The sequence below is a fragment of the Cryptomeria japonica genome, chromosome 2 (genome assembly GCF_030272615.1).
Source record: "Cryptomeria japonica chromosome 2, Sugi_1.0, whole genome shotgun sequence".
NCBI lineage: Eukaryota > Viridiplantae > Streptophyta > Pinopsida > Cupressales > Cupressaceae > Cryptomeria > Cryptomeria japonica.
The window spans coordinates 438,568,195-438,712,373 of record NC_081406.1 but is presented as its reverse complement, the minus strand read 5'-3'; the positions used below and the strand labels follow the sequence as shown (position 1 = coordinate 438,712,373).

Sequence of the window (144,179 nt, the reverse complement as noted above, 5' to 3'; positions counted from 1 at the left end):
TTAGTTTTCACCAGATTAAACAATTTAAGCACAATATCAGATCTGATCAACTGCAGCAAAAAGAAAGATAACAACAATAACAACAACATACATAACTCCTATATTTTTGACATGGAAAACCTGTTCAAGGGAAAAATCACGATGGGAACTACCCACAATGAGATGATACTCTGCAGTAGTATGTGTAAATATTACAATGGGGAATGCACATGCATCCAGCCACACTGCCTAGAGCTCACTGCTCAAAATACAATGACCCAAAAGGCTACAACCCTCAAGGAAGGTTCACTACCTTACAAAGATATTCGGACTACAATCTAGCAAAGATGAACTGCAAAGAATAGCATTTGCTAATGCTTGATGACAGTTCTGGCTAAGCTCATATGTCTGCCCTACAACACTCTCTACTCAATACACCACACCGAAAGATGAATTCACTTATTTGCACATACACCACTCTCATATAATGTAGACTCAACACCGACACCCAAATTACATGAATATTACACCCATTTATACAAATCATCAAACTTGACTACAAGGTCGGCCAAACCCTCAACACCAAATTATAAAATTACACCACACGATATATAAATCAACCATCAGACCAATGCAATGTTATAGACAACATAGTATAGACCTAAATCAACTCCTCAAACACACAACCCCACCAAAAATCTCATCAAGATCAACCACAACATGTTACACCACCAAGAAATATTGCATAACACGAAGAATATCACCAAATCCATCAAATCTCCTAGAACATGCACAATGATCAATGTGGACCATCAAAACAAATAGGACATGATTAGTAAACATCGACAAGCATGTTATAACCATCCGCAATAGTTGCACCAACACCACTTAATCAAATCTTCATCGATCAACATGCTAACACTCAAGAACACTTAACAATAGCAACTCGGACAAGAAAGATAGCTTGTGGAGCATCAAATCACGAACCACCTAAAATGAAGATACACATGAACATTCCAAACACTCTCTCAAATCCACAACACAAGATATGATCATACCTAAGCACAACCGATCAAACACCAGAACACTGCAGCACTGAACATAGAAAACCAATATGTTAGCATTCTACACTCTTATGAGAATGGTTGGTGTTGTCATTGATGGAAATCTTGTGGAAACCATCTGGCAACCTTCTGCCACTCATCTGGTAAAGCCACTGGCAGGCACCGGCACCGGCATAGACATCTACATACACTGGCAGACACTTCACTAACAGCGGCAACAATGCATACCGGCACCCCAGCCGACAGGGGATAAAGTTTTGTTTATTGTATTTAATGTAATTATCTTTTGTAAATATGACAAGGCATATTGTAAAAGACTCATATATATGTATGAGATCTTATAAGTCATTTTGTGTAATTATGGTAGAAATATAGCATGAATGGATGATATTTTTGTATAAAGTGATATAAGTGACAGCGAAGGTTTTTCGTTATAGAATGAGCTTAAACCAGTATTGAACCTGACATAGTTGATGTTACTTTGAAGCAGTACATTGTATTGGATTTCATAATCCACTTTTGTAGTCAGTGAGACTCTTATTGAGCAGTGTGCTCTAGGCAATTGGCCTTCCTGCATGTGTAGGCCCCTCATTGTAAGTAATATTTATTCATTGGCCAGTGAGTGAATATTGTGGGTCACAAATCCCACCGAGGTTTTTCCCAAACCAGGTTTCCTCATTAAACATCTTGTGTTATGGTGTGTTTTCTATGTTGTCTTTATTGTTCCTATTTACTGCATTAATTCTTATTTACCGATACACTATTTTGGGATGCAAAATACTTAATATGGTTAAATATTTTGCTAACCAGTTAGACCCCCCCCCCCTCTCAGTATCTTTGGGACTATCATTAATCCCAACACAATCTCCATACTGAAATCCTCAACTCGATCAGATCACCATATAGCATCATAAAATCAATAAAGAATGAAGTATCTCTAGTTGATTCAACATAGAAAATAGATAAATCAACCAGATCAACTCACTACAATTATCGGATCTCTAAAACATCTCTTTGCATCATCAAAGCACAGGAATATGTTGACATTGATGACAACAAAATATCCTAGAAGCAACAATATCCAACATTATTTTCATTTTATAATGTAATTAAATTTTAATGTTCTTTCTGCTTTATGTAAATCAATATTTTCTAGGTTTTTTTAAAATTGTATAGTATAAAATCATTTCATAATTTAGTTTAAAACACCCTCTTTATTTTTATTTAATAAATATTTTATTTCTACAAATAAATATAAATATTTTAGCATATTTGAAATATAATGTGAATATGTTTATTATAATAAATTATTATTTTTGTTAATATAAACATGGTTTAGGTAAAAAAAAAAAACTAAAAAAGTAGTGAAATACTATCAAAGAGACATAACGAAACACATGAGCATGTGGCATAAACAAAAAAAAGGCCCACATCACAAGCACCCCTCAAACAATATAGAGAACCAAGAAATATGAATGAACCAAACACAATCACCAAGAATAGTCTAGTCAATCAAAAAGTAGGTAGCAGCACCAATCCAAACTACCCTATCAATGCCATCTTATAAACTACACAAAAAGACAAAAAGAGCAAGCCAAGACCACACCCATTCAAGGAGGAGGGACAAAAAATTCATAAAATTGCTTCCAATCTCCAATTTAGGATACTACCTCCTTTCATGGAATTGATGTCCAGGCTCATGTCTTTAAAAAATTCCCACTGTGACCTTGCTTAGATTGTATTTAGTAGCACCTTCAAAATTGAACTTTATCCACCCCTCTTCCAAAGGAAGCCAAAAAATATTCATAGATCTCAAGACAAGCATGTCTATGACATGATCAAGCCACTTGAAGCAAGTATAGGCCTTCCCCCACACCTCATGGTCATCAATTGACCAACAACTCTTCATGTGAGTCTCCCCAATCTCACCAATCACACTTTCCACCATATCCCAAACTCTCTCCATCATCTTACTTGTTGTTTTGGAAGATTCTCCTATTGTTTTCAAGTCATATGTTCCATAAAATAATTGTTGTAGCCACATCCAAAATGAGACTCAAACTAGGGTTGCAAACCTTAAGTGCCAACTTTACAACAACTTCATAATACACCTTGGCAGAACCCAAGACAACCCCCATCTGGAAAGAAAGGAAGACTAAAGATGACCAAAAAAATGAAAATGGATAAAAAGGTGATCATTATCTTCTTCATTAAACTGGCACATAACACATTTTAAGGGACTATCTCTAGCTAAGGATATCATCCTATCCCACGTAAGAGGCCTTCTTCTCAAAGAAATCCATAAGAAAGCATTCATCTTGGGAACCTTGTATTTGAGCCACAACTTACTACTAAAATAAATTATTTTAATTAAACCAACATTTTCCCTATTAATTCCCCTAACCCTAACCTCCTTGGTGAGGATGTCAAATTGATCAAACTTACCCCAAAGAATTGAAAAAATTTCAAAATCCAAAATTGGTAATCTAAAGAAAAGGAAAGAAAAATCTCATAACCCTAGGTCAAACAGTGAGGTTATTATAATTGAAGAAATAAATCAATATCCTAATCAAAATACTAACAAAGAGGGAAGCGACTCTGGAGAGAGGAGATCAAAAAGGCTAAAACAAAAGGATAAAGGTAAGAAAAAATCTAAATAGGAGAATGTTAAAAGGTTGGATTCTAAAGAGGAATACCTACCAGATGAGGAAGATGTTGGCATTATGTGAACTGGTATAAGGACATAATGATATTGTATGTTGTCATTGATGTCAATATGTGATATGAAGTGAACCGGCATATGTGATATGTGAGAAGAGAGAACCAGCATATGTGTGAACTGGTATATATGCCAAAGTGAAGCGGTATATTTGTTCAAGATGAACTGGCACATTGAAGCACTGTGTGACTACCAGTTGATAGGTAGTTTCCACTTCAGGATTTCCAGTTGGAGAACCTCAAGCCTATGTGACTCAATCAGTGATCTTTGTGTGATGAGTTAATAGTATAACGAAGAATAGGTCATGTTGCCACGTAAGCTCTATGCGCGTGAAGGATCTTGCATGAAGAAGACTATTCCTATCTACCTCGGGAATGTGTGAAGTTTGTCAAACAGTGATAACGCGTGATGGGTTATCAGCCGTCATGAAATCGGTGGATAATGGATGATGGAGAATATCTTGAGATCAATTCAAGGTTGTTGCATTTAATGCAATATGATTCAACGGTCAGGATTGAACCGCTTGAATTGCTTAACCTAATAGGTTTAAAGTTTAGGGTTTTTGCTACCAACCTGTATGTTTCCTATAAGGTCGATGTTGTGTTTCTTTCTAAGGTTGTTGGCAAAAGTCGTGAGTTTATCCAAGGGAAGTGATACGTGATTCTTGCCAGACCAAAGGAGAGAAGAGATACCTGCAAAGTGAATGTGCAGAAGGTGAAGAGGAGCCAAAATGGATCTACATTAGCATTGAGTGCTATTACCAGATCATTGTAATTCCTGTTGATCTCTAACCACTTCAACAGTTGTGAAATCCCTTAATAGGGTAGCCTTAACTGGCTTGATACAAATCCCTTAACAGGGTAGCTTTAACCAGCTTGATTCAAATCCCTTAACCGGGTAACTCGAAGTTAATGAGTTCTAGAAAGCTATAGAGCTCTGGAGATCCTTTAGCTATTGAGTTCTTGAAATCCTCTAACAAGGTAACCCTAACCGGGTTTAACCCTTAACCGGGTATTGTAGCCATCCCTTAATCGGGTGATCCCTAATAGGATCGGTTCCTAATAGAACCTATTGTAATGTCTTTAACCGGACAAGGCTCCTAACAGAGCGGACTTCTAAAGAGTTCAAAAGAAGATTGTGGGTATTCATCCCCACCATGGTTTTTCCCAGTTGGGTTTCCACTTGAAAAATATGTGTGTCATGTGTGATGCTTTTGTCTTGTGATGCTTTGTTATTACCTGTTGAGCATATGATGGTTTTGTGTTTTATGCATGTCTATAAAACATATTGAACCAACTATTGTGAAGATCAGATGATAGTTTACCTGTTCATGCATGAGGGTGTAATGGTATTGTAGTATTGAGCTAAGAGGAAAGCTTAGTGAGTGACCGGTTTATGATTGTTTTAAGTTGTTCTAGGTCTTACCGGTTGCACTCTGTTTCAGCTAATATCACTGCTTGCCAGTTATTTGAAGTATTTTCTATCAAACCGGTTTTGGACTATATTTTTGTGTGTACTAATTCACCCCCCCCCCCTCTCAGTATTGGTTTGGTACTATTGGTTCATCATTGAGTTATCAATTGGTATCAGAGCACTCTAGGTCCTCTGTGTTGTAAGCTTAACCGCTGGAGGTAAAGATCCCAATCAAATGATGAAGAGGGAAGGTCCAAAGTTTAACAGGGAAAATTTTGGTATATGGAAAGATAGGATGAAGATATTCATTAGAAGCATGGGTGCTCAACACTGGAGTTATGTTGAGAATGTCTATGTTGTCCCTACCGGTACTCTCACTAATGACAAAAGAGAGAGATACAAGAAAATGGGCAAGTCATGGAAGCCCTCATCAGTAGTCTATCTAACATTGAGTTTATTGATGTTCAGGACAAGGTAAATCCCAAAGAGGTATGGGATGCTCTTGAAAATATCTATGGTGGTGATGAACATGTCAAACAGGCTAAGGAAGAAATCCTGAGAGGGAAGTTTGAAGATATGTGAATGGTTGAAGGTGAGACCATTCAGCAGTATGGAATAAGAATCAAAATAGTTTATGGAGAAGTCAAGAGTGTAGGTGGTAAAATAGAAGATTCCACTATGGTAAGAAATGTCCTGAGATCCCTGTTGTCGGTCTATGCAATAAGGGTTGCTGCTATCCAGGAGTTGAGATCGATAGACAAGTCTAAGGTATCCTTGGACTCCATCATAGCCAAGTTAATAGCCTATGAGCTAAATAGTTTTGATGGCAGTGTTCAAAAGACTGAATCAGCATTCAAAGCCTCTGCTATACCATCCAGAAAAGGAAAAGAAGCTAGCACTAGTGGGAAACCTAGTCAGAGTAGAGAAATGAATGATGAGGAGATTCTCATGGCATTTGAAGCTCTCCTTGCTAGGAAGCTTCCTAAAGGAACCGGTAAATACAAAGGTAAGCTACCTTTGAAATGCTTTTCTTGTAACTGGATAGAACATATTGCTATAAACTGTCCTAATGGTGATAACAAGGACAAACCAGAAAGGTTCAGAAAAATTCAAAGGAGGAAACCGGAGAAACTATTTTGTGGCAGTTGATGAAGGTGTCACAGATGAGGAATTAGAAAATGAAGAGAATGAAGACATTGTGTTTGTTGCTGTAAAGGAAGATGTGGCAGACAAGAAGGCTCTTATCTCCCAGTTTAATAATTCCAATGAGTGGATCATTGACAGTGGCTATTCTCACCATATGACAGGTGACCGGAGCAAGTTTCTATCCTTGGAGGAGTATGATGATGGTGTGGTTCGCTTTGGCAATGATGCACCATGCATGGTCAAAGGCAGAGGGTCCATCTCTTTGAATGGAAAGTGTTGACAATGTGTACTGGGTTGATGGTCTCAGACACAACCTTCTGAGTGTTGCCCAGCTAAATGACAGTGGCCTCACTCTAGAATTCAAGAATGCAGTTTGCAGAATCAAAGGAAAAGATGGTAAATTGGTGGCCACCAGCATGCAGACCAAAGGTAACCTATTTCATCTGAATGCAAATATAAGTACATGTCTTATGGCTAAACTTGATGATAGTTGGATATGGCATAGGAGACTCTGTCATGTAAACTTTGATAACATTGTGAAGGCTAGTAAGATCAAGATAGTTAGAGGGTTACCGGTGCTAAGCAAACTGGATAATACCTTGTGTAGAGAGTGTCAATTGGGGAAAATGTCTTCCTCAACCTTTAAAGGTAAATCTTTCACTGCTAACAACTTGCTTGATCTTGTGCATACTGATTTGTGTGGTCCTATGAAAATTAGAAGTGTGTAGGGTGATAGGTACTTCATGATTCTCACTGATGACTGCTTAAGAATGATGTGGGTCACATTTTTGAAAGACAAGTCTAAAGCCTTTGCAAAATTCAAGGCTTTTGAGAGCATTAGTGGAGAAGGAAAGCGGTAAAAGAATCAAGTGTCTCGGAACTGATCAAGGAGGGGAATTCACCTCTGGTGAATTCAAAAAGTATCGTGAAGAATTTGGCATCAAAAGGCAACTGTCTGCCCCTCAGACTCCATAGCAAAATGGCCTAGCAAAGAGGAATAACCAGACTGTGGTTGAAGTAGCTAGAACAATGTTGATTCAAGGAAAGGTAGCTCACACCTTTTGGAGAGAAGCGGTGAGCACTGCAGTCTACACTATGAACCGGGTACTCATCAAGAAAGGTAAGGACAAAACTCCTTATGAGTATTGGACTGGTAAGACACCTGTGGTCAGCTACTTTAGGGTATTTGGTAGCAAATGTTACATCAAGAGGAGTGAACATCGGGGCAAATTTGAAGCTAAATGTGATGAGGGAATATTCCTAGGATATTCCACCAAGAGTAAAGATTTCAAGTGTTACAATAATAGGACTCAGAGAATTATGGAAAGTATCAATGTAAGAATTGATGAATCCTCTGAGAAAACTGAGGAAACCGGCAGTGAGCAAGCTATGAATGAACCAGTTGCAACCTTCTGGGAACCGGTTGTCAGTCAACCAAGTACCAGTAACAGTGTTCCTGAACTGGTGAATGTTGATATTGATGAAGATGAGGATGAAGAGGAAAAGCAAGAAGAACCAATCAAGACCATTCCTTGGTATGTCAAGCTGAATCATGATCCTAAGTAGATCATAGGAGATAAGGATACAGGAATCCTTACAAGGAGAAAGATCAGAGAAAACTCATGTATGATCTCTGAATTTGAGCCTAAATCATTCAAAGAGGCTCATAAAGATGAAGACTAGATCAAGGCAATGGAAGAGGAACTTGATTAGATAGAGAAAAATGGTACATGGTCCTTGGTACCCAGACTGGAGCATAAAAATGTCATTGGCACCAAATGGGTGTTCAGAAACAAGCTAAATGAGGATGGCACAGTGATTAGGAATAAAGCCAGATTGGTGTGCAAAGGATATGCTCAAGAAGAAGGAGAAGACTATGGAGAAACCTTTGCTCCTGTAGCCAAATTGGAAGGAGTTCGTATGCTTCTTGCATATGCAGCTTTTAAAAGGTTCAAAGTATATCAAATGGATGTAAAATCTACATTCCTAAATGGTGTACTTGAAGAGGAGGTATATATAGAGCAACCAGATGGGTTTTCCCTATCTGAAGACAGTGATATGGTGAGCAAGCTACATAAAGCCTTATATGGCCTAAAGCAAGCACCTAGGGCATGGTATGAGCACCTACATTCCCATCTTGTGAAGATTGGATTTGAGAGAACAAGTGAAGATAGCAATATCTACTTTAAGTCTAAAGGAGATCAGATCCTGATCTGTGAAGTTTTTGTTGATGGCATTATCTTTGGTGGAGATGACAAGATGAGTCATGAGTTTGCTGATGAGATGAAGAAAGAGTTTGAGATGTCACTCATAGGGGAGATTAAGTTCTTCATTGGACTGCAAATCCAGCAGATGAAAGATGGAATCTTTATCACTCAGTCCAAATATGTCAAATAGGTGTTGAAGACTTTTGGCATGGAAGATAGCAAACTGGTTGGTACACCGATGGTGACCAGTTGCAAATTGACAAAAGAGGATGATTATGCACTAGTTGATGAGAAGGAATACCGATCAATGATTGGTAAGTTGCATTATGTAGTGCATAGCAGACCGGATATTGCACATGCAGTTGGCATTACTGCAAGGTTCCAGAAAAGTCCAAGAGAATCCCACTTGATTGCAGTCAAGCAGATTCTTAGGTATATGAAGGGAACAGTTGACTATGGATTGTGGTACCCATACAGTAATGATTTCAATCTGAAAGTGTTCACAGATGCTGATTGGGCAGGTAATGTGGATGACCGGAAAAGCACAACTAGTGGTGCATTCTTTCTTGGTGGTAGACTGGCCTCATGGATGAGTAAAAAGCAGAGTTGTATCTCTCAGTCTACAGTAGAAGCGGAGTATGTTGCAGCTTTCATGAACTGCACTCAGACAATTTGGATGAAGCATGTACTGGAAGGCTTCAAAATCCCTGTATCTGAACCGGTAAGTATATTCTGTGATAACACAAGTGCTATCAATATTTCAAAGAATCTGGTTTTACATTCTAGAACCAAGCATTTTGAGCTTAAGTATCATTTCTTGAGGGAAAAGGTTTAGAATAAAGAGATTGCACTGGAACATGTTTCTAGTAAGGAGCAGTTAGCAGACATATTCACCAAGCCTCTTCCAAAGACTACACTTGTGCATTTAAGAGGTGAGTTGGGGGTACTACCCCTTCAGGAGGTGAGCTAAAAGTATTTGTTCCACATTAGTCAGGTATTGTATAGTCAAATTTTTGTTGATTGATGTGTTGAAGGATGCTACTCCTCAAGGGGAGCAGCATAATGTAACAGGGTTGCTTGTGCCTCCACTTTGGCATTGTTGTCAAATGGGGAAAAGGAGTGAAAAAGAAAAGATATCTGTAGCAAATGGGGGAGAAGATGTGAGGCAGAGAGATATCTTTGTATATTGTCATCAATGCCAAAGGGGGAGATTGTTGGCATTATGTGAACCGGTATAAGGACATAATGATATTGTATGTTGTCATTGATGTCAATATGTGATATGAAGTGAACCGGCATATGTGATATGTGAGAAGAGAGAACTAGCATATGTGTGAACCAGTATATATGCCAAAGTGAAGCGGTATATTTGTTCAAGATGAACTGGCACATGGAAGCACTATGTGACTACCGGTTGATAGGTAGTTTCCACTTTAGGATTTCCGGTTGGAGCACCTCAAGCCTATGTGACTCAATCGGTGATCTTTGTGTGATGAGTTAATAGTATAACGAAGAATAAGTCATGTTGCCATGTAAGCTCTATGTGCATGAAGGATCTTGCATGAAGAAGACTATTCCTATCTACCTCGGGAATGTGTGAAGTTTGTCAAACAGTGATAACGAGTGATGGGTTATCAGCCACCATGAAATCTGTGGATAATGGACGATGGAGAATGTCTTGATATCGATTCAAGATTATTGAATTTAATGCAGTATGATTCAATGGTTAGGATTGAACCATTTGAATTGCTTAACCTAATAGGTTTAGGGTTTAGGTTTTTTGCTACTGACCTATATGTTTTCTATAAGGTCGATGTTGTGTTTCTTTCTAAGATTGTTCTCAAAATTTGTGAGTGTATCCAAGGGAAGTGATACGTGATTCTTGCCAGACCAAAGGAGAGAAGAGATACCTGCAAAGTGAATGTGCAGAAGGTGAAGAGGAGCCAAAATGGATCTACATTAGCATTGAGTGCTATTACCAGATCATTTTAATTCCTGTTGATCTCTAACCACTTCAACAGTTGTGAAATCCCTTAACAGGGTAGCCTTAACTAGCTTGATACAAATCCCTTAACAGGGTAGCTTTAACCAGCTTGATTCAAATCCCTTAACCGGGTAACTCGAAGTTAATGAGTTCTGGGAAGCTATAGAGCTCTGGAGATCCTTTAGCTGTTGAGTTCTTGAAATCCTCTAACAAGGTAACCCTAACTGGGTTTAACCCTTAACCGGGTATTGTAGCCATCCCTTAACCGAGTGATCCCTAACAGGATCGGTTCCTAATAGAACCTATTGTAATGTCTTTAACCAGACAAGGCTCCTACCAGAGCGGACTTCTAAAGAGTTCAAAAGCAGATTGTGGGTATTCATCCCCACTGTGGTTTTTCCCAGTTGGGTTTCCACGTGAAAAATATGTGTGTCATGTGTGATGCTTTTGTCTTGTGATGCTTTGTTATTACCTATTGAGCATATGATGGTTCTATGTTTTATGCTTGTCTATAAAACACACTGAACCAACTATTGTGAAGATCAGATGATATTTTACCTGTTCATGCATGAGGGTGTAATGGTATTGTAGTATTGAGCTAAGAGGAAAGCTTAGTGAGTGACCGGTTTATGATTGTTTTAAGCTATTCTGGGTCTTACCGTTTGCACTCTGTTTCAGCTAATATCACTGCTTGCAGTCATTTGAAGTATTTGTTGTCAAACCGGTTTTGGACTATATTTTTGTGTGTACTGATTCACCCCCCCCCCCCTCTCAGTACCGGTTTGGTACTGTTGGTTCATCATTGAGTTATCAGAAGAGGACTCTAAAAAAATAGAGGATGATGTTAAGGGGGAAATGGAATGTGGATCTGAGGTGGGAAGAAAAATAAATTTAATTGTTGAGAAAGATATGGAAGAAGAAAATTACCAGAAAGACCATTATACTAGACTAGGTAATGAGGATAATATAGAGATAGGACACAACCTGGAACTGGATAACAGAAATGAGGAAAGAGACAATATCCTAGAGAATCATATAAGAGAGATGCACTGCCACATTATGGACTTAGAGGCACAAGAAGAGAATTTCAATGAAGCTAAAAATGAAATTGAGAGTGTCATTAATTCTTTAATTCAAATAACTAAAGGCATAATGCAGAATTTGGTTATGGGAGTGGTCTGTCACAACCCTCCTTTATCACTTTTGGTTTGATACAATTTCTATTATATCTTTTTGGTTGAGCTATTGAATATGGTTGAATAAATGTTATAAAAGGATAGATAATGAACCCACATACACACTTGGAGAATATAATTCAAAAGGCATTATTTATTTTTATTTTCCATTCCCAATTATGGCACATGTTGTAGGAGGAATTAGAAGCTTCTAGAGGAATCTTCATTCTTTAATTCCCTTGCATGTAACTCCCCCACTAGGATATTAATCAATTTTGCATGGGTCTAATATTGGAAAAAGAATCTCATTCTTAATTAATTTCTCTAGATAGTGGAATTAAGGGATTTTTCCTATATATTGTATGCAAGTTTTCAAAACAGGGGGTTGGTTATTCTTTGAAGAAAGTTTTCTCAAATAGTTTTTTTTTAGTAGTCATATTTTCATTTGGAGAATAGTTAAGGTTGTTTGAAGAAATTTTTTCCAAGCTTGCAAGGAAGGATCAGGGAAGGCTAGGCTTGAAGATTTGGAGAGGATTCAACATCAAAAGGCTTCTCCAGGTTCCCTCTTTGCATTTGTTAATTCCTTATGTAAATTTTTATATTTTCAAAGGAAATATCTCCTCTTAGATTCTTTAGTTGAATATAACTTTTTGAAGGAAATCATTTCTTAATTGTTAGATAGATTAATTAGAAAGGATAATCTATTTTTTTCCATTAAAGAAATGCATTGATAAAAGTTTCTTTTCTTTTTAAAATGCAAATTTTGATTTCTCTTTTATTTGTTAAATCTATTTAAAAGAAAGAAATCAGATTCTGCTTTTTCTAGTTTTTTTTTAATCTAGAGAAGATCTTGAATCAAAAAAAGTAAGAAAATAAATCATGTTTTTCAACATCTCTATTTCTTTTCTTGAAAAACTCAAATTCTTTTATCTCTGTAAATAATTTCTTTCTCTATGCATATGATCATTTGTATTGAGAAATCTCGCTATGAGAAATAGTATATCAAATATGAATTCTTCTCATTATTGTTCTATTATTTATTCATTCCAGAAATCTCTCTCTCTGTGAATATTAATTTCCTGAAAATCTCTCAAAGAAAGTTTTGTTTATCTCAACATATGGGCAAAATTGTTGGATATGATCACTATGAAATCAAAATTCAAACATTTATCTATCTTTGTACCCACATCACTGCGGGCCTGCAACCGCAGGTCCGCAGTGGTCATGGGACCCATGGCCCCCACTCCCACATGGCTATAAAAGCCACTACATAACATTAAATTCTTGGCAATTGGATTCTGTTAAAAAAAAAAATTATTTTATTTTAATAAAATTGAACTTAGGTAGATTTATAATTATCTTTAGTGAATTTATAATTAATTTAACTTCAGTAAATTTATAATTGTAAATTAAATTATATCAAATTTTATAATTAGAATCTTTCAATCTATTTAAGATTCATTGGGTCACTTAGTTGGCATTAGATTCATTAAAAATAATTAATTCATATTAATATGATTTGAACCAAAATTGTCAAATGTCTAAAGTAATTGCTATTTTTGAACCAGTGACTCTATAAGTGATTATTCTCATGGTAGAAATAAAACATTGCTTAACCTTGCATGTAACTTACACTATCCTTGCTTCATGTGAATTACTTATACATTAATTGCATTTATTGATGAGCGAGTTACATTTTCATCATCTTCATGCAAGTTACACTTTTTAATATGTGAGTTCATAATTGTCATTATCATGCAATTAAATTTCAATATTAAATAGTTTAGTTGTAGAAGGATGGTATTTTTACCAAGTGGTACATGAATGCCATTGAAGTAGTTATTTTAATTAATTAAACTTTGCAATGTCCAATTTTGTACATTCATTTCATAATTGTTTCAAGCATGATGTTTTTCATAGCTTCTTAGTTAGAAAACTAAATAAAGGAAGTCGAAAAACCAAAACCTAGCAGCGTTCGGTATTTATGGTGCCTCTGGGTCATGCTTACGGGTAATGTTGTCGTGTTGAACTACTGCACTTAATGCCTAATAAAGCTGCATCAACAACGTCTGTGGCATCATCCCTATAAATGGTTGGGGAGTAATAAGGGACACTTGGAAGTTAAAAACCAAGGGGCGGGTAATCCCCCTTGGATCGATAATCTAATAAGATAATCCTAAAATGATTTTACATCCACTAAGTTAAACCATAGTAAACCCCCTTTAGGGTTTATTGAGTGAAATGCTTTTATAAAATTGATTTAATCTCAAAGAGTTGTTGACAATTGGCAATTGGGTCAAGGGTGACACTTATGATAAGTATTAAGATCTAGTTGTTTTAGGCCACAAGCAATAGGCCATCTTGAGCCTTTGCTTAAGTGCTACCACCATGGGTAGCAACCATAGAGAAATTGTCTGGGACATCAACCCTATAAAGGGTTGCGTACCCACCAAATAGTTTACACCAAACCATGGATTAGAAAATAGAACTACATACTTTACGCCTTGATCCCGTGTCGAAATGGGTATGTAGGTAGTCTAGGGACGGAGTTGTCCCTAGTACTCAGGCGTTCGTGGATGGGGTCTAGGTTTTGGTAAGAAGAATGATCGTGAAGAATCCTAATTTGAAAGATAAGTGTAATAAAAGAAAAAGTAATTCAATGCATACTCAGAAGGAATCCCGTATGGATTCGCTTGACTTCTTGAGGCTTTAAGCCAAATTCTAAGGTGGAATTCAAGCTTGCATATGTTATTTTGATTTCTCCTAAGGATGGCGACCTCGGTGCACTCCTATTAGAGGAGTGTAGTACTTAGTGAGTGACTCAGGACCCAAATGGTCCCGATGAGTCTAAGTCTCTGGCAGAGCACCTCCTATCCCAGTTGGATAGATGCCTACCCCGTTTGGGTAGATGCCTATCCCATATTGGATAGATGAAACCTTATGTTCCATATGGATAGATGCCTAACCTGTATGGTTAGATGCTCATCCTGGATGGATGAATGCCTAATCCAAATGGATGGATGCCTAGAGTATGCGATTGAATCAAAAACAAATGATTAAATTAAGAATAAAATAAAAAAGAGTGGTCAAATTTTGTTGGGTTAAGTAAAGTGGGTTATTACATGTGGTATCAAAGAAAAGGTTCAAATCTAGGCCTTGTGCTCACTTCAATTTGCACAACTAAGGGAATGTTTTGCAATGGTAGAGATTAAATTATAAAATCTTAAATCGAGAACTAACTACATAATTTAATTTTCAGGTAAAACCCTAGAATGGCTAGAGGAAGAGGAAGAGGAAGAGGAAGAGGAAGGGGAAATGGAAGATGTGTTACCACTAGGAGACAAAGGGAAACTAACCATGAGGAAAATCATGAAGAAAACCATGAAGAAACCATGAGGAAGACCATGAATGGGATCAACATAACCCAGGGAATAACAAAGATGGGGTTGAGGCTATAATCAACCAACTAACCGAACAAAGGGATAAAATCAACTTCTTGGAACAATCAATGCAGGACCTTAGGGCAAGGCAGAATGACATTGAAAATCGAAGTGGAACTGAAAATGGGAACCCTGGTAGCAATCAAGGGAATATGATAGGCAATAGAAAGGAAAATAACATATTGGAACTCTCTAAGGATTTGAAGAAAATCACCCCCCCTAAGTTCGATGGGAGGCAAATTGGTCAAGGAGCTGAAAATTGGTTAAATGAAATGGAAAAGTATTTTGAACTAAGAGATTTTAGTGAAACAACCAAGGCCTTATGGGGTTCCTATCAACTCACAGGGGAGGCAGCTAGTTGGCGGACCAACACCAAGGAGCAAAATGGGTATAGTAGGGATACGATCACATGGGATCAATTTGTTCACCACTTTCATAAAAGGTGGCTCCCTCAATTGTTCTTTGATGAGAAGGTGACAGAGTTCCATAATCTACGACAAGGACCCCTATCAGTCCAACAATATTGGGATAAGTTTACCAAATTGCTTAAGTACATACCTATGTACCAGAAAGATGAAGAAGGTCAAGCGAGGAAGTTCATTTTGGGACTAAATACCAACATAGGGGCAGAGGTTGACATGCATGGACCCAAAAACATGAACAAAGTACTTGAAAAGTCCCTAAGGCAAGAGAGAAAGATTCAAGCCCTAACAATAGCATGGAAGAACTATAATGGGAACCACTCTTTTAAAAGGAAGCAGGAATTCAAGGGGAACACTAACTTCAACAAAATTCAAAGGAATAATTCTTCCGAAAGAAGGCCACCCCCTAATCAATATCATAGGAATGGAAATAATAATAATAATAATAATAATAATAATAATAACAAGGGAAACTATAATAGGAACAACCAATAGATCAGGATAACTTATCCACCCAGGACCAATGAAACAAGGAATGATCCCCCTAGGGATCAAGGCAAGAGGGGTCCTCTAAGTGGATGCTTTATGTGTGGGGGAAACCATTTTGCTAGAGAATGTCCCAAGATGCAAGGTTAGATTAGGGCCAATAAACCACAACAAGGGCCCCAACAAAGGATCCATGCTGCAGTTAAGAACCGAAGAGAAAGATTCCAAAATGTTCCCGTGGAAACTACAGGTACACTATTTGAACAACCGATTTCAATTCTAATTGACACTGGGTCATCTGAATGTTTCATCTCACCTGAATTAGTAAGAAAATATGCATTAAAATTTAATCAAATGGATTCATCATGGATGGTTCAATATGGGGATAAGGCAACTAGGGAAGTAACTAAGTGTTTGTCGAGGGCAAGGGTACAATTTCTGGGGTTTGAAACAAGGGTAGATCTCTATGTGGCACCCCTAGGGTTATATGATGTAATTATTGGAATGAGTTGGTTAATGGATCATCAAGCCAATGTAGATTGCTATAAAAATGTTGTTGAATGTTTGAATGATGGGGGGAAAAGGGTCAAAATATAAGGAAAGTTTAACCCCATTAATATAGAAACCATATCAGCCATGCAATTAAAGAAGGAAAGAAGAAAAGGAGGCCTAATCTATATGGTTGAAATTGATGAAGGAAAAGAGGAAAATACCCCAACCTTTGAAAATACCCCTTTCTTATGAGAATTCAAGGATGTATTTCCAGAAGAATTACCTAGCTTACCCCCTAAAAGGAAGTTTGACTTTTGTATCAACTTACTACCGGAAGCTGAACCAATATCAAGGGCACCTTACCGAATGAACACAACTGAATTACAAGAGCTCAAAATGCAATTAGAGGAACTCTTAGCTAAGGGATTAATAAGGCCAAGTGTATCACCATGGGGAGCACCAGTCTTACTCGTTAAGAAGAAGGATGGAACCTTAAGACTATGCATCGACTATAGGATGTTGAACAAGGTCACAATAAAGAATAGGTATCCCTTACCTCGAATAGAGGATCTTTTTGACCAAATGAAAGGAGCAATAGTTTTCTCAAAGATAGACCTCCGATCAGGATACCATCAACTCAGAATTAAAGAGGAGGACATTTTGAAGACAGCTTTCAGGACTAGATATGGGCATTATGAATTCACAGTAGTACCTTTTGGTGTAACCAATGCCCCAGCGGCATTTATGAACCTAATGAATAGTGCACTCCATGACTACTTGGAAAATTTTGTTTTGGTATTTCTAGACGACATCTTGATTTACTCTAGGAATGAGGAGGAACATTTAGTACACCTACAAATTGTTTTGCAAAGGTTGAGGGAACATAAGTTATATGGGAAACTGTCAAAATGTGCCTTCTTCAAGGAAAAGATTCACTACCTTGGGCATATAATATCAAAGGAAGGAATAGTAGTCAATCCAGATAAGATAAAGGCAATAGTAGAATGGTCAATCCCTAAAAACGTTTCAGAGGTAAGAAGCTTTATGGGACTAGCAGGGTACTATAGGAGGTTTGTGGAAGGATTCTCTAACATAGAAAACCCCATCACCTCATTGAAAAGAAAGGGTAAAAAGTTTGTGTGGATAGAGAAAAGTGATAAAGCATTTCAAATTTTGAAGGGGAAACTAACTTTAGCACCCATTCTAAAAGTACCAGATCCGAATGGACACTTCACAGTCGTAACTGATGCTTCTATTGAAGGTTTAGGAGGAGTACTTGTCCAAGATGAAGGGGTAGTAGCTTATGATTCCAGGAAGCTAAAGACTCATGAAGTTAATTATGCACCCCATGACTTAGAGTTAGCAGCGATTGTCCATGCCCTACAGAAATGGAGACACTTCTTACTAGGGAAGCCCTTTGAGTTAAAGTCAGATAACCAAGGACTAAAGTACATCTTTACCCAACCCCACTTAAATGCTAGACAAAGAAGGTGGTTAGAGTTTATAAGTGAATATGATTTTGAAATTGAATATATTAAGGGGAAGGAAAATAGGGTGGCAGATGCTTTAAGTAGGAGGAGACACTTGATGACTATAGCAACATTCAAAACTTCTTTCAAAAGGCAAGTAATGGATGAGCAGGGACATGACCCATGGTATGAGCAAGTCAAATTGACTTTAGAATATGATCCAACTGATCCTAAGGTTGAAGGGTATACATTAGATGAAGATGGGTTGCTCAGATACAATAATAGAATCTATGTTCCTAACTCAGGAGACTTAAGGAAAGTAGTCTTGTCGGAGGCTCATAATGCCCCTTACTCAGGGCACTCAGGGGTTAACAAACTTTATGCAGATCTAAGGAAGCTATACTTTTGGCAAGGGATGAAGAATGACATAGTCAAATATGTGGCTAAATGTTTGGAGTGTCAAAGGGTAAAGGCAGAGCATAGACATCTAGCTAGATTATTATAGTTACATGATGTACCTCAACACAAGTGGCAAGTTATTAGCATGGATTTTATGCAAGGGTTGCCCATGTCACCTTCTAGGAATGATACAATAATGGTGGTAATTGATAAACTCACCAAGGTGGCACACTTTATACCAGGGAATCTGATGGATGATGCACCTACCTTGGCAAGGCACTTTGTTAAGGAAATATTTAGGTTGCATGGAATGCCAAAGAAAATCATATCAGATAGAGATGCTAGATTCACTTCAAGGTTTTTGACAACTCTTCAATCAGCTCTAGGAACTCAACTAAATTTTAGTACTGCATACCATCCTGAAACCGACGGTCAAACAGAGAGGACAAATCAGATTTTGGAAGACCTACTTCACCTGTATTGCATGGACCAACAGAAGAAATGGGAAGATTTCCTACCTCTGGTAGAGTTTGCTTACAATAATACATATCAAACATCTTTGGGAATGGCACCTTTCGAAGCATTGTATGGTAGGCCATGTCGAACACCTTTGAGTTGGGATAGTCTTGAAGATAAAGTAATTGTTGGACCAGATATGTTGAAGGAAATGGAAAGGAAAACTAAGGAAATTAGGCAAAGATTGAAGGAAGCCTCAGATAGGCAGAAAAGTTATGCAGACAAGAACAGGACACCAAGGGAGTTTGAGGTGGGAGAGAAAGTCTTCCTAAGGGTTAGGCCACACAATAGTTCCATAAGGTTTGGGAAAAAGACTAAGCTTGCACCTCGTTATGTTGGGTGTTTTGAGATATTGGAAAGGATTAATCTAGTTGCATACCGGTTGGCCTTACCTCCCCAGTTGAGCTGAATCCATGATGTCTTCCATGTATCTCTTCTTAAAAAGTATGTACCTGATGAGAAACATATTTTTAAATGGGGTGCTTTACAGGTCCAGGAAATGGGAGGAATAATGATAGAGCCATTCAGAATCTTGGAGAGGCACCAGTGCCAATTGCACAACAAAGAGGTTGATCAATGCAAAGTACAATGGAATCAGTATGATGAAAAGAATGCCACATGGGAAGATACTAGGTAAATGCAACAATTGTTTCCTTTTTTGTTTTAAACTAATCATAAACCATAGACTCTGTTGAATACATTCAATAAGTGCATCGGGACAATGCACAATTTAAGGGGGGGAGGATGTCACAACCCTCTTTTATCACTTTTGGTTTGATACAATTTCTATTATATCTTTTTGGTTGAGCTATTGAATATGGTTGAATAAATATTATAAAAGGATAGATAATGGACCCACATACACACTTGGAGAATATAATTCAAAAGGCATTATTTTATTTTTTATTTTTATTTTTTTCCATTCCCAATTATGGCACATGTTATAGGAAGAATTAGAAGCTTCTAGAGGAATCTTCATTCTTTAATTCCCTTGCATGTAACTCCCCCACTAGGATATTAATCAATTTTGCATGGGTCCAATATTGGAAAAAGAATCTCATTCTTAATTAATTTCTCTAAATAGTGGAATTAAGGGATTTTTCCTATATATTGTATGCAATTTTTCAAAAGAGGGGGTTGGTTATTCTTTGAAGAAAGCTTTCTCAAATAGTTTGTTTTTAGTAGTCATATTTTCATTTGGAGAATTGTTAAGGTTGTTTGAAGAAATTTTTTCCAAGCTTGCAAGGAAGGATCAGGGAAGGCTAGGCTTGAAGATTTGGAGAGGATTCAACATCAAAAGGCTTCTCCAGGTTCCCTCTTTGCATTTGTTAATTCCTTATATAAATTTTTATATTTTCAAAGGAAAATTTAATGTAATTTTTTATATTTTTAGTCTATTTAAGATTCATTGGGTCACTTAGTTGGCATTAGATTCATTAAAAACAATTAATTCAGATTAATATGATTTGAACCAAAATTGTCAAATGTCTAAAGTAATTGCTATTTTTGAACCAGTGACTCTATAAGTGATTATTCTCATGGTAGAAATAAAACATTGCTTAGCCTTGCATGTAACTTACACTATCCTTGCTTCATGTGAATTACTTATACATTAATTGCATTTATTGATGAGCGAGTTACATTTTCATCATCTTCATGCAAGTTACACGTTTTAATATGTGAGTTCATAATTGTCATTATCATGCAATTAAATTTCAATATTAAATAGTTTAGTTCTAGAAGGATGGTATTTTTACCAAGTGGTACATGAATGCCATTGAAGTAGTTATTTTAATTAATTAAACTTTGCAATGTCCAATTTTGTACATTCATTTCATAATTGTTTCAAGCATGATGTTTTTCATAGCTTCTTAGTTAGAAAACTAAATAAAGGAAGTCGAAAAACCAAAACCTAGCAGCGTTCGATATTTATGGTGCCTCTGGGTCACGCTTACGGGTAATGATGTCGTGTTGAACTATTGCACTTAACGCCTAATAAAGTTGCATCAACAACGTATGTGGCATCGTCCCTATAAATGGTTGGGGAGTAATAAGGGACACTTGGAAGTTAAAAACCAAGGGGCGGGTAGTCCCCCTTGGATCGATAATCTAATAAGATAATCCTAAAATGATTTTACATCCACTAAGTTAAACCATAGTAAACCCCCTTTAGGGTTTATTGAGTGAAATGCTTTTATAAAATTGATTTAATCTCAAAGAGTTGTTGACAATTGGCAATTGGGTCAAGGGTGACACTTATGATAAGTATTAGGATCTAGTTGTTTTAGGCCACAAGCAATAGGCCATCTTGAGCCTTTGCTTAAGTGCTACCACCATGGGTAGCAACCACAGAGAAATTGTCTGGGACATCAACCCTATAAAGGGTTGCGTACCCACCAAATAGTTTACATCAAACCATAGATTAGAAAATAGAACTACATACTTTACGCCTTGATCCCGTGCCAAAATGGGTATGTAGGCAGTCTAGGGATGGAGTTGTCCCTAGTACTCAGGCGTTCGTGGATGGGGTCTAGGTTTTGGTAAGAAGAAGGATCGTGAAGAATCTTAATTTGAAAGATAAGTGTAATAAAAGAAAAAGTAATTCAAAGCATACTCAGAAGGAATCCCGTATGGATTCGCTTGACTTCTTGAGGCTTTAAGCCAAATTCTGAGGCAGAATTCAAGCTTTCATTATGTTATTTTGATTTCTCCTAAGCACGGTGACCTCAGTGCACTCCTATTAGAGGAGTGTAGTACTTAGTGAGTGACTCAGGACCCGGATGGTCCCGATGAGTCTAAGTCTCTGGCCAGAGCACCTCCTATCCCAATTGGATAGATGCCTACCCTGTTTGGGTAGATGCCTATCCTGTATTGGATAGATGAAACCTTATGTTTTGTATGGACAGATGCCTAACTCATATAGTTAGATTCTCATCCTAGATGGATGAATTCCTAATCCAAATGGATGGATGCCCAGAGTATGCGATTGAATCAAACACAAATGATTAAATTAAGAATTAAAAAAAAAAAAAAAGAGTGGTCAAATTTTGTTGGGTTAAGTAAAGTGGGTTATTACATGGTCTCAGGTAAATCTATGTCGATTAATATTCTCAAGAAAAAAAATTAGAGACATAACAGGAAAGAAGAAGACTATGCCTTGTAGGAGGATGATTGGAAAATTAATATCCAGAAGCTAGTTGATATCTGGGACAAGATCTCAAGAAAAAATGACTAATGTTGTTACTTCTTTTTATTATGCTTAGGCTTAGTGTCTTTTTAGAGTTAGTTGCTACTTTATTTAAGACTTCTAGCCTCCATGGCTTATGTTATGATATCTTGATCCACTACTCTCATTGCTTGGTTTGAACTATGCCTTTTTTTATGTAGACTATTGATTAGTTTTTAATTAATGGGTTTGCTATTAGGGGTTGTTGGTTATATGCAGTTTGTTGTTTGTTGTCCCTTTTCTGGTTAATGTTTTGTTGATGTAAGGGATCAAGGCCCCTCTCCTTGCTTGCTTAATCAAAAAAAAATTCCCTACTATACTAAAAGAATAGTTACATATTATGTTTGTATTTATTGTAATGGGACAGGATATTTTGATTGTGTTTCTTACTTTTTTGCATTTAGTGTAATATAAATCTCTAATCCTTAAGGAACTATGTGCAAATGTAGTATCTATTTGAATGTTTGTAAAACATTTATTAAAAAAAACTTAATTTTATTTATTATTCTTACTAATATATTAGCTTAAAGATAGTAAAAATATTTACAAAGATTTTTTGAGGCATCTTTTTAAGGTGATAAATGAAGCTTGTATGTTTGGCATGAATTGTCAAATTAAATACCATGTATGAGTGTATTGTAAAATTTGAATGTCATTAGTAATCAACAAGGAAATATCTTTGGGCTCCTTACATGGTTATGTATCTACTTAATAGATTTGTGAAATCCTTGTATCGACAAACTAGCATATAGGTGCTTAGGAATATTCAAAGTTTCTCATGCAATGGGTAAGGTTCGTTTCACAGTCCAATCTCATGTCATTTCTCTAAAAAAATCCTAAAAACAATATCTTAGGTAATATCACATTGGCCTAGTAGAGCCTAAAGTAGAAGAAGAAATCACCCATCCTTATCAATTAATCTAACATGATCCCTACCTAATAATAAGTTATAAGCTTTTTGTCCTAAGTTTGACATTGACATTCATGGGACTAAAGAATAGCTCAGCTTTGAGGATTTGCAACCTACATTTTTTTAGCACCAAAACTATAAATGTACCCCTAGGCTAGCCATAAACATTAAAAGGACTAATAAGAGACAAAACATTTTGCAATAATAAATTAATTAAGTGGAGAAAATAAACATGTAAAAAGCTTATATGCCTATTTTGTTGTTGCCTAAGAACCATATGAAAGTTTTTTTGGTATCCATCTTTCTATTAGATACTTTTCTCCAAGTTCAAGCATCCTCTTCATCCTCTCTCTCTAAAGAAGACCAAAAATAAGATTGGTATTGATTTATAAAATTTAAAACTAAATATCAAATACAAGCACCCATGAACTATTTCTCCTCCAAAATAACAAATGGATGACTAGCCTAATTTTTGTATTTTATATGAGTAGGAATCTCGTACTCTAAATCATCAAACTTATGGTTTGAAACCATATGGAAAATTTATCTTCTTGTTGTTGACCTTAACTATTTTTTCCAATTACTTTACCTTGTCCTCCAACATCATATTTACCTTTTCAAGGTATAATCAACCTATATTAGAATCATGGTGGTGAATGAGGAGGAGATTTGGGAGAAACTTGAGGACATAAATTATCTTCCATATTAGAATTATTTGAATCCTTAGAGATATCACAAGCCACTCCTTTGACTAAAAGATGTGTGAAACATATACCTTTTCTCTAAGTAGCTTATTTAGTAGAATGAGGTTTATGAGCCTTACACTCAAAAGCAACAAGACCTAGTTGAAATCATTTTATACAATGATTTATATATATTATCATAGTATAATACCCACTTTCATATTATTTATTATATTTCATCATATAAACCTTTAGATACATCTAATTCTATTTGAATTATAACTAAAGTAGAGCAGACAAGACCTTCCATTTCTAGACTTGGCACTAAAAATATACCTAAGGTATTTCCTATACCTTGGAAGCATGTGTCTACCTAGTAGTATAATGAAATATAAGTTAGTCTAATCTAGATCAACATAACTAAAAATTACTTGATCATAGGGTTAAACCTAGGAAAGTATTGGCTTAACTAACAATGTGTTTGTGTCCCAATACCATGGCCATTTAGCTAAAATAAAGGATTTAACTTCTATAGATTGGTAAAGAAGCACAAAAACTCCTTAATCATTAAGGTATATTTAAATTGAACCTTTAAATTGGTGCTTCATATTTTATGATCCAAGCAAGTGAATTTTTAAGAGCCTAGCATAAAGTACTAAATTTAATTATCAAATCTTCACAAGAGAACTTTTCTTTCTCATAAAGAACCTCCTTTTCTAATAAGAATATATGATTTTTATCCATGTATGGTATAGTGTTATGAAACAACATTTGTGAGACCCTATCATCTACATTTACATGCTTCAAATCTTTAGTACCAATTTCTACATCCAAATGAAACTTAGTATTTAATGAATGTTGTCCCTCTAAACAAGATTTCTCAACCTCCTCATGAGTATCTCCTAGGCCCTATTTTTAAGGAACTGTCAAGGTCACTAGAGATTCAAACCCTACTTAAGAGGGTCCCAAATATAACTCTAATGTAAAATGCTAATTAATGTTATTTGTCCAATCCTTTCATATAAACCTAGACTTCTTCAAATTTGAGACATTCCATGTGGCATCACCTTCTCCATTGATATTCTCCTTAAGGTTTGTGACATAAAGGGAAAGAGTAACCATTTTATAAATCTAATTATAATTGGCATGAGAGGAAGGTATTTTCTTATGGATGTTGTTGTGAGTAATTTTGTGGGTTCATGCCCACAACATGATCAATTTGAAGAGAGAACTAGAAAGCATGGAGATAGATGTGCAAGACCTTAATGGTAAAGTAATTTTCCTTGTGCAAAAAGTTGATATTGTAGGTATATCTCAAATAATGAAGATAATAAAGAGCATCATGGAGGCTCTTATGGATAAATTATGATATTTACAAGTGATGCAAGAGCATCCAAGGTGTAAAGGCAATCTTGCATCAGTGAAAAATATCTCATTTTGATTGTTGTTAGGTTTGAGGAAAGGTGAATACAAATGAAGCTCCATTAAAAAGTCTTGAAATATTGTGTAGAACTTTCACATTTTCTTAAAGGGCTAAATTTAGGAGAACATCTAGTTTTAGTAAGTTTGCATATGAGCACGTAGAGACTTGAAATTTTCCTCAAAGCTCCAAAATTAAATTTTGTACATTTTGGGTGAGTTTCGAGTCAATATCAAGTTTGGGTGGAAAGATGTTAAAGATTTAATTTTAAAAATTCTCCTAAAAACTGGGGGTTTTAGGCTTCAAATGATGTTTTGGGGCCCCGAAAATTAGAGAAATGGATAAATTAATTTCCTATCACATAGGGCACTCCAAGATATGCAATTTAAAAAAAGTTCGGCTCAATCAAGTGTCCAAATCAAAATTTATGGCTCCTAGAAGTTGGGCTATTTTTGGATGAGAGATATAAAGTTCAAAACTTTACCTAAAGGTTCCAAAGACTTATTTATGACCATTTATTGAGAATTTTTGGGTACTAGGGAAGAAGGGGAAGGTGATAAGTTGTGAAAAAGGGAGGAAATAATATTTTGAAGGAAAACTTGAGAACAAAAGAAGGTAGAAGGCTTTAGAATCTAATGGAAAAAAGAAGTAATGTGTTGCAACATGTGATGATTCATCCTCTAATTTAGTTTTCAATGTTATAATATAATTTATGTTCATTTCAATGAAGTAATATTCATATTTTCTTATGAGGAATTTGTTTCTTATGTTTTTGTGATTTTTGCCTTCATTAATAAGGTACCAACAAGGAAAAAATCATCCCAATAGAATAGAAGCATCTTCATATGGTCAAACAAGTTTTTCATGAATGTATCATTTTAAGGTTGGGGATAAGATTTATATCCTACCATTTGAAGAAGATATGGATGTGAAAATCCTTAAAAATTAGTTGGCAAAATTGGAGGTATATTATGTTGATAATCTAGGTGAAAATACAAAAAATATTATTCCTTAGTGTTTAAAAATTCATTAACAATGATAGAAATTGAATGAAAATAGAAATAAAACAACACAAATAGGAACTTGTCAACCAAAAGAACACTGATATACATGGAGAAAACCCTTTCAAGTAAAAAATTTCACCACCAAAGAGAAAAAAAATATATTATCCAAACAAGACTAAGTCAACATACCTTCATTCTTGAATCCACTAGTTCAACAATACAATTTTAAAATATGTTCTATCCCAATGCCTCAATATTAGTAAAATACAATACAAACTACCATAAATGGTATTACAAACTAAGTATTAAAAACATGGAATCTTTTTGGATGCCCAAATTTCTTACTCAAATGCAAAAGTATCTCACACATGTGAATGCACAAACTTTGATGCCACACACTTATGTAATCTCTTGGAACAATTTGCAACTCCTGTCTTGCAAAGAATTTTTCATAACTTGTCATAGTCAACATAAAATTCAAAATATTCTCTTACACGATGTCCTAGCTATCATAGATGCTCTTACAAATGTCCTAGCTATCATAGATGCTCTTCCACTATAAATAAATAGATTGGGGAAAATTACACTCTCCTTAATTAATGTCATGTTACAATATATTTTGCAAGATTAGAATAATAGTTATATATTTATCCCCCTTCCTCATGTGGGGTCTCCAAGTTACTCTCACCACAATTCCTAGAGAGACATAGTATACTATCTAAATAATTAACTAATAAAATAAAAAACTATATTCTTGAAATTGCAAAGTGAATATTAGGTTGTTATGACATATTTTATCATTCATATTCTTAATTTGGATTCTAAAAATTGATTTCCTAGCTAAATGATGGTAGAGGATTGCTTTAAGTTGATGTGAAAGTCTTGTAATTAATGGGTTTAAGAAAACAAGATCCATTTTGTTCATCAGGTCGACTTTAAAAAAATATTAGGAAAACAAATTTATCCTATGTCATAGAGGAAAATGTATTTAGTGGAAATTTTAAAACATAAAGAAGGATAAATTTCCCAAGAGTACTATTGAATTCCATAAAAGCGTTGTCCAAATGGAGATATATGTATAAGATTAGGAGGTATTGATGAATTACATTGGATGCCTTCACAACCATCTACATAGATACACATTAAAATTATCTAACTAACTAAATAATAAAATAAAGTATCATAGTCCTAGGATTACAAAGTGGATATCAATTAGTCCTAACATATTTTCATTTATACTCTTGATTTGGATTTTAAAAAATCCCTATTAGATTAATGATGGTAAATCATTTCTTTGATATTTTAAAGTCTTTTACATTCAATATTTTTAAGAAAACAAGCTTCAATTAGTTCATGGGATCAATATTAGAAAATTATTTAAAAATCAACTGTATCCAATTTGTCAAAGAGGTAAAATATATGGAGTTACGATTTCAATATATAGAGAAGGATAAAGTGTACAAGATTGCACTTGTGAATTTCATAGAAGGGTTGTCTAGATGAAGAAAGATGTACAAGATGAGGAGTTATTGATTAAGCACACTAGATGCTTTAAGAATCATCTTTGAAGGTTCATATTGTTTGTTGAGATTAAGGTAATAATAACCTTGCAAATTATATGTACTAATATCAAATCTCCAACATCTTACAATGTCTACTTGGATGTCCATGTAGGTGTTTGAGGTACTTTTTAAGTGTATTAGTATTATTATTTGTATTGTTGACTTGTCTATTAGGTTAAAAAGTATGTTGAGAAAAAGAACTCGGATCATTCCCTTTGAGGTAGAGAAAAAAAATGTTGATCAAGTTCATTCTAGCTCAACCTCTTTGAAAAAATTTCATCATTCTTGTAACTGGAGTGAAAAAAAACTTCTAGATCTTGGCTAAAATGGTGCAAAGTGAGATGAAAAACAAGTCATCCAACAAGAGGATCGCCTCTCTTATTCTAATTATCTATATCTTTTATTGACAAAAAATCCTTAGTATTAAGGAGATTTGATCCAAATTTAGACTCCATGGAAAGATGTAACTTAAGTTCAAAACACAATGAATTAATGAGAAAATGGTAGAATAGAAAAGGTTGCAATCTCTTTGTGTGGCACTGCCACTTTACACAAGTTGTGGTGGTGTAATTGTTAAGGAAATTTTATAACCACTCAGGTTATTGCATAACCATTGGAGTGATTTATTTTTAATGGTTAAGTTGTCCAAACTCGTCTAGAACACTTCCAATTTCTCTTTCTCTCAACTTAATGTATTTTGGCATTCTCTAAGGGTTTAAATTGATGACTATGTGTAGTTTCATAAAATTGTGACCCTGGCAATTTTCAAGCGTATTAGGGTCCTCACACATGCCAAATTGAATCCCCTAGCCTGATCGGAGACCGCAGACTGCTCAACCCTCAAAATTTGATTCTCCCTTGGCCTCCCCACCCCCCTGTCTGCACTTTGCCCTAGAGAAAGGGGTAGGACAGGGGCGAGGCACCCCTAACCCCCCTAGGACAAGGGCGGGGTGCTCCTATCCCTACCCTATTTTGGGGCAGGACCTTTCCTAAAGTATGCATTGTAGGGTATGCAGTGAGCGGGAAAAATTCCCCGATGTCAGACAGTGACGAAAATCAGTTTCATTTACCCTAATTGACATGTATTTAAGTGGCATTTTCCCTCTCATTTGGTAAGTTGGTCAAGTTGGATAAGTTCAATAGAGTGAAAATTTGTGATCAAGTGTTCAAGAGCATTCAAGCATTCTTTTCCAGCATTGAGAATTCCCAAGTCTCCCTTCAAGGCTAGGTGTTGCATTCAAGTCAAGGATTCAACCATTGAAGAGGAGATTGATTCCAACATTCAATTCCACACAAGCATTTCTATCAACATTTCTATCACAACCTCCCTTGAGGTGATTTACATTTTAGTATTTTATTTGCATCTACTTGTAAGTACTTTCTTTCACTACTTGGTTAATTCCAAAACTGGGGTTTGACTTGAAGGCAAATCCCAATCGCAACCCATTTTCCTCTCTTTTTTGTGTGTAGGTTGTAGGTGCGCAGCTATACTTTCGGATTCGAGCTCCATTTGTAGCGGTGGAAAAACCCTTTTCATTTCGCAAATTTTCGAAGGACCATGTACATTCTCACCACAGTCTAAGCGACTTTTCCTCAAATTCGTAGGACAGATTCGTCTTGACATATTACTGCCAGATCCAGGTGCACAGCTTCATCCCATACTCCAATATCAAGTTATAATTAGTTCTTTGTCACTTTTGCACTACATAATTCAATCAATTCCTTTCCACTTCAAATAGGAAGAGGGGATTAGCTTATCATTCCTATTTCACTCAGAACTTTATCTTCTTCTATGGAGATTGAATCTAGTGAATTTTCCTCTCATCTTCCAATGTAATTAGGTGAAAAGTATTTGAAGGGAAATCCATAGTGAAACTCTCATCTCTCCTTGGAGGGAAAGGGTAGTTTTCCTCTTGATCTCTCATTCCCACATTTTTCACCCACCAATACATTTTGGTGAACCTAACGTCTTGCATGCTTTCCTTTGAACAAAGTTGCATATTTTTCATTTGCAAGTTTCAAATTTCTGCAAACTTAGTGGTTAAATCATTTAAAACCCTAGTTTTTTAAATTAAAATTGAACTTGTGATTTGTGAAAATTGCTTGTGGTTATCTTAGATTTGAAAATTGTTTTATTTGTCAAATTCAATTTCCTCATTGTCTTGTTCAATTTGCAAATCAAGTTTACAAAATTAAAAGGTTGCTTGTTAAAACCCTAATCATCTTAAACTTGTGCAAAAATTGGATTTCCATTTAATTTTCAGATTTTTTATTGTTCTCAGGTTTGTTTTCATTCCTACAATTCAAATTTTCAGTTACCCTCCTTTTTCCCAAAATTTAAATTTCAAATTAAGTGGTTAGGTCATAAAACCCTAATTTTCAAATTTAATTGGATTTTCTGCAAATTTCAATCAATTTCATTCAAATTCAGATTTCTAAACAATTTCCAAGGTGTCCCTATCCATTAGGTTTGACCTTTTTCAAATTTGCAATTCAATTCCTCTTTTTCTTAAAAACCCTAATAGGGTCCTATTTTTACATTTGAACCTTCATTTAGCCCATCTAGAAATCGTAAAATTTGTCAATTTTGGGGGGTTAGCTTTGAAATCATCGTAATATTCATCTCTGACGATTTTGAAAAAAGTTGGTCAGACCATGTGCGTTCCCGCCACGATCCTTGACATTTTTCCCAAAATTTTGGGAGACTGTTATGACTGTATTTAACAGCCTAAATCCAGAAGATTGGTTGATTTTGTCAATTTTTTATCCCTCTAGAATCGAAAATACCTTCAAAATTCAACATTTCAAATTTCAATAATTTTTTTTAAATTAAGAGGTTAATTATAGTCTGCCCTGATTTTAAAAATTCTGATTTTAAAATTAAGTGGTATTCCCTTGGCCATAATTTTAAAAAATCCAATTTCCTTTCATTTTTGGAAATTCTTAAATTTTGCATTAATCAATTTTGTAAGTTTTGTTCCACAATTCAAAATTCAAATTTTCCCTCTAGTGCATGAGTTTCACCATTATTAGTCCTACCTACACTATCCCCATTAGACGAAGCATTAGAATTAAGGTCTCCAAAGGTTTAATTACTGGGGAGATGGAGCCTAATTTGGGTGACTTCTTTAATGAGGATCGTGCTAATTCTTCCCATCCTAATCATGTGCATATTCACCCCATTGATGAATCCCATGATGAAGAAGAAGCTTTAACTAGGGTCTCTATAGATCAAATTTCCACATTGGACAATCAATTTGATAACTTTCTGTCGTACTCTGTGAAGTGTACTTGTACCTGCAACCACAATGCACTCAATAAATCATTACAAGCATGGTTAGAAGATTTAAATCAAAGAAAGACAAAACCATAGCTATTCGACTTATTGCCTCCTAGTAAATGCGAGTATGAAAAAAGCTCTCAGATCTGATTATGCATATTCCAGTGACTTGACTACACTTAGATGGAGGATTTGAAAGATGAAAATGCATGATCTTAGCAAGAATAGCATGATTAAGTTACATGAATGATTGATCTAGCATGATTAAACTAAGATTTAAGCTAAAATTGAGCATGATAACATTGCTAAAACTGATAAACTATAAGCTAGATGCCTATAATAACAATACATAAGATGAGAATGAGATGGGATCAAAATGATATGCAAAAATCATATGAAATTGGGACATGAAATTGGGACCCATATTTCTCCAAAATGAGCTCTATTTATAGGATTTTCCAAGGCTAGGGGTGATGTGGCAGTAATCAATGGTCAAGATTGATCCGAAGATATTAATGGTTAAATTGGAGTAGGATGGCAAAGGGGTTGGATTAAAGGGAACATTTGTCATCTCTATGGTGACAAGTGTCAAGAGGCTTCCAGAAGAGTTTAGATGAAAGGGAACACTTAGTGACAAGTGTCACAAAGTTCTAGAAGATGTTGGATGAAAGGGGACATGGTGGTAGGTAGAATGGGTTAGGTTTAGGAGTGGTAGAAGTTAGGAGAATTTGAATTTAAAAATTCAAATAATAGGAAAAGGATAATTAATCTCAACAACTCATGAATTTGATTTGTTTTAATTAATTACGGGATTAGAAGAAATGATTTTGGATGAGGGAATTAATTAATTAAAGGGATGAAATGAAATGAACCTATTAAGTAAATCCTTAGATTTATTAATAAGTAGATGAAAAGGGAAATTTAATCAAATTGCTTAGTGAATTCAATTAAATTGGGAAGGGGGATTAATTAAATAATTGTGTATTTAATTAATTATCTTCAGACCATTTTTAGGTGTATACACTTTCAATAGTGGTTGTCCTGAGATTACCCTAATAGTGAAGCTCTTCCATTAATTGAAGGCCTTAAGTGCATGATTCAAACTAATAAGAATGGAATTGATATATTGTGTGACATTGCACATATTGTTGATTCTAAAGTCATGCCTATCAAGAGTTGTGTGGAAACCCTGGGTTATTCACAACCTTCAACACAAGTCAATCCTTCAATTCCTTTGACTAATATTTCTAGTTTTACCTCCAACATCATGGCTACTTCAACTCAAAATGTCATTCCTACAACCATTGATCATGGGGGCAATCTCCTCTTCTTCATTTAATCCTCCATCTTTACCTATGTCTTCCATAAGTATTCATATTATTCCTCAACCAATTAAGGTGACACAAGGGGTCCATTCCTTCAACAAATTTGTTCCTCCTTTAAGTGTCCCTTTTCCTACCCAATCATCACCTATGCCTACTTATCATAATGTCCCACCACCTTATTCTTAGTCCATGCCTTCTTTCAATAACATCACACCACTTTCTCCATCAATTATGTCTAACATCAATTCTTCTATTGAAGCGACAATTAACAATCTTGCTCAAACCGTGTCTTCCTCAAATTGCTTTTATGAGTCAATCAAAGTTTAGTGTGCCTACCTTTGATGTTGTGAGCCCACTTTCTCTTGATATTGTTAAAGTCATGTCACCCAAACATGTTGAGATCCTTCAATTAGAACTCTATAATGGAAAAGGTGATCCTCTTACGCATGTCAAAACATTTCAAACCTTGTGTACCGATTTGCTTATGATCAAAGATTGCTTGCAAAATTGTTTACAAGAACACTAAGAGATAAGGATTTGCAATGGTATTTCTCTTCGGGGATAACTTTAAGAAACCCCCCCCCCCCCCCCCCCGGGCAACTGAGTAAAATCCTAGTGAATCAGACATTATTTTCAGGGGGAAATTTTCATATCGATGGCGAAATTTTTTTTTTAAATGGGGAAAAAATTATTTTGTATTGGTGATTTTTTTTCTAGGGTACGAAAATTCCATAAATTTCTGTCAAATAATACCTTGTTCTATGGGGAAAATATTTATTGTGGGAGACGAATAATTTTTGTTAAAAGGAACAAATATATAATTGTATGAGCGAAAAATTTTACTCCGAAGGAAAAATTATTTAAATGTATTGGTGATTTTTATCCACCGCTTGAAAATTATTTAAATGTATTGGCGGTTTTTTTCCACCGCTTGAAAATTATTTAATTTGTTTTGCCGAATATTTTGTTATTTATGGTACAATATATAATTCATTGGCGATTTCATGAATTCATTGCCATTAATAGACAAGGCAGTGAAGGCACATCAAATCACATCAAGTCATCACATCACATAATACATTGAGTCTGGAGTCTGCACGATATATCAATAAGTGCGGCCTCTTTGACACGTGAAGGGTGACACATACCTAAAATCTATCAATGATTTTAAACCGTTTGATGATCATAGATCAATGGCTGAAGTTTTATTTCGGCCCAATTTTCTGAAGAGAACATAGCTCACCAGAAAGTGCCCGGAATGGAATTGGATTCAATAGACACGTATCAAATGTCATGAATCACGGTCGATAATTTCATTCATTTAATATATATCTATTCACTTACGGCAATCCACTATGTCCCCACGACTTCCAATGTGATACTTGCCAATTTGGTACTGGTTCATAGTTGTTTCCATTTTTGCACAATAGTGCATTTATGGGAAAGATTTGCAGAGATACGAAAGATTCAAAAAAAATTTACAGTAGTTAATACGGTTAAAGAAGTAATTATTACAATAAAGAGCTTCAACAATTTATATACGATCTATCACTCTACTTCTTTCATCTTCAATTAGCCTTTGCCATTTGGTAGATAAATCATCGGAGCTCACAATATTTTAGGTTTATAGGCTCAGGTTGTTTAATTTGTTAATCTATTTTCTCAAGATGGACACTCCCATCCGCTTGAGAAGCATTTCTGTAGAGGACCAGAGGGCCTTTCTAGGCTCCGTTAGAGACCCAACCCTCCAATTAGTCTGCAATGAGGTTGGTTCGTTCACCAATGAGGTTGTGCGGATGGTGTTGGGCAGAGAGTTTCTGTGAAACGAAAATAGGTACTGTGTTAACAGGGACATTACATCTCGCTTCTTAGCGTCTCTTCTAGACCTGGGAGGAGACAAGGTGGATATGTTGATGCTGTTGAGGAAGGTTTTTAAGGAAGACTTCCTTGGAGATGACATTACTCTTGTTGTTCTTGCAGAAGTAGGGGTGGGGATCCCTTGGGCGAGTGAATTATCCAAGCTTCTCCTCCCTGACCAAACAGTGCCAGTGGCCAGGCAACCATTTCTCCTAAACCGGAATGCGGAGCAGTTGACGCATCACAGGAAATGGGCGCAAATTGGCAGGGACTTCCTCCAGAAATGGTTCCTCCTGGACGACTTTCTAAACTACATGTGGATTGAAGAATTCTCTCAGCTTATGCTGTCTGAAGAATTTTACATGGAAGGAGGGCCAGATTATTAGGGCAAAATTGTAAACAATTCCACTACCTGTGCCCTAGCCCCGCCCCCCTATAGTTTTTTTTTCCTATGTCCTCGAACCCTAACAGGTTCAGTGCCAGTGGCTCACTCATTTTGGCTTTTAAGTTTTGGGGGGACTCGAGTCTCAGATGAAAAAATTGTAAATTTCAAAAGCATAAACATTAATGATAATTTTTCAAATTCCAGTTTGTTTCAGTTTGCCTCTTACAGTCTTATGGATATAAAAATGCTTTCTATAATTCTATTTCATTTTTATTAATTAATTTATTTCAAATGCTTTTTGTATGTGAGCTACGTTATTTCAATTATTTGTTAAACAATGGAAATAAATTTAATACTGTGATCTTTTTTATGTAATGCTATAAAAATAAAAATTCAGCTCGTTCCATTAATTATTTGTACATTGATTATGGTTGATTATAATTTTGTAAATATATACTATATAGTCATTCAAAATATAAAATTTCAAAAGTTTCAAGATACAAAAGTTTATCGGTAAAGGTTTTTTCATTCTATTAATTCAAAAGTTTCAAGATACAAAATTTGCAGTCATTCATGCATAAACGTAGATAGAGAGAAAACCATACTGCCCATAGCTTATAACGAGCAAACAAAAAAACTAGTTCATTGCCGATAGGATGCTCACTCAGTCTCACTATCCCCCTGGGTCGCCTCCTCCCAGTCCCTTCCCTCCTCGAAGGTCGATGCTTTGGCTTTCCCTTTTTCCGTTTCAACTTTCATTTTTGGAATGCAGTTTAGGCACCCGAAGTCGGGGTCGCCCTCCAAGCTTTCCAGTAGCTGTATGGTCCTTCCTTCTTCAGCCCTATCTCTCAATTCCCTACCAACCTCCATCCTTGCCACCACATGCAAAGCCTTCAGGACTTCATCCACCCTAGTTAATTTCACAAAGGGTTTCATCACTTCCCACCCCACTCAGGCACGTTCACGGCACTAGTATTTGATTTCATCCTTTGGGCCACGAATAAAAGGAAGTAATTCACCCTGGTCGTCCCCTTCCTTAATTCGAATGCCAATTCCTAGCACCACCCACTCCAAGATTGAATCCAGCTTAATCAAAAAATCCCCATCAATCAATTTGACCAATGTGAGTTTTACCTTTTCCACCTCCGGTTCAAATTCACAGGCCCACGCCAGAATCAGAGAGTAAACCTCCATGTTAGTTTGATATTGGTGACTGATAGGTGCCACCTCCTCCGCAAGAATCACTCGAGCTGCCACCCACAACTTCTCCTCCTTAAATCTGAACAATCCTTGCATTCATTTATCAGATACTTTTCCCAAAAAGGGCACCAACTTCTTGTTTGTTCGAAGTGTGAAATTGGCCTCCATGGTCACCTGCAATTTCAAAAGCACTTCCTGCAAAAAATGTCTTACAGAAGCTACGATTCTACGAACTACAGATTTGTTCTGCTTCAAAGCAAAAACTGGTACACAAATCAAAAGGTAATAAATTATGCCTATGTCTTATAGGTTGGGTAATGAATGTGCAGGATAAGGCATTAATGCCATGAGATCAAGAAAAAGATTTCCTGCCATCCTCCCCTTCCTTCCTTCGTGCGACATGCCGCAGACAACTCCTTCTGCAACAATTAATTGCCACCTTGGCATTTGTACTTTCCAAATTTGCTCACCTTAACAGGTTGAGGACTGCACATTTTTTTAAATTAATACACTAAATTTATGTTGAACTTTTATATATATTTTTAAACTATTTTTTAAAATTATATATCGTAAACATATTTTCAAAGAATTTTGTTAAACTTTAAATTTATTATTTAGATTTAATATTGAATGTTTTCTTTTTTATATTAAACTTTTACCTTTCAAATTGTATATCAAAATTTATATTTTTATTTAGTTATTTGTTTTATTCTAGAAACTAAGTTTCATGTTTTATACTATTTTTGAATTTCAAATTTTTACAAACAATATTAACATTATATTTAATAGTTATCTCAAACTATTGCACATCTTTAATTACAAATAATATTAACATTATATTTAATAGTTATCTCAAACTATTGCACATCTTTAAAATATAAATATCTCTTATTATGGGACCGACGACATCTGACAACACTCAAGTTCTCAACAAGTATCATCGTCCATCGGATGACCAAAGATCAATGGCTTAGGGTGGATTTCGGCCCAAATATGGGTAGTGAACATATTTGTGAGAACTTCACCCGGAATTGAACATTTTAAATTTAATGAAATATAATTAAGTCTATAGTCTATAGACTATAAATCTCTTTTTCGGGCGGAATTTTAAAATGAATAAATAGACTTTAAAAACAGATCCGAAAAGTGACACGAGTATGGTGACGTGCCAAAAAAATGGCAGAAGTCATGAGACCCACTTCATCTGAAAACAGGTACCATCGACTGTTGGATGAACAAAGATCAACGGCTTAGGGTGGATTTCGGCTTGAATGTGGGAAGTGAACACCTTTCTGAGAACTTCACCCAGAATTGGACATTTTAAATTTAATTAAATATAATTAAGTCTATAAAGCTTTTTTTCAGGCGGAGGTTTAAAATGATTAAATAGACTTAAAAATCAAACCCGAAAAGTGACACGAGTATGGTGATGTGCCAGAAAAATGGCAGAAGTCGTGGGACCCATTACATCTGAAAACGGGTACCATCGACCATTGGATGAACAAAGATCAACGGCTTAGGGTGGATTTCGAGGTGAATGTGGGAAGTGAACAACTTTTCGAGAAATTTTCTCGGAAAAGTGACACGAGTATGGTGACGTGCCCAAAAAATAGCAGAAGTCATGGGACCCACAACAACTAACAACAGGTACCATCGTTCGTTGGATGAGCAAAGATCAACTGCTTAGGGTGGATTTCGGCCCGAATGTAGGAAGTGAACACATTTTGGAGAAATTTGCGCAGAATGGAAATGTTTTAAATTTAATTAAATATAATTAAGTCTATAAAGCACTTTTTTCGGGCAGAAGTTTAAAATTATTAAACAGACTTAAAAAATAGACCCATAAAGTCACAACAGGTACCTTGGTCCCCCATTTGTTGGATGAGCAAAGATCAACGGCTTAGGGTGGATTTTGGCCTGAATGTGGGAAGTGAACACATATGGGAGAACTTCGCCTAGAATTGAACGTATTACATTTAATGTCCTTAGAATTTATACTGAAGTAGTGAATGTTTTGTCCTTCGGCATCGATAGTTATTAATAATAATTAATAAAATTACAACATAATTCTTAATGTCCTCGGAATTTATACTGAAGTAATGAATGTTTTGTCCTTCGGCATCGAATAGTTACTAATAGTAATTAATAAAATTACAACATGATTCTAGATATTTAGCCCTTTAGGTTTTACTTTCCTACTTTTCAGAGTTTTCAAAATAAGAGACTCGTAAATCATAACCGTCTTTCATTTCATGGACAAACCTATAAATCGAGGGAGATTCGGAAACGGCTACTAGATTGAGGAATGCAAGTTGCAACAGAGACTGTCTGCACCAATCTAGTGAAATAGAAATTCCAATTTCCGAGTTAAATCTAGAACACCTACATCCCTCCTTTTTTGCTTTTGGTAATCTCGTGGTCCAATTTGAGGGTTAGCATTTTCAGGTTTTTATCTAGCATTATTTTGAATTATTAACAATAATAGTGATGGAGAAAACGGGAAGCAGTAGTTCAACAAGAAGCCAAGTGAAAAACAAAATGTACCTAACCGAACTGGTTAAAACACCAGGTTTCACTGATGAATACCATGATATTTATGACCTTGCTATCCATGGTGAAAAGCGTATCATAGATATTAGATATGCATTGTCTAGTAAGGTGGCAGATGCATCCAGGGCAAAATTTACTATTTTCAACCCAATGTTAAAATAAAAAAACAAATAAAATCGCATCATGCGATGTTGGATTGGGAAGCATGGTGTTACCTGAAGTATTCCCTTGCCCTGATTTTGTCATGGTCTGCGCCGAAAAATTATGATGAAGATAAAAAAGCAATTGTCAATAAAAATACAAAAGAGGAAATTCTATCCATAAACGAGGGAGAATTTGCTCGTTTGTTGAACCTAGGATTTGAAGCCCAAAACTCAAACGTCCAAATTGACCTTGAAAAGCTGGCAAGGAATAACGAGAGTCTCGATCCAAGTCGCAGAGATTCATTTATCAAATCTCTAATAAAGAGTGGTACTGGTATTGTGTTGGATTAGAATCATAAGCCTCTTTATAATTCTAACATTTTTGTTCCATGGGTTTGTTAGGATTCCCACAGATACTGAGAGGGGGGGTGAATCAGTATCTAACCAATTAATAGATTTTCTTGACTTAAAACATGTAGAGCATATTAATACTGTGTACCGGTAAACAGAAAGTAATGCAATAAATAGAGATAAAAACAACCACATGAAAAACACACCATAACACAAGGATTTAACGAGGAAACCCACTGTGGGAAAAACCTCGGTGGGATTTGTGACCCACAATATTCACTTAGTAGCCAATAAGAGAATATTACTGCTACAAGAGGGGCCTGCACATGCAGGAAGGCCAAGTGCCTAGAGCTCACTACTCAAATACAAAATAGGAAGTCTCACTGACTTACAAAATGGATTATATAAATCCAGTGTCTTGTACTGCTTCAAAATAGCATCTATAATGCCAGATCTAGTACCGGTTTCTTCTTTGCTTCTTATATAAACCCTTAACCTATAATTCGCATAATAGGTCTACCTTATTTTGCCTAATTATATTCCTCTTACTTACACAAATGTTCTATAATGATCTCTCTTATATAAGAGTCATTTTACAACTTGCCAAGTTGGCTTACAATGATTTTACAATAATAAACAAAATATATTTCAACAAAAATCCTGTCGGCCTCTATGTCGGTATGCTTTCTTTCATTGCTGATGCCGGTGATCTGAGTGCCGGTGTAGAGTCTGATCTTGCTAGTGCCGGTGGAATGCCTTTTCGGTGTCATAGGATTGTAAGGTTGCCATCAATGACAAAACCTTCAATCACCTACAATGTCTCATTGGAGTGTGCATATGCCAACAGGGTTGGGGATAATATTTCCTTGCTGTTGTTTTGCCTGGGATTGGAAAATGATAGGGAACTGGGTGCAAGCCTTCTTATAATGATTTATAATATCCATTGTGCAGGTCAGTCAGTAAGATATAATTTTATTGAGCACATTGTAAAATCCATGCAAAAACAATTACTAATGATCAAAAAAGGTTCCTGTAAGACATTTAAGTTCTCATCCTACTTGTGCTATCTCCTTCTATCCAAGTATCATGCAATATTCAAGACCAACAAGCTTCAAATTGTGAGCTATAAGATTGATGAGAAGACTAGGAAGAGAACATAATGTCCAATATATGATTGGACACCAAAGATAAGGATGCATGATAACAGAAAGAACTACAACCATTTTGTAGACTTCTTTTTGGCATCAATGTATAATGAAATTACAAGCACTCCAATGCCTAGGTTGCCTATGTCTTATAGAGATTGCATTCAACTTGGAAGTCAAATAGAATTGGCTGACTAGTTCTTCATGGAAGAATTCACTGTGTTAAGGTTTTACAAATCGGCAGTAAAACCATATAGACTTCCAATACATGTGACAAAGAGGGTATTTGCATTAGAGTATGTATGGCAATTGGAGAGCATAGATAGGCACTTCCATGGTCAGCAAAAGAAGAACATATTTCCTTACTTGCCTTTCTCATGTGGAGGGTTAACATATGAGAGAAAAGCATTCAATGTGGCACATGATTTTTTGACAGTTTTTAACTTTGGTGATAAGGGTCTCTGGCACTATGATCCAATCGGTGTAGTTCAAGCAAGGCTTAAGAAAAATGGGAACTCTTCAACGTTATGTCAACATGAAAGTAAACCATTGCTAGAAAAGCTTAGAAACATGGACTCCTAGGATGAGGTTAAAAAAGAGATGGAGAAAATTGCAGCTGACAATAACATTTCAACAAAAGAAATTTCATCACAAATTATGGCATTGCAAATGCACACACAGAGGACAGCAGAGGAGGGCCAGGACATCCAAAATAGGAGGTCCTACAATTTCTACCTTAAATCTGCTAATCCATCTAAGAAATCTATTCCCAAATCAATTTTGCACGAATGTAAAGAGAATTATTGGACTCAAACCAAAATAAATGATTTTTGGACTATGAGGAAGAATCTCGATGAACCAAAGACAAGTGCAGAATTTGAGAGCATCGATGAGGATGCAGAGTTTAGCAAATTGTGGGATATGGAGCATGGCAGGACTAAAAATGATGATCAGCATGAGGTTGTCATTGAGCCCCCTCCAACAACTACTATAGTCCCAAAAATATTAGGTGGAGTCAATGAGTCCATGAAAGAAAAATATAGCAAAGGGGCAAACCTTGTGGAAAAAATGGGTTTTGAAGGTGGTGGTCTAGGTGCCAGAGGAAAGGGCATTTGGTATCCACTTCAGGTACAACTTCCATCACAGCCAAAATCAAAAGGTCATCTTAAACCAGTCATTGGACTTGATTCTTCAGATTCATCATGGATAGGTACTACTCATTACCCTCAGGGTCCACCTACATTTGTTTCCACAACTACCACCACATCATGGTATTCCCATTGGTGGTGAATCAAGTGCCACTGCCACTGGTGGGGAATCTGGGGATAGTATTCCTATTATTGTTCAGTCAAGTTTCGTTGTGATTGGTGGGGTTGGCATGGGTACTACTACTGATACTAGTTGTCTTGGTGTTGGACAAGGGCAACAACAAAATATCTCTCGCAAGAGGCCACTAGAGGTAGATACTCAATCTCATACTATTGAGAATCCTATATCAAGTGTCACTGACACTACAAATCAATCATTTGCAGCTTCAAATCACACACCTCAAAAGACTATGAAAACTACACATGAAAGTGTCAATGGGAGTGGGATAGCATTAGGAATTGTTGTTGGTAATCCTGGTCGAGCATTAGTTAAAACCACAGGAATAAGTGGAACTGGAGCCTATGGTATTCCTATGTCACCTTTCAAACATTCAATTGCTTCAGCAAGCCCAGATTTTCAATTTTGTGATTACTATGAAAAATATGAACACACAACAAAAGCAAATAAAGAAAAAAAGAAAGCATTTCATAGGGTTTCCATATCTGAAGTTGTAAACGAACAACCTGTAAGGAACAAGGTATTTCCAACATATGACCCACACAAAGATACGATGGAGTTCATGGTTGTTATGCCCCCGACCCCATCTAAAGATAAAAATCCACCACATAGTCAAATAGATCCCTCTCAATTTCAAGTTAGCACCCTCCAAATGGATTTTTCCAAAGTACATAATGTGGACAAAATTAGTGTGTCAAAAAGGACTAACGAAGTGGTCTACACTTCACTACTAAAGGTGGAGAGAGAAAAAAATAAACTGGAGAAACAAATAGAAAAGTTAAAGGCAAACCTGGAAAATGAAAAATCAAGGAGGAAAGCAGCAGATAGCAAGTGCAATGATTTACAGAAAAGGATAAAAAATTCGGGCTCTGCAGTAGAAATTGCAAAGTAGGAGAAGATGGATGCAGAATTGAAGGACCTGACAGAAAAACTGGCTAAAAGCAGTAAAAAAATTGTTGAGGAAAAAGCCAGTTTTCAAAAATTATACAAAAGGTGTGAGTTTGTTTTCGCCGAAATGAGAAAATTACAGGACCTATTGGACCATGAGAAGGAAAAAGAAAAAAAATTGCAAGAGGAAGTAGAGGAAGAAAGAAAAAAAGGTGCACAAATGAAAGAAGACCTGCACAATGCAAATGATAAAATAAAAATTTTGGAGGATAGATTGAAAGATAATATGAAAAATACAACGAAGTATATACAAGAAAACATTTGGCGGAAAATAATGCAGAGGAGTGAGAAGTTGTGTGAATGGTTTCAATTGACTGAAAGTATGAAACTAATTTATATAAAAATCAAAAGGCACTATGAGAAGAGCACACATGTTTATTCAAAAGAGGATATGGCAAAAAAGATTTTGAAAGTAGTCTACAGTTCCAATGATAGTTACTTGGCATCCAAGGGAATTAAGAGCCGCATTGATGCCACAGTTAAGACATCATCTATCATTCAAAAATGCCAAAAGCTAAGGGAAACAACATAAGTTATGGAAAGTTGTGGAAAAAAGATATTGAAGCTGCAAGAAAAGAAAAATAATTTGATTAAACTTGGTTTGCCTAAGCCTGTTGACACATCAAATAAATTCATTGGAGAAGAAGCTTACTAAAAAAGCATGGAAATAAAAATAAAGTCTGATTTAGACTTGTTTCCAAAGGACACAACTCCCCAAAGCTTTCTAGAATTCACCCAACCATTTACAACTCTAAATTCGGTATTGGATGAAACAGTGATGTCAAGTAAATCTTCTAAATATGGAATGTTGACGAAGTTGGAGTTGACTTTCCATAGTTTACAGAATATTGACCTTCCATCAGACAAAGAGTGGAGCACCCTACAAAAACTGGCACAGAATTCTTAAGAATCATAGTATGTATTGCACAATTTTCTTCTTTTACTCTTAATTTCAAGGTTTTATGTTTTTTCTGTTTGCTATTTTGCTAATCCAGCCTATGAATCTATGATGCACTCGCTATTGCTATTTTGCTAATCCATCCTATGAATCTATTTTATGAATAGGAAAAAAACAACACTCGCTATTGCTATTTTGCTAATCCAGCCTATGAATCTATGATGCACAGTGCGAAACTTCAGCCAGTAAATTTGTATTCTCAAATTCTCCCTTGCTTTAACATTTATGCATTTCTCTATTTCTGATTAGTAGGTTTTAGGCACTGCTATTATCTATGTTTAATTTGTCATGTCGTGAATTAATATTTAATTTTAAACTGTTTTTTGAACAGGAGACATCAAACATGTAGCAGATGTTAAATTGCTAATACGACCTATGATGGCCATATAAATCTATGTTTTCACATGTTACAAACTTGCAATTCGACCTCAAGTTGTTGTTGCTCCCTTGTTTCTATAAAAGGGAATTCAGGGTCATTTGCAAAGGGTTCTAAAACTTTGTATTCACTTTTGCATGGACATTGGAGAATCACACAGGAGATGTTGTTGCTCTCTTATTTCTATAAAAGGGAATTCAGGGTCATTTGCAAAGGGTTCTGAAACTTTGTATTCACTTTTGCAATTTGCATGGAGAATCACACAGATTGGTGTATTACTATTGAATGAATTGTATCATATGGCTATATTTTGAAAGAATTAATGAAAATATAAGTTCTCGACATGTGTATTACTATTGGATGAATTGTATCATATGGTTCTAAAATGTATCACACAGATTTGAGACTCAAACATGTATAAATAAACAATAAATATCTCTGTATCAATAAACACATTATGGTTTTTTTTTATTATGCTATTTTAAATCTGGAAATAGAAAGTTAAAAAATACAATTACAAATCAATATTAAACTCTAATTGCAAAAAGTAATATGCTTTTGTAATATGAATGATGAGATAAAGTAATAAGATTAATAAATACCAATCTCGTACAGTTGCCATTCATCCTCATCAAATTCAGATCTTTCTTGATTCTTGTCTGTGGTTTGAGTTTCTTCACTCTGAGTCTGCATACCTTCGCCGAACTGCATCTCAATACTACCAGTAGGTGACGGTCCAATACATGGGGCAATAGTCCCACTGGCACTTTGGTTTGAAGTGTTGCCCAAACCTCTTCTTTCACATTTGGACCTCTAGATTTGCAGTGCCCTATCGTAAGGAAAAGTGTGGACATCATACCTAGATGTATAGAGCCTCGAGGAATTTTCCAATTTTTTGTCTAGTTTGTTTCTTAGCTTTGATTTTAGGAACTCCAAAGCACTGAAAACTCTCTCATCTTCCACTGAACCCAATATCATGGTAATACATAAATCAGCAAGCTTCACATATTCTGGCATTGAATCACGCAACATTTTATTCTTAGCTATAGTTTTCCAAAGCCTTGTTATTGATCCCTCTTCGTGGGGGTTCTCCATTTTGGCATATTGTTCTCTCATAGTGTATGCAAAATGAGATTATTTCTCTCGTAGATGAGTTTCATCTAATATTCCATTTATAGTTACTCCATTCAATTCTCTGGATATGCAAAATTGTTTTATCAAAGTCGGTAGCTTACTTCGAAAATCGGTTGCATTGTTGAGGCTCAAATAATGAGGAAACACGATAGACATGGCTTCGAGTAGGTTGTCAGGAGGGAATCTGCTTCTAATTTGTGAGGAAAGATCATACACAATTTTCTTCATAGAAGTAGTTACAATCTCAACAATCTTGTCGAAATCTTCCCTTGTAACTCTTGCTAGTTGCTTTCTGGGGCGCTTTCTTGGTTCCTCGAGGTCGATCGTGGCATAGAAGTGCATGTTGGTATTTTGGTATGGTTTTGTCATTGCTGTCAACACCTACTAATACATCTACTTTGGAGATCCAGCAACATTCACCGGCAAGCAGTAAACTATGCAACAGTTACTGGTATATGGTTCACCGGCAGGATATATTGTTCACTGGTACCTGGAATAATATGGAAGACACTTGGTAATGTCGAAGACATCATGTGGACATTCTATTTTGAAGAAATAATCATTGGTATATTCATATTTGCATATTTTCTTTTACCGACAAATAGGTCCAGGTTATCTAGGGTTACACCGACAGGTTTATCTTTTCTAGATTAGCATGGCACGCTATGGAGATGATTCATTGTTGTTGTAAATGCATTAAGCCGACATGTTCAATCGGTTATTGCATTGGATATTATATTGTATGTATAATGTTTTTATTGTAATATCTTGTAGAGCCGACCTACTAAAATTGGTCTTAGGGTATGGTATAAATATAAGATCTTATTTGTAAGATCAAGTGTGAAATGCGAAAAAGAATTAAGTGAAGGTATATGCAAGATCAAGCAGGGATATACATGAAGACATCATTTGAAGGTGAAGTTAGGTTTTTGTAGAAGCCTATCAGCATTACACCGATACTGAATCCAGCATATGAAGATGTTATTTTGTGCAATATATTCTTATTGGATTTAACCATCCAACTGTAGTCAGTGTGACTCCCATTTTGTGAATGAGCAGTGAGCTCTAGGTTGTTCGCCTTTCTGCATGTGTAGACCCCATTTATGTACACTTACTATCTGCAGTAGTATCATCTGATTGTGGGTAAAGTTTCCCACCGTGGTTTTTCCCCTTACAGATTTTTCACGTACAAATATTGGTGTCATGTGTTGTGGATGACTTTATGTTTATGTTTCATGCATTAATCCTTACTGGTATAGCAATTTACTGTTAACACTGTCTATCGGCATACTTAACTAGTTCACCGGTATTAAGCATTAAGTTGGTTAATAAGTTTTTGGTTTGAATTTATTTGACAACTGATTCACCCCCCCCCCCCCTCTCAGTTGTCTCTGGGACCTAACAATTGGTATCAGAGCCTAGTCCTCTTTTTGCAGAAGTTTAACAACTTGAGGAGATCCAATGTCTACTAATTACTTCAGGAAGGACAGTCCTAAACTTGATGGAACCAACTATGGGATATGGAATATTAGAATGGAGACACATCTGAATTGCATTGGTAAAGACATCTGGGAAGTTACTAAGAATGGTTATACTGCTGCTGTAGCTGGTCAGACTGCTCCAACTACCTTAGCTAAAGATGAGGAAAATGATTGCAAAGCAAAAGAAGCACTTTTGAGCGCATTATCAGATCAACAAATCATGGGATTATCAGATAGGTCTACTGCTAAAGCTATTTGGGATCATTTGGAAACACTGAATGAAGGAGATTCCACAGTCAAAATTGCAAAACTTGAAAGCTTCCAAGTCAGGTATGAACATCTGAAAATGGAAGAAGATGAAAGGATTTCTGCTTTATGGAAAGAGTAAATGAAATTGTTTTGGATATTAAATGTTGTGGAGGAACCTCGAGTGAGGATGAAATTGTTTCAAAAATCCTAAGAGGTTTGCCACCGGCATATAAAATGAAGTCTATTGCTATAAATGAGTTGAGAATAATGCCTAATATATCAGTAACTAGGGATACATTGATTGGAAAACTTTCAGCCTTTGAAATTGAGGAATTTGGTCTTGTTGCTATAAAGACTGATTTGGCCTTTAAAGCATCAACATCATTTGCTCCATGATTTGACAAATCAAACTAGAGAGCCTTTTATGCAAGAGAACTTGAAGAATCTAGAAAGGAGAATGAAGAGCTTGAAGAACTTGAAGCACTATTTGCAAGGAAAATGCCAAAAGGTCCAATTGGAAGTAAGTATGAAGGTAAAGCACCCTTTAAACATTTTAACTGCAATAAGATTTGTCATATGGCTTCAAGATGCCCTGATAGAAATGCTAGACTAAGAGAAGAAGCTAGAAGAACATACAAGCCTAATCTTGAATATCAAAGATATAGATTTAAAAAGAACAAAGACAAATCTTGTTACATTGCTGATGAAGGTGTGATTGATGATTCTGATGAGGATCCAGCAAACAATGGATGGGTTTTTGTTGCTATAATAGAAGATCAACTGGCACCTATTGCTCAACCGGTAGAACAAGCCCTAGCAACTAAAGTTGAAACAAAGGATGAATGGATTATTGACTCAGGATGCTCACATCATATGACTAGAGACAAAGGTAAATTCTTGAACTTTCAAGAATACAATGGAGGTTTAGTAAGATTTAGAGATGACAAAGCCTGTTCAATCAAAGGTAAGGGTTCAATATCTCTTGATGGTAAACATAACACTGACAATGTCTACTATGTTGAAGGATTAAAGCATAATCTTTTAAGTGTTGGTCAATTAGTTGAGAAGGGATTTCAGTTACAATTTAAAAATAGAAAATGTAAAATCATGAATAGAACTGGTTTGGAAATTGCAACCGGTAATCAGACTAGAGGCAATATCTTTCATTTGAATAACAGTGAAAAGGCATGCTTAATTGCACATATAGATGAAAGTTGGTTATGGCATAAGAGACTATGTCATGTAAATTTTGATTGCATGGTAAAAATTAGTACTTCTAAGGTAGTTAGAGATCTACCTAAAATAGTGAAACCTCAGAATACAGTTTGCAAGGAATGTCAATTTGGAAAACAAGTTAGAGCTAGTTTCAAAAGTATTCTAGAAAAATCCAATAATACTCTTGACTTAACTCACACTGATTTATGTGGTCCAGCTAGAACTAGAAGCTTACAAGGTGATAGATATTTCATGCTAATTATTGATGATTATTCTAGAATGTGTTGGGTTACTTTTCTCAAAGAGAAGTTAGAAGCACTTGGAAAGTTCAAACTATTCAAAGCAATGGTTGAAAATGAAACTGGTAAGAAAATCAAATGTTTAAGATCATATCAAGGAGGAGAATTCACATCTAAGGACTTTAATACATTCTGTGAAGTAAATGGAATCAAAAGACAATTATCAACACCTCGGACACCACAGCAGAATGGAGTTGTTGAAAGGAAAAACAAAACTATCTTGGATGCAGCTAGAAGTATGTTTTCTGAAGCAAATCTACCACGTGTATTGGAGAGAGGCAGTTAGCACTGTTGTCTATACATTCAACAAAGTTCACATCAAAGGTGAAACCGGTAAGACCCCTCATGAACTATGGTTTGGTAATACTCCTACTCTTAAGTATTTCAGAATTTTTGGAAGTAAATGTTATATTAGAAGATGAGTATATTGGCAAATTTGATCCTAGAAGTGATGAAGGAATATTTCTTGGTTATTCATCTAAGAGCAAGACATATAGATGTTTTAATAAAAGATTGCAAAAAATTGTTGAAAGTACAAATGTAAAGATTGATGAACAATTCAGAGGAACTTCAAGGTATATAGACTCTGAACCAGCAACAGAATATGTGACAAATGAACCTATACTGAATCCACCGGTACAGAATGAAGATCCAGTTAACCCGGTATCATCAGAATATTCCACAATAATTGAAGAACAACAGCAAACTAAGACACCCCGGTATGTAAGATTGAATCATTTTGAAGATCAGATAATTGGAAACAAATTTAAAGGAGTTATGACAAGAGGAAGATTGGCAAATGAAGAGGTATGTCTTATTTCTCAAATTGAACCATCATCTATTAATGAGGCATGTGAAGATAAATTTTGGATTAAAGCTATGGAAGAAGAATTAGGACAAATTGAGAAGAATAATACTTGGACATCAGTTCCCTGGCCTAAAGATAAAAATGTAATTGGAACTAAATGGGTATTTAGAAACAAACTTAATGAAGATGGTAAGGTTGTCAGAAACAAAGCAAGACTAGTGTGTAAGGGATATTCTCAAAAAGAAGGAGTTGATTACAATGAAACCTTTGCACCGGTAGCCAGAATTGAGGCAGTTAGATTATTCTTGGCTTTTGCAGCTCACAAGGATTACAAAGTTTATCAAATGGATATTAAATGTGCATTTTTGAATGGAGATCTTGAAGAAGAAGTATATATAGAACAACCTGATGGATTTTCTTTGACAGATGACAATGATATGGTTTGCAGGTTAAGAAAAGCTCTGTATGGATTGAAACAAGCCCCAAGAGCTTGGTATGCAAGGTTGGATAAGTATCTTTTAAAGATTGGTTTTACTAAAGGAAATGTAGATAGCAACTTATACTACAAAATAACTAATGATGACATCTTGATTATTGAAGTATTTGTTGATGATATAATTTTTGGAGGAGAAGATGGATTATGTAAGGAATTTTCTCTTGAAATGCAGCAAGAATTTGAAATGTCTATGATTGGAGAAATAAAATTCTTTTTAGGTTTGCAAATTTCTCAGACTAATAAAGGTATATTTTTGAGTCAATCCAAGTACTTGAAAGAATTACTAAAGAAATTTGGGATGGAGAACTCCAAACCGGTAAGCACACCTGTGACTACAAATGACAAATTATCTCAAAGGGATGAATCTACACCTGTTAATCCAACTAGATACAAATCTATGATAGGAGGTTTACTGTATTTGACACAAACCATGCTTGATATTATGAATGCAGTATGTATTGTTTCTAGATTTCAGAGTAATCCTAGGGAAAATCATGAATCAGCAGTAAAAAGGATTTTCCGGTACTTACAAGGCACAACAAATCTTGGATTATGGTATCCTAAAGATGAAAACTTTGATCTATGTGCATACACAGATGCAAATTGGGCAGGAGATATAGATGATAGAAAAAGCACCACTGGAGGAGCATTTTTTCTTGGAAAGAGATTAGTTTCTTGGTTGATTAAGAAACAGAGTTGTACATCTTTATCAACAGCAGAATTAGAATATGTTGCAGTAGCAACTAACTGTACACAGGTATTATGGCTTAAGCAAATGTTGAAAGACATAAAGGTAAAATGCAAGGAACCTATTACTATATATTGTGATAACACTGCAGCAATTGATATATCTAAGAATCTGGTATTACATTCTAAAACAAAACATGTTTCTATCAAACAGAATTTTCTCAGGGAAAAAGTTGAAGAAAAGGAGATAAAACTAGTTTATGTGAATACTAAAGAATAGCTTGCAGATATTTTCACAAAACCTTTACCTAAGGAGACTTTTGAGTATCTCAGAGATCAGCTTGGAGTCATACCTCCACCGGTAGAGACTTAGTCAATTGATGATTGTCATCAACCGACAGAATTAAATGAACAAATCTTTTATTCCGGTATTTGATGAGGAAGCTACTTCTCAGGGGGAGTAGTTGGTATATTGAATTGGTTAGTATTTTGTATGAACTTGACTTTTTGTGACTTTGGCATTTGATGTCAAAGGGGGAGAGATATCTATGGAAAAACACATTATCCTTTTGGGGAGAGATTTTGAAAAACACATTTAAGGAGAAACTGGTATGAAAGATTGGTATTGTTACTCCGAGGGGGAGAAATGGAGATTGTTGGTTTTTATATTTGGCATTTATGTTTTGGCACTTTGATGGTTTTTCCATCTTGTGTTGCCATCAATGCCAAAGGGGGAGATTGTTGGTATTTTGGTATGGTTTTGTCATTGATGTCAACACCTACTAATACACCTACTTTGGAGATCTAGCAACATTCACCGGCAAGTAGTAAACTATGCAACAGTTACGGGTATATGGTTCACCGGCAAGATATATTGTTCACCAGTACTTGGAATGATATGGAAGACACTTGGTAATGTCGAAGACATCATGTGGACATTCTATTTTGAAGAAATAATCATTGGTATAATCATATTTTCATATTTGCTTTTACCGGCAAATAGGTCCAGGTTATCTAGGGTTACACCGGCAGGTTTATCTTTCCAAGATCAGCATGGCACGCTATGGAGATGATTTATTATTGTTGTAAATGCATTAAGCTAACATGTTCAATCGGTTATTGCATTGGATATTATATTGTATGTATAATGTTTTTATTGTAATATCTTGTAGAGCCGACCTACTAAAATTGGTCTTAGGGTATGGTATAAATATAAGATCTTATTTGTAAGATCAAGTGTGAAATGCGAAAAAGAATTAAGTGAAGGTATATGCAAGATCAAGCAGGGATATACACAAAGACATCATTTGAAGGTGAAGTTAGGTTTTTGTAGAAGCATATCAGCATTACATCGGTACTGAATCCAGCATATGAAGATGCTATTTTGTGCAGTACATTCTTATTGGATTTAACCATCCAACTGTAGTCAGTGTGACTCCCATTTTGTGATTGAGCAGTGAGCTCTAGGCTGTTGGCCTTTCTACATGTGCAGACCCCACTTATGTACACTTACTATCTGCAGTAGTATCATTTGATTGTGGGTAAGGTTTCCCACCATGGTTTTTCCCCTTACAGGGTTTCCACATACAAATATTGGTGTCATGTGTTGTGGATGACTTTATGTTTATGTTTCATGCATTAATCCTTATCGGTATAGCAATTTACTATTAACACTGTCTATCGGCATACTTAACTGGTTCACCGGTATTAAGCATTAAGTTGGTTAATAAGTTTTTGGTTTGAATTTATTTGACAACTGATTCACCCCCCCCCTCTCAGTTGTCTTCGAGACCTAACAGTGCATTGGTATCTCAACTCCCCGTACATTGGCACATACCTCCCCGTCTGCACCGATTTGTAAAAAGTTATCAGGATTGTTCAAATCTGTGAGTGTCCGCCACTTAAGAAATTTTTCATCAAATAATGTTGGTTTCGATAGAGATTGTCGAGGGTCATGCATGTCATCTTACGCAGCATAGCATATTCTGCAATATACAGAGCTCTTTTTTGGGCAGCCTTCATAAATTCCTCATTTCCTTTAGCATGGGCAGAAGAGCTGTTAAAGTTAAGAGTGTCTCTAAATTACTTAACCTGCTAAGAAGTTCAGGAAATTTCAGTTGATCTGATTCGTCGCGAGTTATGTGAAATAGTCCAATCAAGGATGGATATTCTGAAAACACTCAATGCACTGGACCATCTAAAGAGATCCATCTGGTATCATTATCCTTGAGAAGCTTGCTCCCATCAGTTATTCCATCAGCAAAGTGTTGAAATTCCATAAATCGCTTGGGACTTCGACATAAGTGTGAGTAGAGCTCTCTGATTAAAATTTCAATTTTTTTAACCGAAGGAAACTTGCTCACAATTCCAAAAGCTAGATTCATTCTGTGAGCCATGAAGTGAATTGCAGTAATGTACGGTGCAAATGAAGTTTCAATCTTTGTACAAAGACCGTTCCTGTGACCTTGCATTACTAAAGCTCCATCTGCTCCAATAGAAACCAATTTTTTGGCTACCATCATGTCATCCATACCTCCATATTCAATTAAACTTTTCTTTACTAGTTGAAATAAATTTTCTGCTTTCGCACTCTCCTTCATTTTAGCAACAGATTGTAGATGAGGTTGGCGGGTATGATTCTCTACAGTATAAACATGCATGCATACCCATGAAGTATTGTCTACTGTCGTAACTTCGTCTAAAGAAAATGCAATAAAGTTTGACTCTCATATTTTTTCCTTTACATCTTCTTTTTCAACCTCAGCAAGACAACTTGCCCATTCCCATCCACTATTTACTGATCAGTGTCTATTAGGATAGTTAGGAACTTTCAAAAAGTGCAATAAACCACTAATTGATGGGAAATTTTTCATAGCACACCCTCTACTCAAAATATAAAAAACAATGCTTAACTGAACAGATTTTCCCGGTTGTTCTATTTGCATTGCTTTTCCAAAAATAGCTTCAATAGAACCTTTAACTTTAGCAGGCTTCGTCTGTATTTTCTTATGAAAATAATACTCTTTGGCATTCCTCACATGCTTACATTTCTCCTTTGTTTTTCATTTTATCACTGATTTTTGAACCCCATCTATCATTTGTTTTTCATAAACTTTACCCATATGTTTTCTATGGTGTCAAATTTTAGCTGCAACCTAATTTCCTTGTTATGTTTCCAAGTGCAAATCTTACACCTACATTCTATTGGAGGATCGCCTTCGATTGGATTCTCCACTGGTTCAATGAATGGATACTTTGATGCTCAATTAATTTGAAAATTCCTCACTGACATATCCCACTCTTGATCATTTTTTGATTGTGGTTCACCCTTTTTTGATATGGCTTTTCTTTTCCCCTTTCGTGCATTATCACCAATGGCATTATCACCCAAGTCAATTATATCATTCTGGCTAACTTGGGTATCTACCAGATAATCTTCTTCAAGATCATCCTGATCTGAGATATCAAGTTCGCTGATGTCTTCAACATGCGATGCAGGTGACAAATTTTGTACTTGTACTTGTGATGATGTACCTTCCTGATTTTCACCACAATCTTTTCCAATGCCAAAGTACGAAGACAATGTTCTACTTTTGTTGGCCTCTCCTGGCCTTCCCCACATTCAAATTTCCTACCCCTCTTCCTGTTTGACATCTCCAATGAAATAAAGGCTGCCAAAAAAATATCAATTTGTTGAAGAAGCAATAATAGACTACAATGTATAATATACCACTTCAAAAATATGATCGCTCACCTTTAGGCTTTAGGTCACTAGCAGTCGTCAATGCAGTCAACAACAATGATTTTCCTTGGTCTGAAACTTCGCTATTGATCAGAATTTAGAGCCTAGAACCCACCAGATTGTGTTGAGATAGATCTGATCTTTGCATGTATTTATACCAATCCTTATATGGCAAATTCTGCGGGAATTTTATATGGTATACAAATATTTGGCGAATCCCGCGTAACTATAACATGACTTATGTAATTTTCGAGGTGATTATAGGTCGTCCAAATACGACTTATGTAATTTTCGAGGCGATTATAGGTCGTCCAAATAATAGGCGAATACAATATAGTTGGCGAAAGTTGGGGTGAATGGAGACACACGTCGGCAAGATGTCGGGCGAATTGGGTCCCCCTGGCTAACAAATCTTCACATGCCTATAGGCGAATTAAGGTCATCTATTAAGGCAACCTCGAAGAGTGTAGGCGAAACAATTAAATTTACCATGTGTCCACCATATATTGTATTAACGAAATCATCGCATAGAAACATTTAATTGCATAAAACATATGGCGATCGGGTCGTGACTTTGATAGAAATTGATAATGTTCTAGCGACATGGCCACCCCTAGTCGATACAAAATATTTGCCATTTCCAACATGGCCGACGTGAAAAATTTGCCATTGGCGAATATTCGCCACTAAAGTAATCTTTGTTGCTCTTTGCCTTCTTATTCTATCACTTCCTTTCAACAAATGGCAAATGCTTTCATCCAACAATTTCAAAACAACATTGGTCCTAAAATCACTTTGATTGATTTAATGCATTGTAAACAAGGTGTTAAAGAAAAAGTGATTGATTTCATTGGTAGATATAAGCATTTGTGTGCTCAAATTTCCTTTCGTGTACCTAATAATGATATTCAAAGAATTTTTCATTTCTAATTTACAAAAAGATATCAGGAAAAAGCTTATTTTGTCTGAGTTTACTTCCTTTCCGCAATTGTGCGCAACACTCCACAATTATCAACTGGTTGTGAGTCAAATGGAGCAATCCACTCCTATGGCTCCAGGTGATAAGGGGGAGAGTGTTCAACAACCATTTGCGAAGTTCAAACCAACAAAAAGATTCACCAAGCTCAATGATACAATCAACAACAACAATGTGAATGCTACAACAGGTGTGCCTTTTATTTCTAATTTTTTCCAAAGAGAAAGACAATTTACTTTTTTGAATGAATCTTTACATAGTATTATGTCTCAGTTGTTGCACAGAAATGTTATCAAACTTCCTCCTATAAAACAAGTTGATCCTTCTAAACTCGCATCCCCTTATTTTGATAACAATTAATTTTGCCAATTTCATCATCTGCCTAGTCATGATACTGAGAAATGTTTCACATTAAAAAATAAGATTCGAGATTTGATTGATAATAATACTATATCTGTGGTAGGTGTGAATGATAAAGGGAATAAATCAGTAGCTCCTCCTAATCAAAATCTTAAGATTTTCATTGATCCCTTGCCTTCTCATACCTCTAGCGTTATTGAGATTGTGCCTAATTCTTTCTCTTCTGAGGAATTCACCTCTATGGCTCCGAACTTGGTAAATATGGTAGAAAAACAAGATATGCCTAAAGATCCTTGTATTACATTTGACCCTAGTAAGACCATTAGAGCACTCGATGGCCCTTTATACAGTTGCGAAAGTTAAGGATATACCTTGTCGTGGTGCCCTTATTGATCCCTCTTGCATGGTTAATGTCATCATTGAGTATCTTTTCACTTTACTATTGCATAAACCAATATATGATGCCTCTAATGTGGTTGTTAAGTTATTTGATGGCTTCTCTTGTCCTACCATTGGCTCTATCACCCTTCCTGTTGAACTTCATACTAAATTCATGGATATTGACTTTGTTATCATACCCTCTTCTGAGCAATTCCGTATGAAGTTAGGCTATCCTTGGCTATCTTCCATGAAGGCTATTGCTTCTCCAATCCACAAGTGTTTGAAATTTCCTCACAATGGAGAAATCATAACCATGAACCATAGCTTATTTTGTCCATACGAAAGAAGCCCGGTGTTCCTATTGATTTCTTTTGGCCTAAGCAATTTCAATCTCTTCCATCAAGGAGCGATGTTCTTTTTCAATCTTATCAAAAATGGAAGAAAGATATGATCTTATCCTTAAGTCAACCTAGATCCCCAACACTTGACATTCCTATTTTTCTTCAAGATGAGGTTCTTCCCCTCACGAATGGAACTAATCTCCCTCCTAAGGAATATCGTCAACCTATTCCTATGGATGTGACTATACCTTCTCCTTAGAAGAACAACAATATTCTTCCTAAGGTTAGACTTGTACCTCCTCATGATGGACATGGTCTCCTTCCTACACCTAATATTCCTCCTTTGTATAGTGCAGTTCCACCTCCTTCCTCTTATCGAGAGAAGAGGCTTTCTTCTCCTCTTGTTCAACCTAAACCTTCAACTAGCAAGGAGAGAAACATTCCTACTTTTTCAAGTGTTCCTCCTCCTTCTCAGCCTTCCACTAAGACTCAACGGAATCATTGTGCAAGAGAACGTCGACGAAGACGTTGTGTTCGAGCTCATGAAGCTATCCCTCAAAATACTCAATCTTCTCAGACTCCAACAATTGACATGATTCCCTTTTCTCCTAAGCAAGATGTTCAACCTACATCTCCAAATCATAAGTTGCACAAAACATGTGATGGTTTTACTCTTGTTCGTGTTCTTGCTCCTCTTTCTTTAAACTTTGATGAAGAAATGGGTGAAAATGTTATTCATGATGGAAATACAACTCCTAAGGCTTCTGATAGTGAGTATGAATATGTTGATGTGGACAAGCATTTATCAACTGAATTTTCACAAACCCTAATCCTAGCTCCTAGAATCGAACAAAGTGACTTACAACATGAGCATAGTCCTTGTTTGGATCTTGTGATAGCTCCATCTATTGTGCTCGATGTCGCTCCTCTGGTGTGTTGCTCACCTTCTCGAAATAGTGATCAACAAGATCGGGAGGTGGATGTCGTGCTAGATTAGCAATATTAACACTGTAGATCTTCTCTCTCTCTTTTCTTGCTCTTTTGTGACCATTCTTCTATGTGTATTCATGTTCTTCTATTGTTCCCTTAATGTCTATTTGGGGACGATGCAAAGCATTGAGATCTTTCTTGGTCTCTTTCATGTTGACTCAAAATACATCCTCTCTTCCCTTTCTTCTAAGGTGGTGTCCTTTGGGGAATGACGATTATTATATGCACATATACATACATGATATACATGAGTTATCATACAGCATACTAACCCTAAGGAAAGTGAAACTACCTCATACCTCGTGTTTTGTGTTCATTATCCTTGGATTTATTTCTTGATTGGGGGCTAAATCCTTGCGATAACGTGCTTCATATCTTCTCTCTCTCTTGGGTGTATCCTACCTTAAAGAAATCGCTCCCGATAAAGCGTGTGTGATCTCTTTAATGTGGGGGCATACACTTCGCTCATATATTCCTTCTTGATACTTAGAATTACTTAGTGAACTTTGTTTTGCTTTGTAATATTTGGTATCCTTGTTTTCGTGACTTGTAGTGAGGGGAACTTTGCTACTTGCAGTCATGGTTCTCTCCTTCTCGATCTTCCCTTTTACTTTGTCAATCGAAGTCGTAAGATCCTAACTCCATTGGGGGCTTGGCGCATCTTACCTCCTTAACGTGGTAAAAGTCTTTCAATCTTGTTTCCTTGTACTTTACCGATAGTATTGGTGTACGCTCATACTCCCGCTAAAGTGGGGGATAAATGTAGTGTCATAAAATTGTGACCCTAACAATTTTGACCGCATTAGGGTCCTCATGCATGCGAAATCGAATCCCCTAGCCTGATCGGAGACTGGAGACTATTCAACCCTCAAAATTTGCTTCTCCCTTGGCCTCTGCACCACCCTGTCTGCACTTTTCCCTGGAGAAAGGGGCGGGACGAGCTTTGCACCCTTGTCCCCCCTAAGATAGGGGTGTGGCGCCCTTGTCCCTGCCCTATTTTGGGGCATACCTTTCCTAAAGTATGCATTGTAGGTTGTGCAGTGAGCGGGAAAACTTCCCCAATGTCGGCTTATGACGAAAAATCTATTTCATTAACCCTAATTGACATGCATTTAAGTGGCATTTGCCCTCTCATTTGATAAGTTGGTCAAGTTGGATAAGTTCAATATGGTGAAAATTTGCAATCAAGCATTCAAGAGCATTCAAACATTTTTTTCCAGCATAGAGCATTCTCAAGTCTCCCTTCAAGGCAAGGTGTTGCATTCAAGTCAAGGGTTCAACCATTGAAGAGAAGATTGATTCCAACATTCAATTCCACACAAGCATTTCTATAAACATTGCTATCACAACCTCCCTTGAGGTGATTTACATTTCAATATTTCATTTACATATACTTGCAAGTACTTTCTTTCATTACTTGGTTAATTCCAAAGCGGGGGTTTGCCTTCAGGCAAACCCCCAATCCCAACCCATTTTCCTCTATTTTCTGTGTGTAGGTTGCAGGTACACTGCTGTACTTCCAAATTCGGGCTCCATTTGCAGAGGCGAAAAAACCCTTTTCGTTTCGTGGATTTTTCAAAGAACCGTGTACATTCCCGTTGTGGTTCGGACGACTTTTCCTTAAATTCGTAGGGCGGCTTCGTCTCAACATATTACAGACAGACTCAGGTGCACAGCTTCATCCCATACTCCGATCTCAAGTTATAATCAGTTCTTTGTCACTTTTGCACTACATAATTCAATCAATTCCTTTCCATTTCAAATAGGAAGAGGAGATTAGCTTATCATTATCATTTCACTCAGAATTCTATCTTCTTTTGTTGAGATTGAATTTGAATCTAGTGAATTTTCCTCTCCTCTTCCAATGTAATTAGGTGAAAAGTGTAAGGGAAATACATAGTGAAACTCTCATCTCTCCTTAGGTGAAAAGTGTAAGGGAAATACATAGTGAAACTCTCATCTCTCCTTGGAGGGAAAGGGTAGTTTTCCTCTTGATCTCTCATTCACACATTTTTCACCCACCAATAGATTTTGGTAACATTACACTATGTAAAACATCTAAATATAAATATACAAACTAGGAATAATTGTCCACTAGTTTCAACCAAACTAAAATTATCCAAACTTTGTCCACAATGCTTCTAATTTCTCAACTCTTGTGATTTTTCACATTCTCTAAGGGTATGCACATCTATCTATGATAGTAAAACATTGTCGCAATAATTGAAGAATTTCATGAAGGGAATTAAGTTGAAGTCAATAGGAGTTATTATTCCAATTGAGCATTTATCTTTGTAGGCTAATTAGACTTGTCAATTTATTGAAATTATAGATCGTTATTATTCCAATTGAGCATTTATCTTTGTAGGCTAATTAGACTTGTCAATTTATTGAAATTCTAGTTGACTATGTGATCGTAAGGCCTAAGATTGTTATTGACAAACTTAATTATGCTTGTTCTTATTTATATATTGCAAGTTAAGTTAATTGATTAACAAGTTTAGAACCATTTCTTTCATAAATTTGTGCATTAATGACTATCGTATGATATAAGCATCCTATTTATAGCAAGTTAACAAGTTTAGAACCATTTCTTTCATAAATTTGTGCATTAATGACTATCGTATGATATAAGCATCCTATTTATAGCTTCACTTGCCACATTTTTTAAACACATTCTCTTCACTTCAATAACTTTCTTGTGTTATCCTAACACATTTCAAAAAACCAAATGATTAGCTAAATATTTGTAAATATCAAATTCATATTAAAAACAACACATTTTATATTAAAAACAACACATTTTATATATCAAATGATGTGTTCAAATAAACATCTATCTGCCTCAATGTTAAAGAACATTTGACATCAAATGATGTGTTCAAATAACTGAAACTCATAATGCTATTGTAAATGATAAAACCATTGTGGTCACAATGTACAGTAAACTAGTTTCAAATCAAATCACAAGCAAATACCTAAGAGAACACTCTACGACTCCCGTAGATGGGCCTTAGACTCCAGTATTTAGGTGGTCCAATTAAGGCACTGAGTTCCATTTAAGTTGAAGCAACTCATCAACATCAACGCAACTCATGAAAAAACTAGCATAATTGTTAAAAACAAATTGAACAGGTAAATTGAGATGCATCGATTCTCCTCTGCTTTGGAAATCATTCCAATCGATTCTATACATGAAGAGCTAGCAGACCATGGGCATTCTACATAAATAACTATTAGTAGCATAAAGATGTATATTCTACATAAATAACTATTGAGAATTTGAGATGCATCGATTCTCCTCTGCTTTGGAAATCATTCCAATCGATTCTATACATGAAGAGCTAGCAGACCATGGGCATTCTACATAAATAACTATTAGTAGCATAAAGATATAATGATATACAAGAGAAACACAACCTGAGGAAAACCACAACCAAAAAATGCTGTCCATAAAAAGAAGTCTTTAGCATGAGCTTAGCATCAGCAAAAGATACGTGGTTGTGACGTCTCCCTTTAACTTCTAAATCATTGACAAATGTATAACAGCTTCAGTAGTAACAAATATCTGCACGATTTGAACCTCTCAACTACAAGATGCCAAACGATTTATAACTAAGGTCCCAGTAAAGCGCAGAAAAGCCTACAATGCCCAGTGGAGATTTACAATAGAAACCAGTTAAATGTTATACGCCATTCAAAAAAACTTGGGAAACAAACACAAGACAAACGTTGAGCATTCCAAGAACACTATATCCATCATCATGAACCTGGCATGCAAGCTCATTATCCGATGTATGGCATTAGGAATACAAAACCTCTTTTACTCTATATAAACCATTTCCCCTAAATATATGGCCTCTAGAGTAGGAATAATCATACTATAGAACACTTATGCCTCACGCAGTTGAAAAAGAAAGCTCAAATGGAATTTTTTTGTCGATTCAAAATTTCTTCAAAGCATTGCTCTCCGCCTTAAAGTAATAAGTATATATTGCTCCAAAACCTAGAATTTATTTTTTTATTGGGACTACTTAACTATTAAGGAACAATATGAGAATAAAGAAGATCCAAAGGCCTTGACAGGAAAAAATGCTTCACAGTTGGCGAAGCATTCCCGATTCTCGTCTACTTAGGAAATAGCTTTCAGAATTCCTGATCATAAGATGATATAGTGTCATAAAATTTGGCCCAAGTCAAAATTCTTCTTACAAAGATGAGAATAGCAGAGCACCAATACATAAATAACCCAAACAGGATAAATGTGCTACAAGATGAACATGTAAGGGTAGCTCATAAAACTTAAAAAATTACTGAGGTTAATGATCCACAAACATATTCTTTTCACCTCCAGTGGCTCATATCTGATCATTGGCCATATTTTGCAATCGTCTGGAAAAAATAAGAGATTTACTTTGGGCATTAAATTCCCCATTCTGGATACACAGTTGCAGGCATGGCATGATGACTGGCCTCAATTCAACTGAGAATCTCGGTTAGTAGCTAAATGACAGCACAGTCCAGCGAAAGCTACTTGTTAGATCCCAGTCCAGCGAAAGCTACATGTTAGATCCATTTTTTGTCACAATCAATCGCATAGGCCAGACTTCCTAGGCAACCCCTTAACCACCTTTGTTCTTCACAGTTTATGTCTAGCTCATGTTTGCCACGTCAGAAACACTACTCGACCTCATTGAATACTCTGATACAAGCTTGAAAAACAAAGATGACTTGTCTTCTAGAAGTGCTAATGGAGTATCAAATTCTGCCACTCTCCCTGCAATCAGTAAGAGTAACCACACAATAAATCTGTTAGTTTAGAAAGAAATATTCATATTAGTAGTTCTAGCATCACAGTTTAGTTTAAGAATCAAAAACATTACATCCACAATGAGCACCCTGATATTTACCATCACTTAAAACCAGAACTTGATCACTGTCTATTACTGTTGGAATACGATGTGCAATAGAAATGACAGTACAATCCATGAACTCAGCCCGAATTGTTCGCTGAATGACACCATCAGTCGCTGTATCCACTGATGCAGTTGCTTCATCAAGCACCAGTATACGGGCTTGTTTCAGCAATGCTCGACCTAAAGATACAAGCTGCCTTTGCCCCATGCTCCAATTTTCTCCATTCTCTGTCACTGCAATGACATGTCCATCATCACTTCTAATCAACAAAGCATCATTAAATTTAAATACAGTACCACCGACCTGCAGATGATCCAAGTGAATGAGATGAAACAAACATTTAAAAACTTAGGTAGCATCAAGAGTAAAACCAACCTGGGCTATCGAGTTTCGCTTCCTTCTGCCGGACTACATCTCCGAGCTGACACTTGTCAAGAGCCTGAAAGACAAAACCCAATCCTTAGTAAGTAACACGGGCATATCATGATTGCCATTAAAGTAACATGCACAAATCAATTACATCATTATCATAATGCAACACTCTCTCATGTTTTTTATCAGAGTTTTCTAGTTACTATAATTATTATCACCATTCAAGAGCATACCTCCCAGATTTCATTGTCTGAATGTTCTTCAAGAGGATCAAGATTGAAACGAATTGTTCCCTCGAATAAAGTTGGATCTTGTGGGATAATGCCTAAACGTGAGCGTAGATCATGTAAGCCTATGGTTGATATATCTAAGCCATCAATGACAATTCTTCCATCCACAGGCTCCACCATCCGAAACAAAGCTTGAATTAGGGTAGATTTCCCACTGCCCGTCCGTCCCACTATCCCTATTTTCTTCCCTCCAAGAAATGTGCAGGTTATACCATGTAGAACCTTCGGAAGGTTCTCCTTATATTTCACCTGTCAGTTGAATCCAAAACAATTTTATTTTAACCATAAGACTAGATGAAAGTAATTTTTCAGATACAAATGGATCATTTCAAAGTAAAACATTAAAAATTAACATGCTAAGGTCTTCACGGGAAAGCCAAAATAACATGTCAGTTTGAAAAAGGGCAATTATTCAAAAATATACAGTACATCTACAGAAATGGCAAACAGTATTCAGGTATCATGTACGTGAAGATGGTTAACCTTACCCTGATATTAATCAAAATATCCAGCCTGTATCAGACAGGAAGCACTTTCTCCAAAGAACTTGGGGATGCATGTGGCTGTACAATATACAATCCCCGCAGGTTGAATACTATGCGTGTGCTATTATTCAGATTTTGTCAAATCATCCAATCTAGCACGATTCATTCCTCAGAGAATTGGAATTGAAAATGGATTTTACTGTCTACACTTTATATCATAATTTTATATAGTAATTATTCTACACATCTTCTATTATATCCAATGTAAAGAAGCATAAGCAATATCTACATAGTTCCACAGAGTGTCCTAATGGAGAAATGCGGGGACAGGGACCAAGGGCCTAAATTTGGGGACGGTGTGGGGCCAGCGGTGCAGGGGCCGCAAAGGCAGGGGTGGCACAAATACGTATAGTACTTGAAAAATTAGTTGTAAAAGATGTGTAAGGAATTAGAATAAGGAGACAGGGACCAAGGGCCTAAGTTTGGGGACGGTGTGGGGCCGGCGGTGCAGGGGCTGCAAAGGCAGGGGTGGCACAAATACTTTGACATACTTTTAAACTTAAACATTAACAATGGTGAGTAGAGGTTTGGAAGAAAAAGATAAGGATAACAGCCTTCATTTGAAGGCTTTGTCTATTCGAAGGCTTTGTCTGTTAAATATCAATCCAAACATGCAAATGATCTACTAGATCAAGACCAAGCTTAGAATTATTGATAATAAATGGTAGGTCTTCTCCTTGATCTAACACATGCAAACCAGGAAAGAAACTTTCAATAAGAATAGATTCAATAAATCAAAGCACACCGTAAGTCAAGGAAACTAGGCCAACAAGTAGATCTACGAGAAAATAAATTTTAATGTGGCAAAATAATATGTAGAAAAAGCCATAGAGTAATCCTTGTTGGATAAGAAAGGGATTTTGAGATGTAATTCTATGAATGGCAACATTCTGTGAGGTTTAAACTTTAAACAATCCATAAAGAGTATAAAAACTGGCAATATTGCTTTTCAAAACATAACCAAAATTCAGACCATGAGAAGATATAGGATTTCTGTATGCTGAGCCTACTGCCTTCAGGATATAAGTGAGATGCCAACAAACTTTAATTCTCTAAGAGGATATATTACTTGATCTGAAACTTGGTTATGAAAGGAAAATCAGTTGTGCGCCTAATAAATGTCAAGCACACATAACAACTAAAAAATATTGATATTTCCACTGACAGTATTTCTGGATACCAACTTCTTGCTTTCAAAGGTGCTAGGATGATTTATAACTGAATCTCAAATGAACCCTTATCGATCAAACCACCCAACAACATTCACTTTGATAGGATTAAGAATGATGACGCCCAATATGTAACTTCTTAATTTTGGGAGAAAAATAAAACATTTTAAATCAACTTAAAGGAGGTATTACATCATTAAACAGACCAAAGAAGAGGAGAGACTGATCTGATCAACTGTGAATAAAGCCGAACGAGCAAGAAAGTTGAAGATGTTCCACAATCGCCAGAAACTAAGAATATATTCTTCTATGGTTCAAGACTATATATCAATTACATGTTAGAAATACAAATGGGAGTCTTGAAAATAACCCTTTTGATACTTCCCACGATACATTATTTGAGATCAGAAGAGGGTAGAAGCCCTCTCCAGGATTTGCTTAGGTTTGGATCACCATGATTGTCATGTTATATCATTGCTTGATGATCGCATGTAGTAGAACCAGCTCAGTAGTTTGTCTTAAAGATTGAAACCCTGTAGGTTGCTTGTGCCTGAACGCTGCTGCAAATTGCCATTTGAGTGGCTTGTCTCTTGGCAGAATGTGGAATTCAGTTCTTTCTTTCCAGGATTGCCTCAGCTACCAGTTATATAATTCGATCTGCATAAAACAAATTCAATCGGCTTCAATGGGTGCTGCTGGTAGTCAGTGCAGCTGGTAGCCACAATTATCTATGGGGTGTATATACAATCATTTCATTTGTCAAAGGAGATGGACAATTCAGTGATGTGATAACTCAAAATTGGAATTAGAGTATCATGCTCGCTCAATTTCTCCCTCAGCTTAACTTCATTTTCTTCAAACCTATCAATAGCTAAGATTGGAACAACATAAACCAAGGTCTTGTTAGAATGGAAGTACGTAGGCCCTTCACTTAAAATAGTGATATGGATAACCTCCTATTGGTTTCTCTTCTCAGGGTTTTAAGATCCATCATGCTCTCCCATACCAATCCCAAAACAGTGAGAGAAGATCCTCCTTGAGTGAAAGGGCTATTCAGTCAGTCAGTAGCTTTGTAGCTAGGGGTAACATTCAGAAAATGAATACAGGGATAGTCAATTCACAGACTTGAACACTGATAGCCTGTTGGGGATATCTTGGTGGGAAAGTTGGCCTTTACACAGGAGTGAAAGGAGAAAAAAGACATAGGAAAACAGAATGTAAATCTCTTACCTGACCAGCAACAGGAATAGGAGATAGATGAGAATTGCTTGCTGTGAGGCACACTGGTTTGCATTCCTACATCATCATTTTTCATCTATGTAGATGGGGTTGTTATCCAGTGCCAAAACAGCAAAACTTCTCACTACATGTAGCTGGGGATTGAATACAACTATAGCCCGTGATTTTTTCTTGTTCCCTTTTGTGTAGACTTGGAATCGATTTCTTCCATCATACAGTTACATTTGGTAAACTTTCTAGCCTCATTAATAGCATTCTCATAAAGCTTTGAGCTATTACTCAATTTCATATTCTGTTATCTGTACAGGGGGGTGTGGTTTTATTGACCCTGGTGTATTTTATTTAAAAGCAACTGTATTTTTGATATTATGGAAGCTTTCAGAATTTGAATAATACTAGTTTTTCACATACAAGTACATTTTTAGCGCTCAGTGCTGTATCTTATTGGAAGTAATCACGATTTCCTGTTGTCTTTAGACTTATAAAACTCTAACCTAAGTATATCATATCAGCCCCCAATGCCTGTGGTGCATGTAAATGTAGAAGATGAAGCATGAGCAACTAGAAACCATCAGCCCATTCTAGAAGAGTGTACACGACAATCATCATTTACACTCGCTATCTCACTTCTCTGGTTCTAGTATTGACCAATATCTCTATTAAAATGCTTTCCTATGACCCTTCCATTTCAGCAAAACGTCATATGCATTTTACTACTACCATGCATAGAATATAACCTCATCTAAATTTTTATTGCAAGAAATCATAGTTACAAGGTTGAACAAATTGGAACAATGTCTTGAGATCATAATATAACGCATTTTAACTTTATTTTTTTGAGGCGGGTAAATCATGTTTGGACTCTATAACTGACTACATAGCCAGTCAACTGTAAAACATTTAAATCCATATCAAGAATCAAGTAGCATGCGATATCAACAGTAATGGTAAATGAGAAATGAGAAAACTGGGTCTTGGACTCAAAACGCATAGTCTAAATCCACTTCAAGTTTCAAAATTTCAAGCTTTACAAGGTTTTGGAATACTTTCCCAAACAGTAGAAACCAAACTTTACTAGAGCACCAGATTATCATAGACCTATAATTGCTTACCTGCAAATTTACTATATCAACAGTTCCCTGAAATGGCCACGAAGGTGAAGGCCGACTGTTTTCAATCACTAATGGAGCCTCACTAGGAATACAAGAATACTGCTGAATCCGTTCAATTGAAATAATTTTGTTCTCCAGTTTGCACAGACTCAAAATCCAGCGAGACTGCCTAGCATTCAATGTGAGACCATATGTTACTGCAAGACCAGCCATACCTGCAACATATTAAGCAGAAGAAGCTTATGAATATTGAGAAATCAAAAAACTGCTTGTTGGATGCAAACAATTAGAGAACCATAAAAGGCAAAAACTACAAACAAGGACTGCAATTCAGTTAAGCAGGCAAGACTAGCCATATGACCAAAAAACTGCTTGTTGCATGCTGAAGATAAGAGAACCATTGAATGCAAAAAAGTAATTTCTACATTATTGAGAGAAACTAGAACTGCAATCCGGTGAAGCCAGCAAAACAGGCCATATGTTCAATTCACATCAATCATGAGTTAAATTATTTGGCCTCTGTACATCCCAAAAGTATGTTCTAGGGCTGTTGTGATCACAATTATTATGTGTATTACTCGGGGGAAGGCATCACAAATAGTCCTTTATGTAGGTATAGCTTGGTCAGATTTGTCCTAGAAGGCATCACAAAGAGTCCTTTATGTAGATATAGCTATCCTATAGAAATAAAGCAAGCATAACAATAATGAAAATCTGTATAGAAGCAACCCAAAAGTAAGGATACTGCTTCCAGGCATGAAAATAGTCACTATGCAAACAGTCAATAAGGAAATCAATATCATACATTAAATAATTCTACAATTCCAAAATATAGTTATGCCAGCCATAACTACAAATGATACTATGTTACATGGGAAAGCATTGGTGATTATGTATGTAGAACTCAGTCATGAGTCAGATATACAGTCTGAGTTTTTCTGCACTTCATAGAATCTGCATTCTCAATTTGAGGATCCTGGTGTAGCTATGCTCCAGGCTCAACTACCCGCTTCAAATAAAGAACAAGCATAAAAAGAATAAAAAATCTGAATTTGCAAATGGTTAATGTTTGATAACAAATTTACTCTTTGGGTAGCTTTTCCCAATCCAGCATTTGAAACTAACTTCATGATCATCAGACGCCCTGAATCTCAAAAATAAAAAAGGATGTGCGCCTGTTGACCCAAAATCAATGGGGAGAGACCATTACCTAAATTGAAGTTGAATAACATTATATGTATTTCACAAGATATGGCAACAAATGATAAGAATGAGAGGCTCCTATGCGAAGGATTTATTATAGTCCAGAGCATCATCTCCTTTAATAAAAAAAATGTTATTTCAAGCTAAAATTGTCATTTCCTTATTTTTTGAGTCATGTTTCAATGATTCGTCAAAAATAATCCATGTTATTTTTGTCATCTCTCATCCATGTCGTTGTAGGATCAATAAAAAGAGCTTTCAAACGCATTCACCAAAGCAAAAAACAAATTTCAAATACTTTAAAATCATCAAGTCATGAAAATATGCTCTCGAATTGAGAGAGCACTAAAGGCAAACAAAATTAGGTTCAAAATCTTTTGAAAAAAGATGGAAATGTACACTCATTGTTAGGCATGTGCCACCTAGCAAGGGGGCAATTTTTTTTAAAAAATCAAGTACTTGCATTGGCACACACCACCGATAAGATGTGTTATGTAGAGAAGCATGTGCCACCTAACAAGGGGGCAAGTTTTGTTTAAAAAAAAAGTTCAAGTACTTGCATTGGCACACATGACCATTAAGAATAAAAAATGTGTTGCCATATAGAGAAGTGTGTGCCCTTCTAAAACTTAATGATCAAAATCGCAGTTAATCTAGGGGACAACACTCTAGCTGCACAAATTGGTGTGTTATAAGGGTGCAAAAGAAAGGTGGGAACAAGAGGTCTATTATGATATTGCTATTATGATATTTCTATGTAGTTTTCGAGTCAAACTCAACTCATTTACCCACGTTTCATGAGTAGTGGTTCACAAGAACCCATCTCCTGAGAATGAATGGTATGCTTAGCACTCATTGCATCTAGGTGAGTGCTAATTGTACCATTCATTCTCACGAGAGATGGGTTCAACCATTCATTCTCTCTCACGAGAGATGGGTTCTTGTGAACCACTACTCATGAAACATGGGTCAATGAGTTTGACTTGAAAACTACACAATTGAATCCTAAGAGCAATATCATAATTTGACTTGCTATGGAAAAATATCTCCTATCTTAACATTAAGAGGTTTAGACAAATAAGAATAAAAGAACTAAAACAGACTATTTTATTATTCTATCATTCTATAGATGCATACTCTTGAGAGAGATGTATGGTTGTGTATTATCTCCTAAATATCCTATTTTTCAATCCAATCTGTTATGCAATAGATGTACAATTATAATTTGAATAGTCATGAAGACAAAGGTCATTATAGAAGTTAATCCAATTGGCCTTCCATGTGCGGCACTTCATTTTCTAGCGGTTAGTATTCTAGTCGCCAAGACTAACCCAATCTCAATGAGTCTAAAGGTGGGTAGAGTGAATTGAGGCCTAGAGACTCAAGCCCCAAGTACTCAACATGTCTACCAAACTTGCCAAACCCAGCCATTACTATCACTAAGATTTGGCCAGGTTATGTGTAAATTTGAAAAAAAAAGAATTAAAATTAAAGATTACTTGGGAACATCCTCGGGCCTAAAAACCATGTCCCCCACTTGGGGACTTGGGGACAGCCCAGGGACATCCCCCCACGTCCTCGATCTATCAAAATTATCAAGAGACAACTTGAAAACTTAGGGACAACACCATAACACCGAGGACATCAGGGGACATCTAGGATGCCCCTCAACCGTCTCAGAGATGACTAGATGTCCCTAGCATGAGGGGGTCTTTTTTTAAAAACACAACTTAAAAAAAAACTTTTTTTTATTCTTTTGTGGGCCCTACATCCCAACTTGCCCTAAAGGTCAATAGGTAAAACAATTTGACTCATTTCATCATTTGTGTGAGGGGAAAAAAGTGGAGCAACAAAGGGTTTGAAGAAATCCATTGAAAGAGGAGCAACAGGGGATAAAAGGATCAATCTAGGGCAATCTTGCTTGAAGCTTAAATTTCAAAGTTTGAAGCATGTAATGTCTGATTTTTTTTATTTTTCGCATTTTTTCAATTTAAGGTTGCATTCAATGTCAAATAAAAAAAAGGGAGCAGTAGTGAGGGTGATAGCAGTAGTGTAGTGGAGAGCAACCAAACTTATTTAAGAACAATCATGGAAAAATATGCAAAGGGCCCTTTCAACAAGAAGAAACCTCTTCTCCACTATATTACACCTAAGGATCAAAATAAAAAAAGTTCAAAGGGAGTAGAGTGTGGAATTGTAATCTTTGCTTGACAGATATTAGAGGCAGCTACGTGAGGGTAAGGTCCTTTTTTTGGGTGTTACATGCCATGGAATTAAAGCTTGTCCAACACTAAAAGAAGAGAGGATAGAATGCCAAGGTCCTTTTTTTGGGTGTTACATGCCATGGAATTAAAGCTTGTCCAACACTAAAAGAAGAGAGGATAGAATGCCATAGATTGCACACGGAGGCAGAAATGAGGAAACAAGATGTGGCATTGCTAGCCAGTCCTTTTGCAAATGCACAATCATCTTTGCCTCATCCGCTATTAGTAGTAGTCAAGTTGGCACAAAGGAAAGAGAAAGGTGAGTGGTGGTGACAAGGGAGGGTTAGTTAAAGCTATGTTTAATGTGCAAGCACAAGAAGGTACAGAATTTTCCATGGCCAAATTCTGTTTTGCTCATGCCATCCCATTTCATGTGGCCCAAAACTGTTCAAACAAATGATTAGAGATGTAGTCCCTATCAGTTAAAGCTATGTTTAATGTGCAAGCACAAGAAGCTATAGAGTTTTCCATGGCCAAATTCTTTTTTGCTCATGCCATCCCATTTCATGTGGCCCAATCCTCTTCAAACAAATGATTAGAGATATAGCCCCTATTGGTCCCTCATTCATACCCCCTGGAGATCATAAGCTACGGACTACCCTCCTAGACAAAGAATATTTTAAGGTTAATGTGCTAATGAAGGATATGAGGCAAACAGGTTGTTCTATTGTGATGGATGGGTGGACTGATGTTAAACATTGGCCACTCATCAATATCATTGTCACATCCCCTTCTAGTTCTTATTTTCTCAGAGCCATGGATTGTTCAAGGAAGCCTAAGGATGCAAACTTCTAGTTTACTATTTTGAGAGATGCCATAGAGGAGGTTGGGCCCTCAAATATTGTACAGGTGATCACCGATTCAGCATGTGTGTGCAAATCAGCAAATCAGCTATGGATTGTTCAAGGAAGCCTAAGGATGCAAACTTCTAGTTTACTATTTTGAGAGATGACATAGAGGAGGTTGGACCCTCAAATATTGTACAGGTGATCACCGATTCATCATGTGTGTGTGATCACCGATTCATCATGTGTGTGCAAATCAGCAAATCAGTTGGTTTGATGGTGGAGGGTACTTACAAGCACATCTTTCTAAGGATGCAAACTTCTAGTTTACTATTTTGAGAGATGCCATAGAGGAGGTTGGGCCCTCAAATATTGTACAGGTGATCACCGATTCAGCATGTGTGTCCAAATCAGCAAATCAGCTGACTTGATGGTGGAGGGTACTTACAAGCACATCTTTTGGACCCCATGTGTTTATGCATTGAAAGACATAGGGAAAATAAATTGGTGAAAAGTGGTGGCTGAAACTAGAAAAAATGAGGAGTTACTCAAACGTGTTGAGACAAGGTATGTGTTGACGTGTTTTTTATGACCGCATCTAACACAGAATAAAGTTGCCTAACGATCACTTCACTCTCTCTTGATCAAAGTATGATTGCATGCTAAGATTGCAATAAGTTCAAACAATCGACTCCAAGGTTCCTTCAATGCGTGGACGTGACTCAGTTGGCTGATGTGATTGTTGGTAATCCAAGGGGCCTTACGTGTGCATTGTTCTTTCACTTCTTTGCTGTGGCTGGAACTCCATCATCGGATATGGCAATTCTGCGATGCTATTGCTTTCAATGGACTAAAATGAACTGAAAGTAAAAGGAAAAGGGTTTAGAAGGATCTAAATCTACTCCTAAGGGCAGTGATAACAATGGATAGTGCTTTGGTGGACAGATTCCAAATAAACCAAGCTCTGTTTTGCCAAGATCAACTACAACTCCGCAAAAACCGGTGCAATCTTCTGGGGATGCTAGAGGATTTTCAAATCGAAAAAGTACATTTGAATACCCAAAACGGCACAATCCAAACAACTATCCACAATCGAACTTAGCACGAATTTAGGGGTCTCAGACTAACTTTACACTACAACTTACAATCAGCAAGATGCAAAAAGTATGAACAAGGGAAATTCATCAAAAACCATTACATTTTCCATTGAAATCAAAGCATTATACTACTTCTACTCTAAGCGAGGAAGGTGAAACCATACAAGCTTTAAAAAAATAATTGAAGTGGATACCATCAGAGAACAACGTTTCACTATTATTTTCTCAAAAACTTATCGCAACAATTTCATAGAAAGCTCCCTCCCTCAATTTGGCGCCCAACTACATCCTTGGGCGCAATTTTCACTATGCCATGGATTCGTGGAATTTTCCTTTTGTCCTTGCCTCCCTTAGTTTGGCACCCAACTGCATCCTTGGGCGCAATTTTCACTATGCCATGGATTCATGGAATTTTCCGTTTGTCCTTGCGTCCCTCAGTTTGGCGCCCAACTGCATCCTGGGGCGGAATTTTCACTAAGTGAAGGATTCATGAATTTTTTCACAAGTTCCAGGCTCTTCGTCAAGATATAGATATGAAATATAACATTTAAGTATCTTATACTTTAAGTTATATTTCATATATTTTGTCAGGATGTTTGAGAGTGGTTTCAGGTCCATAGGAATCATAATGCAAATTCTGGATTTTGGAAGATCTTCCAAACATTGGAAACTTCAAAATTTTGTATTACAATTATATTGAGCCTTGTATTGTTTTTAATGAAAATAGGTATGCCACTTATCATTTTGTATCAATATATGGAAACATTGGAAAATTATAATTTTGAAACTTCAAATATTTGCATTCCAATTACATTGAGCCTTATGTTGCCTTTAATGAATATAAGTATTGTTGAAATTATAGCTAGCTCGGATTATGTTTCAAATTTAAATGTTGCATAAATGCAATTCAAATTTGGTGTATAACTTGTGCGATTAAATTACTATTGGGCTGGGCCCAAAATCACACCATGTAACTTGTGATTAAGTTAAATGTAAGGGAGACTCATAATGTAACTTGTAATTGAGTCCAGCCCCAAATGAAACGTGTGATATGCAATTATTTATATAACTTATAATCAATAATGGGTTGGGCCCGATTGGAGAATGTAACTTGATTTGGGCGCCAAACTTGTCAAAAGGACAATAATATGAAGAAGTCGGCCTAATGAGGCTAGGTTGACCTATGTAAGAGGATTGAGCCTTGTCAATCATGGCAATCAGACATTTACATTCAATCAATCATTCCAAGCAATCAAATATTCTGCCCTAGCGAATATCCTCTCTTCTCTTCTTCAGCAAATTGGTCTTCACAAAATCAACGTATTGCTTCATAACAGCTGGGCGAATTTGTATGCCAAATCAGGCTATAGATTTCCTTCACATATGTGCTAAATATTGTGCATGTCAAGCTCCATTCCAGTTCGGATTTGTGCATCTTCAGGTAGCAGACTTATTGGCAGATTTGTTGGGTGATACCAAGCTGTGACAATCATCTACCTTACAGCCGAAACCCTACCTGTGCATAATCAATAATGGGTTGGGCCCAATTGGAGAATGTAACTTGATTTGGGCGCCAAACTTGTCAAAAGGACAATAATATGAAGAAGTCGGCCTAATGAGGCTAGGTCGACCTATGTAAGAGGATTGAGCCTTGTCAATCATGGCAATCAGACATTTACATTCAATCAATCATTCCTAACAATCAAATATTCTGCCCTAGCGAATATCCTCTCTTCTCTTCTTCAGCAAATTGGTCTTCACAAAATCAACGTATTGCTTCATAACAGCTGGGCGAATTTGTATGCCAGATCAGGCTATAGATCTCCTTCACATATGTGCTAAATATTGTGCATGTCAAGCTCCATTCTAGTTCGGATTTGTGCATCTTCAAGTAGCAAACTTATTGGCAGATTTGTTGGGTGATATCAAGCTGTGACAATCATCTACCTTACAGCCGAAACCCTACCTGTGCATAATCAATAATGGGTTGGGCCCAATTGGAGAATGTAACTTGATTTGGGCGCAAACTTGTCAAAAGGACAATAATATGAAGAAGTCGGCCTAATGAGGCTAGGTCGACCTATGTAAGAGGATTGAGCCTTGTCAATCATGGCAATCAGAAATTTACATTCAATCAATCATTCCTAGCAATCAAATATTCTGCCCTAGCGAATATCCTCTCTTCTCTTCTTCAGCAAATTGGTCTTCACAAAATCAACGTGTTGCTTCATAACAGCTGGGCGAATTTGTATGTCAGATCAGGCTATAGATCTCCTTCACATATGTGCTAAATATTGTGCATGTCAAGCTCCATTCCAATTCGGATTTGTGCATCTTCAGGTAGCAGACTTATTGGCAGATTTGTTGGGTGATATCAAGCTGTGACAATCATCTACCTTACAGCCGAAACCCTGCCTGTGCATCTTCAGATTAGGGTCTACACATAAAGGAATTCATATTGACAAAGCACTGCCCTAGATTGGGAGTCTTATCAAATAAGTGATCTGATCCTTATTGTAATTGTAATTTGCTCATACTAAAGGGTTTTGATCTGGATCTTTGATGCTGGGTTTTTCCTCCAAGAGGGAGGTTTTCCTAGGGTATATTGTGTTTTGTGTCTCTTGTGTGTTTACATTTAAGTTAATTCCTGAGTTTACTTAAATCTGGTCACTAAAACTAACATGGTATCAGAGCCAAGTTCCTTTTATAAGGCCTAATAGCTTGAAGGAAGAACTTGTACTTCTTCTTTTGCAGATTAGGGCTGAAGAAGTCTATGGTGAATCAGAAAGTTCAACAGCAATGTCTGCTTGACAAATTGAAGGCATCAATGGGACGATAGCAAGAATAAGATTTCGGGTGTTCTCATTCCTCTATTCTCAATTGTAGGGTCCACTTGGTTTGAAGATTTGTATTTGATTGCCTTATTGTTATTCTAGTGCACAAAGTTCTCTTGATTGTTGACTACTTCATCTGAGGCTGCTTTCATATGTCGGTTTGTGCACTTGTTTTCAGATCTTAGTATTCCTTTTATTCCTTTAAGGGTTGCATAACTATCTTCCTAGGTTTTGTAACAATCACCCTAGTTTGAGCTTTGCTCGTGTTAAGAATGTGTTCTAATCCAGTTCGAATTATTGAAGTTAGTATTTGGTTATGCCCTACTCTCTATTTTGAGTAAGTTTATCTCTCAACCTATTTGATGTGGTTTGCTATGAATATGTAATGATCTGAATTGATGCATTGATCTAAATACATCCTTGGCACTTAAGATTTCAGCATGTGTATTCAGATATAAATCTAGGAGTATTATGATGGATATAACAGCAAGCACAAATAGGAAGATTGAAAGATGAATAAATTTATAGGAGATTCAGAAATATGGAACTTTAGTTGAAAACATATAGTATTCTCTAATCATTGGTGTGGTAGGCATGTAAAGGTAAGATGCCTTAGTCATCCTATTTAGTATCTATGCCCAATGATGACCTTACTATCTTCTTCTGATGATACTTGTTGCATAGTTCTGATGCATCATATTCTATCTAAATATTGAAATGCTTAATAGTCTTGTTGATCTAGCATTACATACTATCTTGGTGTGTCTCCTAACATCATACAGACTGTATTCTCTGTTCTATAATAAGGTTGGCATGTAGGACTGGGACTATGTAACACTTGGTTCTCTTCAGCTCTTCATAAAAGCTCACATGTTCTTTGTTATACATTTATTATAACCTTGCTCTGCTCTTCTTGTGTAGAGGATTGCCTTTAGCACTAATGCATTTTCTGTCACGGCTTTCACTATCTTCACATAATATTCATTGTGATATTATCTCTTCAATTTGAGCATACTGCCTATTACATTTTTTTAAGTAAGTATTCTCTTGATGATAAAACCTAAGATGAATGAGGTATCTAACTTATTGAAGTTGTCTTTTGATCATACGCTTGTGCTCAACTACAATGTGTATCCTTTTGAGTGGTTGATATTCATATCTGATTTTACGCATTGGCTGGAAAGACAATTTGGCTTATATACCTTGCTTATGGATTTTGTAAAATGTTAGATTGTCAAAGTTTTCTGAAGTCATACACTTGCCTTAGTTTTCTGACAGCTAACTCTCTATTATTCAACTATGGAAAACAATTTTACATTTAAAGAATGTTGTGTAGCTTTACAGTATGATTGAAGTTGATCATAGATTGATCATATCCTTTTGAGCAATCTTGGCATATGTTGTCAATGGTGGAAGTCTAGTCAATAAAGAGAAGTTATTTTACATTCTATTTATCTAAATCTTGAAAAGCTTAATAGTCTTGTTGATCTGGAATTACATACTATCTTGGTGTGTCTCCTAACATCATACATTTATTATAACCTTGCTCTGCTCCTCTTGTGTAGAGGATTGCCTTTAGCACTAATGCATTTTCTGTCACGGCTTTCACTATCCTCACATAATATTCATTTTGATATTATCTCTTCAATTTGAGCATACCGCCTATTACATTTTTTGAAGTATGTATTCTCTTGATGATAAAACCTAAGATGAATGAGGTATCTAACTTATTGAAGTTGTTTTTTGATCATACGCTTGTGCTCAACTACAATGTGTATCCTTTTGAGTGGTTGATACTCATATCTGATTTTACACATTGGCTGGAAAGACAATTTGGCTTATATACCTTGCAAGCACAGCTAACTCTCTATTATTCAACTATGGAAAACAATTTTACATTTAAAGAATGTTGTGTAGCTTTACACTATGATTGAAGTTGATCATAGACTGACAATATCCTTTGGAGCAATCTTGGCATATGTTGTCAATGGTGGAAGTCTAGTCAATAAAGAGAAGTTATTTTACATTCTATTAGGATATTTAATCATATTGATGCTTCTCTTCAAGATATTCTTGAATTACCATAAGCTTGGTTTCTTTACTTGAAGGTATGCCATGATCATAATGATTGTGCTATGGGTCCATTTCGTAAAAGTGAAGGAAAAGATTGGCATTTCTCATCTTTGATTTATGGTAACTTATGTTGGCTGCCTTCCTTGATTGATTCTTCACTTGAAGGTATGCCATGATCATAATGATTGTGCATTTCTCATCTTTGATTTATGGTAACTTATGTTGGCTGCCTTCCTTGATTGATTCTTATATTATGCAATCTTCATGAGACTTGGTTACCACAATTTTATATTAAGAATCAAGAGGGAGTTCCATATGGAAGTTTTTGAGAAAATATGAAGCTAGATGTGTAGCTCATAGTTATAAGAAAACATTTTCTCTTGCTGCTAGATATACTAATATTAGAACCATTATAGCTAATGTTGCAGGCTGGAAGTTGGATATAAAGATTGTTTTTTTAATGTTGTCTATATTGAATAACTAGAAGGTTATGAGATTCAAGATAGAGAATCTCATGTGTGCAGATTAAAGAAAAGCTCTTTACGGCCTCAAGCAAACTTCTTGAGCTTGGTATGAGAAGATTGACAAGTATTTGATTAGTTTAGGATCTTGAAAGAATGATGTTGATTCTAACCTTTACTTTAAAAGTATTTTTTGGTGAAATGCTAATCCTGGATTTCTAACTGGTGAAAATAGTCTCATCTCTACATGAAGAAAGAATTAGAAGAAAGAATTAGCTTCAGAGTTTGAAATTAAGGACTTAGGCTTAATGCATTACTTTCCAAGGTTAGAAGTATGGCAAGATCTAATAAAATTATTCTAAGTCAAGGAAGGGTTAGAAGTATGGCAAGATCTAATGAAATTATTCTAATTCAAGGAAGTATATTGAATAGATTTGGAATGATGGATTGCGAACCTATGTCTACTCCTATGGAAACTAACTTGAAGAAATTGAGTTCATTTTTGCAGATCCATCAGAGTACAGACAGTTGATTGGATCCTTGATGTGTTTGTTATCGGCTAGTTTATGAACAAACCAAAGCATGTTCATCTTGTTACAGCCAAGCATATTCTGAGATATTTGCCAAGAACAGTTGGCTACGGGCTGAAGTATCTAATCAACACTGTCATCACCCTAGAAGGCTACTCAGATTTTGATTGGGCAAGAAGTGTTAGAACACTTTAGGAATTTTTTTCATCTTGAGTTCTTCTCTAATCTCTTGGGCCAATAGGAATCAGTCCTTAGTTGCATTGAGCACTATTGAAGCTGAGTACATTGTGAAGCAGTGTGACTTCACAAAGCTTCTTGCTAGGTTGTTTGGGCAACCTTGGGAACCCTCAGTCATTAATTGTAACAATCAGAATTGTATTGAGATGTTTGTTAATCCTGTGTTTCATGATAGGCCAAAACATGTGAAAACTCACTATCACCATGTTCATGATATGGTATAGAAAGGTGCCATTCAACTGAACATGTTAGCACCGATGAGCAGATTGCAGCTATTCTTGCCAAGCCTCGTGTTCGAGTGAAGTTTGTGTGCTTCAGAAAGAGACTTGAAATTGTGGAGAACACAGCCTTAGCTGAGAGGGAGTCTCAGTCCTAGTGATGCATTAAGTTGCATCTTCCACCCTTTGCGGGCAATGCAAGGTGGAGTCACCCTCTACAAGCAATGCAAGGTGGCATTGGAACCTTCTCTGGGAGAAGGTCGAGGTGAAAGACCTCCTCCACGCTCTACGGGCAATGCAAGGTGGAACCACCCTCTGCGAAAAGCAAGGTGGCAAGTTATTCTTCTCAGTAGAGAAGTTTTGAGGTGTAAGACCTCCTCTCACCCTCTGCAGGCAATGCAAGGTGGATCCATCCTCTGCGGGCAATGCAAGATGGATATCATGAGATGTATATTGTATATTCTTCTTGCAGGTGTGCACTCAGATGTATATTTGTATATTCTTCTTGCAGGTGTGCACTCATCCTCTACAGGCAATGTAGGATGAATTTCATGGAAAAGTCCATGATGCATGACTACACTACGACTTGGATAGTTGGTTGAATCCTCCCTAGCTAAGAGGGAGTGTTGAAATTATAGCTAGCTCGGATTATGTTTCAAATTTAAATGTTGCATAAATGCAATTCAAATTTGGTGTATAAATTGTGCAATTAAATTACTAATGCAATGTAAGATGAATTTCATGGAAAAGTCCATGATGCATGACTACACTACGACTTGGATAGTTGGTTGAATCCTCTTATTACTAATGCAATGTAAGATGAATTTCATGGAAAAGTCCATGATGCATGACTACACTACGACTTGGATAGTTGGTTGAATCCTCCATAGCTAAGAGGGAGTGCTGAAATTATAGCTAGCTTGGATTATGTTTCAAATTTAAAAGTTGCATAAATGCAATTCAAATTTGGTGTATAAATTGTGCAATTAAATTAGTATTGGGTTGGGCCCAAAATCACACCATGTAACTTGTGATTAAGTTAAATGTAAGGGAGACTCATAATGTAACTTGTAATTGAGTCCAACCCCAAATGAAACGTGTGATATGCAATTATTTATATAACTTATAATCAAATTATTGGGTTGTGCCCAATTGGAAAATGTAACTTGATTTGGGCGCCAAACTTGTCAAAAGGAAAATAATATGAAGAAGTCGGCCTAATGAGGCTAGGCCGACCTATGTAAGAGGATTGAGTCAATCAGACATATACATTCAATCAATCATTCCTAGCAATCAAATATTTTGCCCTAGCGAATATCCTCTATGCTCTTCTTCAGCAAATTGGTCTTCACAAATTCAACGAATCGCTTCATAACAGCTGGGCGAATTTGTATGCCAGATTAGGCTGTAGATCTCCTTCACATATGTGCTAAATATTGTGCATGTCAAGCTCCATTCTAGATCGGATCTGTGCATCTTCAGGTAGCAGACTTATTGGCAGATTTGTTGGGTGATATCAAGTTGTGACAATCATCTACCTTACAGCCAAAACCCTGCATGTGCATCTTCAGATTAGGGTCTGCACATAAAGGAATTCATATTGACAAAGCACTGCCCTCTACAATTAATGATGGTGAATTCAAAGTGGACTAGATGGCCTAATTCAAGCTCTAGTCAAAGAAAATCCATCAAACAAAAGATCCTTGATGACAATTGGTGGTCCACTATGAGATAAGACATTACTGATTTTATTAAAAAAGAAATATTAGATTGCTGATTTTTATATTAAATTTCTGATTTTAAAATTTTAATTTTATTGTCCAATGTTCCAACTTCCGAAGTTTCTAACATGTTAATTAACTTGTCAACTCATTCTTTTGAACATTTTGTTTGCATTTTGCAAATATGTTTGCTCTTTCATCTCACATATTGTAGATGTCGTTAGATATGTTGATAGTTGATACAGATTCTCCTAGTCTTGGAGAGATATATGAGACATTTGCCAGTATGCTTGGGAAGATAAAGCAAACAATTTTAGTTATATATGAGACATTTGACAGTATGCTTGGGAAGATAAAGCAAACAATTTTAGTTATATATGAGACATTTGACAGTATGCTTGGGAAGATAAAGCAAAAAAAATTCGTTAAGGAGCCCGCTTTGGGGTTATACGAGCAACATATTAGGCCCATTGTGACTTCGAGGTGGAACACAATGCAGCCTATGCTCTAAATCCCACATGCTATGAAGAGGTAATCCATGTTCCTATTATAGAGTTTTCTGGTAACTCGTTTGCTCATTTGCATTCATATATCCTTGAAGGAGATTCTTAATTCTAAGCAACTCCAAATTGTCCAAGCAACGACTCCCTACCTTCAACCCTTCAAATCCTCTTTTCTTTTCCTAAACTGCATAAAGCTTTCCAGCATCCTTGTATGTTTGGCGAGAAAAAGCATTCAAGATCATCTGCAAATCCCTCGAGGAGATTAAAGTCCATGGAAGAAAAAACCAAGCATGGAACATGAATATTAATGTGTGTTGAAAATTTGAAATACATATCAGCACTCCTCTTTCGGGAATCCATTTGGAAATCATAAGGAACAAATGGCACTAACAGCTATAGTCTAGATTCTGGACTACACTGGATGAAGTGCCACATGTATCCAGTGTCTTATAGAAGACTTACCTTCTGAAACAGAACTATATTGACTGTGCCTGTGCATAAGAAAAAGGAGATAACAAAAGTGAAAAGTAAAATTTAAACCAAGGAATCTCATTTTGGTGCCAAGATCTACGGAAATATTAAAATTTTAAGTTAAAGAGGAGTTACTATCTGTCAAGACTCAAAAGAAAAAGAAATAGTGATTTCTAATCCATAGATAGACAACTTCAAGACTAAATCTAGAATCAGTGTGACAGGTATCTCCCTTCCTAAGGAATCAAACAATACTTGTTTTAATGCAGAACAGCAAACATGGAAGATCAAATTGACTTTGAAGTGATTATAAACAATAGATATAATAAAAGGAATTTCTTAGGCTGGGTCCCATGAGGGGGGCTTCCTAAAAAATAGAGCCTTTGCTGCTGAGGTAAGCTGCTGGTCCCATTAATTTTGTAGTACAGTTCAGCTTAAAAGTTTAAGCTCTGAAATTTAAGGAAGCTAGTGGTCTCATAAATATAATACCTAGGTCTTCTATACTATGTTCAGTGATAAAACAACTAAAACAAATTCATTTTCCCTCCAGAACTATTTTTTAATGGAAATCTAAACTTAAATGTTTCACAAGTGGCAATAACATCCCTAAGCTAGTGGGGCAATTTCTAGCCCCACCCCATTTTCAAATATGAAAGCCTAAAAAGTAGGAGCTTCTATTTTCTAGAAAATATTTCAAATAATCTTGTAGAAAAAAAATATTTCCTTCGTGGGACTTTCTCTTCCTAAAAAATAGAAGCGTAAGCCCCTCCGTGGGACCCCACCCTTACTCATCCAAAGCAAGAAAATCTTCTTCATTGAAGAAATTGTGTAATGTCCCCTTTTGAAATAAATAGGGATATTGGGACAATTACTTACCCCATCAAATACTTGCACTTAAACCCAGTAATGGAGATTATAGGAGATATCAACTCTCACACAACGTGTATGTAATATGATATAACTAACAGCAATATTATAGTATAATCTAGTATATTGATATGGAGTATGCTATGGATGTGATCTATTCCCTGTCACTTATAGTGATAGTATAATGATGCTAGATATAAATAATAAGACTATACAACCGGAAGTACTGTTTGTAGTAATATGCTTGCTCTTACAGATTTGCTTATGAATATCTGTGATGATGCTGTTGATATAATCTATTTGCTCCATTTGCTCTTGCAACAATGGAAAACGATACTGTTTCCTATCCTCCAATATTTTAGAGAATGATCTTCCTTATGTACCTTACACGATGAGATGGTTGCATCTCTTGAATGGGCATGTTCCAAATCACACCTCTTTGCCAATCGCACTGGTTTTGCTTATGTTAATCAATGCTTCTCCTCATTGTATTAAATCGCACCTTAACTAATACATTATTGTCTTTGACCAAATAGTATGTTAATATAGGATCACGCTATCTGCATTATAATATTATTTATAATAAATATGATCCTTTCTGTTTATTGGTTTAATGATCCCATTCTTTAAATGCTGCTTCTTGATCATAGCTGAATTGTTGATCATTAATAGATATAGCAATCGCTCTATATTAACTAATAATGCCATCGCAAAGCATGATCGCTGCTTCTCATGATTATTTGTCAGTTCCAAACATAGAAGGTTTGTGCTTAATCGTACCCTTTCCATAAGCAAATCGATGGTCATCTGTCAATGATTAATTAATCATTTTTTCGATATGGATTTATACATGAAATAAGTCTCCATGAATTTCAGCGTAATAATATTAAGATTACAGATTCAGTATGCACCGTACTTCCTCCATCTATACAAATCGCAGCCTTGGTATTGTGGGTAATCACAAGATGCTATCTTTTAATTGTAACTTCTTGTATTAATCGCTGCCTAAGTTCCCCGAGGCATTCACACAATCTTATCAATGGAAATGGTTGAACCTCCAATAAAAGTCACGGTAGATATTAGGAAGATTTTCGGTATTCCATCTTTCTGCTTAAACTTCTTAGGATATGTCATTACTGATCATCGCTGTCAAATATCTCTAATGAATTGATTTGCATCTTCCTTCATCAGTTTGTTTCTCATTATTTGCATGGACAATCGTCGTCTTTCATTAAAATGTAATCGATATATGCCTTAGCCGATATTCTTATGAGTATACTTTGACCTTCATAATACATTTGGTGTCTAACATCATTCGCCATCAAAACCGATCATTCATTCTTATCAAATCAAAAACTTCGATCAACTATCTTCTTTGTTGCTCGATTAATATTCCTCAGATTGATATTTGCCACTTGATAGTTATCGATTTAGGATAATGGATCAATGAGCTTCATTACGGGAAAAACAGGTTTTGAAGGGATCCTGAAACCCTTTACAAAAGATCCTTAAAAGATAAGAGCATTACGAAACAAGAAAAGACATTCTGCAAAAATATGAAAGCCTAAAAAGTAGGAGAAGATGGGTTCTTGCTATGCTTGTTCAAAGACCACGACAGAGACTTGAAAAGGTAATAGGGCAGAGAAATCCTCTTCTCATGTCTAAAGTGATTTAGAAGCACAAAATGGTAGGTGTGGACCCTAGTGAAACGACCCTCCACAGTAATATATTCCATAATTGCATTAAGCACACAGCCCCAGATTTTTTTGATATTAGAAGCATCATAATACCCCCCCGAAGCTTTTCCTAATTTCGCTCTCTCCTTCTCTTTACGCGGAAAAAGCTTAACTGCATTATTAGACACTTTCAAGTCCCTAAAGAAATTAAGACCAAGGCATACCTGTGACCGTCGACATGAGGTCTGTGTCCAGCTTGAATCTAACACCATGAATTTTGAAGGAGCCATTTTTCCAATTTTTAGTAACTTTGGTAACCGCTAGGTTAACTCTGCTTTTATCATAGTCTACCATTTTTTCCATGAAATGCGTCATGAATCCCTTCTCCAGCTTTGCCCATGCCTTAGGCATCTCCCGCCATCTGGAAATATTATCAGGTTCCTCTCTTCTTAGATCCCCCCCCCCATTTTAGAATTCGTTTTACTATTTCTCTGCTTCTGCAACTTCAAAGCTTTCTTCCAAATGACACTCGGCTTTTTGAAAATGCACGCCCACAAAGCGTGCGAAAATTTAATATACTTGTTTAGGACTCTGCCCTTCTGACGTGCTATCATTACCTTTCTAAAAATTTGATGATTAATCATTAATACTTCCATGATTAACGTGCAATCCTTCTTTCCCCATAAATCTGTCCTTTCTAATGAGTTCTTTAATATTAAAATCAATATTAACTTCCCCATTCCATATGCTTTGAGATTCGGAAATAACGCCAAGGTTAGCAAGGCCATCCACTATGGCATTTTTTTCCCTGAAAGCATGCTCAATAATAATTGATTTAAAGCTTGAAATAATTTCTCTAGCTTTAAAAATAATATTTTCTATAGTCCACGAAGGCTCAACTTCTCCCTTAAGGCATTTAATAATGTTAAGAGAGTCTCCCTCCAACCATAGATTATCATGATTGAGATTTTTAGCTATAATCAAAGTGTTCAGAGTCGCCGAGGCTTCAGCATAATGACTAGTTTGGTTACCCAAAGGGCCAGCAACAGCCACGAGGCAACTTCAACCAGCTTTTCCAGTATTTCCCTTAGAAGCCCCATCAAAGTTGGCCTTGATCCATCCCTAGGAAGGAAAGCACCAGAAAAGACCATCCCTTCCCTTATCCTTACTATTTCTATTATTGGAGAGGTTCCAACTTTCATTAAAGTCTCTTTAGCTGCTAAACCATTATCAATTGCATATAAACATTCATGGATCCCTCTAGAGATTTTTTCCACCACCACTTCAGGGTTCGCACTTTTTTCCCTAAAAATCTTGTTGTTACGCTCCTTCCAGATGTTCCATATGACAATAGGGAGAGATAGTTTCCAGAGTTCAACATTCTTAGAATTGGAACTAGGGCAATACCATTGCTTCCAAAACTCTTCAAGAGAGTTCGGGAAAACCTAACTCAACTTCCACCTACTAAAAATTGTATTCCAAATTTCCTAACTGAAATTGCACTGGTAGAGGATATGACAAGCAGACTCCTCCTCCCTGCAGCAAAGAGAACACCTGTTAGGAAAAACAAATCCACGCTTATGGAGATTATCAAGAGTTCGCACCTTATTTTGGATAAAAATCCAAAAGAAGATATTAATTTTGGGGTCAACTTCTTTATCCACACTTTAGCCCACAAAGAGATCTCTTCCGGAACTTTGTAATGGATAGACACCGCTGAAGACACAGAATATTTCCCATCAGAAGTTTCCCTCCAAATCAAACAATCCTTGGAATGCTCCATAAAGATTTTGGAAGAAAGCAAGATCTCCAAAAATTTTAATTCCAAACAAAGCTGGCTGAACTCAATCCACTTCCCATTTCTCCAGTAGTCTCTAACAAAGTCTCCATACCTGCTTTTGAACCAGTCTTTCCATTCCTTAAGAATGGGGATTTCCTCCAGCGATTTATCCATTAGCTATTTGTCCTCCCAGAATCTAATAATTCTCCCATTCCCCAATTTCCACTTTCTTCCAGCTATAAATTCTTCCTCAAATGGTTGCATGTAAAGGTATTTCTTTTTCCAAATTGAATTTCATTCCCTTTCCTCCCCTTTCATTCTCCAAAATTGTTTAGCTAACAAGGCATTATTCATAGTTATAATGTTCCTTAATCCCAAACCCCCAAAAGCCTTAGGAGTAAAAATATTATTCTAGGCAATAAGGGGGATTCTATTTTTATCTTCCACTCCCACCATAAGAATTTTTTTTGAATTCTTTCAATGGCCTCAGCAAACTTCCTGGGGATTTTGAATAGACTAAGGGCATAGATAGGCAAATTTTGAAGGGTAGCTTTAAGCAACATCACCTTACCTGCTTGGCTAAAGAGGGCTCCTTTCCATCCAACCAATTTGGAATTGAATCCATCAACCAGCTTCATCCAGAAATTATACGAAGGCTTTAAGCACAGAGGGAGACCCAAATAAGTAGAAGGGAACTCAGCAATTTTACATCCAAGGATTCTTTCGATCCTTCTTTGTCTATCCACAGGGGTATTGACGAAGAACAAAGAACTCTTATCCCAATTTATTTTTTGACTAGAAGCAGCTTCATAAAAATCCACAACACTCTTTCACTATCAAACTGTTCATGAGTACAAGTTAAGTTGGACGAGGAAGGTTTAAGGCCTTTGAGTTTCCCTTCTTCCACATTTCTCATAAAAAATCTACCCAAACTTTCAGCCAAAATAGTAAACAAAATAGGAGAGATAGGATCCCCCTGTCTTAGGCCTTTGGAACTTTTGAAGAAACTGGAAGGGGATCCATTAATAATAACAGCAGAAGTTGAAGTGCCAGTCGACTGAGAACAAAGTTGAATCACCTTTTCCCCAAACCCAAAAGCTTTCATAATTCTGAAAAGGAATTGCCAATTCACTCTGTCATAGGCCTTGGACATGTCCAACTTAATAAAAAAGCCCTGTTTTTAGCAGCAGTTAAAGAATGAATATTCTCATAAACAGAAATGATAGAATCCAGAATCTGTCTGCCAGGGACAAAACCATTCTGCTAAGCCGAAATAATGCGGGGGAGAATATCCAGCATTCTAGAAGTAAGAACCTTAGATATTATCTTGTAAACAGAATTACAAAGACTAATAGGTCTGAACTTATTGAGAGAATCAGCTCCAGAGATCTTAGGAATAAGAGACAAAACCATTCTGCTAAGCCGAAATAATGCGGGGGAGAATATCCAACATTCTAGAAGTAAGAACCTTAGATATTATCTTGTAAACAGAATTACAAAGACTAATAGGTCTGAACTTATTGAGAGAATCAGCTCCAGAGATCTTAGGAATAAGAACGATAAAGGTAGCATTGAGTTCTTTTAGAAGCCGCCTTCCATCTGGACAAGGAGACTTGTCTCCAAGAAAGGAAATCTTATAGTTTTGGTTTGCTGTTTTTTCTCAAAAAAGATTTTTACTGCTATGTATATTCTAAGCTATGTACACGAAAGAAATGATCCAAAAAATAAAACAAATCGATGGACACTTGTTAAGTAGAAAAAGAAGTCTCCTTGCAAGATGGAAAAGGATCGGTCAAAAATGCCTCTGCACTGCCATGTTAAGAAGGGATTTCAGGGCCCTACGGTCTCTTAAGCTGTTCATTTTAATGGCATATAAAATTTTGTCTTCCTTGTTTATGGGATTTTTTGTCAAAGCTTTCAAATTTTGAATTTGACTTTTTAAAATGGGAGAGGGGTATGTCGATTCTATACACCCTCAACTTACCAATCAAAAAAGAAAAATGAAGAGTGTCAAATATATTGTTAAATGATCATTAATTTCTATAGTTTATCAAAATAGATGCATAAATAGTCACTTGAACAATTAACCCATATCATGTGATTAATATGTATTGCATTTGGTTGCATTTCCCATTACTTCCATCTATCTACTATGTCTTGTTTTCGATCTATATTGAACAGAACCAGAGTATTTACTGCCAAGACTCTTGTAAATAGGTAACCATGAAACCTCCCAAGCATTAAAATTAAAGCATGATATGTCACTACTAGAATACTGGACCATATTTCATGACGTATCATGCATACATCCCTACAAAAGAATCAATATCAGAAGAAGATACCTTATAAATATAAATCCCAAAGAACCTATTACAATTGCTGGGCTAGAAATACACACTTACTGGGATCAATGGTACCAACAGGAAAGCTCACAAGGAGAGCCATTGAGAAAGCAAAGACACAAGTAGATAACAACTCCATTCGTAAGCAAAGCCATTCAATGGCTGCAAAACTATAAAAGAATGGACGAGCATAGCAGTCGAATAAATATAAATTTCTTTCCATAAATCTTTGTTCCTGGCCAAAACTTCTGATGGTCGCTGCTCCAGCAATTGATTCCCCAAAGTGATGAATAATTGGAGCCTTCTGTATGCCTACCATTCGAACTAGTTCTCTTGATGATGCCATGTAGTATTTCTGCAAGACCAAGAAACAAAATTTCCTTCTAAATATAATAAAAGTGTTGAGAAGCACTAAAGAGAAGTCCAATGATAATTTCTTGCGCTGTCAATCCAGACATACAAAGCAGATATTATAGAGAGAAGAAATTAATGTCTGAATCAACTGCCATCAAGAAGCCCAGAAGGCAGCAATTAATTTAAAATTGTGCGATTCAAAAAAATGAGAAGTGCCCACAGATTACAAGGCAATTTGCTGACAGCAATTGTATGCTCCATAATTGATATCTGCGTATTATTTGAACCAATGGTAGCCTATTCTTCCCTAATTTTGATAATAAATATCAAAGATTAATCAGAAAAATAGTCCATACAAGAGGAAGCGATTATATCTGAACTAATTTATCATAGTTCAACAAGATTGGTTAAAGCCTAAAAAGCAAAGCTTGCACTAAGTAAAATATCCATATACTACAATTTCATGTACTGTAATTTTACAAATGCACAACTCTATTTCTAGCAAGGAATGTACCACCAAGTAACTAGAGGAATCATGCAAGTTAGATTCCTCTCTTGATAAATAGTCTCTACTGCAAGTATTACCATACCATAAAGAAGAAATTCATATGCAACCTATTCACAATGACTAGTATAACAACAGTTATCAAATATTGTCATAAAGATCAGAGTGGAGTAAAAAGGAATAGTTTTGTAGGAGTTTAAAATTAAAGAGAATAATGAGAGACCTGTCAATTCTGTTTACTGGCTCTCAATTTCATTCAGTTGATATATTGTGTATTCTACTGTTCTTAATCAGATTAACTCAATTAAAAAAAAAACAATAATAAGGGAGTCACAAATCATATTAGTTTTCCTAGGTGTTCCAAAAAATATTGAGGCATTCACAAAATTTACAACCATATAAGGTGTTATATGAAGTTGCAAACAGCCACTTTCCTGCATGCAACAGATATAAATTATTGCTTTCAAGCATATACGAAAAAATGATTTAAGGGGTTAATCTGTGAAGACAGATTTGGGAAAGTGCAGTGACCATATCGTCTTTGGAAATCCACTAGGCATAAGTTAGTATCCATACCTTCTAAGCAAAGTGTTATCTTGCGTATGTACTGTTTAGCAAGATACTTTAGTAACAGAAAATGCTTACTGTATTTCTTGAATTTTTCAGATTCAATCTTCAAAAGATTATTAAAAAAAACAGACTTGTTTCAGATTTATCGATAATTTTTGTTGCAGATTTGATCTGCATATTAGGGAGAGGGGCCAGTAGTTGGGCAGGGTCCAATGGTTGGTATAGTACTGGTGGTTATAATACTTTAACACACAAGAACCTATGAATGTCATATTAAAAAGCATAAATACATTCATTAACAAGTGAAATAAATACATTTTTGTTTCAAATAAAATATCATAGTTATCCATTATAAGAGTGTCATTTATAAAATAAGGCGCTCATTTAAACAAGTATTCTTGTCATAGTGAAATAATATTACTCTTATGTGTACACAATTTGAGTGGAAATGTACATGCATTGGAGTATTTCATATTAGTCTGTCCTATTGTTGTCCGTAATTTTGAATTCATAAAATTGGACAACCCCTTAAAAAAATTCATTCAAAAGTGAATATTTTACTCTAAGGCACACTTTTCGAGGCAAAATTATTGCTTTTCTCTGAACTAGACTGATCTTCTGTTCATCCTTGATCCACTTTTCGAATTTCATCGCATTCTGAGTTTGTTTGCTTGGTCTTTCCTCCAAAATTGGGTTTTGAATTCATAAAATTGGACAACCCCTTGAAAAAATTCATTCAAAAGTGAATATTTTACTCTAAGTCACGTTTTTTGAGGCAAAATTATTGCTTTTCTCTAAACTAGACTGATCTTCTGTTCATCCTTGATCCACGTTTCGAATTTCATCGCATTCTGAGTTTGTTTGCTTGGTCTTTCCTCCAAAATTGGGTTTTGAATTCATAAAATTGGACAACCCCTTAAAAAAATTCATTCAAAAGTGAATATTTTACTCTAAGTCACGTTTTTCGAGGCAAAATTATTGCTTTTCTCTAAACTAGACTGATCTTCTGTTCATCCTTGATCCACGTTTCGAATTTCATCGCATTCTGAGTTTGTTTGCTTGGTCTTTCCTCCAAAATTGGGTTTTGATCTCTGAACTGCGAGTGGGAAATTTTCCTTTTTTTGCAAGTAAAAGAGAGTTTCACTTTTAATATAATAGGAACTTTTTCAAACAATTACAAGTAAGATTTTATTAAGATATGTAACTTGTAACTTGTTGTTTCTTTTCCATTCCTATTATTTGTCTTTTAAGTTACTTTGTAGGGACTTTTTGATCATATTACAAGTGAATTTAAAATTACAAGTTTATAAAAACTTGTAATTACCCTTTTGAGTTCCTACTTTTTCCATTATTCTTAATACTTATTTTGTTTTGTAAGTTTTAAAACCTGTAATCGGGTTTCCGAAACCCAATTACAAGTCTTTTGGTGAGTTTTATGTCATTTTGTTATTGCGTTTTTGAAACCCGAATTTGGAGGCCTTTGAATGGTTTTAAAGAAAGAAAGTTTTTAAAAAAATACATGTCGGATTTTTATAACTCGACTACGTCTTTCCTTACTCTTTTCACACATTGAAACTTGTATGAAGTTTTTAAAACATATTCACATGGGTTGTAGTCGGATTTTATAACCCGATAGCGTATTTGTCTTCCCTATTGTCATTGAACTTGTTGCTTATAACCTGAAATCCGACCCAAATGGTGTTAAAGCATTACTTGAATATCAGCGATCTGAGTTTTTGAATCCGTTTTTCATCTTTGTATTCACTGTTTGTTGTGTATTGCTTCGTGATTTTGGGAGTTTTGCCCTTGGATTTCACCACGTTTTGACATTTGTTGCATTCGATATTGAATGCTAAGTGTTTGGCATCAAGTTGAAGACGTTTTCCTTAGCGTTTTTTGGGCATTTCATTGATAGTTCAAACTGTTTTTCATGCTTTAATTGTTGTCTTTTTATAAAGCATTTCAGGGCATCTCTCTTCTCCATTTCTTTTTCATCTAGGGCATTTGAGCAAGCAAAGGTATGTGTTTTCAGTTTTCTAGTGATTGCTATTGTTTTTTCTTTGCTTTTAGCGTCTTCATGTTTATGTTCTTGTTGTTTATGTTCTTGTTTGATCAAACAAACTTGATAGAATGAATCATGATCTTGTTCATATTTCCAGTTTCCACAAAATCTTTCCAAGTTGTTTTGCCCTTTAAATAGAAATTTGATTGAACTGGTTGCTTATAACCTGAAATCCGACCCAAATAGTGTTAAAGCATTACTTGAATATCAGCGATCTGAGTTTTTGAATCCGTTTTTCATCTTTGTATTCACTGTTTTGTTGTTTATTGCTTCGTGATTTTGGGAGTTTTGCCCTTGGATTTCACCACGTTTTGACATTTGTTGCATTCGATATTGAATGCTAAGTGTTTGGCATCAAGTTGAAGACGTTTTCCTTAGCGTTTTTTGGGCATTTCATTGATTGTTCAAACTGTTTTTCATGCTTTAATTGTTGTCTTTTTATAAAGCATTTCAGGGCATCTCTCTTCTCCATTTCTTTTTCATCTAGGGCATTTGAGCAAGCAAAGGTATGTGTTTTCAGTTTTCTAGTGATTGTTATTGTTTTTTCTTTGCTTTTAGCGTCTTCATGTTTATGTTCTTGTTGTTTATGTTCTTGTTTGATCAAACAAACTTGATAGAATGAATCATGATCTTGTTCATATTTCCAGTTTCCACAAAATCTTTCCAAGTTGTTTTGCCCTTTAAATAGAAATTGTGAACTTGTATGTTTTTACAAAATTTTCAACAAATACTTGAATTCGGGTCTTTGGAATCCGATTACAAGTAACAGTTGTAATATTGTCCTTCCCATTCGGTAAAGAGGGTAAACATACTCTTTTTCAAAGTAAACAAAATGTTGATTTTTTCAACTCATTAACTTGATTTCGGGTTTCATAAATCCAATTACAAGTAAAAGTTTTTCCCTCTATACAAGCTGTCAAGCTAAAAACATCTTTTTCCATGCTTGCACATGGTCTCACAAGTTTGTCATCATTTGTCAGTTTCAACAGAGTTTACTTGCTTGCTTCTAAAAGATGGATAATACAATAGGCCTCCTCAAATATTTATAGGAGAGGAGCCTTGAGAAAAAGAAGGAAGGATTCCAACTAATTTAGACCTATTTAACAACTAGCTAATACTTATTCAAAATTACAAGTCTTATTCTAAATTGACTTGTAATTAATTTACCTGTAATTACAAAAGTGCAAGTGATGAGTTTACTTGCAATTACAAAATTGTTTTTACATGTAAACTTGTCAAAATGAAAACTACAATTTTTACATGTATACTTGTGTTGCAGTATGCTTGGCCATGTATTCTTCAAACTTTTGAATTGTCCTTCGCAGCTCATGGGTATTCTTAGCAACAACAACCGTTTTGATAACAACATCACATCAGCTGAGAATTGAAAGTTTATGTTTCTCTAGAACCGTTTGAATTTCTTCCAGAAAGCTTTGGTATTTCATCAAAGCCTGAATTGATGTGACTGAAAACTGCTTAGTTTCCCATTCCTGACAAATCTTTCTTCTTAGATCAGAGAGAACTTCTTCTTCAGACAACAACTCATCTTGACTTACCATTTTACAAGAGATTTTCTCGAAACGAGAAACAACATCTTGCACCATTTCTATGTGCAATTTTGAGGCGTCATCAATTTCTTGAATAAGCTCTTTCAGAACAAGGGATTTGTTCTCTAAGAGTTCTTCAAATTATATATACGTCATCAATTTCTTGAATAAGCTCTTTCAGAACAAGGGATTTGTTCTCTAAGAGTTCTTCAAATTATATATACATCATCAATTTCTTGAATAAGCTCTTTCAAAACAAGGGATTTGCTCTCTAGGAGTTCTTCAAATTCTATATACATCATCAATTTCTTGAATAAGCTCTTTCAGAACAAGGGATTTGTTCTCTAAGAGTTCTTCAAATTCCATATACATCATTCTGGTGGGAAAAATGTCATACATGTACTTCGTCTTCTTGTGGGAAGATGATGCCAACAAATCTGTCATTGAACAAGAATCTATAATGCTGTGACGAAAATCCAGAAGTGTCAAGGCAACAACATGATCTACAAAAGAAGCACTATTCTCTTCTTCAAATAGGAAAAACTTGAACTCAAACCCTAGCTCTAAAGCTCTGAACAAGAGGTTTTAAAGATACGGCTCTTGGCCAATTTTGGATCTTGAAGGGCATATTGCAAGTGTGAAAATGGGGGAAAAACTCTTGTGAAGACATAATTGCAATCGGGTTTTAAAATTCCGATTGTGAGTAGACTTAGAATGGGAAAAACATAATGGAAGGTAAAAATGGATGAAGGTGGGATGAATGAATGCAATAGTGGTAATAGGGATTTTGACATGAATGGGATGTCAGAAAGAAGGATTCTGACAAATGATGACAAACTTGTGAGACCATGTGCAAGCATGAACTCTGTTGAAATTTACAGGAAGGAAGACTTTAAGCTTTTGAGTGTAAATTGAAGTTGAAAGGAATAGAAGAAAATCATTCAAAGGTTGCATGTTATTCTTGAGAGCTTAATCAAATTTGCTTTGCAGACTTTGTGTTGCAAATATTGAAGATTAATATAGATTAAAGCGAAATTCTTGTCAAGAGAGGCTGTAAGACTTTGTGCTTACACATGCTTACACTTGTTCCTGAAAGAAATTAGAGTAGAAGTGAATTCTTGCCAAGAGAGGTTGTAAGACTTTGTGCTTACACGTGCTTACACTTGTTCCTGAAAGAAATTAGAGTAGAAGTGAATTAATGCCAAGGAAGAGATGTAAAACTGTGTTTACACTCATTCTTGTTGTTTTGTGTAAATTAGAGTAGAAGTGAAATCATGCCAAGGAAGAGCAGTAAAACTTTGTGTTTACACTCGTTCTTGTTGTTTTGTGTTCAAATTGCAGCATACTTTAGACTTTGATCTGTTGTTCAATGCTATTTTCCTTCAAAAAAGTCTTAAAAGGTTGATAGAAAGGTAAGGTTAAAAGACTTTGAGCTTTTAGTCTAGTTTCTAGTCCCAAAGAAACGACAGAAGAGTTTGTGCTTTCATGGAAACTTCGTTTCTTTAATCATGATCTTGTTCATATTTCCAGTTTCCACAAAATCTTTCCAAGTTGTTTTGCCCTTTAAATAGAAATTGTGAACTTGTATGTTTTTACAAAATTTTCAACAAATACTTGAATTCGGGTCTTTGGAATCCGATTACAAGTAATAGTTGTAATATTGTCCTTCCCATTTGGTAAAGAGGGTAAACATACTCTTTTTCAAAGTAAACAAAATGTTGATTTTTTCAACTCATTAACTTGATTTCGGGTTTCATAAATCTGATTACAAGTAAAAGTTTTTCCCTCTATACAAGCTATCAAGCTAAAAACATGGAAACATCTTTTTCCATGCTTGCACATGGTCTCACAAGTTTGTCATCATTTGTCAGAATCATTCTTTCTGACATCCCATTCATGTCAAAATCTCCATTACCACCATTGCATTCATTCATCCCACCTTCATCCATTTTGACCTTCCATTATGTTTTTCCCATTCTAAGTCTACTCACAATCGGAATTTTAAAACCCGATTGCAATTATGTCTTCACAAGATTTTTTCCCCCATTTTCACACTTGCAATATACCTTTCAAGATCCAAAATTGGCCAAGAGCCATATCTTTAAAACCTCTTGTTCATTCATCATTCCTTCCTTCAGAGCTTTAGAGCTAGGGTTTGAGTTCAAGTTTTTCCCATTTGAAGAAGATAATATGGCTTCTTTTGTAGATCATGTTGTTGCCTTGACACTTCTAGATTTTCGTCACAGCATTACAGATTCTTGTTCAATGACAGATTTGTTGGCATCATCTTCCCACAAGAAGACGAAGTACATGTATGACATTTTTCCCACCAGAATGATGTATATAGAATTTGAAGAACTCTTAGAGAACAAATCCCTTGTTCTGAAAGAGCTTATTCAAGAAATTGATGACGCCTCAAAAGTGCACATAGAAATGGTGCAAGATGTTGTTTCTCATTTCGAGAAAATCTCTTGTAAAATGGTAAGTCAAGATGAGTTGTTATCTGAAGAAGAAGTTCTCTCTGGTATAAGAAGAAAGATTCGTCGGGAATGGGAAACTAAGCAGTTTTCAGTCACATCAATTCAGGCTTTGATGAAATACCAAAGCTTTCTGGAAGAAATTCAAAAGGTTCTAGAGAAACATAAACTTTCAATTCTCAGCTCATAAACTTTCAATTCTCAACTGTTGTGATGTTGTTATCAAAATGGTTGTTGTTGCTAAGAATACCCATGATCCAAATCCTGATGAGCTGCGAAGGACAATTCAAAAGTTTGAAGAATACATGGCCAAGCATACTGCAACACAAGTATACATGTAAAAATTGTAGTTTTCATTTTGACAAGTTTACATGTAAAAACAATTTTGTAATTGCAAGTAAACTCATCACTTGCACTTTTGTAATTACAGGTAAACCAATTAAAAGTCAATTTAGAATAAGACTTGTAATTTTGAATAAGTATTAGTTAGTTGTTAAATAGGTCCAAATTAGTTGGAATCCTTCCTTCTTTTTCTCAAGGCTCCTCTCCTATAAATATTTGAGGAGGCCTATTGTATTATCCATCTTTTAGAAGCAAGCAAGTAAACTCTGTTGAAGTTTATAGCTGCTTTATGTTGTTATCAAAACGGTTGTTGTTGCTAAGAATACCCATGATCCAAATCCTGATGAGCTGCGAAGGACAATTCAAAAGTTTGAAGAATACATGGCCAAGCATACTGCAACACAAGTATACATGTAAAAATTGTAGTTTTCATTTTGACAATTTTACATGTAAAAACAATTTTGTAATTGCAAGTAAACTCATCACTTGCACTTTTGTAATTACAGGTAAACCAATTACAAGTCAATTTAGAATAAGACTTGTAATTTTGAATAAGTATTAGTTAGTTGTTAAATAGGTCCAAATTAGTTGGAATCCTTCCTTCTTTTCTCAAGGCTCCTCTCCTATAAATATTTGAGGAGGCCTATTGTATTATCCATCTTTTAGAAGCAAGCAAGTAAACTCTGTTGAAATTTACAGGAAGGAAGACTTTAAGCTTTTGAGTGTAAATTGAAGTTGAAAGGAATAGAAGAAAATCATTCAAAGATTGCATGTTAAGGAAGGAAGACTTTAAGCTTTTGAGTGTAAATTGAAGTTGAAATGAATAGAAGAAAATCATCCAAAGGTTGCATGTTATTCTTGAGAGCTTAATCAAATTTGCTTTGCAGACTTTGTGTTGCAAATATTGAAGATTAATATAGATTAAAGTGAAATTCTTGTCAAGAGAGGCTGTAAGACTTTGTGCTTACACGTGCTTACACTTGTTCCTGAAAGAAATTAGAGTAGAAGTGAATTCATGCCAAGGAAGAGATGTAAAACTGTGTTTACACTCATTCTTGTTGTTTTGTGTAAATTAGAGTAGAAGTGAATTCATGCCAAGGAAGAGCAGTAAAACTTTGTGTTTACACTCGTTCTTGTTGTTTTGTGTTCAAATTGCAGCATACTTCAGACTTTGATCTGCTGTTCAATGCTATTTTCCTTCAAAAAAGTCTTAAAAGGTTGATAGAAAGGTAAGGTTAAAAGACTTTGAGCTTTTAGTCTAGTTTCTAGTCCCGGAGAAACGACGGAAGACTTTGTGCTTTCATGGAAACTTCGTTTCTTTAATCTTGAATCATTCGGAAAAAGTTGTTGTAACATCTTTAGAGATAGTGTTCTGCAAGTATTCTTTTCTAAAAAAAGAGAAAAGAAACACTAGTTCTAAAAGGAGGTGGCGTAATTTCATCAATATTAGTTAGTTTAAAGGTTTAGAGTCAAGTAGTTTAGTTAGTTAGGGGGAGCCTTCCCTTAGAAGTAGAAGTAGGAGAGCTACGTGCTCACACGCTGTGATTGAAACTACAATTTTGTACTTCTTCCCAGGTGCACAAAATTTTCAACCAACACCTATCACAAATATAAAAGGTGAGCACAATAAATACATTGCATTTTCCCATGAAATGTGAAGGATTATCAAAAAGTTTGTGTTCACTATTGGTCCATTTGTGTTAGGATATAAAAGTTAGATATAATGAAGAGTTACGGTTCCCCAATAAGTAATTGGTCCATTTAGGTTGCATATAAGTTGTATTTTAAATAAAAATAACGATATGATATTCTACAAGCAAAAAATGATATTTATTTGTTCAATTACCAGGGATACCATGATTAAGTTTCGGTTGGACCTTTAAAAGGACTATTTTCAGACACTTCTCACTGTACATGCTAATGTGGCAAGTTACGTGATGAGCCACAACTCATCAAACCTTAGTTGTAGATAGATTAGAGGCAAGTTAACATTTCTTAAAAAATAGATGTCCTATAATATTTCATGCAATAACAATTACCCGTACCTCTCTCCTTTCATTTTTCAAAATCACCCTATAATACAAACTAAGAGACCAACTGGCTCTTGTTCTATGATTGTGTAACAATCCCGTACCTCTCTCCTTTCATTTTTCAAAATCACCCTATAATACAAACTAAGAGACCAACTGGCTCTTGTTCTATGATTGTGTAACAATTTCTCCTATGATCTTCGAGAGGCTTTTCACATTGATGATGGATGTCACGTAATCTAGAGATACTACTTGATGTTAGTAGGTGTAATCTGTCTACAATCAACAAAATCGGAAATTCAAGGATATGTAAAATATAGCTTGCCATTTAGCTATATGTGTTCATCAAGCTAAACATTTCAAGTCTCAAGGGCACATGTAGCAGCATTTTCACTTTTTAGACTCTCTCAAGGGCACATATAGCAGCATTTTCTCACTTTTTAGACTAGTTGAGGGCAGTTATGAACATCTTCCACCCACATCTTTATGTAGCAAGATTCATTAAATGTTGTATTTACCCATGTGTGTTTTATATTAGATTTTAGTTGGTCATCCCTTTTACTTCTACAGCCATATTTGTACAATAAAAGCAACAATGTAAGGTCTAAATTTCAATTGTCTAACAATGGTTTTAACTAGAACTCCCACAACAGACAATTCAAAGAACATTCTAGGAGGAAAATTAAGGGGATAACAAGAAGAAATTGGCAGAAAGTTTTCATATATTGGAAACCCATGGAAAAAGCACCTGCCTGAGGTCAAGATCACAACATATATAACAGATAAGAATATACCAAGATTCATTTACTTCTTCAAGATGTGATACATGGACCACTTCTCTTGACAAAGCACCTTACATTGTTGGTTGTAGAAGTTTATTTTCTTGATCTTAAAAGTTTCATATCTCATAACATCGTATGGAATATTAACATCAGAAATGTGTAATATCCCTTTTATTGTTCCACTCCGACATCCTTGAAAACTCCAACTTTCTTGTACAATGGTACAATTTGTGTGTGGTTCCAATATTTTAGGAGCATTCCACACTTCTTGGATAAATCCATCTTGAGAGAGTGTTGTTGATGCGAGAAATGTACTCACGCTTATCTCTCTATCAACACAGAACAGAATACCAAGATAATCCCATTCTCTCTTGCATAAGGAAGTTTCTAGTGCTGCTAAGGACGATCACAAGAAAGCAACCTCAAGATTTATAATGTCAAGTCTTGACTGCTCAAGATAACTCAACGGTGATGTGCTTTGCTAGTAAACACGAGGGGACTTACGGATACAACAAGCTGATCTACATCTGCTAATGCCTTAATATTAGACTAGGGGGGAAATAAAGCAAAAGGATAGGGTTTAGAGGGCCTAAGGACAACGATGGTAGCAATTGATGCTACAGCTACAGGTAGACAGATTGACATAAACTAATCCCTACTTAGCCAAAGATATACTCACAACTCAACAAATATGGTGCAATTGCGAAAGGATAAAAGGATTTTCAAACTATAGATATCCATTCAGGCACCCAATTCTGGTGCAGCTTGAAACAAACACCTATAGTTGAACTAAGAACAGTTTTGGGTTCAAACTAGCCATACACAAGGACCTACAATCAGTAAGCCTCCAATGGTATGAACTTGAAATCAAATCGGGATACCCTAACACTTCACCATTAAGACCACTGCACTCTCATTATCTACATGGAAAGAAACCATGCAAACAAGTTTGGGTAAATGGAAAAACACCATATTCAATGCTTTATTCATCTGCTCAAGTTGCCATTACAACAATTTTTGCCCAACAGTCCTATTCTATTCTACTCCTAATCTGCTATTAACCTTCAGACTTTACAAAGACTCTAACTATCTATCCCTTTACAAAGAGAAAGGTACCTGCCTTATATAGATTTTACATTCTAGATCAAGGGCCAAGATTTAAACCATCCAATGGCTGCAATCTGTCTTCTAGAAGCTCTGACAGCTTTAGCCATGCTTAGTAATTCTCATAACTTTTTAGTTGTCCCTTTCAACCACCTTTTCAACAACCTGCAATTTTGCAGATCAGGTAGCTGAGAAATAACTAACTTGTGCCCCCCTTTTGTTTTAAATGCATTAATGGGGGCCCACACGTAGTTATTTTACAATTAAGTCACTTTTGTTTTACACAAACTGATTTTTGTTGTTTCCAGCAGTGCATTTTGCATTTTCTATTCTACATGTCTTGTAGCATTCTATCTAAGTGTTTTGTTGATGCCTTCCAAAAATTTGGAATAACATCATTTTGGTCCTTCTACGCTGCAACTGTATCTTCATCCTCCAACTTGATCACAATCACATATTTGTCAGTGTGTTGAATCTCCTCCTGTTGCCCCCACTAGTGGCCTCGCCTTCTCAATCCTTTCAACCTACATGAACGCACAGGTTGTGGATTACTCATTATCTCGCCTAGCAAGTCAAAAGGTTTTAAAAATGCCAAAGTAAACAAGAGCACCAAACTTTAAGATGTAAACACCGATCCTTATTTCCAGACTAAATGAATTTCTTTAGTTTTGTTTGCCTTGAGTGCTCAATTTTCAGTATTTGTTTCAGCTATGAATGCGTTTTGACATTTCTCAGGATTTTTATCGATGTAGTTTCTGATGAAAATATGTGGCGTAGAAAACGTTTTTAACTTCGCCACTTTCCTTTTAATATTGACCGAATTTTACTTGCTTTTTGACCCTCTTTTGGTATTTAGCTCTGTATATGCAAAGGCGTTCTTATAGTTTTAAAACCTACGAACCTTTCTTTTTTTAAAAAAACTACGACTCCTTTTATTATTTCACTAACACTAGGAATTTCAGTATATTAGTTGGCCTATGCAAGGCGATTTTCAAAAAAGTCTCAGTCCTCTTAAAAGAGGCAAGCAAGTTTTATCTATACACTCCCATCTTACTAGAGCCCCCTTTGTGGTATTTTTTTTTCTTTTGGGTTTGGAAGGGGCTATAAGACGATTCATTCTTTTTTAACTTCCCTTTCAGAAATTGCGACCCTTTGAGATGAATTAGGGGGTATTTTTTGACGGATACCAAAAGCGCCTAGATTTTGAAGCATACGGATTTGATTTAATCGACCCCCTCCTTTTTTATTATTTCATTGGCATTTTGGAGGATTTCAATATTCTATCTGGTGTTATTTTCAGTGTTTGCTGAGGCGGAAATAACAAAATACCTCACCAAATTTTCGTTGGCTTCTCATCGGGTCTTTTATTGACCTTTATAAGGAGAAATAACAAAAGACCATTCCAATCTTTATTTCATTTTTAGAATTTAGACCTCTGTGTTTGTATTTTTCTCAGGTTGATAAGAGGAATCGAGTTGAGATTTTGTCTTCAGTATCCGATAATGAAAAGGGCGATTTCATGCTACAAACCCCAACACTGGCTAATATCGCGTTTTCCATTTCAGATTTCGGCCCTCTTGTCTTTGCGCGATTTCTAGGGCTTTCCTCAGCAATTCTATCGGGATTTACAGAGATGATGACTTCATTTTTTGGCCCTTCAAAACACCTTTGGAGGCCGTGGAAGCTAAGGTGTTTATCGAGCTCATTTTTGAGCTATTATTAGCCCTTTCATAGGCGTCAGGAGGAACACACGATTCTTTGTCGAACTTCCCTTTGGATGCTGGAGTTCCAGTACTCTTATCGATGCTAGATAGGTTTGAAACAAATATGACTGGCAATGGCTTGACTTTTGGTATGTTGATTGGTGACTTCTATGTTTTCATCGAGGGTTTTGTCGGCCTTAACAAGTGCGATTTTGTAAGGCAAAAGAGAGGTTCGAAAAATGTATTTCACCGAGCTTTACTTTTGTTGTCATTGTTTACTCTAAGCGTCCAATCCTCGGTGTATTGTTTTCGGTTTAGGAAGTGGGAGGACAACGAAGAGTTCAAATCTACTCACATATTTTGCTCAAAGCTTCCACTCTCTCTCACATGGGTAGGCAGGATGGGGTCCCTATCTCAGACAGGAAGTGATGTGCAGAGCACAGCAAGTGTAAACTTTCAAAATTCATATTTGGGATGGTTTAATATTTTCCATAAATTTAGCGGTTGCGCAAAAAAATGTTGAATTATCAAATAAATAGATATTAAGTTATCAAAAAGTGAAAAATTAAAAGATGGCTTATATTTAATTGTCTAAAAAGTGGTTGCTATAAGGAGACATAAATGTGACTTATTTTGGCACCCAAAATAAAGTTGAACTAAAAGGGAAATTTCAAAATTCACTTGGAGGGAAAAAGTGAAATAAAAGAAATTAAAATAAAATACCTTTGAAAAAGCTATTTAAGGAGGCTTTGAAAAAGCTATTTAAGGAGGGTATGGGTGAGAGGTTGAGCATCAATTGTTCATTATCAAATTTTCTTTTCTTGAAACATTGAACTATGTTCATCTTCTATGCCTAGGACGAAAAAACTAAGATAAGAAAGACTAAACTAAGGTAAGAAAGATTTCAGAGACGGAAACCTTCCTAGCCATTAAGAGTGATTTCAACCAAAAGTCTACTGTATGCTGAAGATAATTGGCTTTGGGCACAAAAACCCTTAACATCCGTTTGTGCAGTTTCATACAAAGGTTGTCAATGTGCTGAATGTTATGGGATTGGGATTTGTGGAAATCTGTAATGAAAAAGTGATTATCATTTCCAGGTTTGCTTTATTTGATTTCCAATACAGCTGCAGATTGAAGATGAAAGTTAATCAAAATAAATGAAAATCATTAGCTTGCAAATCATAACGGGACAATAAGAGGAATTTAAGGCTGAAATTATTGATAAGATTTCTGATTTTGTTTACATATCATATCATGCTAAAATCTTGGTCGTACCAGGTGAGTAGAGGCATTGTGGAGTTGTGAAGTGGTTTAAAGCATATTTTATTGGTTTGTTTATCATCCCTATTCTCTTTGCTGGCTGGACTGAAAAAAAGGCATGAATTTCTGTTGGAGCAGCTGCTGCATATATTTAAGGGTTTAAACACTAAATTTCAGCTGCCATTTAGCAGCCCTAGCTTCATTGATTGCTGGTCGCAGTACCCAAGAGTAAGGCGAGGAGGTCGCTGCCTAGGACTAGCATTTGGTGTTCCTAACACCCAGTCACGTCATTATTTCAACCTCATGCAGCTATTTGAGGTGGGTCAGCAAGTCTAGGCATATTTTTTGTAACTTCAAAGTCCAGACTGTTTTCAGCAGATCGGAAGTTCTGGGTATGTCTGTAAGAGCATTTTGGTGGAGAGAGGACAGCTTTAATAGGGGACAGATTAGCCTGTTTCAACTTACAGTGACTTGCAACAATTTTTGTAGTATTGTCCAGCATCTTGAGGTCGGTTTTGATTATGTTATATACTTATTCTTCCACACACCATGGCATTGCTTACCTATTCCAACTTTTATGCCATTACGGAGTGTCTGACTTTGAGGTGTCCCGCACATATCACTTTTAGGAGGTGCATTACCATAGCTTACACCTAAAATACTTAAGCAAATGATAAGATGCGAAGATACTGTATTTTAACTACATTATACATCCAAGCTCCCCTTCTCCCAACAAATGACTGTTGTTATATTGGAACACTTCAATTGGTAGTATAATATGAACTGGAGGAAGAAGATAAGCCATGAATCACCTTATGACTAAATATACTCCAAGCATTGAAAAATCAAGGTACTTGGAACACTGGAAAGTGTTTTTGCTACTCGTGTATGAATTTAATTGAAAATTGACCACAGAAAGCACTTCAGACAAAATAAAAGTATTAAATTTTAATTTTGCATAAAGGACACTATAAATGACGCACTGATCTAAGAAAGTCCTGCTTTAAAAATCAATGCCATGCTATAATTAAGTAGATAGAAATGATTCTGCAGCACCTAATAACATCATAGATAATTTGCATACCTGCATCCATAAACAAGCCAGTGACATCGGTACAAACAATACTAGAATTTGCCATGTGACCTTTGACATAACAGCAATTATGCCAAGCAGTTGAATGGTAGTAGAAGCAAATCCACCCAGTCTGAAGGGAATATCTAGATCTACAACACTTTGATCAATAGAAACCTGATCAAAACACGAATTACAAAATACATCAGAGGATGCTTTGTTTGAATGGCAAATCACGTTGATGTCACTGCTAAATTTTACAAAAATAACAAATCACCCTCATCCACAACCTCATTCTTTAAAAGAAAAAGTTATGCAATCATAGAAAATACTTACACGGCTGAGGATACGGCCAGTTGGTGTTGAATCAAAGAAAGACATCGGAGCACGGAAAATACTTCTTAGCATATTAGCAAACAGCTTCTGTGATGCCTTCAGACCAAAGGTTGCCACAAGTAGAGCCCTTATGAATACAAATACTGTGCTTCCAAATGCCAGGCCCATGTAAACCAGAATGAGAGTGAAGCTACTCGTTCGGGGCTCTTCTCTATCTGTTTGTGGATTTGCCCATGCCATCCACCAGTTGCTTCCTATTTGCAAGACCTGAAATAATGTCTGTGCAAGTATGATGAGTGGGACTAAAGCACCCCTATAGGCTGCAGTCAAATAAGACCAATACACACGGAAGCTGACATTTCCCCTCTCACGTTCTTCCTCCTGGATGAGCTGTTTCTTTTTCATTCGCTTGGCCTTCTTCTCCTTCTTTCGTTGCTTATCAGAAGATGATTCCTTATCTGCTTTCTGTGTCGGCAGATTGCTGATTTCACAAGGTTTTGGATCTTCTTCCTTAATAACCCCAACAGACTCCTTTTCTTCATCTGGTTCATCAATCAGGTACTCAGCAACATCCATAGCTTCTATGGCGTCATGATGCGCCGATACCAGCGTGTTGAAATCAGTACCAGCTTGCAGAAGATCTTCATATTTGCCAGCTTGTATTATTCTGCCATCGCGTAGCACCTGATAAACCATCAAGTAACATTTCGACAGAAACATATTGGTACCGACTCTGAACCGAGCAAAGCACAAAAGAATACAAAAACAACTCAAAACAACTCAAACATGAAACCAAAATCAACATAGTTAAACACTTTCAACAAACCTTGTTACCTGCCTTCATCCATATCAAGCCTAATTCGAAGCGTTTTTAAACTGTCAGTACGAGATTGTTACTCGAAAATTGGAATCGACGCTTTTAGTTTTGGTTAAGGCAGATTAAATTTAATATAAGAGATTCATCAGACAAGGTGAAACTCTAGGAACAGCAGGCAGTATGATTCATAGCAAACTAGCCTGATCAATCAGCAAGCAGATGAGGCTTCGAGTCGCAACAAGAATATACACGCAATATTGTCTATAAGGAGTTCCACTTAATATGCTGGAAAGAGGACTAAAGAACATGTTTTGTAACATAGAAGCAGTTATTAAACAACCGAGGCTAAGTAGTAAAGCTTCTATAAAGAACGACGGCAAGAAACTAACCTTCGAAAGAAGCATACAATTTTAAGGAAGCGTCATATTATAAGTACCCCAAAGAACAAGTAAAGCAAGTTAAATTTTGTCTGTAATATGTAAGAATAAGTTCGAATACCAGTATAAGATCAGCTGTGGGCAAAAATTCTACTTGATGCGTAATGAATACCAGAGTCTTTGTCGCTAAAGCCCCCAATATGTACTCCTGCACAAGAAGTACACAATATTAGAACAAAGTCTTTGGATGGCCCCTTGACACTTACGTCGCGAGCTCTTTCAAATTCAATATCTATCGTTTGCTGAAAATCCCTGTAAACCACCGCGATTGCTTCTAATGAAAGAATTAAAGAAACAATAAATTAACCAAACAGTAAGAAACACACTCTGAACATACCTTGAATAGCTCTGTGCCTGTTTGGGCATCAACTGCACTAAAAGGATCGTCAAGAAGATATATGTCAGCATCCTGATAAAGTGCCCGAGCAAGCTGTACTCTTTGCTTTTGTCCACCACTTAGATTGATCCCTCTCTCGCCAATGATTGTTTGATCACCATGTGAAAACAGCCCCAAGTCTTTCTTCAAAGCACAAGCTTGAAGAACATTCTTGTACTTCGCTTTATCCATTTCGTCACCAAAAAGAATGTTTTCCTCAATGTTACCAGTCTGGATCCATGCAGACTGTGACACATATGCTGTACTTCCACTAATCTTTACCTGTAGTTCCACAGCAACATAATTGATTAGCAGGGCCTATCTGATAAGACAACGATATAGTGGAACCCATACTTGTGGGTACGCTTCCTGAGACTAATAGACCAAACCGATTTTTCCAACAAGTTATCCAACTGATAGACTTGCTGTACGGTAAAGACAGAGGACTGAAATTGAAACCCAAATTGAGATTGAAGTTGATATGGCAAACCGTCAATCAAATGCAGGATTTGATTAAGAAGAGAATTAAAGTTGCAAGAGAACCTACTTGACCTGACACTTTAGGAATTTCTCCCAATATACAGGACAGAAAGCTTGACTTTCCAGCTCCAACCACGCCACAAACTGCCACCCGCATACCCTTCTTCACTTGCAAATTAATCCCGGACAAGGTTAGCTTGTCTGAAATGGGATCCCAACTGAAATCTCCATCCTTAATTTCGACAGCAAGCTCCGATGAATTGCTGGGGATAGATATCGTCGCATCATGAGGCAGTTCCTCCTCTTCTAAAAATCTTGAAATGCGATCTAGGGACACTTTAGTCTGAGCAATCATGGACAACAAGTCGGGAAAATTCCTTAGAGGCTCCTGAAGAATTCTGAAAGTGGCCAATGCGGATAGCACCCCTCCTGCAGTCAGTTGTCCACCCAACAATATAGAGGTCCCAAAAGTCACCACGGACACAAAAATGGGGGAGCCCCAGAAAATGAAGGTTACACACGCCTGTGCATAGAGCGCCTTCCTCAGCGACACGAACTCTGTCTGGCGCAGGTCCTCCAGTTTCAATCTGTAGCGCTCCTCCCACGCCTGCAATTTCATTATGCGCATATTCCTGAGGCACTCGGACGTGCTCCTCATTCGATCATCCTTGGCAGCCATGAGATTGTCCTGGTACTCTTCTTGCAGTTTGGCAAGCGGAGTATTGATGAGAATGGAGATGACAGTAGCGACGAGGGTGGCAAGGGAGGCGAGGCCCACATTCTTGAAGAGAATTGCCAGAGCGAGGATGATTTGAAGAGGCAGCACCCAGATGTCGTGCAGGTACCACGAGTAATCGCCGATTCGCTGCACATCTACGGCCATGTAATTGATGATTTCGCCGCTGCTGTGCCTCTGCCTTGCCACGCTCGACAGCCGCATACCCTTTTCGAACACCTGCCCAGTCAGAGCCGCGCGTACGTGCATTCCCAAAATGTCCACACCCAGGTACCATTGCCTCGTCGTCACGATCTCCACCACTTTGGCCCCAAAGAAGACAGAGGCCAAAATGTAACCTTCGTGCGGGAACACTTCCTTTCCACCCAGGTAGTCCACGAAATAGCTTATCAAGAAGGGTCCCACGTAGGACACCATCGTATTCACCCCCGCGAACACGCCATTCCGCAGGGCCTCCCTCCAGAATGACATGGCAATCGCCTTTGCTAGCGACGGATGCTCCTCGGGCTTGGCCGCCTTGAGTTTGGCCCAATTCTCCGTTAAGACCTTGTATGCATTCTCTGCTCTGTCTTTTGGGGACAGAGCAGGCACGTCCTTAAGTTCCAGCGCCCGCCTGTAGCCCACCTTCAGGATCGGATTAAGCCAAGACAGAGTCACCGTGCTCACCACCCCAGCCCCGCAATAGGGCGTCACATTCAAATCGCTACTTTCCTCCAGAAGGGGCTCCTGGAGATCTGAATTCACAATCTTCTGTATTCCCAGGTTCCCGCGAGCGGCCACGAAGCAAAGAAAAGCGAGGGCGGGGGAACAAAGGGCTTTGAGAAGAACATATGTGGTGGGCAAGGTGGTCTTGTATCTTATGAGGGTACAGAGGCAGAGAGCCAAGGAGAGCGGCCACCACGCTCTGAGGAACAAGGGCAATGAAGAGCGCCCCAACCTCTTGAGTCTCCATGTCGCGCTGCTGGCCACCACCCACACTACCACCTGCAATGCCTGCGACAACAACATCCACCATTCTGATTTCGCCCAAGCCTCCCATGCCAACACTGCGATTTCGCAACCCACAATGTATATACAGCACGCCACCGCCACTCTGTACACCACCCCTGCTACAATTTTGTTTTCATAACGCCCGGACCCTGCATCCCCTCCATTTTGAAGCCTCTTCCCTTTTCGACACCCTCTGGACGCCTTGGCTGCCACAGACACCACGGTTATAATGAGAACGAAGATGTTAGCCAACACAGAGATCTGGCCATGTATGGGCAGCCCCTGCCCCACCAGGATTGATCCCCTCATAATCTCCGTTTCCATCTTCTCCTCCTCTTTCTTCTTCTTCTTCCAGTATGATTGTTTCAATCTTCTGTGTGCCTGTGTGGGTCTTTCTCTTTTCTCATGGACCGGCCAACTATGCCGACTGTGGGGTGGCGTGCAGCGACAGGTGTGGGGTGGGATCCTAGTCACAGACGGCACTGACTGCTAGTCTTCAGACTAGCAATTTCATGCAAAATTGTCTCTGTTTTTCCACCGAGCACGTAGATTATGACATGCGATGTGTCCGTCTCCCTTCTGTCGCCGCGAGTGAGTGGCCACCATCTTCTCTCCTTTCAATTTTTGGTTTTTTTTATTTGTACCTAATTGCATTCTCAATTTCTTATTTGCTGATTGATTTTTGTGCTTATTAATTAATTCTAAGGTATAATTTTAAATGGTTAAAGTTTAAAATGTAGTATTTTAAATATTTTCAAATTGATTTTCTATAATATTGATGAGATTTTTAAAATCTTATTTTAGATTTTTGAAAATAAAAAAATAAATTAATTCTCTTTGTAGCGTCATTTGATTGTTTTGTTTTGTATCATTGTTCTCTTTATTGTAATGTGTAGTTATCTATATCACAATTGTTTCTTATTCTTATGTAGGATTTGGAAAGCACTTTTATAGTGTTTCAGGCACAAAAGGATGTTCTTTGTGCATTTTTCAGTATTAATTATGTAAAGATTTATGTTGATGTTTATAATTAATTTTAATAATAAATATCATTCAATGATATTTGGAGTCTTTTTTTTAGGTTTTATAAGAACAAGTGTCATGTAGTGCCAGTAGTGTAGATTTGTAATAGTAATTGAATATGTATTCCAATCTTGTAAAAACTAGTACATACAAACAAAAACAAAAAATGAGGGTTTTAGTAAAGCTATTAATTTTATAAATTTATGTAAACAATAAATAGTATCAATAACAGTCATAATATATCAATAAATTTAGATGGAATTGTTGATTTTTGTTTTCATTGGCTACACTAAAAGTGCAATTCATACAAAATAAAATTATTTCAGCTTTGCAAAATCTTAAGGCTGATAGCAAACATAATGTATGCATAATGACAAGATAGAAGTTGTTATTCGACTTGTATTTTTCAAAATATTTAAACTTCTTGAAGGTTTGGCCAACTCCCTTGCTTTGAATAAGATCTTTAATGCTTTTAAAGTTAAAATTAGAGCTTTATTTTATTAAAATTTGTTAAAAATTATAATTTTAGTAGACAAATAAGATACATAAATATTTAATAAATTAAAGGTTATTTTATTTTACTTTCAAAAAATTATTGCACTAATTAATATTTTTACTTTTAATTTTATCCTATCTTTCAAATATAATAAATTTGAAGGGATTAAATTTGGAAATTAGATCATCTAAAGGGTACTATTTGCGATATCAATCATATTTTTTAACATTTTAAATGATGTATTCTTGCATAATGTACCTTCCATCAATGGAAATATCATGAAATACTATCTTCAATGCATATATCATGCAACCCTATTTCCAAAGGGACAACATTGAAACCAAAAAGAGAAAAATATGTTTAATGTACCCAACTCCACAAACATAGTCATTAATATCTTACATTGTACAAACATTTTGTATTACTCATAGTGCTAAATAAATTTAAACTCAACCATATTTATAATTCAAAAAAAAATAGCATTTATTACTATCAGCATAAATGTTAATATATTGGATTAGTTAACAATTTGTATTCTTCATATTCATATACTACATTTAATGTTATTTAATCATTTCCTTTATTTATTTGATAATCTAATTTTTGATCATATGATTACATGTAAATAACAATTAACAATTTATTCTAAATACTAAATATCTTTATCTATAAGAAAAAATGAACTTCATGATATAACAAAATTTAATACAATTCTTGACTTATAAAGAAAACATTTTTTTTATTGTGTCAAACATATAAGGGATATGAAACTTAAATGACTTATCCTAACCCTATTTTTTCCCTTTTTCAAATTTAATTTTACAATATAATCCAGAACACAATTAAAAGAATTGTAATACAGTTAAAGAATTGTAATCCAAATTCACCAAAATCTTTAAGATGAGTAATTATAAACACTAAACATGGTTGAGAGGTGTATACTAACCCTAAATCCTAAACAGATCTAGTGGTGTAAACTAACCCTAAACCTTAAACATGGTTACTAGTGTAAACTAACCCTAAAAATATTAATCTACCTAGTGATCGATATTCATTGATATGAGTTAATAGAGATCAATATATATCTTTGGAGTTTTAATTGTATCATAAAATAAATTAAAATTAACTATAAGTTAGAATCCCTAAACTTTAAATTTATAGTCTATAGTTTATGATTCAAGAGTCCCGGGGTTTAGAATAGGTCCTATGGTTTTTGTTTTTAATTAAGATTGTTTGATTTAGGGTTTTAAATTTCATAACTAATTTTAACTTTAAAATTTAAAATTAAAAATACAATTTAATTTTCATTATCTCATTGATAGAATAATTATAAATTTTAGTGTAACATAATTTAAAATGCATCAAAATGTATATATTCAATTTATAAACACATATGGTCGAACTGAATAGGGCAGGATGGTGAGCGAAGGTGGCGAATTCGACAGAGGCAGAGGCAGCAGCGGGCTTCAAACTGACGAACAGCTTGCTGGGGCTCCGATTCATGGCAAGGGTCAGGGGAAGATCAAGTCTTGGAGCAATGAAGTGAACGAAGCTTTTCCAATCAAAGCAATACGGAACCTGACGATCGGCAAGCAACCAGCTCTCAAATCAACTGCATGGAAAGATCAAACCCCAGGTCGACCATGGAAGATGGATGCACCTAATCCTGTGATGAGAGGTAGTAGGGATCCTGACCCACAGGGGAAATCAGATGCTAGTCACCCCTACACAAATAGTAATCTCAGGCCAATAAACTCGTAGGCATGGAAGACAAATGGCTTCTCATGGAGCAAAGATGGTTGGTTTCAAAATACAAAGCTTCCTGCTTCTGATTTGGCGCACAATTGGAAGTCAAATTTAAAACCTAATTCTTTTGTATCGGAGACTAAAAAATTTAACATCCCTAATTGTCATAGGCAAGGTTTTAGACCGCCTCTAGGTAACGACTAATAAATTTTGGAATGGGCAGTTTAGGCAAGACAGAACCTCACACATTGATCGTGTTGAGGCCTAGCGGTCCACTGCCCCGGCCGGAAACCAGCAATCTAATCTAGATTGAGTTGGGAAAAATGAACCCTAGCGAAGATACAAACCATCAACTCATCCAGCCATCCACAAACCGGTAAGGAAAACTTCAAGACCCACTATTATTTTGGATGATAATAAGATCAATTTGGCTAGATCAAATCTTCAAGATTTATGTTTCTTTACCAAATGGGGTGGTGGCAAATGGTTAAGGGGAAATTTTGAGAAATGGTGTAGATCGCAATGGGGGGAGAACATTAACTTTAATGTCCTTCTGAATGATTATTATCTGATTGAGTTTATGAAAAATAAGGACATGTTTAATGCTAAAAATAGAGGTCATTATACTTTGGACGGGATTGGGGTACATATCATTGATTGGAAACCAAATTTTAATCCCCAGTTCCATACCTTGTCGAAAAACACAGTCTAGTTAAGGTTATATAACTGCCCATCAGACTACTGGCACATTGAGATCATAAAAGATATCTACAAAGAGCTTGGCACTTTTGTTTCTATGGACGATATTCTGGAGGATAGGGTGTGGGGTAGCTTTATCAGGATATGCATTAATACCGGCCAGATCTCCAAAATCCCAAAAGAAGTCAAAATTATTGGGGCCGGAGGGGTATGGATTCAAAGGATTGACAAGGAAGATCAGTTGCACCTTTGCCCCAAATGCTTCTCAAGGGAAAACATAGGTCTTGAATGTGAAGTATCGGCCTCTATCCTTAAAAGTTATGCTTGTGTGCAAACTAAGCCGATTGGCATGAAGTTAGTCAAGGAAAATACAGAAAAATGGGAAGCAAATGATGTTGAGCAATCCTCGACAGCCAGTATGAAGGAGTTGGAAAAGAATAATCTTGTTGTTTATTCTCCTCTTGTTGTCTAGCAACCAACATGCCCATACTGCCAATAGTGAAAGTGCTCAAGGTCTACTAAATCTTTTGGAAGATGCTAAATCCCTTCAAAAGGATATTATAACAGAGTTTGCAGCTACTCTTTCCTCAGTACCCAATAAGGCCAGTGATTTTAGTGTGATGGAGGATGAGATTATTCCCCCTCTACCAGTTAGTCCAACCTCCTTTGATGATCCAGGCAAGAAAGGCTTCACCATTGGCTTGGAAGAAGGAGAAATTATTTCCTCTGCCTCGGAATGGGAAGAAGATGTGGAATCGGTTGCCAACCTTATTGTGGATAATACTGCAAAAGGGTTTGGGAAGTCTTAAGTCGCAAATTAATGTACCAAATTTCCATCCAAAGGGTAAAAGGGGGCGCAAATCAAGGAAAACAATGTTGATAATCGCAGGTGCAGCTAATGGGCAATCCAAACTTAACTTAGGGAAGGGGAACCCCCTTCCCCAGGCTCCATGAAATTACTATCCTAGAATGCCAGGGGCCTTAATGCCCCTGACAAGTGGCATTTAATTAAGCGCCAGATTGATGAGACTAAGGGGGATATTTGGGTATTATAGGAGACTAAATGGAGTCAGTCTGAGATTGAAAAAAAAATGAAAGTATGGAAATAATGGAAAGGTCTATTGAGGCAATCTAAGGGAGCCTCTGGTGGCATGGGAATAATCCAAAATCCTTTGAATGTTCATGTCACTCTCCTTGGCAAAGATAAATATTGGCAGCATTGTCTGGTCACTAGTTTATGCAAAAATGAGAGTTTCAATCTCTTTAATGTCTACGAACCTTCTACTGCTAATGACAAACATGAGTTTTGGACACTCCTGTTAAACAGATTCCAAACTATCACTATGGGCAATTGTGTGTTTGCAGGCGACTTCAATGCTATCTTGGCAAGTAATGAAAAGAAGGGTGGTATTCAGAGGATTGGTATGGCTCAGAAAGATTTCCAGGATTTTGTTGATAAGAATCAGTTATTGGATGTTGCCCCGAAGAATGGTACCTTTACATGGACAAATAGGTGTACCAGTTTCATTGAAATTGCATAATGTCTTGACCAGTTTCTGGTGGTTGGTGATTAGCTAGCACAAAATCTTATTCTTGAATCATCTATTATACCCCGTATAGGATCAAATCATTTCCCTATTTGCCTAAATGTGTCTCTAGGACATTCTAAGGGTGGCCATCCTTTCTGATTTGAGTCAATGTGGTTTAGAGTGCCAGAGCTATATGATTTGATGGCAGCATGGTGGAATGAGCCGGTTCTCGGAAACAACTCGAGGTTGTTCAAGATAAATAAGAAACTCAAGTATATTAAGAACAAAATCAAAGAATGGAATTTGAGTTAGTTCCAAAATATCCATATGGAGAAACTCAGGGTTACGACAGAACTGGAGGATCTTTCCAATTATGTCTTTAAGTCAGGCATGAATGAAGTACTATTCCAAAGGGAAAGCTCTCTCAAGTTTGAACTAAATGAAATTCTTTGGAGTGAAGAAATTCACCGGAGATAGAAATCCAGGGAACTTTGGCTCAAGGATGGTGATAGAAATACCAAGTTCTTCCACAGATCGGTTATTGCCAACCGAAGCAGGTCCAGAATATCAGAGGTGGTAAAACCAGATGGTAGTATTGCCAGTGATTATGAGGATATTTCCTGGGAAGCAGTAAGACATTTTGAATCTCTAATGAATGGCAATTGTCAGAATGTTCAGGAAGCAAGAAACATAATTCTAGACGCAATCCCTCCTTTAATTACTGAAAGTCACAATAGAGCTCTTCAAACCTATTGACTTAGAAGAAGTTGGGAGAGTTACCTTCCAGTTGAATCTTGATAAGACTCCAGGCCCTAATGGTTTTCCTGCGGCCTTCTTTCAACATTTCTAGGACAGTATTGCCCAAGATTTGCACCTAGCGGTAGAAGAATCTAGGAAAAAAAAATGACTATGTTGGGAGCCATCAATCATACCTTTCTAGCTTTAGTACCAAAAAAGAAGAACCCTCAGCAAATGGGTGATTTTAGACCAATTTCTTTATGCAACTCAGTTTACAAAATAGTAACAAAGATCATTGCTAACAGGCTGAAACCTCTTCTAAAATATATTATTTCAGATGAACAGAGTGGCTTTGCCCCTGGTTGCTCTATTGTTGAAGGCATCATCTCTACTCATGAAACCCTCCACAACGATAGGAAAACTAAAGCTTCTTGTATGATATTAAAGCTAGATATCATGAAAGCCTATCATATGGTGGACAGGGAATTTCTTGTAGAAGTATTGAGGAAATTTGACTTCTGTAATGAATGGATCACTAGGGTCAAGAATTGTCTATCAACCCCCAAATTCTCAGTTTTGGTTAACGGTTCATCTCATGGTTTCTTCCCTTCAACAAAAGGTATTCGCCAAGGGGATCCTATGTCGCCATTTTTGTTTATAAATATGGTTGAAGCTTTAGGTCAGATGATTAAATCTCTTCATCATGATGGTCGTTGGCTGGGTGTCAATGTGGCTATAGGAGTTGAACATTCAACCCACTTGCAATTTGCTGATGATACTATTCTTTTTGGAGCCTCTAGCAGAAGAGAGGCAAGGATAATAAATACATGCCTAAATGACTATTGCAAGGCTTCAAGTTAAAAAATCAATTGGAACAAGTCAGAAGTTTTCATTATCAACACAATGTGGAATATGCAAGTTGTCCTATCAAGAATCCTCAATTTAAGAGTGGCAAACTTTTCAGGTAAATTCCTTGGGACTCCTCTTTTTAGTGGTCGCAGTAAGACTTGCTATTGGACACATCTTATTGAGAAATGTAAAGCTAGGCTTGAAAATTGGAAAGGGAAGTGGTTATCATCTGTCGACAAGCTTACTATGATAAAATCAGTCCTCTCTGCCATACTGGTTTTTTCCATGGCTTGCATGAAGCTACCGGTTGCCATAGAAGATGAGTTAATTACTATAATGAGAAATTTCCTTTGGAATGGATCAAATGACAAAGGGAAGTTTCCACTTATTGCCTGGGGAAAAATAAGCCAACCAAAAAATGCTGGAGGTGTTGGCATTCGACAAATTTCTATTATGAATTTGGCTATGGGTGCAAAATTGGTGTGGTAAATTTGTAGAGGTAGTAATCAGAAGTGGGCAAGAATCCTTAAACACAAATATCTAGACTCACTTGAGCCTAAAAGGATTCTCACAGTCTCCAACCCTCCCAGGGGCTCGGCCATTTGGAATTTTATCCTGGAATGCAGAGAAATCATTAGTGATCAGGTCACTTGGGATGTCAAAAATGGGAGGAATGCATCCTTCTAGTTGGATTCTTGGAGTGGCGATAAAGCCTTGTGTCATAACCTCTTCCTTCAACCTATAATGAGAGAAACATGTCGGCTTTGGGGTCACAAGGTTTGTGATTATGGTCATTTAATTAAGGATAATGGTATGGACAAATGGGTGTGGAACTCTCTAGACCCCTTGGTTTTAGCCCAAAAACAGAAAGACCTTCTTGCCGATATTATGAAGAATTGAATTATTCATCCATCCTCGGACGAGGACATCATTAGATGGTGTGGCTCTTCTGATGGTAAGTATAAGGTATATTTTGGCTATAAATTGAAAGAAGCTGCAATAGATAAGAAGGATTGGCCGGTTAGGGTGTTCTGGCACAAACATCTACTTCTTAATGCAAGTTCCTTTGCTTGGATGGCTTTTCAAAGGAAAATATTAACCAATGAAAGACTCCTTAAATTGGGTATTAATGGGCCTAGTAGATGTGTATTATGTTGGAATCAAGAAGAAATAATTGATCACCTTTTGCTACACTGCAACTTCTCTAGGAACTATTGGTGGCATTTTATGGGTAAGTTAAATCTAGTATGCCCTTTTCCGAAAGGTTTGGATGATTGGTTTCTACTATGGCCCAAATCAAAATGCAAGGCGTTATTTGGGGACTTATTTGTTATTCTTCCCTCACTAATGATTTGGGAAATTTGGAAAGAAAGGAATCGAATAATTTTTCAGGATAAAGAGATGGGTCAGTTAGCCCTCTGTGGGAAAATTGAGAACCACCTAGTTGAGCTCCTGAACGAAGCGGCCAAGTCCAAATCGCTGAAAAAGAATCTATACATTGACTGGGATTGGAAGTTAAAGCTTGCGTTCCCAAATTTGCTCATCCCCTCACTTTTTGGAAATGGTAATCCTGAGATACCGGTTAATCCAAGATTGAATGTTAAATGGGAGGCCCCAGATCTAGGGTGGCATAAGATTAACTTCAATGGTGCCTCTGTAGGGAATCTGGGGCGTAGTGGAATTGGATGTTGTATTAGAGATTTTGAAAGCATCTACATTAAGGAAATTTCTGAAGACATCGGTCTGGCCACTAACAATGAGGTTGAATTACGAGCGGCATTGAGAGGTTTGCAATTGGGCGCTGAGTTGGGGATAAAAAGAATCCATTTGGAGGGTGATTCATTAAATGTTATCAATGTTGTTCGTAGTAACCATACCCCTAGTTGGTGTCTCAACCTATGGCTTCGATCTATGGTGGGTTTTCTTGAGACCTTTGAAGATTTTTGGATTAGCCATATCTATAGAGAAGGCAATTTGGAAGCAGATAGACTATCTAAGATGGCAATTGCTGACAGTGGTCTTGATCTGGGCATATGGTTCATGCATAGGTAAATCTTGACAGAGGAATGAACCGCTTTGGTTCCCCAAAGATTTGGTCTCTACTGGTCGGGAGTACATACCGGGGGATGTACTCTTACTGGGATCGAGTCTCCCTTTGATGGTAGTTTTTCTGGCTCCTACCAGTAGGGGTATCCATCCCGGCTACTCAGTCTTTACCGGTTGGCGTTGTCGTTGTTTACATAGGCCTCTTGTACTTTTCCCCCAATCGATAATTTTTATACTCCGGTTTAGGATCTCTTCAGGGTTTCTCCAGTGTCGTTGTTGATGTTGCCAGAATGATAGTCTAGCAAATTTATGATAAGCGGCTACAATCGGTTCTCTCTTCAAACTCCCAGTTCGGATTGAGGCACATCTACATTTTGATTATGGTGATTATTATGGAGGAAGTGCTACAACAGATCTTGTTCTAAGAAGGGATGTATGTGCCCCCAATGGTATGCCCCTACCGGTTGGTAGTTCTTTCTGGGAGATGTATTCTAACCGGCCTCTTGATTATCCCCTACCAGTATTCTTTATGGTTTTAGTATTATGATCTTATTGGGATCATTAACTCAAGCTCCAGTTTAGAAGTTGTCAGAAGATATTTAATTTTCATCATTACTTTTAGATATGATAAAGTCGAATGATGACTGACATCAAAGAGGCAATCAATTGCAATTAAGGTGGCATGCTTAAGATGTACCTTGTTTGTGTGAAGTAATTTGGCTCGCTTAACTAAGCCCTCGAGCTCCTCAACCTTTATGAGCTAGCGAGATAAATACAGGATGACCTGCTTATTTTTAACATATCAAACTCTTCCCATTCTTTCTCTATTGCTTACAATGGAAACACCAATTCTGTTGGAGGCAACATGCCGTCAGATGGCATTCTTAGGCAAAATCTCTTATAAGCACCTACAATCGGTCCTCTCCTCGAGTCACCCTTTGATTCTGCACTATGTTAAAAGAATTTTGGGGGAGGAATTCCTTAATGCATACCACGGATATAGAGCTAATGCAGATATCCCAACTTTCTTCCTAGCCATGCTGCTCTATATGGGGACTAGCAAGCAAAGGGCGAAGCTTCTCACCCAAATGGTGTTTGAGCATCGCTTTGTTGGGGAAATTGACGCAGTATTGGATAATGTTGATGGCAATCTCAGATTGCCTTTTCCCTAAAATTATTATATGAGTTTGGGAGATGGTGCGGAGGTGCGGAAAACGGTGATTGTAACCTCTCTTGACTTCAATGCCTTGGAAGCCTCCTGGCCTATTATTACCAGAATTATTGAGTTCCTTTGCAAGATTACCGGTATACTGCCCGACTTCACGGCTGCCCGGAGAAGCACCTATATCCAGGAGGAAGGGCTTTTGGGTAGAGAAGACATTGGTATTATGACCAACGGTGTCATAGTTGAAGGCAACCCTTGGGGGATTGGCCATGGAGAAGAGTGGATTCCAGATGATAACCATCACCCCTGGGAGAAAGCAGAATCATTGGCCCATGCAGCTTGCGGGAATGATTGCCCGGTAATTTTGGATGCAGCTGCGGCTCCTGCTCCCGATACCGAGGACCCAGACTCAAGTGCAGAAGAATCCTGATTTCCATGTTCATTTTCATTCGTTGTTTAGTTGATTATAGGCCTTTGGTTCAACCGACATTTTTCTCCTCTGGTTGTCTGCTCCTATCTTTTTAACATCTCGACCAGCGTGGCTAGCTTTTTTGTATTTTATGTTGGAGCAATGGTAGGGGGTTTTCTTACTGGTTCTTCCCCCCTACGACTCTTTCTAACCATTTTTGTATTTTTCAAGTTTTGATTAATACAAGGGTGTTGCCCCTCTGCAGTTATTAATCTATTAAAAAAAAATTATAAACACATATAATTGTTATTGAACTAAATGAATGAACAAATATGAATATTAGGTGAAATTATATTCTAAATTTATTAAATGTTTTAAAATTATAACCAAGATAATAATAAGACACAGGAATGGCGGAGAGCAGGAGGAAGCTAGGGTTTACAAGCGGAGGCGATTTCTGGATGCGAGGATGGGAAAATGGCCCCAGATGGAGGGAAAACTAGTGGCCTTGGTACCCACCGCGCTCAAACCAGTGGTAGTGGTAGGACACAGGTCAAAGGAGAAGGGAGGGGTTAAGTTGCAGGAAAACCAGATCCCCTTTTGAGAAAGACAAAACCATATGGGGGCACTCCTGATATCTGAACTTCCCAAAATGGAGCAAGCAACAGTCAGAGGAAAGATTGAGGAAGAAATTTCTGGTACCTCCACAAGACCTTACCACTGGTGGGAGACCGGTAACGTCTAATAAGAGATCAGTTAGCATCTGCATTGACTCAGAGGCTTGGAAGGAATCGGTACAAGTCTTGCGAGACAAAGCTTTCTTCATGAAGTGGGGAGGTGATTGGTTAGCCTTTCCTAGGGTAAGGAACTGGGTCAATGAAGAATGGGGGAGTCACTTTGAGATCAAAACTCTAACAAATGGGTTTTTCCTTATCATAGCTGGGAAAACTGAGGAGAAGATTGCTTTGATGGACTCTGGGCCTTTTTTGATGTCAGGAGTAGGGTTTTACATTAACGATTGGACCCCTAATTTTGACCCTCGACAAGCCACCGTAGAGGAGATTCCTGTTTGGATTAGACTTTATAATCTCCCACATGAATACTGGAAGGAGGAAGTTTTTAAGAATATTGGTGATAAACTAAGGAGATTCATCAAGTCGGATGAAGCGGTTGACAAGTTGAATTCATGCATGTATGCCCGAATCTGTGTCTTGTGGAAACCACATCCAGGGCTCCTGAAGACCGTCAAGATTAGATTGCCAAAGGGTTTATGGAGGCAAGAAATTGAAGTTGAAGAAATCATGGTTAAGTGTAAATCCTACAAAGAATGGGGTCATGAGGACTGTGAATGTAAGGTAGGATAGAAGGGGAAAGGAAGGGCAGACCGAGCTTTGGAGGAGCAGTTGTTAGCAAGGTTGGTGGTGTCTAAGCAGATTCCAGGCCACACAGAGGGCAACCTGAGCTCTGACCCAGTGGTTCCAATGGACGGGGATTTTCTTCACAGTTATGAAGTTCCAGGGGGGGTGAAAGCACTAGTAGATTCTTGCCCTGCTCAAGAAGTGTTGCTCAAGGTATCTGGTCCGGCTGGAGATAAGGCTGCTGCGGTTGTGCTCGGTGGTTTGGGTGAGTTTTTTGTGGATCGTCCTCAGAATCAATCAGGATGTCCAGATGGTGAGCATGTGCGACAAGATATTAGCAGAAGTTGTGGGGGAGCCTACCTCCATTTAGAAGGAGCGACAACGGAGGTTGTTCATGGGCCTTATACTAATGACTGTGCAATAGGTGGGGGGATCCCATCTCAGCACAGGTTTTACTATACTTCTGAGACTGGGTTGGAGGGCCTGGGAAGGGATTGAATGTAAATTCTCTGGAGAATTCAGACATCATAGTAGGGAGTGTGGAGGGAGAAGCAATCAACTTCAAGGACATCCACATGTCCCCAGGCAAGATGGATAATGGCTTTTCAGCAGAGTTGGAGTCTGAAGAGGAAGATGGCCTGAGCGATGATTCATTGGGATTGTCTGCTGAGATAGGGGAGACAGAGGTTAGGACCATTAAACAAACCAAATCAAATCCCTCTAAGCCCAAAGGGAATTTGAGAGGAAGGAAAAAAAGGCAAAAGTTGCTTGAGGAAGCAGGCAACATGAAGGGCCAGACAAGACTACTTAGATCCGGGAGAGACCTGTTCTCTCCTAGATAGCAATGAAGTTCCTAACATGGAACGTCAGGGGCTACAATACCCCTAACAAGAGACGTCTGATCAAAAGAGGATTTGATCAGGTTAAGCTGGAAGTTATTTGCATTCAAGAAACTAAGTTAGGACGAGATGATGCAGCTAGAGTTTTTGGTGTAAGGCAGAGGTGGTTTGGATCTTTTGTGGAATTAGAGGGGGCTTCAGGAGGGCTTGGCATTTTTTGGAATCCATTGGCTATTCAGATGGATGTAGTCTCATGCTCTAAACATTGGCAAATGGTAAAGGTGAACTCAAAGATCATGAACTTTTCCTGTTTTCTTATCAATGTCTATGGGCCCACTTTGGCTATGGATAAGTGTCGACTATGGGAGGATATTACAAAGCTTTTAACGAAGGTGAGGCCAACTTTAGCTATTGTTGCTGGGGATTTCAACGCCACTCTTTCTTTCTCAGATAAGCGTGGAGGGGTGGGAAGGATGTGCAGGACGCAATCGGACTTTCAATCTTTTGTGAATTCTAACACCCTTTTTGAAGTGGTTGCTAAAGGTGGGAATTTTACTTGGACTAACAGACAAAGGATATTTTCAAACATTGCGGAGAAACTAGATAGATTCTTCCTTGTAGGGGATTGGAACTTGGCCCCCTTGGTCTTTGGGGCAGAAGTTTTAGCAATTTCAGGATCGGACCACTTCTCGGTCTCTTTGGTTGTGCAAAAAGATGAATTTCTGCTTTGGTGTCCTTTGAAGGTGGAAAAGATGTGGTTAAGGGAGCTGGGTTTTAGAGATCATGTAGTTGGTTGGTGGAAGGAGGCACCGGTGGTGGAAGGTTTCTTGGCCTTTTGGTTTTTCAAGAAGCTTAGTTTTGTGAAACAGAAATTGAAATCTTGGAACAGGGAGGTGTTTGGCAATATCTTCGACGAAAAGAGAAGGATTGAAGGGAATTTGGGGGCTTTGAATGCGAAAGTCTTGGCAGAAGGGATGGATGAAGTGGATTATTTCACTGAGAAATATCTACTTAGTAAATATGGAGAAGTATTGCAGAGGGAGGAGATTTACTAGAAACAGAAATCGCGAGAGAACTGGCTTAAATCCAGTGATAGAAACACAAAATTCTTTCATAGTTCGGTGAAAGAAAGGAGAAGCCTCAATAGAATCCTCTCCCTATGACTTGTGGATGGAATGATCACTGAGGACTCAGACTGCATCAGTAAGGAGGCTGTTGACTTCTTTGAAAATCTTTGGAGGAGGAACGGGGCTAGTCATAAGGGCTTGCAGGCCGAGCTTTTGGAGTTAATTCCTCCCTTAGAGTCTAAGGATGATAATAATATGCTTGAGGAACCAATCTTGATGAAGGAAGTTAAATCTGTTGTTTTTGGGTTAGGTGGGGAGAAAGCACCAGGCCTAGATGGGTTTCAGGCGTTCTTTTTCCAATTCTTTTGGGATGTGCTTGGTGGGGAATTGGTAGATGTGGTTGAAGAGTTAAGGTCAAGGAGTTTTGTTTTGAAGGAATTCAATTGTACTCTGGTGGTGCTTATTCCCAAGAAAGCCAAGCCAGAGGGGATGGAGGAGTTTCATCCTATTTCGTTGTGCAACACCATCTACAAAATCATTACAAAAGTTGTTGCTAATAGGCTCAAGTTAATTTTAGATAAGTTGATCTCTTGTGAACGGAGCAGTTTTACCCCAGGAAGGAACATTGTGGATGGGGTTATTGTGGCCCATGAGGCAATCCAAATGGACATGAAGAGTAGACAGAGAAGAATGATTCTAAAACTAGATATTCGGAAAGCCTACGATAGAGTTGATAGGTCTTTCCTGGTGGCTGTGCTAGCAAAGTTTGGGTTTTGTAAGGCTTGGATTAAGTGGATTTCTAGCATGATTATGCAATTCTCAGCATCAGTTTTCGTAAATGGCAGTCCTCAAGGTTTCTTTTCCACCTCACGGGGCATTCGGCAAGGGGATCCAATATCCCCCTTTCTCTTTATTTTGTTGGCAGAAGTTCTTGGTCGGTCAATTGCTCGTAAGAGATTTCAGGGGATGTGGAAAGGCATTGAGATTGCTCGTGGGGTGGATTCCACAACTCATTCTCAGTTTGTTGATGATACTTGTATTTTTGGTGTGGCATCAATGCATGAAGCATTGGTTATGAAGAAAGTGCTGGATAGATTTAGTTGGGCTACTGGTCAGGAAATTAATTGGCTGAAATCGAAGATCTTTTTCTTCCACACTGAAGTTGGGACTCAAAGAACAATTGCCAGATTGTTTGGGATTAAGATTGGTCAGCTTCCTGGGAAGTTCCTTGGTATGCTGCTCTTTGCTGGAGCTGGTAAGACGGATATCTGGAAAAGTTTGCTTGATGGCTACAAAGCAAAGATGGAGGGTTGGAAGAGCAAGTGGCTATCTTTGACTGGTCATCTTCTGATGTTGAAGACAATTGTGTCGGCTATGCCTATCTTCCCTATGACCTGTTTTAAACTTTCAGGCTCAGTCATCAAGAATATGCAACAGAAGATGAGAAAGTTTTGTGGAATGGAAATCAGGAATAGGACAAAATCCCGCTCATGGCATGAGACAGGGTTTGTAAACCCAAAGGAGGAGGAGGTGCGGGGCTCCATGATTGGAGACTTATCAATGAGGCTATGGGGGCTAAGTTGGTGTGGCAAATGTACAGTAAGACGGAGTAGAGGTGGGTTAGAATTTTACAAGCTAAATACTTGGATAGTGGGAAAAAGGAAAGGATCCTAACGGTTGAAGATCCTCCGAGAGGTTCTGCTTTATGGAATTTTTTGGTGAGCTGTAGGAGCCTAATCATGAATCATCTTTCTTGGCGGATTGGAGATGGGCGAAAGGCATGTTTCTGGCACGATTCCTAGGACGGACATACATCACTAGAGTCTCTGGCCTCCCAGCGAATTGTGACAAAGATTATTTAGGAGTGGGGTTCAAAGGTGTCCGAGTTTTTGTCACCAGAAATGTCTATGTTGGGACAACGTTGGAACTGGAAGGATCCCCAGGAGTTAAATTTGGGAGAGGCGGATGAATGGTTGTTGAGGAAGATCCTGAAAAGTAGAGAGGTTTCGTGCTCGAGGGAGGAGGATGAGATAGTTTGGTGTGGTGCCAAGAGTGGCAGTTACTCTGTGAAGGTGGGGTTTTCTCTTTTGGAGGCTGAAGGCATGACGAAGGAATGGGAAGCTAAGGTTTGTTGGAACAATGTTTGTTTACCAAAGGTGGGTGCCTTCTCCTAGTTAGCGGGGAATAGGCGGATTCTTTCAGGAGACCGTCTAAGGAAAATTTGGTTTCTGGTCCATTCCATTATGTGCTCTGTGAAAAGGTGGAGGAAGATGTGCAACACCTTCTGCTTAACTGCGATTTCGCCCAGGAAGCGTGGTGTTTTGGGTTACAAAGACTAAATTGGAAGGGTCCAATGGCAAGGAATTTGAGCGACTGGCTGGAATCTTGTCTTGTTTTGGGCAAGTCTTCTATTTTTGCTACCACATGGAAGATTTTCCCTTCTACTATTTTATGGGAACTCTGGAAAGAACGAAACCGAAGAGTGTTTGAAGGTAAAGTGAAAAATAGGGATCACTTTTTGATCAGGTTGGAGAAGGCTATTTCAGAACTGGTCACAAATGCGGCCTCTTAGGTGAACTTAGCAAAGTCTCCTTTCTCTCAGTTCGATGCTGGTGTTTTAGCGAACTAGCCTTTGATTAAATTTAGGCCTTCTAATGGGCTTCTGAGGGCTAATCCTTAGAGGAAGGGTGAATCAAGACAAGATTGGGCCCGGCCAGATAAAGGTTGGACTAAGGTTAACTTTGATGGTGCTTCGAGGGGTAATCTAGGGGTCTCTGGAGTTGGGGTGATAGCCTGGGATGATTGTGGCAATATTCTAGCCATAGGAGCTAAAAGATTGGTGGATGGATCGAACAACGTTGCTGAGTGCCAAGCGGCGTTAGAAGCCATTCTCATGGCTAAGAACTTGGGAGTGAAGAAACTCCATTTGGAGGGAGACTCCCAGATTGTAGTGAATGGGATTGCTAAAGGTCGATTGGAGGCGTGGCACTTAGACAAGTACGTTTGAAGAATGAAACTTCTTTTGTGTGGGTTTGAAGATTTTAAGGTGATCCACATTCTTAGGGAAGCAAATGTGGAAGCTGTCAAGCTTTCAAATGTGGGAGCGAATGGCTCTTTGGAAAATAACTTTAGATTGTTCGAGGACTTTCAAAATGGTAGTTCTCAAGATTTTGGTTGCATTGCTTAGTCTTAGGAAAGTGAACCCGAGTTTGTTTTTGAAATGGTTGTTTGTGTCCCTGGACTTGTGGGAAGTTATGATCCTTGTGGATTGTGATCTATGATGATGTTGCAAGTGGCCTAGCGGTGATGGGTGATGATGGAGGCAATCGGTGTGAAGGCTTGGTGATGATGCATGGTTTTTTTGCGATTCATGTGGAGCAATCATGTCATATGATGGTGGTGGATTTTAAGGCCTTGATTTTGGCTCTCTGGCATTTTGCGGTGGCTAGTTTTCGGTGGTGGTTGTGTGTGCAGGTTTTGGTGCAGAGGCGAGTTAGGATGGAGGCAAATTTTTCCTTGGTGATGGACGGGCAAATGCCTGCTTTTCATGGCCTGATCTCAAGCAACAGGTTGATGAACGTCTTCAGGGTGGACGGAGAGGATTTTTGGAGGGCAGTGAGGTTGATGTTAATGGAGGAATTTCTTGTGTCTCATTGCTGACCTAGAACTAACCTTGATATCTCGTCGTTGTTCGTTGCCCTAGCCTTACTAGTGGGAAAGTCAGAGGAGGAAGTGTAGTGGGTCGCATCTTTGGTGCTGAGACCCAAATGGGCGGGTGGTTTGAAGGAAGTGGTGTCTTGAGCTGTTGTTGGCAAAGGGTTGAAGTCGATGGAAGGACCGTGGCAGAGGATTGGCGTTGAAGTGGAGGAGATGTAGTCGTTTGTAATTTGGTCGACTTCTCAACCGGTTGATTTGCAGGTGGAGAATGCAAGGAAGGGATGGAGAGAGATTGTGTAGTATGTGCGTGAGTTGGGGTCGATTGAGCGAATGAAGATTCGCAGGAAGGTGACCCCAATTCGGTCTGAGGCTCCTCTGGATGAGGATGGGAGGCCTATGGTACGCCATCAGATTCCACGGAAGTAGGCGAAGGTGGTGGAGCACAACTCGCTGTGTGGTGGTAGGCCGGGAATAGTGTCAGGTGGAGGGAATGAGATGCAAGATGCAGGGCCCAGCCAGGGTATTCCTAACTTCTCAAGGGAGGAGGCCTTGGGATGGTTTCGATAGATAGGTCCTCGGGGCCAATTGGGTTCTTTTTTGTGGGATATGTGTATGTATGTTGGTTTTTTGTAGTTGATGGCCTTGTAGGTCTGGTGTCTTATTCAGGTTCCTTTGTTGTAATAGGGGCGAGACCCCATGTTGTGGCAGACCGTCTATCTGCTTTTTGGATGTAAATCTTTCTTATTTTAAGCAATATATTATCATGGTTATCGATAAAAAAAAAAATTATAACCAAGATAAAAGGAGTGTTTATTAAATGTGGATAAAACATACTAAATTTTAATTACCTAAAAAATTTGCCTTAAAAAATTCATGTAGAAAGTGGATCTGGGAAATCCGGTAATAAGGTGCAAATTATTTGAGCCAATTAGATTAAAGAAAAATAATTTCTATAATTTGAAAACTTAAAAATCACGCATCTTAACTATTGAAAAATTAGAAAAAACTATTGAAAGAAAAATTCATAGATATAATTAGTGGAAAAGCAATTTAATAATAACAAGTTAATGAAAATTCAGTCCAACCGATTGCAATAGTACTAGCCTAACGACAAGTACTAATAAGAAAAGTAATTATCTTTGTATCATATTTCTTTTGCATTTTCTAAAGCTAATAGTAGTAATATATTTGACCAATGTATTATTTTTAAATTTTCAAATTATTTTTTTATAATGTTATTAGTGAAAATTTTGGAGTCTTATTTTAGGTTTTCAAGTATAACAAGTTAATTAATTATCTTTGTATCATCATTTGGTTGTTTTGTTTTGTATTATTTTAAAGTTTAAAGTAATAATACATTTGTATAATAATGACAACATATCAATATTATTTCATAGTATACATCTAATTTTACTTATCATTGCATACACATAATTAGAGTAATGTTTATGATAGTGGATATGTCAAAAATAATTTATTTTATTAAATCATACTTGTATACATAATATAAAATTCAAATTACCAAACCACTATCAGTTATTATAGGCACACGAACTAAACCTTGTATGCATTTACTTAGGCATGAAAGGAATTTATTTAGTGTTGGATTTTATATATTTTCATCACCAATGATTCTTTGTCATCTTCTGTGTTGTCATTCGTTTTTCTCTACATTGTCATGTGTAGTTCTCTACATCATGATTCCTTCTTATGTGACGATCCAAAATCCTAAACATTTCTACCTATTGTCAAACATAAAAGGATGGCGTGTGTGCATTTTTCCATCTTTTACCATATTGCAAAAATAAATTTTCATAATAGGTATTATTCGATGAAATTTTTAGAGTTATTTTAGGTTTTACAAGAATTTTGTGTGTGTGAACACACACACACACACACACACACACACACACACACACACACACACACACACACACACACACACACACAATGTATATGTATATGTACATACATACATACATACATTTGGTTGCTCTCTATTGCATTATTTTAAAGTTGATAGTAGTAATGAATTTGTAAAATAATGATAGTATATCAATATTATTCCATAGCATGCATCAAATTTTGTTTATAGTTTTGAATCTAGTTGCATATACATAATTAGAAGTGATATTTATGATAGTGGATTCATCTAAAATAATTTACTCTTTTATTTCATTAAATCATACTTGTATACATAATAGAAAATTCAAATTACCACACTACTATCAACTACTATAGGCACAAAAATTAAACATCATATGCATTCACTAAGGCATGAAAGGAATTCATTTAGTGTGGATTTTTATTTATTTTCGCCACCAATGAGCCTTCATCATCTTGAGCATTCTCATTCATTGTTCTCTACATTGCCATGCATAGTATACTACATCACAATTGTTTCTTGTGTGACAACCCAAAGTCCTAAACACTTTTATCGATTGTCAAACATAAAAGGATGATCTTAGTGCATTTTCCACCTTCAACCATGTTGTAGAGACCGTGGGAATTCTAACTTACAACAACATGTTTTTTTTTCATCTTTCTACAAGCATGGGCTCAAATATGCAAGGAATTGTTTGCTACACATAATGAAGTCTACGAATCAAACCATCCTATATTTTTTTATATCATAAGGGCACAGTATGTATAGAATTTTTGTCTTGTCATCATTATAATTATAAAATTTGCCTATGGTTACCTACATGTTTAGTATCTCATAGCCTTTTTTCTTTTGATTTTTATAGATTCATCACCCGTGCCTTTAATCTTGGGTAGTGGTTTGCTTATGTGAAATAACATCAAAATCAAATATGTTCAACACTTAAAATTTCATGGATGAATCTCAAATTGAGATAAATATAAAGTTTTTTTTTTAATTGATGTGAAGGTTTAGGGGATGACAGATTGGAAGGAGAGATGGATGCTACTTGTCGGTGAGCTTCTTCAAGATGAACTATTATGGAATCATATGAGATGGATATGTTATGGATGTGGATGTTAATAATGCAATAATTTTGGGATGATCTATTGTTAGATGTAGATGGATGATTTTGATCATGCTTGAGAAAAGGATCCTAATATATGCCTAATTTCTTATTAGGTGAGGGGGATGCAATACCTTCCACTTCAATCTCATCATGATTGATCAGATATTTGATGCATTTTTTGAGTTGTATGTATCTCGACATGGTGTAACCTTTGATGTGATGATACTCATAATACTAATTTCCTTAGATATCATGTAAGTTTGGATTTATTCTTGTCAAAATCTATTATGTTTATAGAAATTTTATTAGGTTTGCTTGGACAAGTGTTTAGAACACAACCCCTATAAGTTCCCTCTAAGAGAGTGCAAGTATGTTTTGGATGATTTGAGGTTTTTTATTATCATTGTGGTATAGTAATTATATACTTTGTGTCGTATGTAAAATTCATCATGTAAAATCAACTAGAAAAAAGGGAAATCACGAATCCCTATTCAATTAAAGAATTTAAAAACAAAACTCAATGAAATATAGATGCATATTGAATAATTCTAAACAATGTAGAACTCCCTATTGTGCATCCTAGCTTCCATTGCTCTTCTCTTTTTTGTGGTATGGTGGCTCTTAGATATCGCGCTAGCAACCTACAAATGACACAAAGATTTAAAGTTCGTGATTGTTGAAAATGGAGATTGAATGCTCAATTTATAGATTATTGGAGAGGATTGAATGAAAGGTGAAACAAATTGATCAAGAGGTGGAACTCAGGTGAGCTCACATGCCAAGTGATAGTTGAACTGCTGATTTGGAGGTGGAACATAATAGATTGAATAGATAAATGAGTTAACTGATTGAGAAAAAAGCTGATTGAAAGATGAAAAAGAATGATTGAAGGATAATTGAGAAGATGACAAAGAAAGCTTTATCTAGAAAAAGCTAACTAGAAGAGAGAAAAAGAATGATTGGAGAGAATTAAAGAAATGATGTAATTAATCAATTAATTAAAAAGATCAATTAAAATAAATGGAATAGTTAACTGATTGAAAGCTTATTGGAAAAAAACTAACTAAAATATAGAAATGGGAATTGGAAAGATAATGATTTAATTAATTAATTTAGCATGTGCTTGCACTTTGAATTTGATTTTCAAATTAATCTTTGCATGAGATTTAATTTAAATATTGAATTTATTTTAAATTCAATTTGTTATTTGAATATATTTAGAACTTGACTTTGGTTTTCAATTTGATTTTTGAAATCATGCACATGTATTTGAAATTAGAAGAATTTGAATTTGAATTTGGAGAATTAATGAAATTAAATGAAATGAGAATTTGGGAATTAGTTAATTAAATAATTTAAAGAAACTATTTAATTATTTAGAAATTTAATTTAATTAAATAATAAAGATTATTTAAATAAAGGATTAAAATCATAATTAATTAAATAATTAATATTTAATTAATATTTAGAAAAAAGGGTTAATGATTAATTGAATAGAGATAGAAATTGAAAATGAAATTTATTTAAATAATAAAGATTATTTAAATTGAGGGATTAATCATAATTAATTAAATAATAAATATTCAATTAACATTAGAAATTGGTTTGAATGATTAAATGATGATAGAAATAGAAATTGGAATACTTAGTAAGATGATGAAGAAATATAAAATTAGAAGAATAAGATTAATTAGCTTAATTAAATAATTATTTGATTATTTAATTAATTAGAGGAATAATTAGTACATGATTAATGAGACATTTATAGGTGTCTACACTTTGAAATTAATAAAAAATATTTAAAAGACTCAAAAACACAAACAAAGAAATTAAATCTGAATTTTCTATTTTACCATAAACCTCAAAAAGATGTTGATGTTGATGTTGATTCATCTTTGTATGTGGGTGCTAAATTTGTACAAGATAAAAATGTGATTTGATGATTGATTCTTTGAAATGATGAGGGAAATGGTTGTATTTATAGACTTATGAATGATGAGGATAAGAATGATTAGCTAGAAAATTAGTGAAATAAACTCAACAAGAAATAGAAATTTGTCAATTTGAGTCACGAAAGATAATAATTGATTATTCATTAATTTGATGGATGAATGTGCACATGAATTTTTCATTTACAAACTTAGTTGATTGAAGGAAGAATAATACTTTTCTAAATGGAAGCAAACTAATTGAAGTGGTGGATATAGAGATTTAAGTTTCTTAATGAAAACTAAAGAAATGAAAATAGAAGTTATAATAGATAGTTGGCTCACATTTAATTAAATAATAAAATATTTTTTATCTGTACATTTAATTAAATAATAAACTATTATTTAATCAAATAGATAAAGGATAATTAGAAAATGGATAATATGATAAATAGATAGTTAGGATGAATTAGGGGAATAATTAAGAGAATATTTTTGCTACCTGCAATAATAGGAGTTTGTGGTTAGACATTTTGGACATTAGGATTTATCTTTTTAGACACTTGTTGTGTATCCAACTAAGTTTGGAATTATTTACTACATTATTTACAATGTATTTTTTATTCATAGATCAAAAATTTGAGGGTTTTCATTGGTTCAGTTATTATTATTTTTATTCATAGATCTTAATCAATCCTTTGGCAACAAAGGCTTTCTCAATGGTGCTCCCCTTGGCTATAATTCCATCAAAAGTGGATACCCAATGGACTTGTAGATGAAAATACATATTGCTATTAAGAATCATGATGAAAATATGGACAAGTTATTTTTCTAGTATAGGCCAAGGGAAGTAACTAGCAAGACTCCTCCATTATTGAAGGAAGGAAGCAAAAAATTTCCCATTTCATTGTTTAGAGTTACATATATCAAGCATGGTTAATTTATGCTCAACATTGTAGGAGAAATGGGTTACAATTTTCTCTATTGAATTAGAATTTTTTTAAATGGATAGTTAAGGTAGGTGCAAAAACTAATCAAGTGCTTGTCATTCTAAATTGTGAGGAAGAGTCTGATGAGGTAGATGTCATTTATAGGCAACCTCTTGGCATGCCATAAAATTCCATTGACATGATCACAAGTGTCTCCTTTTCCCTTGTATTTATCAAACTTTGTTATCTAAAACATTTTTAGGGAAAGGTATAATGGATATTTCAATTGATCAAAGATGTAGGGACATAGTTCATCAAATATATATGTGTTTTTCATGTAAGATCATATTTGTAACCCTTTGAGAGTGTCTTTCATTTCCTATCATTCATGGAAAAATAAATTTGAAGGAGTTGGAGTCAAATGTGGTGGTCAATTTTCGTAAGGTACTTGTGGATGAGAGGATTGATATGTGCTTATCTGTGGAGGATATTAATGTTGATATACTGGTGGCTATTGATAAGTGGTCTAAAGGCTATTGTTAGGTGGAGTGTAGTGTTGATTAGGTTGCAATTGTTGACCAAGTGGATGGAAGTGTATTGATAGGTGAATTTTAGTGTTGGGGTGAGACAATGGTTAATGTGGAGGATAGATGATGAGATTGCCTAAATTAAATGTACTTTCTAAATCAAGAAGTAAAATAGTTGATTTGTGATTTTAGTTTTTCCTACTAGAGATAGGCAAAATTTTCAAGCAAAATTAACTAGGATTCTTAGACAAGTTACTTTAGGATATGCTAATTTCCTGAAAAAAAATCATCCAAGGTGACAAGTTGATCTTATTTCATCAATTAACTCGATACTTAAGATAAGCAAAGTTATTAAGCTCACAAGAATTGAGAATAGAATATGATATGAAGTCTTAATTTTTAAAGTTGATATGTTAACTTAGACTAAAATGGATGACTATTTGAGAGGGTTTGTATGTGTTTTGGTTATATGGATGAGTATGTTTGATGTCCAGATGTGAATGGGCAAAATTGGATGTATTGATGTATAAGGATTTTTGGTGGGGTATAATAGTGTTAGGATATGATAGTATGATATGAATGGAAGAGTAAAAGAACAAACCCATGTCACACTTTCAACCAACTAAATATTTTTTAGCAAACTCATTTTGACCAAAAAAATTCATGTGAAAGGGTTTCACTCAAAACCATGTGGTGTATATGTGACACTAAAGTTTCAAGCAAAACACTTTCACCTAAAATCATAAATAGTTTCGCCTAAAATCACAAAATTTAAATTTTCCTTTGAAAATATTGGAACATGGTTGGAGTTTTACATAAGGTTAAAGAAAAACCATTTTTCCTAACAATGTCTATGCGGTTGCGATGTTGGAATCCACTTCACCATTTTTCAAAAATTTCTAAAACTTTTCACTTGAACTTAATATTTTTTTAGTCAAAATGGACTTTTTTTAAGAAACTAAAAATATCATTTTTATGGAGCTCAAAGTCTATAATCCAAAATATTTGAGTCTTTAAATTTGAAGATTAATCTAATAAAATTAAAACCTTAACTTTATGTATTTGATGGGTTAAGTTTAGGTTTCATATTCTCATAGCAGGAAACTATATAATGCATGATTATAACCAAATACAATGAATCATTTTACATTTTCTTGATTAGACATATGAGAATATTTTTTATTTACAATACCTCATAAAATATCTATAATATATTGATAGGTATTGTTATAAGGCTACTCCCTTGATCTTGTAGAACCAAAAGTGCAAAAATGATTTGTGTTATAACAATATGTTGTTCAATTTTTTTTGAGAAATAGAGAGTTTTGGTTTGTCATCTACAAGTCAAACGCCACTTTGTTACAAAATATCCATTTCCCATGTGTAGGTAGTGAATTTGAGTATCACAAGACTAATTGAGAAGTAAAAGATTTAAAAAAATATTTAGCCATGGAAGGAAGAAGATCATTATATTAGAATGATCCACAAAATAAATTACATGGATAGCTTCCTAACCAAACATTAGTGTGACAAGCTCCCACATAAATGTATGAAAAAGTTATCCATGACATCATGATAACAATCTCCTAACTAAAAATCAACCAAGTCCCTCCATAATCAAAGAACTCAAATGGAATACCGTGAACTCCCAAAAGGAAAAGTAAAATCATGATCCTGTGCCACCATAGCCAATCAAGAACCAAACCAATACCACCAACATATAAACAATCATTTATGTGAAAATCTAAAAGCACAAGGAACATTCATGACATCCAGATCACCACTAACTAAACAAGCACCTGACTCCCGCTATGTCACACTTGTTTGCATCAAATAGTCAACAACATAGGTCCCCCATCATGACTATACCTAGTAACATCATCTCTCCTCCTCAATATAAACAAAAAAATAGTGAACCAAGTGACTAAACCAGGCCACCAATCTGAATATGCGTCAATACTAAAAGTTATATAGGTACATGCAATCCACATCCAAGTTGTCATAACCCTCTTTTTGGACCTTGATATGACTTGTTAATAATAATAATAATATTATTATTATTATTATTACTGCTACTATTATAATATTAATTTTATGAGTAATGTTAGAAAGAAAAGATAAATTGAAATGAGGTTGAAGTTTTTAAATAAAAAGGAATTTAAGTGGTGACACACACATGAGGTCATAATTTATTTGGAAATTTCTTATTTTCTCAATATCCTAATTGAGCACATGGTGTAGGAGATATAAGAAGATTCTAGAAAAAAAATTTAAAATTTTAAATATTAAAGAATAAATATTATATTTAGCAAATATATGACATGGGAGTTACAAAATTATTCTATGACAAGAATAATTCTATTCATGACATTTTTATGACAAAGGAGTTACAAAATGCATTTTTGGAGGAGAATTCAAATTTGAATTTCAAATGCATGGTCAAGTGTAACCCCCACTATGACAACAATCATTTTGCATGAAATTAATTTTGAAAATTCTTATTTTCTCAATATGTTAATTTAGCACATGTCGTAAGAGGAAATAGAAGCTTCTAGAGGTAAAATTCAAATTGCATATTCTTGCATGTAACTCCTCCAACAAGTGATCAATCAATTTTGCATGAAACCAATTTTAGAAAAAGAACCTCCATTTTCAATTAATTATCTTGATAGTGGAATTGGTGCATCTTTTCTATATAATGTATGCAAATCTTTCAAAAAGGGAGTTCATAGTTTGTGAATGAAAAGAAATTTGCTAGAGTTCTTGTTCTTGTTGGTAGAAGTAGAATTTGGTATTCACTTGTATAGTAGGTTTCTTTTAAGTTTGGTTGAAGAATTTTTCATGAAGTTACAAGGAAGGATCTAAAAAGGATAGCTGGAAGATTGGAGAGGATTCAACATCAAGCTTTGACAATCTAGGTTCTCCTCTCTTGCATTCTCTCATTTACATGTGAAAAATTTGTATTTTTTTTTTATATATAGATTTTATCTCTCCGGAATCTTCATTTATATAAAAAAAAAATTGCTCATCTTAATTGTTTAGAAAGATTAATCAAAAGAAAATCTATTTTCATTATAAATAAATAAAAAAATAATACATTGATAAAAGTTCTTTCTCAAAAAAATGCATATGAATATTTCTTTTTATATATTTAATCTGTTTTAGAGAAAAAGAAGGAAAAATCAAATCTTTGCTTTTGCTTTCTTGAATTTTAAAATCTAGAAAGGATCTTTGTAAAAATAAAAAAATAAAAATAAAAGTCTTATTTTCCATATGTAATTATCTCCATGTGATTGAAATTAGCTTTTGTGAATGTATGTTGATCATCTGTGTATAAATCTTTGTTCTATTTATTTATTTTTTATTGCTTTCATGTGAATGAACTTATTTCTGTGAGCATATGATTACCTGTGTATAAATTTTGCTTCTCTTATTTATTATTTTTCTGTGAATAAATACTCTCTCCATGAATATAAATTTATTCATCTGTGTATAGATCTTGTTTTACTTTTTTTGTGAGCATAAAGCATAAAATTGTTCCTCTGTGTAAACATCCCGGAATATAATCATCCAGGAATATAATCTTTCTTTCCCTGTAAATAAATTTTACTCTCTCTCTCTCTGTGAATTAATTTAATTATTTTTCTGTGAACGTATACTTGTTCATCTATTCAAGAAAATTTGTATCTCCCTGGGAACATGTGTTTTTCTTTCTTCCTGACTAATATCACTTCTCTAAGAATATGAATTATTTTAATTGTTTTTCTGTGAACATATACTTGATCATTTATTCAAGAAAATTTTAATCTCCCTTAGAACATGTGTTTTTCTTTCTCCCTGAATAATATCACTTCTCTGAGAAACTTAAAAAAAAAAAATTTATTACCCATCTCAGAATGCATCAGAGATAAATTTATTTATTTACTTATTTATTTTCTTTCACTTATTGTTCGTTGTGAATTAATTATATCTTTTAGTGAATATATTATTTAAATCCTAAGTCTATCTATGTTCATTTATTTATTTATAAACTCAGATCAAATCAATATATAGATAGATAGATTAAAAAAATAATATAAATACTTATATAAGTCTTTTAAGAATTAATGTTAATTAAGTTTCGGGCATGTAAAGTTATTATGGCATCGCAACCATGTTATATCTATTGGTATAACTGTAGTTTTGTTTTTAATTTAGTTATTAATAAATTATTAATATAATTGATATATTATATATAGTTGACTATAATAAGTTTAGGATATAAAATAATATTGGTATATGTTGTTTTAAAATTGGTACTAATTGATTATAAATAACATCTTGTTAATGTTAAATTGATTTGCATTGATTTGAGTTGAGTGAATTAAATTATAATTTATTAATTGTTGAATGAATGAATAAGGAATTTATTCTTTAGTGTATAGTAAAGTTTGTTTATTAAAGAAAAATTTAAGAGGTGATTATTCCTTTAGGGAAAGATGATATTTCACCAATGATACACTTATTCTATAGTATTGGTTCTTTTTCTTCAAGTGTCTCTATTTAGTCTCAAATTGTACCTAGTAGTAAGTAGATTTTCCCAAGACATTTAATACATTTCAAATATCTAAGTTCTTTATTTATTTATTTTATTTTTTAGACTTCAAACTATCTCTTGTATATTTCAATTAGTACAAGTATCAAATGTTAAAGGAATTTACCTAACAAGTAAATGTGTTTAGATTCATAGTAACCCTTTTAGGTATTTCAACAATATGAGTTAATGTTAGACAAAGTTTGTCTCAATTTGAAAGGTTGATTATTTGATTTTTTTCTTTATTAGATTCCAAGATATGAGTATATAAGGCATTGCGAATAGTCACTTGTTTTAATAGTTAAAATCATTTACCTTCTAGCTAAAAGAAACATAAGACTAGTAAAAAGGAAAAGTTACACTTAATAATACAAGTAATTAGTAAGGATTAATTTAATTAACATTAAATTTAGAGGTAAATTGCATAGTTAAATATTCATATGGTAATAGTACTAAAGAGAGTTTATTCAAAACTAAAATTGTTTTAGCAAATGAGTTTCAAGAAACCTACTCAGTGATCACTTAGAAAATTAAATAATAATTCTAATTGAGGGTAATTTAAGGATCAAACATTAGCTCCCTTCGAAGTATTTGAAATTGATAAAGTTATTATTTGTAGAATGTATCCAACGATAAAGTTAATGTTACTTCAAGTGGAAGGAGTAATTAGTTATCACTTTATAATCTTGCAAAGGTATTAGTTCAAAAGCAACTAGAAATTTATTGATTATAATTGCTTATTAGGAGACTTAGTATTATTTACTTGGTTAACTAGCAAGTGTTTACACTCTTGTCTAATCTATTTTTTAAACAATTAGTAACTAAGAATAATGTGGTTAATTTGAAGATTATTGTTGAATAGTTGTTTCCTTTTCCCTTCAAAAAGTGAGCATTAAATTCATTTCCAAAGTATAATTATTTGATAATTCAAATTCTATTTCAAGCAATTTAGTACCTTTCAAGTATTAGGATTCACATTTAAAGTAGTGTTATCATTTGTAGATGAAATTTGTATTACTTCATATGGAAGAATTAGTTGGGATTATTATTAAGTACTTTTCACTTCAAACAAGTAGGTGTTAAAATTCATTTCCAAATTCTTCCTATTCAATCATTTAATTTTCTTTCAAGAAAATCAGTACTAGGATTCATACTTATTGTGTAATGGTTTGTCCAAAACAATTATATCTTGCAAGTAATTCAAATCATTTTCATAAGTTATCTTTGAAAGTATCATGGTTTCCAAGCAATTAGTAATTTCAGGTATTTAGTTCAAGTTTTTGAATTTTTTTATTATCATAACTTTCCTTCGAAGAAAATACTATTCCTAGTATTCAATTTGTTTATGTTCCTTTCAATTACGTAAAATTCATAGTTTAATTTATAAATTGAAGTGATAATTCCTTGTATATAATAGTTTCTTTTTCATAATTGTACTAGTATATTGCTTCTTTTAGGATTCATGAATTCAAAGTTAAATTCCTAGTTAGATAACTAAATAAGAGGAGTTGAAACCAAAAATTAGCGGCGTTTAGTATCTATGGTGCCTCTGGGTCACACTTACGAGTAATGCTGTCATGTTGAACTACTGCACTTAATGCCTAATAAAGTTGCAATAACAGCGTCTGTGGCATCATCCCTCTAAATCATTGGGGAGAAATAAGGGTCATTTGGAAGTTAAAATCCAAGGGGTGGGTAATCCCCCTTGGATTGATAATCTAAAAAGATTAATTTTTAAATGAATTTACATGCGATCAATTGTACTTTAGATAACCCCATTAGGGTTTGGATGTGTGTGAAGATCTTGAAAATTTATTTTATCTTGATGATTTCAATGGATGACAACAGATTAAGGGTGACTTATTTAATAAGAAATAAGACTTAGTTGTTTTAGGCCACAAGAAAAAGATCGTCTTGAGTCTTTTTGCTATAGAGATACCATCGTGGGTAGCAACCGCAGAGAAATTGTTTGGGACATTGACCCTAGAAAGGGTTGCATACCCACCAAACAATTTACATTAAACCATAGTTAGAAACCAAAACTACATACTTTACGCCTTTATCCTGTGCCGAAATGGGTATGTAGGCAGTCTAGGGACGAAGTTGTCCCTTGTACTCAGGCGTTCAGGGATGGGGATTAGGATTTGGTTATGGGTGAGTAGTTGGTTCTTGAAGCTCCTTGGTCTTTTAATCAAATGGTGCAAATACTAATTGAAAGGTTAAAATTAATTCAATGCATACTCAGAAGGAATCTCCTATGGATTCGCTTGACTTCCCGAGGCTTTAGGCCGAATTCCGAGGGAACTCAAGCTTTTTTATATAATTATTTTAATACTCTTAAGGACGGTGACCTCGGTGCACTCCTAGTAGGGGAGTGTAGTCTTTAGAGAGTGGCTCGGGACCCGGATGGTCCCGATGAGTCTAAAGTCTCTGGCTAGAGCATATCCTATTCTTATGAATAGATGCCTACCCCGTTTGGGTAGATTCCTATCTCGGATTGGATAGCTGAAACCTCTTGTCCCGTATGGACAGATGCCTAACCCGTATGGTTAGATGCCTAGTCCCGTATGGATAGATGCCTAACCCATATGGTTAGATGCCCATCCCGGTTGGATGGATGCCTATCTCGTTTGGATAGATGTACCTGAGTATGTGATTGAATAAAAAATAAATAAGAATAAGTAAGAATAAGAAATCAATATTTTTATATATTAGAAAAAAATAAAAATTAATTGAGTTTTTGGATTAAGTTAAGTGGGTTATTACCTGTGGTATCAGAGCGAAGGTTCAAGTCTAGGCCTTGAGCTCACTTCAACTTATGCAATCTTGAAGAGTATCTTGGAAGTAGTTGGAGGTTGTAGAGGTAAATCATTATATATTAAATCAAGAACTAAATAAGAAATTCAAATTTCAAGAAGACCTAGAAGGTAAAGAAAGTGGAAGAGGAAAGCATACCACCACTTCAAGGTGTCAAAGGGAAAATACATTGAACTAAAGGACTTTAGTGAAACAATTAAAACATTATGGCATTTCCTATAAACTCACTAGAGATGGAGCTTGTTAGTGGACTAATACTAAGGAACAAATGGGTATAAAAAGGATATAATCACATGAGATCAATTTATTCGCCATTTTCATAAGAGGAGGCTATCACAATTATTCTTCAATGAGAAGGTAACATAATTCCATAATCTTCGACAAGGGGCTTTGATAATTCAACAATATCAAAATAAGTTTGCCAAATTGTTAAAGTGCATACCTATGTGTCAAAAGATGAGAAGGGTGAAATCAAAACGTTCATTTTTGGGGCTCAATACCAACTTGGGATAGAAGTTGATGTACATATACTCGTAGGCATGAAGGAAGTACCTGAAAGAACAAGAAAGGAAGATTCAAGCCCTAGCAATAACGAGATAGAATTTTAACATGAATCATTCATTTAAGGCAAAGCATGAATTTAAGAGAAATGCAAACTTCAACAAGGATAAATAGAATAATTTATCTAAAAGAAGCCACATCATAATCAAAATCAAAGGGATGGATACAATACTAATAGGGGCAATTAAAATAGGATAACTTATTTGCTAAGGTTTGATGAAGTAAGGAATGATCCTCTTAGGAATCAGGAGGAATAATGATAGAACAATTTAGATTCTTGGAGAAACGCCAATACCAATTGTGCAACAAAGAGATTGTTCTATTCAAGTATAATGGAATCAATATGATACAAGGAATACTGCATGGGAAGACTCAATTATGATGCAACAGATGTTTTCACTTTAGTTCTAAACATTATGAATTAACAAACTCTTTTTAAGGTTATAATTAGTGCATCGGGACGATGCACAATTTAAGGGGGGAAGGATGTCATAACCCTCTTTTTGGACCTTGATATGACTTGTTGTTGTTGATATTATTATTATTATTATTATTATTATTATTATTATTATTATTATTATTATTATTATTATTATTATTATTACTACTACTACTACTATTATAATATTGATTTTATGAGTAATTTTAGAAAGAAAAGATAAATTGAAATGAGGTTGAAGTTTTTAAATAAAAAGGAATTTAAGTGGTGACACACACATGAGGTCATAATTTATTTGGAAATTTCTTATTTTCTCAATATCCTAATTGAGCACATGGTGTAGGAGATATAAGAAGATTCTAGAAAATAAATTTTATTTTAAATATTAAAGAATAAATATTATATTTAGCAAATATATGACATGGGAGTTACAAAATTATTCTATGACAAGAATAATTCTATTCATGACATTTTTATGACAAAGGAGTTACAAAATGCATTTTTGGGGGAGAATTCAAATTTGAATTTCAAATGCATGGTCAAGTGTAACCCCCACTATGACAACAATCATTTTGCATGAAATTAATTTTGAAAATTCTTATTTTCTCAATATGTTAATTTAGCACATGTCGTAGGAGGAAATAAAAGCTTCTACAGGTAAAATTCAAATTGCATATTCTTGCATGTAACTCCTCCACCAAGTGATCAATCAATTTTGCATGAAACCAATTTTAGAAAAAGAACCTCCATTTTCAATTAATTATCTTGATAGTGGAATTGGTGTATCTTTTCTATATAATGTATGCAAATCTTTCAAAAAGGGAGTTCATAGTTTGTGAATGAAAAGAAATTTGCTAGAGTTCTTGTTCTTGTTGGTAGAAGTAGAATTTGGTATTCACTTGTATAGTAGGTTTCTTTTAAGTTTGGTTGAAGAATTTTTCATGAAGTTACAAGGAAGGATCTAAAAAGGATAGCTAGAAGATTGGAGAGGATTCAACATCAAGCTTCGACAATCTAGGTTCTCCTCTCTTGCATTCTCTCATTTACATGTGAAAAATTTATTTATTTATTTTATATATAGATTTTATCTCTCTGGAATCTTCATTTATATATTAAAAAAAATTGCTCATCTTAATTGTTTAGAAAGATTAATCAAAAGAAAATCTATTTTCATTTTAAAAAAAATAAAAAATAATACACTGATAAAAGTTCTTTTTCAAAAAAATGCATATGAATATTTCTTTTTATATATTTAATCTGTTTTAGAGAAAAAGAAGGAAAAATCAAATCTTTGCTTTTGCTTTCTTGAATTTTAAAATCTAGAAAAGATCTTTGTAAAAATAAAAAAATAAAAATAAAAGTCTTATTTTCCATATGTAATTATCTCCATAAAATAAAATTGTTCCTCTGTGTAAACATCCGGGAATATAATCTTTCTTTCCCTGTAAATAAATTTTACTCTCTCTCTATGAATTAATTTAATTATTTTTCTGTGAACGTATACTTGTTCATCTATTCAAGAAAATTTGTATCTCCCTGGGAACATGTGTTTTTCTTTCTTCCTGAATAATATCACTTCTCTGAGAATATGAATTATTTTAATTGTTTTTCTATGAACATATACTTGATCATTTATTCAAGAAAATTTTAATCTCCCACAAAACATGTGTTTTTCTTTCTCCCTGAATAATATCACTTTTCTAAGAAACTTAAAAAAAAAACTATTACCCATCTCAGAATGCATCAGAGATAAATTTATTTATTTACTTATTTATTTTCTTTCACTTATTGTTCTTTGTGAATTAATTATATCTTTTAGTGAATATATTATTTAATTCCTAAGTCTATCTATGTTTATTTATTTATTTATAAACTCAAATCAAATCAATATATATAGATAAATACATTAAAAAAATAATATAAATACTTATATAAGTCTTTTAAGAATTAATGTTAATTAAGTTTTGGGCATGTAAAGTTATTATGGCATCACAACCATGTTATATCTATTGGTATAACTGTTGTTATTTTTACAGTTTTGTTTTTAATTTAGTTATTAATAAATTATTAATATAATTGATATATTATATATAGTTGACCATAATAAGTTTAGGATATAAAATAATATTGGTATATGTTGTCTTAAAATTGGTACTAATTGATTATAAATAACATCTTGTTAATGTTAAATTGATTTGCATTTATTTGAGTTGAGTGAATTAAATTATAATTTATTAATTGTTGAATGAATGAAAAAGGAATTTATTCTTTAGTGTATAGTACAGTTTGTTTATTAAAGAAAAAATTAAGAGGTGATTATTCCTTTAGGGAAAGATGATATTTCACCAATGATACACTTATTCTATAGTATTGGTTCTTTTTCTTCAAGTGTCTCTATTTAGTCTCAAATTGTACCTAGTAGTAAGTAGATTTTCCCAAGACATTTAATACATTTCAAATATCTAAGTTCTTTATTTATTTATTTTATTTTTTAGACTTCAAACTATCTTTTGTATATTTCAATTAGTACAAGTATCAAATGTTAAAGGAATTTACCTAACAAGTAAATGTGTTTAGATTCATAGTAACCCTTTTAGGTATTTCAACAATATGAGTTAATGTTAGACAAAGTTTGTCTCAATTCGAAAGGTTGATTATTTGATTTGTTTCTTTATTAGATTCCAAGATATGAGTATATAAGGCATTGTGAATAGTCACTTGTTTTAATAGTTAAAATCATTTACCTTCTAGCTAAAAGAAACATAAGACTAGTAAAAAAGAAAAGTTACACTTAATAATACAAGTAGTTAGTAAGGATTAATTTAATTAACATTAAATTTAGAGGTAAATTGCATAGTTAAATATTCATATGGTAATAGTACTAAAGAGAGTTTATTCAAAATTGAAATTGTTTTAGCAAATGAGTTTCAAGAAACCTACTCAGTGATCACTTAGAAAATTAAATAACAATTCTAATTGAGGGTAATTTAAGGAGCAAACATTAGCTCCCTTCGAAGTATTTGAAATTGATAAAGTTATTATTTGTAGAATGTATCCAACGATAAAGTTAACGTTACTTCAAGTGGAAGGAGTAATTAGTTATCACTTTATAATCTTGCAAAGGTATTAGTTCAAAAGCAACTAGAAATTTATTGATTATAATTGCTTATTAGGAGACTTAGTATTATTTACTTGGTTAACTAGCAAGTGTTTACACTCTTGTCTAATCTATTTTTCAAACAATTAGTAACTAAGAATAATGTGGTTAATTTGAAGATTATTGTTGAATAGTTGTTTCCTTTTCCCTTCAACAAGTGAGTATTAAATTCGTTTCCAAAGTATAATTATTTGATAATTCAAATTCTATTTCAAGCAATTTAGTACCTGTCAAGTATTAGGATTCACATTTAAAGTAGTGTTATCATTTGTAGATGAAATTTGTATTACTTCATATGGAAGAATTAGTTGGGATTATTATTAAGTACTTTTCACTTCAAACAAGTAGGTGTTAAAATTCATTTCCAAATTCTTCCTATTCAATCATTTAATTTTCTTTCAAGAAAATCAGTACTAGGATTCATACTTATTGTGTAATGGTTTGTCCAAAACAATTATATCTTGCAAGTAATTCAAATCATTTTCATAAGTTATCTTTGAAAGTATCATGGTTTCCAAGCAATTAGTAATTTCAGGCATTTAGTTCAAGTTTTTGAATTTTTTTATTATCATAACTTTCCTTTGGAGAAAATACTATTCCAAGTAGTCAATTTGTTTATGTTCCTTTCAATTACATAAAATTCATAGTTTAATTTTTAAATTGAAGTGATAATTCCTTGTATATAATAGTTTCTTTTTCATAATTGTACTGGTATATTGCTTCTTTTAGGATTCATGAATTCAAAGTTAAATTCCTAGTTAGATAACTAAATAAGAGGAGTTGAAACCAAAAATTAGCGGCATTCGGTATCTATGGTGCCTCTAGGTCACACTTACGGGTAATGTCGTCGTGTTGAACTACTGCACTTAACGCCTAATAAAGTTGCAATAACAACATCTGTGGCATCATCCCTCTAAATCTTCGGGGAGAAATAAGGGTCATTTGGAAGTTAAAATCCAAGGGGTGGGTAATCCCCCTTGGATCGATAATCTAAAAAGATTAATTTTTAAATGAATTTACATCCGATCAATTGCACTTCAGATAACCCCATTAGGGTTTGGATGTGTGTGAAGATCTTGAAAATTTATTTTGTCTTGATGATTTCAATGGATGATAACAGATTAAGGGTGACTTATTTAATAGGAAATAGGACTTAGTTGTTTTAGGCCACAAGAAAAAGACCATCTTGAGTCTTTTTTCTATAGAGCTACCATCGTGGGTAGCAACCG

The 144,179-nt window shown here is 35.7% G+C and overlaps 2 protein-coding genes across 2 annotated transcripts; one reads left to right on the top strand and one right to left on the bottom strand.

Moving 5' to 3' along the window:
• Nucleotides 1–60,694: 60,694 nt before the first annotated feature.
• Nucleotides 60,695–107,930, bottom strand: LOC131031598 (ABC transporter C family member 5). Its single transcript, XM_057962751.2, has 11 exons — nucleotides 105,750–107,930; nucleotides 105,164–105,484; nucleotides 104,888–104,974; nucleotides 103,573–104,256; nucleotides 103,249–103,413; nucleotides 87,486–87,780; nucleotides 66,364–66,578; nucleotides 62,242–62,547; nucleotides 62,012–62,075; nucleotides 61,630–61,869; nucleotides 60,695–61,496 (listed from the first exon to the last, which is right to left on the bottom strand). Exons 1-11 carry the CDS (start codon nucleotides 107,730–107,732, stop codon nucleotides 61,372–61,374), a joined length of 4,485 nt encoding a protein of 1,494 aa, XP_057818734.2. The 5' UTR covers nucleotides 107,733–107,930; the 3' UTR covers nucleotides 60,695–61,371.
• Nucleotides 107,931–120,310: 12,380 nt separating this feature from the next.
• Nucleotides 120,311–121,360, top strand: LOC131031588 (uncharacterized). Its single transcript, XM_057962738.2, has one exon. It carries the CDS (start codon nucleotides 120,311–120,313, stop codon nucleotides 121,358–121,360), a length of 1,050 nt encoding a protein of 349 aa, XP_057818721.2.
• The last annotated feature ends 22,819 nt before the right edge of the window (nucleotides 121,361–144,179 follow it).

Excerpts from the sequence above, each read along its gene's own strand:
- LOC131031598 (XM_057962751.2), bottom strand. The coding sequence starts at position 107,732 with ATGGAAACGGAGATTATGAGGGGATCAATCCTGGTGGGGCAGGGGCTG. Across the intron at positions 62,076-62,241 it reads CAGACAATGAAATCTGGGAG|GCTCTTGACAAGTGTCAGCT; the intron begins GTATGCTCTTGA and ends TTTGTCTTTCAG. Across the intron at positions 61,497-61,629 it reads AGTTCTGGTTTTAAGTGATG|GGAGAGTGGCAGAATTTGAT; the intron begins GTAAATATCAGG and ends TACTGATTGCAG.
- LOC131031588 (XM_057962738.2), top strand. The coding sequence starts at position 120,311 with ATGAAGTTCCTAACATGGAACGTCAGGGGCTACAATACCCCTAACAAG.